We start from the raw sequence: 144,179 nt of genomic DNA, 5'->3' as shown, positions 1-144,179 counted from the left end.
TGTAGGGAGCATAGTGGTCGGTGTACTACGGTTAGCGCTTGGGTAAGTGCTAGGACTGTGTTTGATGGGTTGCCATTTTGGGATGTGTTGGGCACCCAGTGTACGTTGTATGATAGAGCATGTCTTTGCTTTTGCATAGACTCTGGTATGGTACTGCATATGTATATATAGAATGACTTTTTCCGCTACATATATGATTGTGTTTGGATGTGTTTAGGGTAGGCCTGACAAAACAGGCGGGCGGGCCAGGTTTGGGCGGGTCACTAACGGGCCGGGTCATAAACGAGTTGGGTCATAAACGGATCAATGTTAAACGGATCACACACATGCCAACCCTAACCCGCCCATTTAATAAACGGGCGGGTAACGGGTCACCCGTTTAAAAATATATAATTTTTTTATTTTAAAATTTCATATAAAATGACATTTAAAAAAAATTGCATTTTATTTATTAATTTCTAAATAAAAAGAAATGGTGTGTGGAGCTGGGGGGGGTTGACGCGTGTGGAGAAGTGGTCTGTGGAGGTGGAGCTGGCCAGACGAGGAGACTGGAGACTGGAGGCTGGCAATGACATTTTCGTCCAGGACCTTGTCGGAGACGAAGGGTGACGATGGCAACTGTGCTCCGGTGTTGAGATCGTGGGGGTGTGCCGGTTCACAATTGCTGCTCTGGGCATTATGGTATGGGAGGTTCGGCTATGTTGCCGGTGTGGCTGTGAGTGGGGTTGAAGTTGCTGGGGATGGAGAAGATGTCGTGGACGGGAGGTCAGAGAAACGACCTAGGCGCCAGAAGAGGAGACTGGAGAATGGAGACTGAAGTGGAGACTGGAGAGGCGCGGCGCTGGTTAGGGAGTCGGGAAGGGGAACTTTACCTTAGGGTTTATTTTTTTTAAGTGTGTGTGATTGTGAAGTGTGAACCGTGAGGGTGAGGCGTGCGCGTGTGAGAAGCACTGAACTGAAATTAACGGGTCACCCGGCGGGTGACCCGCCCAAACCCACTTAACCCGTTTATAAACGGGTTAATTTGTAACCCGCCTAATTATTAAATGGGTTAACTTTCTTAAACCCGGACCTGTTTTAAACGGACAGGTCCGGGTGACCCGACGGGTTATGACCCGTTTTGCCAGGCCTAGTTTAGGGTGCGTGGAAACCCCACGGGATCGGACCCTCATCCTTTGTACTATATCTGTGGATGATTTGTATGATACAGGGACAGGTTAGGTTACATTTTCACCCCCGGGTCTCATTTTCAAGTTTGGGGTGTGACAATAAGTTTATATGAACATGGCAATTATTGTGCCTAAATGATGATTTAAAGGAAACGTATAAGGAAAAGTGTATATATATATATATAATTAAAAATTATAATTTCAATTTTTAAAGTCAAAAATTTAATTTAACAGTTATAGTATATGATTATAAAATTTTACTGTTATAGTTGATGGCAAAAGTTTTTATGCAGAAATTTTTAAATTTACATTTATTTTAAAAGCATTTTTAAAACTATAGTATTAAATATTATTTACGAAATTAAAATATTTTGAAAACTCATTTTGACCACACACTAATAATAATCTTATTTACTTACTGAGCATCGTCTCACCCCAATCATTATTTTACATTTCAAATCATTTTGAGGAGTGTACCAGAAATCTGACGTAACAAGTGCATGGGCGGGAATAGAAAGAGCAGAGTAGAATAAAAATTTAATATAATATAATTTAGAATATATTTGTGTACTTTAGAATTTTAGAAGTTTGCATTTTAATAGTTGAGACATATATTTTTAATAAAGCTAATTAGTGCTCTGGTAATAAAAATGATTTAGGTTTATTTGCATCCGCTGAAAAATTTATGTGTAGGAACCCATTTGAGTTCGGGTCCTTACACACAGCATGTTAAATTGTCTAGAAAACAGTGTCCTAAAACTGAAAATGAGTTACTATTTATGAATAGAATACCTTATGCTATATGGTTGGTAGTGTAATGTATGCTATGATATGTTATAGACCTGATCTATCTTATGTTGTAAGTCAAGTGCGTAGATTTATAAGCAAACCTGGAAAACCACATTAGCATGCTTTGAAACAAATTTTTCAATATTTGCCTAGAACAAAACAATAAGGATTAATATTTGGAAAATGGGATATGCAATGTGAAATAGGGTTAAAAGGATATATAGATTCTGATTATGTTGGAAATCTAGATACCAGGAAGTTTTTGTCTGGTATGGTCTTTTCTTTTTTAGGTAGTGCTATTAGTTGGAAATCACACATGCAGTCGGTGGTAGCCTTGTCTACCACGGAGGCTAAATATATTGTCATGACTGAAGCCTTTAAGGAGGCTATATGGATAAAAAGACCGTGTCTAGAGTTAAGAATGTATAGTGGAACCGTTATAATTTATTGTAACAATCAAAGCACTATTCATTTGGTTAGGAATCATGTTTATCATGATAGGTCCAAGCATATAGATGTTAGGTTGCATTTTGTGAGGGATATTATTTCTAGTGGTAAAATAGAAGTAAGGAAAATTCCAACGGAGGATAATCCTTCTGATATGATGACTAAAGTAGTACCTAAATCCAAGTTTGAACATTGTTCAAACTTGGTTAACCTTGGAAGTTGCTAGTGTTTGTTTTGCAGGAACCGCCATAGGAGATGCTAAGGAAGTGCAAGAGTTACAAGCTTGCCAAGGTGGAGAATTGTTGGAGTGTCAAGCTTGAAGAAGGAAAGAATCTGGGCCGTCCATTTGAAAAGAGATCCAATGGCTGCTGTTTTTTATCTTTCCTATCTGGTGGGGGCATTGATGTAATTTGCTCCTTTCTTTAGTTGTAAATTGAAAACAGTAGGGGCGGGGGTTTAATTTTCTCTATTTTCAAAACAGATTTCAGTCGTAGCTGAGACTTCTTGCTTGGAGAACCCGAGAGCCTTCAGCAGCCGCGAGAGAGAGGAGCCTTCAGAAGCCGCGAGATAGAGGAGTTTCTTCAGCAGCTGCGAGAGAGAGGGTTTCTTCAACAGGTGGAGTTCCTTGCGGCCAGCGCTGGTTCACGCTTGGGTAAGCTAAAATAGGGAGCATAGATCTAGGTTTTGGGAGGGTTTCTTTCAGGGAAATCAGGGAGGAAGATAAAAAGAAGCCTAGGGTTTTTCGCAGGTGCGAAGAGGGGTTTTCTTGGGTCGTTTCTTGAACTGATTTTCAGAGGAGATCGGTAAGCCAAGAAAGGTAAATCTGTGTACATGTATTTATTTCCACCATCTTTAATAAAGCATCTCCAAAGGTGAGTTCTTGTCGTGGATGCAGGCCAATTTTTGGGCCGAACCACATAAATGCATTCTTGTGGTTTGTGATGTGCATGTTTATGTTTTGCTGAAATTATTGTGGCTTTGCTGAATGTTGTTTGGTGAATAAATATTTTTCTTGATCAGGCTTGGCACACACGCACACATTGAAATAAACAGGTTTCAGTTTATGTGTAGTTGTGATTGGTAGATAGATAAAATCAGATTCTTATTGTGGTTCATTTATAATTGATTAAAATCTATAAATTAAAATAAGCAATCAAGTTATTAACACAACAATATCAAATCACCTAGTCATGCTTATATGTTAAAATTTCAATATATATTGTATTGAAAATTATGCCCTTTTAATCTGTGGAAATGCCTATATGAAAATTTTAGAAAAAAAAAATATTGAATGAATGATCATAAATAACCCTAAATGTAAAAATCATTACTTGTAAAAAGTAAAGAAAGTCTACGACATATCAAACCTTTTAATTTAATAACCCTAAATGTTAAAATCATTACTTGTAAAAAGTAAAGAAAGTCTATCTGTCAGCCTACAATGCGAATAACAAAATTTGCATGTACGACATATCAAACCTTTTAATTTAATTCAAATAAAAAATTAAATGAAGTTCAATAAATATATAGCAATTTTATTTACTCGTGCATAGTTCAATAGCCTATACAATTTTTTTTTCGAAAAAAAAAAATATTTTTTCTTTTCAATCAATTGGGAGGTCCATTGGATGACAAGAAAAAATATATATTTTTTCTTTTCAATCAATTGGGAGGTCCATTGGATGACAAGTATGGAAAGAGTGTATTGTATTCTCAATCTCAATCTTATTTTCTTTTTTTTTTTTCCCAAAATTAAAGACTTGAAACTTTTCATATTAAACTTCCTAAGTTCAATCATTCACATGTTTTTTGGAGCTAAAAATATATATGTATATATAATAAGGGAGAGTTCTAAAAAAATATAGCTAGGAAGGATACGTTTTTATTATTGTTTGCATAAGAATGTGTGGCAGGCAGTGGGAAAATTGGGTAAGAAAATTCAAATGCTCTTACTTATCTTTGTGGCATAACCCTATAATGACGGCACAAGCATTGGGATAATAAATATATATTAAATATTCAACTACTCCATCGTTGTTATTTACTATAAACACTGCTATAAACACAGGATCTTTATATTATCATGAACTTCACATATATGTTATATTTATGCAGAAAGTAAAGAAAATCATAAATTTACATACTAAAATCGTTCATGGTGTATGTTAATCGAGAAAAACACTCATATGAACCGTAGAAATTGTTTCTCTCACTTCATCCCGATCTCTTTTCGTACTTCACCAAATTTATGGAAATATGACTGATGAACAGGGAGTCAAGGCAAAGAGAGGACAATTCCTATATGCCTTACTTTTATTCTATTATCATATAAAATAATATATTCATTCCACTACTCCCATAACAATAGCTATATATATAGATACATAGGAAACTCTTCAACTTCCGGTCATTATAATCTCACACTAATTAAACTAATCCATTTAATTCATTACCTCTATCATAAGTTATTTCATTTCCCTTATCATATGGTACAGTTATCCTTCATGTGGCCCATATGAATGACATTAAGTTGGATTAACAAGATAACCATAATATGCACATAATTATTAGTTTATTCATGCTTTTAGTGAGATTACTATAATATCATAATTAAATAACTCACTAACACGAGTCATGTCGGTAAATATTATTAAAGTGACATCTTTCCTTTCATGTACTACAATATTAGTCAATTACTTAACTACAATCCATAATAGAAAGTAATCATAATGTCCCTGTAATGTCTTTATCATAAATCATTCTTGTTAATAATAATTCATCTTCATAATTACGTAATTACGTAATTGATGGTAAATAGGAAACAATGCTCAAAAACACCAACCCTAATCCCTCCTCTTTCCATCCCCACTCGTCTCTCTTGCAGACCAGCATAGCAGAATGGTCACGCCCACCTGCAACAGTAGCTCCGGCGACCCAGCTCCAGCGTCATTCTCCACGGCAACGCTCTTCACCCATCGCACTATCTCAGTCGCTCACGCACCTCATCGTTTCCATCTCGCCACCGGCAATTCTTCAGCCACTCTCTATCTCGCCTTCCCCAACGCTGGCACCACCATCATCATCTCCAGCAACGAGCCACACTCGGACAGCTCGACGCCCAATAACCATCACGTTGCTCATCTCTGTCGCCACCCCACCATTCGCTGCCATCGTGCCCATCTCTCTCTTCGTCTCTGTCTTCTTCGTCATAGCTCCAGCGACCCAGCTCCGGCAACCTACTTGCTACTTCGCATCTCTCTTGAAAGAACCTAGTCGAAGCCTTCATCATCTCTGCCATAGATGTTGCAGCCTTCATCATCTCTATCGTAGCCATCGCGGTCTCCATCATCTTTGGCGCAGCTCTATAGCCGTTGTCTCTGCCGTAGCCCTGCCCCACCGCCGCATCACATCCTCTCTTCTTTGCAATAGGTTACGATCAGTAGGTTATAAAAAAATGAAGCTCTCCTCCGTCCATCGTTGCTTTTCTTCCCTACGGAGCGAACTCCAAGACTCAAGGATTTTTTCTGGGGAGACGCATGAGGGGTAGCATAGAACAATAATTTGTGACAAAATTGCAAGTCCTCGCAGTTGAGGACAGATCACAGAAACTGCACGCCGTCGCTACTCAGGGAGTTGCCAAACAATACAGGTTAATCTCTTTCTCATCTAGAAAAGTCTAATTCTAATATTCATATATTGCAGTCTAGTGTCATCCCCCCGCCGATGGTCGTCGTATCATACTGTATCATAACTGTATAAACATTATGTTTGTTTATGCCATTTTAAATCATTCTAATGCCACACAATTTTTATCTAATAAGCCATAAATATAATAAACTGTCTCGAAAACATACAAGTTACTGAAAATAAGGGTATGAGCATCTCCAAGGTTTAATTTAACTCAAACTATATATTTTATTGAAAATAGGAGATGTTCAAACCATTCACTTTAGTTTTCCCTAAAAATGTATAAAAGTCAAAACAACCATTTTCCTATGCCTGATTTGTTCAGAAAATCATATATACCGTTTCTGTAAACATATACTGCAATTTAATCGGTTTATATTTTAAAAATAACTGACATAATTTAATCCTCTTACCTGTTCCCGAAAAACTACCTAAAACCTTCGAAATTACGAAACCTAACCTTTCAAATCTGTCGAGGATCAACGACCTACATGTCGGGAGGAGGGAGAGAGGATCGAGGAGCACTCATGAGTGATCCAGGAGGCTTGAGAGAGAGAGAGAGAGAGAGAGAGAGAGAATATGTGAGAGTTATGAAAGAAAATGTATTACTTAGCCCTTAAGTAACTCAACTCGTAGGAAAACCGTCAACGGTTTGGCCACTTATCAAACCTGTTTTGCCCATGTAATGCTCTTAGTTGTTTGCCCTTGCAGGAAAACCGTTGACGGTTTTTTTAAGACTCCATGACACCGTCGACGATTTTTTCTGAGACTCCCTGAAATTGTCGATGGTTTGACACTTAAATTGCTCTCTGTAGTCGTAACCATCGACGGTTTTTCTAAGACTCCCTCAAACCATCGACGGTTTGGTCCTGTGCCAAACCAATTTCCCTATTTTCTTCCCCTTTCCATTTTATTTTATTTATTTCTTTATTTCCGTGATTCAAGTTACTACATAGATTTTTCCCAAAATCTTTTCCAATTCCTTTGCTTTTTGGTATTTTCTAACCTTTCAATGCAAATTTTCCAACCTTATATTCTCTTTCTCTAGCCTTTGCAATTTGAATTTCCCGCCCTCTTCACTATACTGATTTCAGTTTCTCTCCCATTTTTTCAGCCCCCTCTAAGCTTCAATTTTGGTCTCTCTAATTTCTACTTCAATGTAAGAACCCGAACCGTGATATATGGATTAATTATGTAAAAGAAGGGTAAATTGGTCAATTGTGCAGAGTTCGTCGACAAGGCCAGGGTTAGTGGAAGAAATCCCTTCCATTCTCATTGACGAACTTCAATGGCTCGTTAAAAACGAGAAGCCGAGATATTTCGGGAAACCGAGAATCTTAGGCTCGTCGACGAGGTAACCGTCTCGTCGACGAGGGTGCCATTTCATCAACGAGGTGGCCAAGTCAAGGGCTATAAATATCACTTTCCTTTACTTAATAACTAAGTTATCTCAAAAATATCATCTCCATCTCTCTCTAGAACTTGAAGAACTCTCTCTCTCTCTCTAGGTTTCTTCGTCATTCGTCGCCTGATTCGTAAATCCGATGTTACTGTGCAGATCAGGAGAGGATTCTCTACGTTTTTAGCAAATCGGAATCTCGTTTCGAGTAGTTTCAGTTTTCGAGCTAAAATCGAGGTAAGGCTCGATTTGTGCAGAGTTGTAACTAATTACCATACGCTGATATGTAGAGTTAATTGGTAAATTGTGCAGAGTTCGTCAACAAGGTCAAGGTTAGTCAACGAAATCCCTTCTATTTGACTCGTTCTGAGTTATGCTTCCAAGTGCAGAAGTGTCAAGTTGTATCAAGGATGAGTCCAGGATCGTATTCCACAAGGACCACTGAGCATCAAAATATTTGTGAAAGTTTAGTGAAATCCTGTTGCTGTAAAATATGGGTTGAAAATATTTTTGGTCGGGTCTTTTATGCTTTTGAGAAAACAGTAAACAAAGTGGGAGATGCTTGAATAAACTATCAAAATGAGAATGAAATTTTATCAATTTTCCAAAAATGCAAACCTACTAACGCAACCAAAACTAAACAGATTGACTAAAACAATTTTACCAAACACTCGGGTTACGGGTCAATGTCTGCTTGCTTCCACCGTTTACTAATTTCCTAGGCCTTACTCCTCTTCTTGTTAACCCAATCAAGGTATTAATAAGATGAAATTTTCTCACTAAAGATCGAGTAAATTGGCCACATCCAAACGGAAGAAAATAAAAAACTCTTATTACGCATCAACCGAATGTCGTGTAAATTAGTTGATGAAAATCCTAGATTAAATCAAGGTTTTGATGTGCCTAACGTCAACAACAAAACAAGAAGCAAGAGCTAGCAATTTATCAACGATCCCTTCAATTTTCGGTTTTAACTAAATAAAAGTTTAACAATGATATCATAGGATAACTAATAAACCATGAAACGCAAACGACATCAACCCACACCCCGAGTTACCGAACTTAGCTACTCATGCTTGCAATAGAAAAAAATGGAAATCCTACGTCTAATCAAGCAAGTATCAAAACTCACGCTAACTAAAGACAATAACTTTGAACACGAAATTAAAACACGCACCAATAAAAACTCAATCAAACACATACGTAAACAATAAAAATCGAACCTTTAACAAAAAATTACGAATAAAAATAATTAAATTAAAATGAATAAAAATTCACTACTAAAATTACTTGAGAATTCAAATAAATAATTGAAATACAATATCATTCAAGATCAATTTTTTTTTCCAATTAACTTCAATAAATAAAAACATTAATCATAACCAACTTAATAATAAGAGAATAAATAAAAGAAAAGCAAAGGGAGAGAGAGATAGAGAAAACAGAGGATGGGCAGCTGTGTGTTCACAGCTGCTGTGGAAGAACCGTGAGGATCTGCTGGAGAGGGCAGCTGCTGGTCTGCTGAGTTGCTGCTGTCTTCTGCTGAGTTGCTGCTGGCCTCTGCTGTGTTCGTATGAGTTGTGTGCTGTGGTAGTAACAGAGGAGCTGCTGGAGGGGTGAAAATTTGGAGCTGACAGCAGAGGAGCTGCTGCTGTGCGGGCTGTAGCAGGGTGAAGATGGAGGGAGGCTGGCCGTGGCTCTACTGGGTAGGAGTTGCAGCGGGAAGCAGGGGTTGCGGGTAGGAGTTGGTGTAGGGGCTGGTGTGAGGAAGAACAGAGGAGCAGGATAGAGAGGCCAGCGGGAAAGAAAGACAAGAAAAAAAACTAACTAAGAGAAAAAGAAGATGAAGAAGATGAAGAGGAAGAAGAAGAACAGAGGAGCGTGAGAGAGCCCCCACGGGTTGCCTTCCCCAAAAGAAGAAGGAAGAAGAGAAGATTTAAAGGGGATGGGGAAAAGCCCTATGACCCGGATTACCCAACCCGACCCGGCCATGCATGGCCAAGTCACATCAAATACCCATTCATATATATATTTTTTCTCATTTTATTTGTTCTCTGTTCGTCGCAAATTATGCTCTTCTGGAGTCCGTATCTCACAAAACTCAAAACATGAAAGTTGTAGATAATCCTTTCCTCTTTTTCCAAAAATTTGAATCGTCTCGATCGGAGTTCGGACGGAAAAGTTATGCACGAAATACGAACAGGTATCGATTTTGGTTTCCGGGAATTTTCCTGCGACAAAAAATTACCAAAACTTCATAAATAGTGCAATAAAGTGTAAGAATGATGATTTTGGCATTTTATTAAAATATGGGATTTTGGACATTTAATTAAAAATATAAACCGTAAAACCCGGGTTAAAATGCCCAATTACGCAGTTTTGACTCGTAATCACTATTCTCGTTGACGAAATTAAGTGGCTCGTCGATGAGGAGAAGTCGAGAGATTTTGGGAAACTAAGAATCTTAGGCTCATCGATGAGGCATCTTCAGTGGCTCATAGACAAGGGCGCCGTTTCGTCAACGAGGGTGCCATTTCGTCAACGAGGGCGGCCGAGTCAAGGGCTATAAATATCACTTTCCTTTGCTTTATCACTAAGCTATCTAAAAATATCCTCTCCCTCTCTCTCTAGAACTTGAAGAACTCTCTCTCTATCTAGGTTTCTTCTCCATTAGTCACCTAATTTGTAAATCCAACATTACTGCGTAGATCAGGGTAGGATTCTCTACGTTTTTAGCAGATCGGAATCTCATTTTGAGCAATTTCGGGTTTTGGGCTAAAATCGAGGTAAGGCTCGGTTTTCTTTTCTGATTCGAAATATGTGTAGTAGTATGAGTTGTAAGCATGTATTGTACTATGGTTTATAGGTTTTGGAGTCTCGGTTCGTAGTTTTGGGGATTGTAGAGTTCGTAGTTGGATTTCGAATTAAGGTAAGGGGATTTTGTTTATATCAGTTTATTTTCAAAATCGGGATCGGTAAGTTTATAGGCTACGATCATATGCATATTTTGACTGCTTATTTAGAAAAATCTATTGGGTAAAATACGGGATTTTTGGGTTACAGTTTTCAGGAAAATTTGAAGATTTCGGGTATCATCTCTACTTTGTTTGAAAAACTGTTTGTTTTGTTTAAACTATATTATTGAGATGAATGTTATCCATATTTGTATAAAACTATTTGCTTGAAATGGAAAACGATATGATTTGCCGTAAACCAAATAAGTGTGGAATGTATGGTTGTATGTAATTGTTCCAAGTATTTTGTAAAACAGCTAGTGGTGACTAATTACCATACGCTAATATGTATAGGAGTGTGAGCTCTAAAATGATTCCAGGTTTTGTGAAATCAGCTAGTGGCGGCTATATATCGTACGCTAAAACAGTTATGTGGCGGCTAATTACCGTACGCTATGCCATATATCGGTGTCAAAACCGTGGGCGAGAGTGTCCAGTTCTATATCTGAGGGTATGAAATATCGCCTGTGTGTTCCAACTGGTCACCGATGGGTGTGCGCTACACCGTAGTGGCAACGCTATCGCTGTGGGGCTTCGGTTTCCATAAGGTTTTGGGTGCTTGTATTGGCAACATAATTGCTGTGAAGTTTTGGGTTTCATAGAGTAGTTGCATATTAGTGTGATGACACTGACCGTATGTTTGGGTATCGTATGTACTAGAATGGATTTGTGAAAATACTATAACTATATAGAAATGTTTTCGAACTGTATCGTATTGTATGGTGTTATGTTTTACGTAAAATAGCATCGGTATGTCACACACTGATATAACTTGTTTTCTTCCTTACTGAGAGGTATCTCACCCCGAATGTACGTAAAAATGTTTTCAGGTCCTTCAGATAGCCGTAATTAGCATCTTAGCATTTGGAAGCAGGGGTGTCGTTAGCTGCTCTTAGTGCCTGTTTAGGTATGAGTTTTTGTAACTGGGTTGTCATGATGGTTTTTGTAGACACCCAGGGTATGTTTTGTAATTATGGGAATGTATATCCTAGCTTTGTATAGACTCTGGTATGGTATTGTACATGTATAGAAAGACCGTATTCCGATGTGTATTTGATGAGTATGGATGTGTATGTTTATGTTTTAAGGGCATCCGTGCACCCCACGAGGTCGGACCCTCATTTGGTATTTGTATCATGTATGTTTTAATTGATATAGAGACAGGTTAGGTTACTATATTCACACCTAGGATCCATTTTCGGGTTCTGGGCGTGACATTCAATCCCCTCTAAATTTCAAAATCTCCCCCCCCCCCCATATAGAGACAGGTTAGGTTACTATATTCACACCTAGGATCCATTTCCGGGTTCTGGGCGTGACATTCAATCCCCTCTAAATTTCAAAATCTCCCCCCCCCCCCCTCTCCTTCTCTCCTTCTCTCCATTCTCAGTCTCTTGCCCTTTTATAGGCAAGCTGGTATTAAAATCAATTTATGGGGAAAAGAGTGAAGGTGGTTGGCCATGGGAACTAACCACCTTGAAAACCGGTTCGTGGGAAAGGAGAGAAGGCACGCATGCCTTGTCTGTCACGGGAATAGCCGTGTGAGGCTATTGAGGGTGGGCTTTAAATTAGGCTTAATTTAATGTTATTTTCCCCAAAATGGGCTGACCTTCAAAAATTGGGCCTAAAATTAACCTTTTTAAATCTGCTAGAATCAAGCCCCAAGCTTGCCTTTTCAAAAACATGCCAATATGGGCCTATGCTGAATTTTAATTACAAAATTAGCCCAATGGGTCCACTCTGCCTTAATTGTGAACTAACATTGAAAACTCTTTTCTTGCGGCAAGTGATAAAGAAAGCCTCAACAGAGCAGTCCAAGACTTGAAGACCTATTTTATTTTAAGAATAATGTATTTGTATCGCGCATAAGTGAATAACTGTGAATTTTTTTTTTGTACAAAACACTCGATTAATGAAAGCTCAATTTCACTCAGTGATTTTGAGAGAATTAAAGATAAGAGAAACATTAAGTAAAGACCTTAGATGACACCTAAAGAAGAATAAAAATTGAAGGGAAAAACCAATAAATGTGGCTCAAGCTCAATAAATTTTTAATAAAGCAAAAAAAAAAAAGTTTGAATTTTTCAACATATTATCATATTATCTTGGTATAAATTAACAAAATCAATTGTTTCATTTTTATTTTTATGTTATCATGACATAAATTAACAAAATCTATTGTTTCAATTTATTTTGTTGGATGAAATGATAAATTAGTCATTGTACTATGATGAAATGATAATTAGTCATTGTACTATCGCCTACAATTTATTTTAGTTCCTATACTTTCAATTTGAACAACTAAGGACCTGTACTTACTTATTTTATTCAATTAAAGTCGTCATCTAAACTAATCTAATGGAAGGTCCTTCGGCTTTGCATTAGTCGACTTATTTGGGGGCCTAAATATTACTAGTTACGGAAAAAAGAAAAATTATTTTTGAATTACTTTATTCTAATTAAACACTTGAGTCATAATTACTTCATTACAAATAAAAGTTAATGAGATTTCATTTTGTCGCTTACTTTGTGTAAAGTAATAGCGATACAATGTGTAACATGCATCAATTCAACATGTATTTTATATATTTAAGGAAGAATAACTATTATTTTTAAATTTAGTTAGGATGACAAAAATAATTGTATAAAATTAGTAAGTAAAAATCATTAATTATACTAATTAAAAGTATTATAAGGATTAGAATAGATTTTGCTTAATAGTATAGAGGTTAATTTATGATTTCATTCTATTTTTATTTCATGCATCAAATAACAATTTTATCGTTTGGGTTTCCTAATCAAATGGCAAATTAAACATTGTATTTTTTACCTTTTCACTTAGAAAGTAAACAATCAAAATTAACGGTAAAAGTATCATTTAGCCTTTGTTTGGAATTTTAAAAATATTTAGAAAAGGAAAGGGAAATATTAAACATTTCACATTTTTATGTTTATAAAAATAAAAACAATTTATAGACAAAAATTTGATTTTACGCAGCATTAATATTTAGTTTTTCTTAATTTTCAATCATATTAAAATAAAATTTTATTTTGGATAGTATTTAATAGAGAAGAAAAATATAAAAAAAAATGAGTTTCTACCTTATTTTTTCTTTCCTTTCCTAAAGTAAATTTCTTGATCCAAACGGACCCTTATAAAATATTTATAAAATGTTTTAAAAAAACTTTAATATATGTTGGGGGTGTGTAATGTGTACTATAGACTCACGAAACTTCAATACAAGATTTTAGCTTTTAATTTAAAATGCGGAGCACGTGATTCTACCTAAAATTTGGTACGGATTGTGTATGCACCTAACGTTAGCAAAAGAAATTTAAAATGGTGTGCTACAGTTGAAATTAATTATTAGGATCATATAATAGAACCTTATCTTAAAATATGGGCTGCATTATTATTGCTATGCTGGGAATTGAATATGGGCGAGGGAGACACTCCCTGGTGTTCCTCACGTGAACCTCAGGTTTGTGCACTCACAAATAGGGTGTTATGAGTTTTAAAATTTTATAAATTTTGTTTCAATCCTTTTAATTTATTTAAAAAAATAATTTTTTGAGTCATTCAATATTATTGTATACTCATAAATCTAGTTTTATGAATTGATGAATCTGAAATAATGCAGAATGATATGATGATCTGAGTATTTGGTATGATGGAATGAAATAAAAGTTTAGATAGTGAATATGTCAAATTAAAAAGGTTATTTTCATTTCATTTTTATGTACAAACAAATCATGATAGTTGATGTTGGGTGTTGTGTCTGGGCTAGTGATTAATAGAAGTCTATGTGGTCAAATGAGAAAAGTAAATTATCTTTCACATAATTTGAACATGTGAGATGCCAAGATCTCAATTATAAGATTGAGAACACGTAAGATATAGTTTTTTTTAAGAGGGGTTTCACATTACATTCATAGGTATACCAACAGAAATGGACTATTAAGCACATGTATGTTTACTTGCATACATAATAGCAAGTTAATGAGGAGACCATTGATGCTCTATAAATGGCAATAAAGGTAAGGCATTAAAGGATCTTTCAAGGTCTGGCATTTAACAACCCTTTTTGCTATGTTTTATAGATACTAGTTCTAAATTGGCTTAGCCTCACTGCCTAAATCAGAATCCACATTAACAAATTCACATTGTTTAAGAAAAGGGTTGATGAAAAGTCATCACTTGCTCCCGTTTGCACTATAAAACTCGCACCAAACTAGCTCTTTAAACTACAGAAGACAGATGTCGCTTGGTCTTCTTTCGCTTAAAAGAGCCCCCCAACCCTCTACTAAATAGTCTAAATCCAATCCCAACCCAAGTCCTTCCTATTGTTGAGTAGTTATTCGCATTGCAAGAGTAGATGAAAGTCTTGTTCCAAAATGCATATGCTCTTATTTTTTAAGAAAAATAGTTCGTACATGTATATAGATCGTAGTGATACTTAACCTCATTCTTGAGCTCCCCCACAGTTTAACCTCCTCCCAAGAACATTTGCCCAAGTACAAGCTTAGAAAAACGTCTATAGTTGATACGGAATGCATTAGCTCAATGGATAACTCTAACCAGCTTCACAGTGAACCATCATTTATTAGAATGCATTAGCTCAATGGATAACTCTAACCAGCTTCATAATGAACCATCATTTATTAGAAGTACCTTATAAATTTATTGTTGCCTGACTTCAAGTATATCTACAAAGTCTAATTGGAAACAATTTCTTATCATTATAAGTTTCTACTTGGATAACCTAAATCTTGGATCATATTAGGATCAATAGTTCGAAGAGTGATGATTTTTTCTATCACATTTCTACTTATCGTTTTTGTCCGTCTCATCATGTGTAAAGTAGTACAACAATTTAAAAAAAGAAAAAGAAATGAAAAAGTGGTATATGTCATGCATACATGAAATTTAATAATTTAAAATTCTTTCTTAATATTTCAATTGCATTTTGAGCTCATTTTCCTTGTAGAAAATTTCAGAGTACATCCTCCACCTCACCACAAAAAGTGTCCTCGAGCCTAGCCTCCAACTTGACGAAGTGATTATGAGAAGTTTATGCTAATTCTAAGTGACAACCGGTCTAAAATTTTATGATACCAAAAATGCTTCAACCACTCAAACTAAAGCCCTTTAACATTATATCTTCCATGTATTTGACCTCTGGACTAAGTGAATAGGCAGCAACTGATGTAGGTATCTTGATCAGCCACTAAAATTGGAGATCCGCATGAAACAAAGATGGAAGTGATCCATCCCCCTCGTGATTCAAATATAAGTCTTCTTAACTGAAATGACTCACTCCAAAGGGCTCACTAATTACCAATCATAAAATACTATATTAATATACCTTCAAAATCAATAATATGCTAAAACAAAAAAATGCTACCCATTGCTTGATGTAATATATATTCTTGCCCAATCCTTATGACTTGAAGCATTTGACATTGCTTTCAAAAAACAAAATACACTATAAAAAGTAGCATTGAAAATTCAAAAGCATTTGACATTTCCACCTCATATTATGTTTTAAGTAAATAAGCATGGAAATGACGTATAAAACAAGTAATTGTCTAATCATATTTCCTCCAAAAACAGTTTTTTTTTTTTTTCTTTTCTTTTTTGGCCCAATTCTTAAAACTCCAAATTAATTAAAACCAAAAGAATTGGAGGATGATTTAAATAAAAGTGACGAAGAGAAATATATTTTAAGTGGGTAAAAGAATAAGAGTACCCCCAAATGACCCATAAGAGAAGGAAAGTCACCAAATACAAAACTACAAAGTACAAAGTTTCCCCACCTCAGACTCCCCCAAAAGAATACAAAGCCAATCCGATAAATAGTTCAATAAACAATGATAAGATTAACCTCCCCCAAACAAGCACCGACAGCTGTGCTTCACCAGACAGCATGGGGAATAGTTAAAAAACAAAAGATTAAACAAATGGGTGGCAGCCACCTCACTGCAAAAGCAATCCCGCCGCCGCCCATCCCAATACGAAGCTTCCGACCACCTTCTTCAGCCCCATCACGCTTTCTGCTCCGCTCTGCATTTATTTTTTTCACACCAAACGTTATTTATATTCGACCAAATGTTTCCAAACATAGTAATTTAAAAAAGACAAACACTGAATGCAATACTCTTCTCTTAATCCTAATCTACTAAAATGCTCTTACTTCCATCTCAAATCTTTTGCTAAACCAATCTAAGACATTTTGACGATACAGCCTTTAATTTCTTTTCAATGTTTCACAAAAATAATAATAACCAATCTTCAGAGAGAAAAATTAAAAGGCCTCATTCAATAGGCAATACTGGCAGTTGAAAAAATTAAATAGGAATAATGATTCATCGATGCGGTGCACTGTGCACACTGCATAGCCTTCTTGACAAAGTGATACCCCTACGGCGCTTCCGCCGGCCTAGGGTTTTCTACAGTGCAGGTTTCTCTCCAATGCACTTCTGTGGTGTCCCAATGTGGTCCCACTCTTCGCTCAGCGCGTGGGGAAAAACACCGACACTTGTGGTGGCGCGTGTATCACACCACCCGAAAAGGCGACTGACAAAGCAGTAACTCCTGCACACGCTGCTGCTTACTAGTAATGGTGAAGCAGAAGACCAGAAGGTCGTCTTCACAGAATCACAGTGCCCATTAACAGTACTGTTGTTCTATGTTGAGTTCACTGTTCACTACCATACGCAGTAGGCAGGCGTAATGTGTCTAAAATTAAACTGAAATGCAGTACGAGGTGTCTTTAGGCATGGATCTATCATCTATTTACCAAGAGAAATGCTAGAGTTTGATCAGATCTGGACGAAAAAGAATCAAGCAAACGTACCTGATCTGCAGCTTCCGAAGGACCAGGCGAGGACGCATCCAGACTCGGTCCAGGCGCTTCTGACGGCGGTGCGGGCGGACCCAGGAGCTTGTTCGACGGTGCCGGTGCAGGCGCATGACTCTTCTTACCCTTCTTCTTCTTCTTCGCGGGAGCCGGCGCCGGAACATCAGCAGGCGGTGCAGGCACAGGTGCCGGCGGAGAAGCGGCTGGAGGAGTCACAGGCTCCGGAGCGGGAGGAGACTTCTTAGGGGCAGGAGACTTCTTAGGTGGAGTCGACGGAGGGGGGCTGACGGGAACCGGAGCAGGCGGTGAGCTCGCCGGAGTCTCAGCAGGGGGAGAGCTGGCCGGGGTCGAGGCAGGTGGCGAGTTCGCCGGAGTCGAGGCAGGTGGCGAGTTCGCCGGAGTCGCGGCGGGCGGCGGAGAAGATTTAGGCGACGCTGCTTTTGGCGATGCCGCCGGAGCTTTGGCAGGTGGCGATGAAGCCTCGGGCGGGGGTGAAGCGGGAGCATTGGCTGGAGCTGGCGATTTAGGCGTCGAAGGTGCGGTGGCGCCAGTAGGAGGCGACGAAGCGGGCGTGCCAGCAGCGGGAGCCGCCGCAGTCGGCGGAGTATTAGAAGGGGCGGCGGCCGGAGACTGACCTCCGACACCGGCCACGATGATGCAGATGAATGCAACGGCGAAGGCACTCGTGCGATCCATCTCTTCACGACAGAAGCAAGAGCGTCTAAGGTAGCGCAGATCCGTAGCAGCAGAACCTATAAATAAGAAATATAAATGGAAGTTTTTTAAAATTAATATATATATATATATATATATATATATATATGCCGATTTATAAAAAGGGAATGGTTCATAAGCTAGGGTTCTCGTGGCATCTGAGCCGTTCGTAGGGATGGGCCAATCACTGACGTGGCAGAACAAGGCGTCAGATCGGCGCGCAGTGTTCGAAAAGATTGCAAAAAATTGGACATCTGTTCGGGGCCCACCTCACCAGCAAGACACAGAAGTGTGGCGCTTGAAAACAGTCTGTAGTGGGGCCCACGGGTGCATGTGAAAGAAAAGCCTAGAATTGCCACGTCACTAAAAATGCTGTAAATATAGCATTAATGCAATTTTACGCGTCGCATTATTCTCTACACGCTGGCTCTTAGTTTGGTGGTTTGGTCTTATTCACAGGGCCGATGTGCTCCCAGCTGGCATTTGGAGGTGGACCCTTTTGTGGAATTCACCAATGAAGGCCTCCCCCGTGGAGGCAGCACAGCGATGATCAAGGCCGCGCTTGGCTGGATTTCAGCGCACCTCCATGCGTGGGACCCACACAACACTAGCAAAAGTGTAGCTTGCCTTGTAAAAACACCAATGAATTTTCCAGCCGCGTGAGCAAAATTTTCTGCTGCTCAATCGGTGCATTCTCCACTTTTTCTTTTTAACTTGTAAGCCTCTTCAAGAGGAATTTTTCCCTTTCTTTTCTTTTCTTTTCTGTGTTGGAAAATCCTTTTATGATTGCAGAATAATTGCATCCCCTTTTATCATTATTAATTCTTCCTAAAGTGGGTTAACGTGTTTGTGTTGATTAGGGCACAATTACAGGCAATATCTCTTTCATCTTAATTAAAAATTAAATATTTTCATATTTTATTTGTAAACCTTTTTATCTCTCCTATTTTTACTTGTAGACATGTGATTATTTATTATTATTATTATTAAATTAGGCAAATTAATTTGAATACATCTAAACATTTAATTAATGATATTAAATGAACACAAAAAGTATTCAATTAAAAATCATTTTTAAAAATAATATACGAGATATGGTCTTTAAAGAATAATTAAAAACTCAATCTAAATTTATTCCTTCAAGAATTAAATTTTTATATAAACAGTTAAATACTTATCTTTTTACTTTTATCAATTTTTATAGTTTAAGTAGATTCTATTTATTATTGTAAGTTGTTGGAATAATAATAAAGTATTGCACTACACCCACTCTCCTCCATCCCCCACCAAAAAAATAAAAAAGTCAAAAAAGAATTATATATGGTGATCTTCTAGCAGATCCGTATATATTTGAGCGAGGAAGGGTGTTTCACTGAAATTTTAAAAAATAAAAAGAAATTTTAGCAAATTTAGGATTGTCTCCGTTAAAAAAATAATTTTTTACCTTATTTTTAAAGACAATAAATATGAAAGACTCCTAATTTTTAATTAAAACAAATAAAATAAGGGCAAATTAAATGTAATGACGTGTTAGGAAGTTTTTTTTTTAGGTATATGAATGCTATTCAAATAATTGTTAAAATTGATAAATATGAATGTATGTGCATTTTAATTACTTGCTTTAGAAAAATAATTAGAAAGTAAGAAAGAAAACAAAAAATATATCAAATTAGTCAAAAAAAAATATTATTTTACACATTATTTACTTTTGATTTTTCCTAAATTCTAACCAAATTAAAGTATTTTTTTTTTTTTTTACTAGTATTTGGTATTATAGAAGATGTAGAACATTAGAACACTTTCATTGATGTGAAAATGTCCTATATATAGGACTTGTACAAAGTATAGTTGTTACAAATTCAAAAATATTTAAATACCAAATCAAAAGATCCTAAACTACAAGATACAAATAAATATTCATGTAATACAATTGAAGAATCTCAGGTCATCACGAACTATCGAATATCAAACAAATAATCTTCAGCTGCACTGGTTATCGGCAATTCAGCAAATGACAGAACCGTCAACGGTTTGGTGAAACTGTTGACGGTTTTCTCCTAGAAAACTTTCTACCTAAAACCATCGAAGTAATCGTCGAAGGGTATATAGAAATCGTTGACAGTTAGCTGAAAACTACACAATTTCCTTTATGTGCCTCCTCAAGATATGCGTGACATCAGTTAAGCCGATCTTTGAGCATAGAGAGTGAAATTTCTAACGTGATAGAGCCTTAGTCAAGAGGTCTGCAAGCTGATCGTGGATGCTAACATGAGATGCTTGCAGCATACCTTTGGTGACCAAATCACAAACAAAATGAAAATCAAAAGTGATATACTTCATCTGTGAATGCATAACAGGATTAAGATTCAACTAAGTAGCACCAATATTATCACAAAATAAATGCGGGAGCTTAGTAATCGGAATACCGAATTCATGAAACAATTAGCGAATCCAAACAAGCTCAGAGGTGGCTAAAGCAAAAACTCGATATTCCGTCTCAGTGGAGGAACGAGCCATAGCACGCTACTTGTGCGTGCTCTAGGAAAGGGGACAATAACCTAGAAAAATAAGATAAATAAAGGTGGAGGATCTGGTATCCCTATCACCAGCCCAATATGCATCAGAGAACCCTTGAAGATTGAGGTTCCCAATGCGCTTAAGGAGGATGTCAAGATAAAGAGTGCCCTTCAAGTATCGCAGAACGCATTTGGTAGCAGTCCAATGAAGCTGAGATGGTTTATGCATGGACTGAGCCAACTTATTGATCGGGAAGGCAATATCGGGCCGAGTAAAAGAGAGATATTGGAGAGCTCCTATAACTTGGCGGTACTCAGTCGGATCAGTAGGAGAATAGCCATATTGAAGTTGAAGAAGATCCTTTGTGGCAAGTGGAGTCATCACTACCTTAGCATCGTCTGTCTTGGTGTGAGAAAGAAGATCACGAACATACTTTTTTTGGGAGAGGAATAGCACACAGGTACTTGAAATCACCTCGACACCAAGAAAATAATGTAAAGGACCAAGATCCTTGGTGTATGATGGGTATGGATGGCCTAGTCCTACTAATAACCCTCAAGTAAGCACATACTTTAAATTAAGAATGTAATCAACCAAATGTAAACATTATGAACTAAGCTATGATTCACATGTTTCAAGGATTTTGAAAAAGTGTATGACTTGTCCAAAAATTAAATCCCAATTGTTTCTTCACAAAGGAATCAAGTTATATGTGGAAAATATGCTATTTCAAAATTTTAAGAATGTAAATTCTATGCTAGCACAACAATATTCCCACAATAGATATGAGCAAGTGATATTAATATTGAAAGCTTAAATGTTTAGGGTGACTTTAGTCTCCTGAACTTCAGGGTTCAGTCATCTAAAGAATTTAGAAGTAGAATTGCTGACTAGCAGTAGTAGTTCAGTCGACTGAGCCAACGACTTCAGTCATCTGAGCGCCTATAGGTTTTTAATAAAATGCATGGATTCAAAGGTCGTTTAAACAAAGATTGCTAGGCTTCAAGCAAGAGTTCACAACCACATAAGGGCATACGAAAATAACAATCTTACCAAAGGAAATTGTTAGATGACTTGATATTATCTACCATAGATCATGCCAAAAAATCCTTAGAACAAGCTTTGATTATAATGATAGTGTTAGGGATTTATACTGAAAGACATGCTTTTGTAATCGGTTTTAGTATTTCTTAATAACTTCAATTATTCCATTTTAATGAGAATCTTTGTGAACAATTGTAACATCCCAGAAAATGATAGGCTTGGGAATGAAAATAATAATAATAATAATAATAATAATAATACTAATAATAATAATAATAAAATAAATAATAAAATAAAAATAAAAAATTAATTAATTAATTAAATAATTATTATCATTAATTAAATAATAATACTATAATATACAATAGATATATATGTGTGTGTGTGTGTGTATATATATATATATATATATGTAAAAGTTATAATAATATATATATGTATATAAAAGAAAAAAAAACAAAATAATCAAAGCTTCCTGAAGCTTAGCATCTCAATATCCAGAGACGCCCCCCCCCCCCTTTTTTTTTTTCCTTCTTCTTTTTTTCTTTTTCTTTACTGCTTTACGCACAGTCACTCTCTCTCCTCATTCTCTCTCTCTCTCTCTCTCTATCCTCAGTTTCGTGACGGATTCTCGCCCAATCAGAAATCGGAAGATACCGCTGGACTCCATTTCCCGCTGCCGTCATTTTTACCAGAGCGGATTGGTGGTAGGAGCGGCGTAGACATATCTCTTGGGGTAAGCCAAATTCTATTTTTTTCTCAATTTCTTGTAAATTATAAACCCGATTGACGATCGGACACCACCACGAGAATCTATTGATGATTCTCTACAAGTCTAGTGATGGATTTCTCATGGGGTCATCGTGGGCAAAACCCCAAATTTGGGATATGGGGGTTATTAAGGGGCTTATTTTTAATTAATTAGTATTAATTTAGAAATGCTAAAATATTGAGCATCTGGAGTTGAAGTAAGATTTTTGAAATTTAGGGTCCGGGTGAGCGCCGCGGGTGTAATTTTGGGTCCAGCGGACATAATTCAGGAAATTAAGTGGGGGTTTTAAATGTTAGTTTAAATGTTAATTTGGGGTATATGGATCCAAGGAAAGGTTAGATGGGTATTATTTTAGGAAAATAAGTTAATTAATATGGGGAAAATGTAAATTACAGGAGTTGAGTTTCGAGTGCCAAGGGCGTAGGATCTGGGTGTTAACGAGACTCTTAGTAAGTCAGGTAAGGGGAATAAATTATAACAATATTTTTAGAATTACTGTGTGAATGAATATGTGAAAATGAACATATCGTATTTTTCCTGAAAGTTATTATGATATAAATATTAGATAAATTGTGTGGCATTTGAGTAATATTAAATTTGCAATGTGAAATATAACGATGTGTATTTTCTGAGAAAATATTGAAACAAGAATGATTGATGTGGTTAGTGAAAAATAATTAAATATGATATTTATACGTGAGTAGAAATTATTTGCATGAAAAATGAGATTATACAAATTACTGATATGAGTATTTTGGGAAATGTAGGAATACGTGAAATATGATATGTACTATTATAAGATGATGGAAAGTGCACAGAAAATGATGAGAATATTTATATTGAACTGAATTGAGATATACTGAAATATGATTGATGATATGTCAATACCGTCATAATTGCTGGTGGGTGGTATTCCTTTCCTACTGATGCCGTTGGGGAGGTAAGCTCAGTATGGAGATTGTGTGTATGAAGTTCCTACTGATGTCATTGGGAGGTATGCTCAGTATGGAAATTATGTGTATAAAGTTCCTACTGATGTCGTTGGGGAGGTATGCTCAGTATGAAAATTGTGTTGTAAGGTTTCTACTGATGCTATTGGGGAGGTATGCTCAGTATGGAAATTGTGTTGTGAGGTTCCTACTGATGTCGTTGGAGAGGTATGCTCAGTATGGAAATTGTGTTGTGAGGTTCCTACTGATGCCGTTGGGGAGGTATGCTCAATATGGAAATCGTGAATGTGTTGAGAATTGGAATTATGTGATCTATTGTATTATGTAAAGTACATAAATGTGAATGAATTTATGTATACATAGATGTGTAATTAGTTAGAATGGGAAATGATTATGAGAAATGAAAGAGTGTGTGTTATAAATAAATAATTGAGGCGAAGTGAAACTCTCCGCCTGAGGGCTTACTGAGTAAAGTGAGTGCCCTGATAAGTATCAGATGTGGTCATATCTGACTACATAACGTGTTAGGGCAGAGGAAAGATACCTGTATAGGCAGGTAATCTTCCCTATTCTCAGGAACTTCGCAGGTAAAAATGTGTTGGAATGATTGATTTTTAGAAATGATTTTAAAGCTTATAAAAGCTTGTGTTGTATATCTATATGATTTTGAGAATATATTTATCAGTGTTTTTTCTCAGATGAAATGTTGTTTTGAAAAGTAAAGCATGTTATAACTGAACTCATATGGCCACACACTGTAAATAATTTATTCCTTTTTACTGAGATGTGTCTCACCCAATTATCTAAATTTTTCAGGGAATAGGGATAGGCCAGGTGATAGAACTCCAGGACCATAGGGAGCTGGGACGCTGACACACAGGGTGAGTTTTTAGACTAGGGGAGGTGTAATTCCCCTAGAGTTGAGTTGTTTTTTAGCCTGTTATGGTGATGTATATAGATGTATATTGATACTCTAGGTATTATATTCTGACTGATATGTATATATTGTCTTCCGTTGTTAGGTTTTACAATGAAATAATTTTTAACTCGGTACCCAATGCGGGTCGGGTCATATGAATGGTAATATGGTGGTTGATGTGGCCGATTTATGAATGTTATTGAGGACGAGTGAGTATTTATTTATTATTATTTAAAAAAAATTTACAAAAATCGGGGCGTCACAATTTAGTATCAAAGCCTAGGTTACTAGGTTCTATAGACTTTAGTGGACAGCGGAATACAATGCTAGAGTATAGGAGTGGATTTTGAGGAAAATAGGAGATGGGTAAATTGAAATGTGAGTTAGTGGTTTTTTGAGGATGAGGTGAGAATTTAGGATTCTATCTTGTGGCCTAGAGGGAGGAGTACCGGGGTTGTTTTTGTGTTTTTCCTTAGGTGATGATTTCAGGAAAACCATGGATACTATCGTTGGGTCTTGTTTCTGAGTGGTAGGATTGAATCTTAAATTGGGATTGAGAGTGAAGAGATGAATGATTATAGAAGGGTATTTTATAAATTCTGTTGTTGAATGTATTGATGGTGTTATGGTAATAGAGTCTTAAGACTGTCTTGTATTATTTTCAGGATGGAGCCTGGTAGTAGCAACACAAATGCGGAAGGTGATGGAGTAGGGCCTTCTAGTATGGGTGGTGCAGATCCTGATGCCGTATTGCGTAGCGTGACTCAGTAGGTGATGGCTGAGATGGCTAGAAGCTCGGGGGAGCAGAGCTGCACGATTGAGCAGTTCATGCATATGCGACCCCCGTCTTTTGCTGGAGGAGCGGACCCACTCGTAGCTGAGAACTAGGTTCAGGACATAGAGGACATACTGGCAATCCTCTCATGTACAGACGAGCAGAAGGTGTTATTTGCCACATTTAAATTGGTCGGGGAAGCAAAGCGTTGGTGGAGGTCAGTGAGGCTACTTGAGAAGTAGAGGCCTGACCTTGTAGTGATGACATGGAGTTGCTTCAGGGAGATTTTCTTCGAGTGGTACTTTACCGCTACGGTCAGCAGTGCAAAGGCATTAGAGTTTTTGTATCTGACACAGGGGTTTATGATGGTGCAGTAGTATACAGCGAGATTCGTTGAGTTGTCCCAATTCGCCCCATATATGGTGCCAGATGAGGAGAGGAATGCGAGAAAGTTTGAGGAGGGCCTAAGATAGAGCTTGTATAAGCAGGTGGTAGGCTTCCGAGTTCAGACCTTCTCAGAGATAGTCGATAGGGCTGCGGTGATTGAGAGCAGCATACAGAGAGACACAGCGGCACAGAGTTAGAGGAAAAGGCCAGCACCTCCAGATTTTCAGGTAGCGTCTAGCCTGGGACCTTGGAGGAGGTATGGTAACATTAGGGGTTAGGTACAAGAAATGAAAAATTGGACATTTCGGGGTAATCCATCATACCCTATCTGTCCTACATGTAACAAGAGACATGAGGGAGAATGTCGGAGAGGAACGAAGACTTGTTATCAATGCGGTAGATCTGGCCACTTCGCACGAGAATGTCGGAGGCCGTCGAGCAATGCACCCCCATTAAATCAATACCGAGGAAATACTGCCAGGTATGTGTTTATTCCAGTACTCCGGGAGAGACAGGGAATGTTGGAGATAGGTAACATTTTATATTTTTGAAGTAAGCAGTAAACTTGTTTAATTATGGAACAATTCATGCATTCATATTTCTGAAGCATATTTAAATATGTGAGATAATAACTTAATTAAAGAATGTTGTTTATTTATGGTTGCACCGATGGGAACTGTAGTGATATGTAGAAAAGTACTTAGTGATTGTCCAATGGATGTTTAGGGAAGAACACTACCCTCCATTTTGATGATGTCTAGGATGTATGGATTTGAGGTAATTCTGAGGATGGACTGGTTAGCTTCTAATTATGCTAGTATTGACTATTATAAGAAGGAAGTAAAGTTTAAACTACCTGGGGAGTAGAAATACAGATATATTGGGTTGTGTGTGTGCACCTCGCCACAAATACTGTTGGCTAGACGGGCAAAAGACTATGCCTGAAGAGTTGTCAGGGATACCTAGCTTGTTAAAAAAAAAAAACACTAGAGGGAGAAGTAAAGCTCGGGGATATCCAATTAATAAGGGATTTCCCTAATGTATTTTCCGAAGTACTTAGTTGGGTTATCTCCCGACCATGAAGTTAAATTTGATATTGATCTATTTATATGGATGGCATGTAGAGACCCAAACCCATATAAGTTGGGTTCGTCGACGAAGTCCTTCAGATCCTCGTCGATGAAATTCAGAGCCTCGTCGACGAGGAAATACCGAGCGGGTCAGTAAAAATATCCGGACTGGGCTCGGTGACGAAGGTATGACCTCGTCGACGAGCTGTGTGGTGGATTCGTCGACAAAGACGCCGCCTCGTCGACGAGTTGGACTTGGTCAAAGGCCCTATAAATATCCATTTTGAGTTGCTTAAGGGCTAAATTTCTTTTAAAAGCTCTCTCTCTCTCTCTCTCTCTCTCTCTCTCTCTCTCTCTCTCTCTCTCTAAGATTCGTCACCGTTCATCGTCTGTTTCTAAAAATGGAGGGTACTGCGTGGATCAGAAGGGGAAACTCTACAATTTTAGCCAATTGGATCGTCGTTTCGAAGATTTTTGGGTTTTCCCAAAAATCGAGGTAGGGATCTGATCTCAATTGTGATTGGATATTTGGATAGTAGTCAAAATTATAATAAGGTTATATTCTATGGTTTTAGGTTTCCAGGATCCCGGGTAGTCAATTTGGATCAGTTTTGTACGTGATTTCGTTTCAAGTTTAAGGTAAGGGAAAATTGATTACAACAGCATTTTTTGGAAAACTAAACTACTAAAAAGTTAGTTTATGTTATTATGTATGATTTAACTGCTTATTTGCTAAATTCTACCAAGTAGAAATGTCGTTTTTACGATTTTTTGATTTTTGGTAAAAATGAGGATTTCGGCGTATGATCTCCAAATCTTACAAAAATCACTTATATGCATTTATATTGTAATAGGAGATGCTTGAATCCTTTACTTTTCCTTCTAAATGATGTTTACTGGATTTATATCATTTAGCGGATTTTTGGTCTAAACTCGTGTGATATATGTTGAAATGGAGATGTATGATGTTCTATACTATTGATATAGATTATGGGAACGAAGTTCCAATTTGTTATACTGAAAATGTGGAAAAATAGAGGCCGGTTATACACTGAGCTTTATTAGTGAAACAAAAGGGGTAAAACCGAGTGGATAGGCGCCGGTTAAACCCGATGTGATTATTTGAATTTGTGAGAATACTGGAATTGCACAGGTTACTATATTTTTGCTATAAATTGTATATATGATAAATGAAACCACAGCTCGCTACTAAAGGAGTTGAAAGATACTCCAGTAATAGGATTTGAAAGATACTCCAATGTAAGAAGTTGAAAAAGTTTCATTAATGGAGTTGAAAGATACTCCCAATGGCAGGGAATTCCTCAGCTGGAAGGGTACAGTGCAACCACACATGTTTAAAATCAGTGTGGGTACATAGATAGTCGGCTAGCAGGAGTAATGAAATAGCTGGTGAAATATTAAATCAGATGGGGGCAGTCGGACTATATATAGATACTTGACATATGCTTGCATGAATAGGGCATTGTTGGAGATATCGATGCATAACCTATGCCACGGGGTAAATAGGCAAAATATGTTATGACGATCTGGTCGTTGTTCTAATATTCATATACATGATTTAAATACTTGCTGTGCAAATAAATGTTATATGTTACAGTATTATAAACAAATGTTTCAAACGTATGAGTTTCTATGAAAATGTGCATATATGCAGTTATACACTGTTGCAACACTTTCTCCCTTACAGAGAGGTGTCTTACCCTATTATACGACCTTTGTTTTCAGGTCCATCATTACGTCGGTCCTAATAGCTAAAGGGGACTGAGGAGATTGTATTTTGGTGTAGCTTACGTAAGCATTTGAATCCTGTATTAAACTTAGATGAAGTTCTTTTTTCTTGGAGGGTTGTAATAACAAGATTGATTATATGTCTGGATTTATATAAGTGGATGTATTAGTAAGCTCTGGTATAAGACTAATAGAAATCTCAATGGATGTTTATGTTTTTTCGCGACATTTACATCGAAACTATGTATAATTTATACCCTTATGTCCCTGGTTAGGGTGGGTTGTTTATGTATCATGAACGGGTACATGTGTTTTGTATGAGTGAGTGACACCTGGGTCCGTATAAAGGGTCAGGTCGTTACATGGCACTAGTCTCTAAGGCTTCACACGGAATGACTCAAAGGAGTTGAGAGAGTTGGAAGAGTGGATGTAGAAATTATCGAACAAGGGATTCATAAGATTTAGCACGTCACCTTAAGGAGCACTAGTGCTTTTCGTGAAAAAGGAAGATGAGTCGATGAGAATGTGCACGAGATTAGGAGTTTCTTGGGATTGGCTGGGTACTACCGCAGGTTTGTTGAGGGCTTCTCTAGACTGTCAGACCCACTTACCAAATTGACCAGGAAGGGAGTGAAATTTGAGTAGTCTGATGAATGTGAATAGAGCTTCCAAGAATTAAAACTGCGACTCATCACTACACCTGTGTTGACGATTCCTTCAAAAGAAGAGGGGTTCGTAATTTACAGTGATGTGTCCCATAAAGGGCTCAGGTGTGTGTTGATGCAGCGAGGGAGGTGATAGCCTATGCCTTACGACAGTTGCAAGAATATAAGAAGAACTACCCTACCCATGATCTAGAATTAGCGGTGGTTGTTTTCGCGCTAAAAATTTGAAGGCATTATCTATATGGGGGTAGGTGTGAGATATTTATTGACCATAAAAGCGTGAAATATTTTTTCACGCAGAAGGAATTAAATATGAGGCAGAGGAGATGACTGGAGCTAATAAAGGATTATGACTGCACTATCAGCTACCACCTAGGAAAGGCTAATGTGGTTGCTGATACCTTGAGCTGAAAATCAGTGGATTCATCTATTTCTGCAATGGAGATTCGGCATCCGATCCAGATGGATCTAGAGAAGCTTTGTGTGGAGCTGGTAGAGGATGATCACCAGGCGTTTATTACTGACTTGGTTTTGCAGCCGACTTTATAGGAGAGGATTAAAGCAACCCAGAGAAATGATGCAAAACTAGTAGAGCTTATGGGGAAGGTACAGGATGGTCAGGAAATAGAGTTCAATATCTCAGATGATGGAGCCTTAAGGATCCTTACTAGGTTATGCGTTCCTACCAACCCTGATATCAAGAAGGTTACTCTGGAGGAAGTGCATCAATCTCTATATACTATACATCCAGGTAGCACTAAAATGTACAGGGATCTTCGAGAGTCCTTCTGGTGGAGCAACATGAAGAGGGAGATAGCCCAGTATGTGGATCAGTGCTTGACATGCCAGCAAGTGAAGGCCGAGCATTAGAGACCGACGAGATCATTGCAGCCACTCCAGATTCCTGAGTGGAAGTGGGAGAATATATCGACGGATTTCGTAACGGGATTGCCGCCGACATTGCATGGACATGATGCTATCTGGGTAGTGGTGGATCGACTGATGAAGACTACCCACTTTTTGCCAATCAGAATTAGCTACTCCATAAACAGATTGGCTAAGTTATATATCCAGGAGATAGTTAGGCTCCATGGCGTCCTAGTGTCCATAGTTTCAGATAGAGACCCATGGTTCACATCTCGTTTTTGGAAGAGTCTGCAAGGGGCCATGGGTTCTCAATTGTCGTTTAGCACAACTTTCCATCCTTAGACAAATGGGCAGACAGAGAGGACAATACAAATTCTGGAGGATATGCTGCGAGCATGTGTGCTGGACTTTGGAGGTCGTTGGATGCAGTATTTACCACTGGTCAAGTTTGTGTATAACAACAGCTACCAAGCCAACATTGGGATGGCATCGTATGAGGCGCTATATGGTAGGAGGTGCCGATCCCCGTTGTATAGGGATGAGATTGGGGAGAGATAGATATTAAGGCTAGAGCTGATACAGCAGACATAGGATAAAGTCAGACTCATGAGGGACAGGATCAAAACAGCGTAGACCTAGCAGAAGAGTTATGCAGATACTCGCCGGTGAGAATTGGAGTCTGACACAGGAGATCACGTGTTCTTGAAGGTGGCACTGACAAAGGTGTTATGAGGTTTGGGAGGAAGGGTTAGTTGAGCCCTAGGTATATTGGACCATTTGAGATTTTTGAAAGAGTGGGTCCAATTGCCTATCGTTTGGCGTTACCACCGGTCCTGTCTAGGATCCATGATGTATTCCACATTTCTATGCTGAAGAAATACGTCCCAGACCCCTCCCATGTGATTAGCTATGAAGCACTGGAGTTGGGAGACACTTTAGCTTATGAGGAAGTGCCAGTGCGGATCCTTGACTAGAAGGAACAAGAGCCACGCACGAAGAAGATTCCATTGGTAAAAGTTTTGTGACGCAATCATGCCATTGAGGAGGCTTCCTGGGAACTCAAGGATCAGATGCGCCAGGGATATCCACACTTATTCAGTGAAATTTAGAGTTGAGCCCGTCAGAGTAAAGGGAGTAAGACTGTGTATTTTTATTTGTATAGTGTAACGTAGGATAGATAGAATTTCTAGTTTTGGAGCGTGAATGGTTTTGGGAGAATTTTAAATAGTTGTAATCTCCTGAAACCCTCTTTGTAACCATGGTATTCTTCCGCTATAAGTGAGAGTAATTAATAAAATTGAAAGTGTTTTCTTTAAGGATGAGAAGCAAACAAATAGTAAATTTTGAGGACGAAATTTTTATAAGGAGGGAAGAATGTAACACCCCAGAAAACGATATGCTTGGGAATGAAAATAATAATAATAATAATAATATTAATAATAATAATAATTATTATTATTATAATAATAATAAGATAATAAAAAAATTGATTAATTAATTAATTATTAATTAAATTATTATTATCATTAATTAAATAATAATACTATAATATACATTAGATATATGTATATATACATATATCTAATGTATATTATAGTATATATATGTATGTATATATATATAAAAAAAAAACAATCAAAGCTTCAGGCCTGAAGCTTAACCTTCAGTAAGCTTCAGGAAGCATCTCAATATTCAGAGACGCCTTAAGCTTCAGGAAGCATCTCAATATCCAGAGACACCCCCCCCCCCTTTTTTCTTTCTTCTTCTTCTTATCTTCATCTTATCTTCTTCTTTGCTACTCTACGCACAGTCACTCTCTCTGCTCGTTCTCTCTACCTCTCTCCTCAGTTCCGTGATTGATTCTCGCCAGATCGAAAATTGAAAGATACCGTTGGACTCCATTCTCCGCTGCCGTCATTTTTACCGGAGCGGCGTAGGCTTATCTCCTGGGGTAAGCCAAATTCTATTTTTTTTCTCAATTTCTTGCAAATTATAAGCATGATTGACGATCAGACACCACCACGAGAATCTAAGGATGATTTTCTACAAGTCTAGCGGGACGGATTTCTCGTGGGGTCGTCGTGGGCAAAACCCCAAATTTGGGATATAGGGGTTATTAAAAGGCCTTCTTTTAATTAATTAGTATTAATTTAAAAATACTAAAATATTGAGCATCTGAGGTTGAAGTAGGATTTCTGAAATTTAGGGTCCGGGTGAGCACCGCGGGTGTAATTTTGGGCCCCGCAGGCATAATTCAGGAAATTAAGTGGGGGTGTTAAATGTTAGTTTAAATGTTAATTTGGGGTATATGGAGCTTAGGAAAGGTTAGATGAGTATTATTTTAGGAAAATAAGTTAATTAATATGGGGAAAATGTAAATTACAAAAGTTGAATTTCGAGCGCCAAGGGCGTAGGATCTAGATGTTAACAAGACTTTCAGTAAGTCAAGTAAGGGGAATAAATTATAACAGTATTTTTAGAATTACTGTGTGAATAAATATGTGAAAATGAGCATATGATATTTTGTCTAAAAGTTATTATGATATAAATATTAGATAAATTGTGTGGCATTTGAGTAATATTAAATTGTGATGTTTTGCAATGTGAAATATAACGATGTGTATTTTCTGAAAAAATATTGAAACGAGAATAATTGATGTGACTAGTGGAAAATAATGAAATGTTATATTTATACGTGAGTAGAAATTATTTGCATGAAAAATGAGATTGTACAAATTATTGACATGAGTATTTTGGGAAATGTGAGAATACATGAAATATGATATGTACTTTTATGAGATGATGGAAAGTGCACAGAAAATGATGAGAATATTTATATTGAACTAAATTGAGATATACTGAAATATGATTGATGATATGCCAATATCGCACAATAATTGCAGGTGGGAGGTATTCCTTTCCTACTGATGTCGTTGGGTAGGTTTGCTCAGTATGGAGATTGTGTGTATGAAGTTCCTACTAATGCCATTGGGGAGGTATGCTCAGTATGGAAATTGTGTGTATGAAGTTCCTACTGATGCCATTGGGGAGGTATGTTTAGTATGGAAATTATGTTGTAAAGTTCCTACTGATGCCGTTGGGGAGGTATGCTCAGTATGAAAATCGTGAATGTGTTGAGAATTGGAATTATGTGATCTATTATATTATGTAAAGTACATAAATGTGAATTTATGTATACATAGATATTTAATGAATTAGAATGAGAAATGATTATGAGAAATGAAAGAGTGTGTGTTATAAAATAAATAATTGAGGCAAAGTGAAACTCTCCGCATAAGGGCTTACTGAGTAAGGTGAGTGCCCTGATAAGTATCAGATGTGCCCATACCTGGCTACATAACGTGTTAGGGTAGAGGGAAGATACCTATATGGGTGGGTAATCTTTCATATTTTCAGGAACTTCGCAAGTAAAACTGTATTGGAATGATTGATTTTTAGAAATGATTTAAAAGCTTATAAAAGCTTGTGTTGTATATCTATATGATTATGAGAATATATTTATCAGTGTATTTTCTCAGGTGAAATGTTGTTTTAAAAAGTAAAGCATGTTATAACTGAACTTATATGACCACACATTGTAAATAGTTTATTCCTTTTTAGTGAGATGTGTCTCACCTAATTATCTAAATTTTTGAGGGAATAGGGATAGGCCAGGTGATAGAGCTCCGGGACCATGGGGAGCTGGGACCCTAACACACAGGGTGAGTTTCTGGACTAGGGGAGGTGTAATTCCCCTAGAGTTGAGTTGTTTTTGAGTCTGTTATGGTGATGCATATAGATGTATATTGATACTCTGGGTATTGTATTTTGACTAATATGTATATACTGTCTTCCGCTGTTAGGTTGTATAATGAAATAATTTTTAACCTAGTACCCAATGAGTGTCAGGTCATATGAATGGTAATATGGTGGTTGACGTGGCCAATTTATGAATGTTATTGAGAGTGAGTGAGTATTTATTTATTATTGTTTAAAAAAAATTTGTACAAAAATCGAGGCGTCACAGTAATATTTGCCTGACATTATTTATTAATTATGCATGTGTGTCTTTTATTCTATATAGTAGATAATCTAATGTATAGAGTACGACTTATACACAAAAGATTAGATCATCAGTTCTTATAGAATATAAGTTTATTGTTCACAGTATTAAATGAAATTGGACACACCATTGGTAGGACTGTAGCGCAAGGTTTTAATAGGTCTGTTTTGACTATTGGGAATGGTACTGTTTCAACTCCTTGTGCTAGTACACTTTGTGTGTATTAAACAAGACCGTCTTGGGGTAATTTTTTTTGTACTGGCTATATAAAACAATTAATACCTCATGGTTATTATGAGTGCTTATGCTCTTAATCCTGATATGATTATTAGACACATGCATACAGTGTTTATTACTTTGATTCATAGAAGAGTGAGATTCTTTATGGGTCAAAATACTCAGTGAGTTGGGTGATGACATTATGTGTGTGATGAACATTAATTATTAATGGAATCCACGTCCCAGTATCGGGATTGATGATACCCCCTTGAGGAAGCTTCTAAGTTTTGATTGTGTCTCTGCAGGTGGATTTTGAATCCGGCACATCAAATAAGTTAAGTGGAAGGTCTTAGGGAATTAATATGTCAATTAATTAAATTATCAGTAATTTAATTTAATAGATGGGTATCTGTAATTTTTACATGGGAAGATAAATAAGCATTTAATAATAGGAGCTCGAAATTTAATTTTGAATATGACAAGGAGTGCAATTATAATTATTTAGTGGTATGAATTATAATTAACGTAATTAAGGATAAATTCGGGTCGCATTAGGAATTCTTAATTACGTGGGAAGCCCTAGTCATATTTACCCAAAGGTCCCTACTGTAGCCTATATACATGTGTTCCATTCTACAGCTAGGAGAGACGAAAAATTTCTCACAGAAGCAGACGTTTTCTTGAGAGAAGAAAACCCTAGTAGCCGCTTAGGAGCCCACTTTCTCAGGAGCAAGGCGTGTTCAAGGAATACAGTAGAAGATTCCTAGTCGTCTTCAAGAGCTCGTTTTCGTACTTGCAGATTTGGGATCAAACTAGACAGATCTCGCAGGTATAATCCTAATCACGTAATTAGGGATTGCATGATCTGATTTTTTTTTTTTTTTATTCGTATGCACTACAATCAAATCTTAGGACTATTCCGCAAGTCCCTTAAGATAAAAGTGGAACTATTGTGTGTATATAGATGGTCGTGTGGGGTGTATTTGAGGGATAGATGGGAATGGTGTTAGCGCTGAATAGGGTGGTCTCTCATCACTTGATCTCCGGAGATAACGATTGTAGTCTCACACTACCCAATCAAAATGATTGGACAAAACTTCAAGCTTTAGCAAAGAAATTCTTCTCAATATTCAATATCAACTCTCACAGGCATGGAGAACAAAGCATGGGAAACACATATGGGGAAACAAAATATTAAACACTACACTTAATTCTAACACTACAACTTACTAAGCACACACATGCACGCTTAGTTGTCTTGCACTTTTACAACTTATATATGAGACTTCGGCATTTGCCAAAAGGGAAGCTCAAAACAGTGTGGAGCTCACATGGATCTTGGACTCGAACTTGCTTCAATATATTGACTGGGGTCTTCACGCATCGATAGTCTTCAAGTAGTCATCAAATAACTCTATGCGTACCTAAAAAATAATTTGTATGATTGTGGACATCCGTAGGTTGTTCACGTGTCACCAAATCAACGAATGAAACAATCAAGGCATGTTGATCTCCATCAATCCTTCAAAGAAAACTGATGACCAAGCTGCTAAACAAACTTAAAGATAACAGCTTAATTACTTCCAATGAGTAAGAGATCATCCACATATACCAGAAAATAGAGAGTAACACCATCACAATTGTAGACAAACAAAGAAGAATCAAATTTAGACTTTTGAAAACCTAGTTGAAGAAGACAAGCACCCAGCTCTTGATACCAAGCACGAGGTGCTTGTTTTAAGCCATACAAAGACCTCTTTAACCTGCAAACATGAGAATGCAGATTAGGATCAACAAAACCCAAAGGTTGAACCATGAATACGTCCTCCCAAAGTTGGCCAAGCAAAAAATGCATTGTTAACATCCAGCGGGCGAAGTGGCTAGTTTTTCTGACAGCAATGGAGAGGACACTCGAATGGTCACCAGCTTCACAACAGTATTAAACGTCTCATTGTAATAAAAACTAGGTCATTGATGAAAATCTTTGGCCACCAATCGTGCTTTTTAGTGAGAAATACTACCATCAGGATTTTGTTTGATACGTAAAACCCATTTGCAGCCAACGAGTTTGATGATGGAGTGCAGCGAAACAAGCTCTCATGTGCCATGTTTAACCAAAGTAGTGAACTCTTCGAACATAGCATGCCGCCACTTGGGATCCTTCAAGGCCTGAGACACACATGTGGGCTTTACAGGTTGAGGAAAAGGGTGTTTCGATGCAAGGTAAAGATGTTTGGATCTAAAAATATTATTCATAGACCGGGTAGTCATAGCATGAGTACGGGTGGACCTGGCCAAAGAGGCAAGTGTTGTGGGTGAAGGGATTACCGCTGGCTAATAGTGTGTAAGGGAGGATGATGAGGATCAGGAAGGTGAAGTAGGAGCTGCAAGAGTGCTTTCCATCACAATGGTAGGAGAAGAGGGTATCCGTCAATGGAAGGCACCAATAGTATGGCAAGATCCTGTGTGTTAGCACCCGAGACTGATAGAGAAGGCACAGTGACATGGGTAGAGGAAGAAAAGGGAAAAACACACTCATCAAAGACCACGTGCTTAGACACGTAGATGAGAGATGTAATAAGGTCCATACACTTATAGGCACTCTGGGAGCTCGAGTAACCGAGAAAGAGACAATGCTTGGATTTTGGTTGAAGTTTACCTGTGGTGTAAGGTTTGAGCCATGGGTAACATTGACAAACCAAAAATGTGCAACTTCTTGTAATCAAGGAGATGGCCAAATAAACCTTCGAATAGGCTTTTATTTTTAAAAATAGGAGCGGCCATGTGATTTATCAAATAAATCGCTACCTGAAATGCATAGACTAGTACGATGGAGGAAGACTTTCTTGAATCAATAGAGTGAGGTCAGTTTTGACAATGTGCTGATGCCGATGTTCACTTATACCATTTTGCTGAGGTGTATGAGGAGCGGTGGTCAGCCAACTATTGGAATTAGAGGAGAGAAAGTGACGAAGAGCATGATATTCGCCGCCATTATCGAAGTACAAGTGTTTGATTTGAAAACCAAATTATTTTTAAAGTATGCCTTTTAATTGACAAAAAATGGAGCAAACATCACTTTTTCAACCAATAGGAAACAACTAACAATACTTGGTAAATTGATCAACAAACAAGACATAAAACCGAAACCCATTAAGTGAAGTGGAAGTCGTAGACCCCCAAGCATCAGTATAAATATATTCAAAAGGATGAGTGCTAACAAGAAAAGTGGGGAAAAAAAGAAGGTAATTAATGAATTTTATTGCATTGACAAGCATTACAAATAGATGATGAAGAGACGAGAGAACCTGCAACTGGAAGGGAAAATGTATGAATAAAAAAATCAACAATTTTATTTAACGGATGCCTAAGTTGTCTATGCCAAGTGTCAAATGTTGTTCATTCACTAACAAGTGCTAAAATAGAAGATTTGGTAGCGGAAGAAGCCATCGACATTGGATAGACACCATCCTGACATTTACCGTGAAGAAGAGTCGCCCTCATGCTCTGATCCTTTACAAGAAAATAAAATGGGTGAAACTCAAGATAGACATTATTGGAACGAGTGAAATTATGAATGGAGATTAAGTTCTTGTGAATATTAGGAACACAGAGAGTATTATTTAATGTAAAAGGCTTCGAGGAAGAAGGAAGAGTCATAGAGTCAACATGTGTGACTCGTGTACCTGAGTCATCACCAATGACGACCTCATCCGTGCCATCATACTCTAAGTGAACAGAGAGATTGGCAAGATCAAAGGTGATATTGTGAGAAGCAGTAGAATCCACAAGTCATTTTTTGTCGGTGGACTCGTTGGTAGCGGCACAATTTATAGACTTCACTCTTGAAGCCGAGCGACAAGACTTGGCTGAGTGTCCCACTTTGTCACATAGCTAACAACTAATCTGGGGCTTATCAGACTGCTCTCTGCAATTATAGTGACCAGAGTTGGGGCGATGCGGACCATAGGAACTAGTGCTGGAACTTTGGTTGTGGTTGAATGTGGAATTGGTAGTGTGGCACTGAGTGGTGTTTGCAGTGACAACCAGGGCGGAATTGGAATTGTCAACACGTCTCAAGTAGCTTTTGTGGCCAACTAGCATGTCATAAAGCTCCTTAAACGTAAGAGAAGTCTCACGTGCCCGAATAAGCACTGCAATCTCATGGAATTTAGGACCAAGATCGTTGAGGACATACAGAGTAATATCATTCACTGAGACTAAAGAGTCAGTCACAGAAAGTTTATCAACTAAAACCTTGATGGCATATAGATACTCTGAAACCGAGTGGGACTCTTGTTGAATGTGATTCAACTCTTCTTTAAGTTGCATAACACGAGTACGTGAAAGATTGGTATATAATCGTTGCAACTTGGACCAAAGATCATGAGGAGTGGTTGAAGTAGAAATGAGTGACATTATCAGTTTAGATAGAATGAAGGATGGCATGAAGGATCAACTTATCTTGCTTAAGCCAACACCAAAAAATTGGATTGAAGACACCTGTATAAGATGAACCGACAGAGGAGGTGCTGGTAGAAAGGGTTGGTGACGGACATACAGTGATGTCGTCAAGATAGCCTTGGAGGTCATAGCCAATGAGCAATGATGTTAGTTAGGCGCGTCAAGAAGGGAAGTTGGAAGGAGTTAGCTTCAGCGGAAGTTGGAAGCCAACATTGATGGCAACAAGAGGAGTGTTGCCACTGCCAGGAAGCTCGAAAGTATTGACAATAACAGACTTAGAAGAAACGACCATGAGGGAAAAAAAAAAAAGCCCGTTAGAGAAGGAGCTCTGATACCATATAGAAGATGCAGAACACTGTAACACTTTCATTGATGTGAAGATGTCCTATATGTAGAAATTGCACAAAGTATAGTTGTTACAAATTCAAAAGTATTTAAATACCAAATCAAAATATCCTAGACTATCATATAGAAACAAATATTTAAGTAATACAACTTAAGAATCCCAAGTCATTGCGAACTATTGGATATAAAAAAAATCTTTAGTTGCACAGGTTCTCGACAATTCAACAATTGACAGAAGCATCGGCAGTTTGCTAAAATTGTCGACGGTTTGTAGTAATCCGTTAATAGTTTGGTGAAACCGTTGACGGTAAAACAACACAATTTCCTTTATAGGTATTAAGGGAAAATATAATGAAAGTTGAATTTCCTTCTTATTTTCCTTTCCTTTCAATTTCCCAACTAAAATTCTTGATCCAAATAGACCCTAAATATTTTTGCAAAAAGAAAAAAGATCACTAAAATATACGATTGGATCTGTATCTCCCTATTGAATAATATTAACCTTGTATTGAACGATATCTCCCTAGTGATCTGTATCTCACTAAAATAGATACCATGTCATTCAACCTATCCTTGTAGCTACTTACATTGCTGCGTGAATATTACGTCAAGAGTTTTAAGCAATTGAACAAAGCGAATTTTGATAAATTAGTTTTTAGTAGGATCAACACGAAGAAGGTGTCGCTGGGATTTGATGACCCAATCCATTACAACTTAGAACATCATCATGTGGAAATCAGGCTTGGACTTGAGCATGTGGAGAGAGTGACTCAAAAAGTGTTTGCAAGGTTGGTGGCAAGGATGGTGTTGCATTATGAATTTATGTAACAAATGAGTGTTGTAGTGGTGGAAAGGAAAGGGAGAGACATGAAAAATAACATGAACAAAGTAATTTTATGACAATTATTAACAAATAAAGGAAGTTTCAATGTTTTAAGAAATCCTATTTGAGGGATAGTGTCTTATTTAGAAGTTTATGTATGTTTTGATTAATTATACTTTTGATTGTTTAAAGCATGAAGATTACTAATAAGTTGAAGGTGAAGAAACTTAAATGTAAGGGTATTTAAAAAAAATTTATATCTACTCTCATTTCTTAACTTAGTTATCTTTATACTCTATTATTATTTGTTGCGCAAATAGTTCACTTGAAGAGTATTTTGGGCAATTGACTAAATTAATTAGAAGATGACACTTTTTTTAGTTAATTTTTTTATGAAAAATAATTTATTTCTTTAATGATTAAGATTATGTATAATTTTTTAGATCACATAATTGGTTTTCGTGTGATTATTAAAATTGATACTTGTTATAAAAATTCGTTATCGAGAATATGAGTGATTGTGTATCATGTATTTAAACAAGTGGACATAAAAATTTAATCAAACTCATAAAATTTGTACCCCAATCATGATCAACTCAACCAAACCCAAGTTGTTTAGTTGATTCGAAGGACCATTTGAATATTTGTGTTTATGAAAATTCACTTTTATCTATAAAAAATAATAAAAAAATAAAATTGGTTTTCATAAAAAAAAAATATATATATTGGTAGTATTGAATTGATTCCTTTTATAATAACTTTGAATATGGAAATCAAAGGATCAATCACATCGCATCGTATCTATAATGGGTAAATATCTCTTTTTTTTTTCTTCTTAAGTTGTGAAAATTATTCATAATAATAAATTAGTTACAATTAAAAGGGTCTTATGAATAATTTTTTTTTTATTAATTTATGAGATAAGGTGGATAGGTATATGAAATGAAAGATGAATTATTTCCAAGAGTGACCAAGCTCAAATTATTGTCAATGACCATAAAACTATATATAGTTTGTGCCAACCAAATTATATATGTGTTCATACTAAAAATTTGAAAAAAAAAAAATATTAAGTTAAAAATATTCCTTTCATTATTCTTCATTTATTTTTGCTTCATCTTTTAGTCTTTCTTTTCAACTTTACACTTTAAATTTAATCATTAAGGTGAAAATTATATATACATAAGTATATGTGTAATACAATTAAAAATATTATTATGTTGAACTGAAAAAATATTATTTTAATTTAATTGAAACTTCTCAAATTTATTCAATTAGATCATCTACATTACTGTACATTTAATATTTGTTTGATGTATTAAAATAACAATAGTAAATCTCAATAATAATTAGAAATTACTGAAAAATGCAACAATAATTCTAATTATTAATTTTTTTTACCCTAATAAAATATTACGTGATCCTTTTTTTTTTATATCTTTGTAGACACACACGCACACAATCCAATTATGTAAGAAAAATATTTCTTAGATGATTGAGATTATATGAAAAAGTTTAAATCTTATAATTGATTTTTTTTGTATAATAAAAATTTATATATTCAATAAAGAGTCTATTATCTGAAGTATAAATAATTGTACGAATATAATGTAGTTATACAAATAGACATATAAACTTTTTTTTTTATTACATAGGAACTCCAGTCACCAACGAGCCCTTCGGACCCCCTGGGTGCAGCACCAAACCTATGAATCAACATCCTCTACCCCTAGGTCTCGCTGATCAGGCCAAAGTCCGGAATGTGGACACGACTTCTGTACATCAGTTGGACGTTCGGCCAACCTGACCCTCGGGACACATTTCCATTATCATCCACGGTCCCTGCTAGCTCACAGAGAACTCTCACCATCCACGGTCCCCGTTGGCTCATAGAGTGAACTTCACCATCCACGGTCTCCGTTGGTTCACAGAGTGAACTTCACCATTCACGGTCTCTGTTGGCTCACAGAGTAAACTCTCACCATCCACAGGTACCGCTGGTTCCGTGAGTATATTGACCTGAAATTGAACCTCCGATATTCCTTCATACTTGCTGATGTCTTTCCACCACGCCATGCCCATGGGGGCGACATATAAACTTTTGAACTATTAAAAGAAAATATAAAATTCATTGGAAAGGTGTTGTTATATATTTAAGGTCCTTTGCATATGTTCAATCTTGTGAAAAAGAAAATCTTAAATTTAATTTACAATTTTTATTTAGAAACATTAATTGAATTGGCTTTAAATGAGAGAATTAATAAAGATTCAATAAAAAAATAACTAAATAAATATACTTTATTTTCCCTACCATTGATTATATATAATTTGGTGTTCTTTAAACTATTTTATAAAGTAATTAATTTATAATTTATAGTAGCTTGAATGTTTCAATTGGAAAATCATGACAAGTTGAAATTTTCAAATCAATTATAAAAACAAATCGAACAAAATTTTCACATCATCTTATATGTATGAATACCCATGATCTAAAATACAATCTAATATTAATTAAAAATTTATCTAAATAAATAATATTAACTTTCAATGAGATTTATATTTAAATCTCGCCATGATTTTCTATTGAGCAAAGAACATAATATTATGTACGAGTTATATATATGATAGAACTCAATATTATACAAAAATATTATTTATACAAATTATTATTTTATTGTAATTTTCATTTAAATTAAGTTAGGCACTTGCATAGCACGCGCTCTTCTCATTAGTCAATAATTATAAGGGAGTTGAGGTAACATTATTTTATTTTATCAGCTCAATAATTTCTACTTATAATTAAGTAAAACGCCGAATGTTACGGGCACATGACGTCATGACCCTATGACATTTAGCATCTTACTCGTAAATTAATATTGCCTTTGTAGAGTTTTAAGAAGCTTCTCTTAGTAGATATTCTAGTGATCAAAGTTTGAGACTTCTTTGTTCAGAATCTTAGGATGAGTGGGAAGCACTATAGCAAGAGAAATGGACTACCTCTCATTGTATAGTTTAAGCCCAATATAGGCTTTTCAATTGATAAAAAAAGAGTTGAAAAGAATCGAAACACCAAGTCACTATAAAAATATGAATACAAACGACAAGTGATTGTAAATTGCTTATTGGAGAACAACTTGTCTATATGATTTAAATATATTACTAAAAATAACAATAATTTTTTTTAAAAAAATGGTAGAAATATAAATTGTCATTTAGAAAAAAATGAAAAAAAAAATTGTCATTATTCACTTGTGGAAAAATCATTTCATTTTTTATTTTTAATTTTTAAATAATTTTAAAAATATCACTTCATTTTCTAGTTTCTAAAATTTTTATTGAGCAATTTAGATTAATGTTTAGGGATAGATATTATCTCTCCTTCCCTTTCAAACAAATTAAACGGTCTTGATTGCTGTGGTACCAAAAATACAGGTGAACAAATGGATATGGTAAAGAAGCATCCTTGTCAACTCATGTTATATAGAAAAATTTAAAAATATTTTTTTTATTACTTACTAAATTTTTTTTCTCATATATGTTTTTAGAAATTTTTTAAAAAAGCGTGTTTTGCTATTTTTTTTTAATTATTTAAAAATATAATAATAAAATAAAAAATGATTTCACGACTAAATAGTTTTATTTTTTTTTTAAATTTTTAATAAATTTTTTAAAAAACTGAAAAAATGTTCCGCAATTAATGGGCCATAACTTTACAATATTGGAAACGAGCCATCGGCCATGGGCACCCTCGGCCCAAAACGATTTACATTGGGCCTCAAATATGACCCACTAAAATGTTTCCAGCGGCCAGCGGACAGGAAGGCAAAGTTTTAACAGTGAGAGTGGGACCCGCATTTTGAATCTCGATAACTGCACTAGTATGAAACGTGAGGAAACGCGCGTTTAGATGATATCCAAAACTGGATTTTATCCACAGATGAGATGCCCATGGCCGAGAGTTCATAGTCTCTTCCTCTGCTTCTCCTTTTTCTTCCTCCTCTTGTAGCCCTCTTCTCTCTGGAACCGAAGTGCGTAAAAAATGGCGATGTCATACAGCTGTAGTTGGAACGTTCTGGCGCCGGAGAAGGCGGTGTGGAAGTCTCTGCTATCGCCGAGTCCTCTTACTGTGGGGAATACTCGAGTGCTTCGGGTGGCGACGTTTGCGGTTGAGTCGAAGCGGTCGGCGACGGTTGGAGCTAAGGAGGGACGGGTGAAGGGAATAATGAAGCCCAGGCGCATTTCCCCAGCTTTGCAAGAACTGTGTGGCGTCCCCGAAATCGCTCGCACCCAAGCCCTCAAGCTTATTTGGGCGCACATCAAGGAGCACAATCTCCAGGTTTCTCTCTCTCTCTCTCTCTCTCTCTCTCTCTTTCTCTCTCTCTCTCTCTCTCTCTCTCCTCTGTGCTTGAGAAATATTTCGCCATTTTACTGTTTCTTGTTAATTATTTCAATTTTGTCACATTGCATCCGAATTGGCGAGAAATTGAGTATTTAGCCTGTGGCAGAAGCCGACCATCCGCTCGTTAACCCGGTGTGGGCGAGCGTTTTCCTAAAGACTTAAAAAGAGCAACGGTTCTTTCATGTAGAATTCGTAGCCACTGATTATAGAGGGCCACATTAGTGACTCAGAGTCAGAGATATGCTTTGGCGTGGAGGGGTCGTCCATTACGGCAGTGGGTTTAAATATATATATATATATCAAAACGATGATACCCACTCCACTAATTTACGGAAGCCCACCCCCTCTAGCCTTTTTTACTTAAATACCAAGGTATTATCTCAAGTGGAAAGCCTCGAACCCTGATTATTTAACCAGGAAAGCCTTGAGTTTACCACCTCTGCCATCCTTCCCCGGACCCTGCAGAGGCGGGAGCTTTGTGCACGGGGCTGCCCTTTGCTGTAAAATGAGTGCATATGAGGGTAGGAATGCATTAGGCATTATGGGTTGAAAAAAAAATGTGCTAGGGCTTGCAGTTTAGGCTAGGATTCTACAAAAGTCGGAACAAATTGCTAGAAATTTTCTTTAGTGTAGCCAAATAAATATGTGAATGATAAAATAAAAATATTTAAAAAATATTTTCAAAGTAAGTAATTAAAATGTATACACATTTCACATTTAGTCACATTTAACACTACTAACTATTATTTCAAACAACATTCACTTACAGGGAAAAGAAAGCCAAAAAAAAAAAAAATCACTTCCTATCATGTTACATCAATTTGCTTTGTTTTACAAAAAAATCGTGGGTCTTCCATGTTTGTTGTATTTAAGAGTTGGGGTAAAGTAGTGTTTCAGAAGGAGGAGCCCCTAAGCTTACCAAACACTTATTTTCATTTTTAAAGAGTTGTGGCCCAATTTTGCTCTATGTCGGTGATGTAGGACAAGCAACAAAAAATTCAGAAATAGAGGGAGACTAAGAGAATTATGGGAGAGAATTAGAAGAAGAGAAGAGAAAAAAGGAGAGGAGGAGAATTATAGATGCATAGAGAGATAGAAACAAAAGTAGAATTGTAGAATATAGAATAGAATTCGGAATAGAATTAGATGCCAACTGAGAGAACAGAGAAAGAGGACAAAGTAGAGAAGGGCAAAACAGACTAGAATAGGGATGGAGATGGAAGAAGAAGAAACTAGAGAGAGAGAGGGGGGGGGGGTGGAGAAAGAGAATACAAAATAGAATTCAGAATAGAATTAGAAGCCAACTGAGAGAACAGAGTAGAGAAGGGCAAAATAGAATAGAATAGGAATGGGGGTGGAAGAAGAAGGAACCAAAGAGAGAGCAAAGAGAGAGAGAGAAAGAGAGAGAGAGTTCTTATTCAAAGGATAATTGTACAATAACTTGTGGTCTAGCATTCATACCCACTACTACTACTAACTCATATATACATAAAGCCCCCAACAAAACATGAAATTACACAATACCAAGGAAAGTCAATCAAAAAATACAAAGGAAGGCCTAACACAAGCACAATTTCCTAAACTATGCCTAAAATAGGTGTGATGAATGGGTAGCCTAATATATGTGGGTGGTCCTCCATCATACTCCCTGAGCTGAAAGGAACTCTGCTTCGGAGAGTGTGACTGTATGTATGACTCTCACAACTTAGGAAAGCTCTCACAAACAACATCCTTAGTAAGTCATGTAGCATTTGACTTGGGGCAACCTCTCCATTGAACCAAATATCGATTAACAACCTTGAGGATATCTCATGAACTCAGCATCCGAAATACACTCAATTGTATCTTGTGGCTAAGAAATAGAGGGCACTAGATGGCAAAGCAAAAGGCTCAAATGTGCCTTTGTAAGGTGTCAAATCCTCCACATTAAAAACTAGACTAATGGTCATATGAGTAGGCAAATCAAGTAAAACTATGCATTAGGTCCAAGTTTCTTAAGATGGAAGAAGGGCCAATGGCATGGGCATGGACCTTTATAAATGAATTTCTAGGGTAGCGTTCAGGTCTAATGCGAACCATGGCACTATTGCCTACATTAAAGTTTCTAGCTTTACAATGCACATTTGCAATAAGTTTGTAATCAATATTACTTTTGGCAAGTTATTGCCTAACCTCCAACATGCAACTTGTGAATATGATGAACAAAAAACTCAATAGGCTCTAAAATATGGGCATCTAGTGGCAAAGGAACAAGTTCAATGGGTGCATAGGGTTTGTAATAGAATACACATTCAAAAGGACTCTTAGCTATGGACTTATTCACATAATTATTGTAAGCAAACTCAATGGTAGGTGGCACCAAGTTCTAATTGGCCATGTTTTTTTCCTACAACACACCTAAGTAGGTTACCAAGAATACGTTTCTCAACCTCATTTTGACCATTGGTTTGGGGGTGGCAAGCAGAAGAAAACATCAAGTGAGTTCCACACATTTTCCAAAGTGTCTTCCAAAAGTATCTAGAAAATTTGATATCCATATCTAACACTACAGAAGTTGGCAGCCCATGCTTGACAAAATTTTGAAGACTTCCAACAGTTGAGACCTATCCCAATCTTTACCACATAGCTTCTTTTCTCTGCTTCCATGGCACCTTCTTTGACCTACTAGCTTGTAGACTCATCTTGGCTGTCAAGATAGATCATTTTGCATCTCGCAAGGTTTGGAATTTGTATTTTAATGCTTGACAATTCTCAATTATGTGGCCTGGACATCTTGAACGACATTCACAAGAAACATTGGGGTCATGCTATTTTAAATAAGGCTCGTGAACCTTTGATAGTGGGATGGGCACAACCAGATGATGCTTGAGTAATTGTGGGAGCAAATCTACATATATTATGAATATAGGTTGAATTTGCATCCTTTCGCTCTTGTCATTTTGTTGTTTTTGTTTCAACTTCCTTGCTTGGGTGGTACCATGAGAATGGTTTACCATCACTAGTGGCTGGTAACTAGAGACATTACATACTACTTCTTTTACTTCATACTCTTCTTGGTTCCTATCCTTCTTCTTTTTGATTGGCACCCTCTTTATTTTGATCTCTAGGCCTTCTCATTCCTTCCTCTTGAATCCTTCCAGTTTTTATGCCTGACTCAATTATTTCTTTGATCCTTACCACATTGGCAAAACTTGCAGCAGTGCACCCTAACAAACACATGTAATATATGTCAAAGGGAGTACCAATGGACAATGCTAGGATTTCTCGATCTATATGAGAATGCTTCTGTGGCTCTATCCTAAGGTTGATGACCTAGGGTCTTTTTGTGTTGTTTGACTTTATATCTTCAGGATAAAAGGTCTCTCTATTGTTCCTATTGTTGCCCATAAGTAGGCTACTAGAGTCTCCAACCTTGGAGGTTTGGGAAGGATACAATTTGAGCCGGATGTTTTATGGGCCCATGCAGAGACCATTGTCTCACGAGGGTGAACACGATTCCATCTCTATCTAATACTAAGAGGACGAGCTCGAGTGTAGAGCTTGTGAGTGTGTGCATATCCCATTACCCCATAAACCATAGCATATAACCCTATTTATGAAAAGAAATGAATCAATGAAGACATAGAAGATTCATAAACCATGTTCTATTTGATGTTTGAACAATCTTGAACTTAGCTTTTTGGCTTGACTCTTTAAAGTCCCTAGTAATTTAACGACCTCTTTAGAACAATTTAGCTGCATAAGATGCATTAGAAGTCCTATTACATGGGATAAATGTGTTGGAGAATAGAAGACCCATCCTTTTTGGAGTTAGAAGAGTTGGCAGTGCTCAAGGATTGAGGCTATGGTAACAACCTTGTCAAGGAGTTCTCTTACTTGCCTATTCAATTGAGCACACTCTTTTAAATTCATCCTATAATGTGACAAATTAGGTAATTGTGAATCTAGAATGAGATCTATGGCATGCTGAATGTCTCGCATAGGTGGCAACTCATAGGTAACTCGCTGGGTAGTGGGTACAACATCCGAGAAGTGAGAGAACTCATCTAACAACTTCCTTATCTTGGGTGGATACTCACATGAAAACTCTTGATCCTCAGAAGGAACTTCTCAAGTGTTGATCGCTAAAATACACTTGTTTTCTAAGCTCTCTTTCCCTCTCTCAAAGGCCCTATGATCTCGCAAGTGAATGCTTCTTTGAACTGAGACTTGAAGGGCTATCATGTTTGTTAACTTGGGATCCTTAGGAGTGGGCTTGGTAGGGGTCAAAATGATCTTCTTATCTTTGTGCCTAAAAGCACAAGTTTTTTTCCTACCATGATTGGTTGCATCATGAGCATATAACCCTGGTTACCCCAATAGCATAGACCACATTCATCGGAGTACATCACAATATCCTTATAGTCTCTTGTTTGAAGATACCTCTTGGCAACAAGTAGATAGGTAGATTTGTGTTGTTTATCCAATTCACCTTAAAAGAATGAGGGTGTGGCTCTCCCTTAAGGTTCAATCTTCCTAGAGGAGCTTTGGAGATCTCATTCATGCTACTACCCCCATCATTAACTAACTTACATGTCCTATCTCCATAACGAATGAAAGTGTGGAAAATAGTGGTTCCTTTCCACTTCTCACTAGCCGTGGTAGTGGATAAAACACACCTAACCACTCTAAAATGGTGGTTATCCTCCTCAAAATCATCAACAAACTAACCTTCATCTTCGGAGTACTCAATGACATCTACAACCTGATCTTCACAATCAGGTAGGTCATCAGTTTCACGCTCTAAAGCTAAGGTTGGTGGGGACAATGGGCAGTAATGTGACCTTTAGAGTGGCAACAATGACAATGCATAGATGAGCTGGTACTCTAAGGAATACTAGACCCATAGTTTTAAACCTGGATAGGTGACCAAGCTGGTGAAACCACTTAGTCAGTTCTACGAGTCGGGCCGGTAATATATATGTATATGAATATATGTTTGTATATATGTTTGTAGCTATTTATTACATACAAAAAAAGTTGATGTTGACGTTGATAATTTTTGTTATCTTGAAAGTTAAAAAAATGTTAAATAATAGTGAGAATGGATTAATATTTTGAATTTATTTAAAACAATAAAAAAATTGATTAATTTATAAATATTAAATAATTGTAATATAGAGTTTCATCTGGTTAAAATTTATTTACGTTCCGTTTGGGTCGAGAATTTCTTTTAAAGAAATAAATATAAAAAGAAAATAAGTGAAAAATTCATTTTCTATTATATTTTATTTTTTTTATTAAATACAATTAAAAATAAAAATTTGTTCTGTTATGATTCAAAATTAAGAAAAATTAAATGTCAATTATGTGCAAAATACAAATTTTGTCAATTGATTTTTACATATTTTGTTTCCTTTTTTACTTTCATATTCCTTGATGCTTTTCATTACTTTTCTTAATATTTTCAAGTTTCATATGAGAGTTTAAGGTAAAAGATTTTAAAATTTGATAATTGTATATTTATTATATGTTTGGACACAAGGTTGGCCCTAGATCACCAAAATTCTAGGTTAAGCCCTTTACATGGATTAGTGAGTTTACTGGTTCCTACCCAATGGGGTTGGACCAGCCGGTTTGATCCTGTTTTTAAATCTTCTAGACCTGCTAGAGTGAACAACACGGAGAGACTCTATTTGCTTCACAAAACTCTCTTTAGGGGTAAATTGAGGATGATAGACCTAAATTGACGAAAGGATTTGGAATGACAAGACTCACTCACTTGAGATGAAGAGATCTTGAGGTACTTTCCAATGGCAAGAGCTTTCTGATAAGCTGCCTTTAAAGACTGAAGTGAAAATAATTCATCCTCTCTCCTAATATCTTCTTTAAGACCATTTATGAACCTATGCACAGTGTGATGTGTGATCTCTACAATACCACTCCAAAGCATCAGCTCCTCGAACCGCTCAATATAACTTGCTGCAATATTGGTCCGTTGATGGTCAAAAGGTCACTAAACAACTGGTTCTTATATGAAGGAGGGAGGTACTTCTCTTTCAATTGTTGTCTCATTGCTTCCTATTTGGGCCAAGCTTAAGCCAAGCCCAAACCAAGGTTGAATTTGCTTGTTCAAGCTTCTTTATTATATAAATGAACGAGCTCGCGAGCCCTTATTGTGCCGAATTATGAACAGTTTAACTCTTTGGACCCTCTCACTATCAGAGTATGATGCTCTTTCGAGTTTTGTTTGACAAAGGTGCAAAGGGGCTCTTGCTAGTATTACTTTAGGGTTTCCTTTCCTTCACTAATCTTGTCTATTGGCCTTGTGCACTGGCCCTATCACCAAATTCAAGTTATGAAGTTGGAGCTAAACAAGCCTACGATAAGGCAACTCCTTCCTTTAAGCTCCCTATAGTCTATCGAGCTTAATTCAACCGTATTAAACGAGGCTCTAAACAAGCCTAATGCAAGCCTATGAAATGAGCCCAATTGAGCTACTCATGAGCTAAGCCCATTAATGTTCAAATTCAGCTTGTTTATCTAGCGAGCCCCAAAATTGGGCTTGGGGGAATAGCTCATTTATATAATGAACAAGTTTGAATGAGCTCTTACAAAGCGGAGCTCTGGAGCCACTTGTGAGCGGCTGGGTTCATTTGCAGCCTTAGTGAGAACAAGGAGGTATGGGTATGAAGAAGGATTCAAGAAATGAATGAACTAGAGGAATTCACAAGATAATGGCTGATTTTTTTTTAGGTGGTAAAAAGAAACTTGGAAATCCAAATTACTATTTTTCCTAATCATGCACACATTAGTCAAGACTCAAGACAAATGGGAGAAATTGGTTACCTCACCAAGGATTTTGAACACGAAGTGCAATGGCTGTCATGTTCTCAGCATATTCATGCAATTCCTCAACTCCTAAATCCTATAATCCTTATGAAACAGCAGTAGATAAGTCTAAATCCAATGTTGGCTTCGAGGTTTTCCTCCTAGAGCTCGTTTCATACACTAACACTTGCATTTTATCAATTTTTCTTTGAAAAATCTCAAGAAAAAAAGCCCATTTTATCTCGACTCGGAGCTTTCTCTCACTTCTAGAAGCAGGAGAACACTCTAGAATTTTCTCACTTGTAGGTCACTGTTGTGAAAGTCGAGGTGTGATCCCAAGAGGGGGGGAGGGAGAGTGAATTGGGTATTTAAAATTTTATGCGTGGAAGTTTAATCAATTTTAAGTATTATGATTTTCACAAGTACTTCAACAGTATTACCAGCAATTAAATCTATCAATGTAGATATCTTTAACTATGAAATATTTTATTCACTGATTTCAACACGTGATCAACTACTCAATTTTAACAATATTTACAACAACCCAATATCAATATAAATATTCTTAACTACACAAGAGTTGTTGCTATAAATTCAATATGCTATCAAACAATATTCACATAGAATTATTCCAATATGTGATCAATCAACACAATAATAGTAAAATATTCACAGCAGTCACAGTAGATATATTTCAAAATAAATATGCTTAGAAATATAAAGAGATAAGGGAAAAGAGTGAAACCAGATTTTTTACAAGGTTTGGCGGCGTGCCTATGTCCTTGCCTCAAGCAACTCGTTATGAGGATTTTAGTATCCCTCCTTCAATAGGCGGAGAAGCCTCTCTCTTTTAGTAGGCCGAGATGCCTTTTACAAATCCTCCTTCAATAGGCAGAGTCCCCTCTCTCCTTTACGTAGGTAGAGTTTCCTCTCACCTTTACTTGGGCGGAGTACCCCACTCCTTCACTAGGTAGAGTCGCCTCTCTCCTTTACTTAGGTGGAGTTACCTCTTAAGAAAAAACGCCTTTTCGCTTGTTCAGCGATTCAACACCAGAACCGTCAGTTTACGAGAGTAAGTAACAGCAGAGTTGTACAAGAAAAAGCTCTCTGAATAGAGTAGATTGTACACAGTTAAAAGCTAATGCACTCTCAGAATGATATTGCTATGAAGATCGAAGAGATTAGGCTAGGTTTTATGGTTTTGAAAAGTTATAAACTTGAAGAACAAACTCAGAAAATTATTCAGCAAAAGGAACGGTGCAAATCACACTTGGTATTCAATAATATGTGTACTCTCTTGTCTAAAACACTTTTAGGGTTAGCAATTTATATCATTTTTTGAATTATAGCCGTTGTGTGTGTTTTAATGACTTAATAATTGGAAATCTAAGTGATTTTCTGCCGTTTGCGAAACTTATCGCAGCGCTTCGGTCGATTGAACCATGTGTTTAGTCACCCGAACCAATTAAAGCAGGATTTTCAAATTGGTAGTAGCCATTCGGTTAACTGAACTCTAAGTTCGGTCAACTGAACCCATTCGGTCGACTGAACCTTGAGGTTCGGTCGCCCAAACTGGTGGGAAATTTCAGCCACGATTTTCTTGAATACCCTTCAGTATTTGGAGCATAACTTTTGCTATAGAACTCCAGAAAGGGCGATTTAGGTATCAACATAAAGCTAAGAAAAATTACCACAACTTTCGTGTTGAAAACTTTTGAAGATGATAAGATATAGATAGATAAAATTGCACATCAAGACGGCTGCAGAAAAAAGAAGGGGATTTGGAGAATCTTGTTTTGGGGTTTTTCATTCCAAAAATGATTTTAGCCTTTTGAAATAGCTTTTGACCTTGTAAAAATATTTTCCAAGATATTTAAAAATACCTAAGGTCCAACTAAGTCACCTAAGAGTTTCGTAACAAAAATCAATTGAGATGTACTTACATGAAACCTATTTTACAATACACATGATAAACTATTTATGTCTTCATGTCCTTAAGCTTGGTCTTCATCCAAGCTTTTCTTCAACAACCATATTTCATTTACTCTTCATGGCTTTCCATTATGCATCTTTTATTGTGCTTTTATATAGTAATACCTGTAAATACACTTGATAGCAGAATTAAATGCCTTGGTTTGTCAGTATCAAAACGAGATCAAGCCTTGATAGGCCAATACATTGTGTGTGGGGTGTGCGAAAGAGAGGGAGAGGGAGGGATGGAGGCTTTGATTCAAACGATAACTGTACAATAACTTACAAAATCCCTTGGAAAGCTTATTACAAGTACAATTTCCTAAATCTATGCCTAATATATGTGTGGCGAATGGGTGGCATGAAAGATGGGCGGTCCTCCATCAGGGGTCTGCTGGACACCAAATGAGTGGTTAGTGTTGCATCTTCAATTGAAATGGGTTGGTTTTTCAATGTTCCCTGGAATGTCAAACATTCCACTAAGGGAACAAGATCACGGTACAGCACATGCTCTAAGATGTGGAACATTAGGGGCTACATTTGTAGATATATTGGTGAAAATATGTAATGGCACTTGGTTCTTGGACAGGTCGTTGAGATGTTCTTAAACTAAAAGAGATTTTCTTTGTGAAATAGTTTAATAACGAGTACCGATAAAATTACAATGCAATAATTATTCACTCTATCTACTAAATAAATCTTACGTGAAAAAATATTGAATAAAAACTTTTGATCTAATGATTTAGTGTTTTGACCTGAAAATGTACCATATTTTTGAACATTTTTGTTAATGGTTATTTAGTCATTTAGCATTAATATTTATTGTTAAGAGTTTGGTTTGTAATAAGTGTAAGTTAGTAAGGGTGTTATAATCGTTCCAATTGTACTTGATATATATTATAAATAGAGGGAGAGACCTATCATAGAGTTCAGGTCTTCCATTTTACCCAATTATTCAACATGGTATCAGAGCATAGTTTCGAAACCTAAACCCTAAGTGTTACCACCACCATTAAACCGAAGCCTGAAACCCAAAATCTGCTGCATGTCTATCATCATAGAAGATTTTTCAGTGATACTAGAAAACAGCCAGCAGTGGCAGAAAGTCAGACAAGTCGCTGGAATTTTTTGGGCGACACTGCCAGTTTGAGAACATCAAATCCACTTTAGATTTGTCAAAACCAACACCATAGTCACCCACATACACTGCCGATCTGCCCACCACTGAAATACCACCTCCAGGCAGTGTCCCATGCGCTTTCACATGTCGGACGAAGGCTGCCAGGGCCAACCCCACACGCTAGCGCGTGGAGCTACTTTCAGGCAGGATTTTGACCTGAAATGATCCAGCAGTGACCCAATCTCTCTATTAACATGTTTTTGGAGTTTTTCGTGATGGTTTTTGCCCAAAGATCTCACCTGTTTTAATTGCTCAAGTATGGCACCCAAAGAATGGTTGTTTGATGCTTTGTGAAGCAGTTTATCAAAGGTTATTGAGTTTATTGGGTCTGAAACAGTGGGATTTGCTGTGTTTTTTGATTCAATGATCTAATTCCTTCCATATATGAAAATATCAAGTTGTCGGACATGTGTTTTGCTCAAAGATCCAATCTTTCTTTAACCATGTACTCGTGGTAATTCGTCAGTTGTTGTTTGGTGTTAGTAACATTTATTGGTGAGTTTCTTGGAGCAGTGACAGTGCTCATAAGCTGTTTTTTGTGAGGCTATGGCAGTGTTATATAAGTTAGTTGGTGATTCCCCATGGTAGTTTCAGTGGTTCACTTCTCCATTTGTTTCAGTGCTGTGAGTTGCTTTCTTGTGGCTGTGTTTGAGTTTCTTGGTGCTGTGGCAGTCTTGTACTTATTTATTTGTGACTTGTTCATGGTTGGTTGCCTTGTTCGTGGTTGCTCCTATTGTTCAAACAATTAATCTTATTGTCATTGGTCTGAGTTTGTGAATGTTGGGATGGAGTTTGCAAATCCTAAAAGTATGGCTCCTTCGTTAATCACTTGTTTGAGTAAACCGTGTACTGTGACTATATCAGAGGAGGAATATTCAAGGTTTCTACAGTATTAGTCATCTCAACAAGCATCTTCTCACATTGCGTGTTTTGCCCAAAAAGGTAATCCTATAGTCTGTATGTCATATGGTGTCCTTTCTACTAGTCCTTAGGTTATCGATTTTGCTGCCACTAACCATATAGCAGGTGCAACCAACTTCTTTTCTGATCTCCAATATCCTAAAAATCTACCTCAAGTTACCCTTGCTGATGGGTCCACTATTGCTATTAAGGGGATAGGAACAGTGAATCCTACTCCTTCCATCTCTCTTTCTTATGCTTTATACATTCCTAAATCTCCTTTCAATCTCATGCCTATTAGTAAGCTTACAAAGTCACTAAATTGTTCTGTCACATTCTTTCTTGATTGTGTGGCTATTCAGGATCTGAAGACGAGAAAGACAATTGGCACAGGATGTGAGGCTTATGGACTTTATTGCTTTGAGTCGCCTTGCGACGAGAAGGACTCAAACTAGATGAAGGTGTAGGAGGATTGGGCATAGATACTAGGTTTGGATTTGGAAGGCAAGGCAGAGGAAGAGATCTTTAAGGTCAACAGAACTCAAGGAATTAGGGTAGTATGGTGTAGACTCAAAGAAGGTGACATCAACAGAGACAAAAAATCGATGTAAAGTTGGAGTATAAAATCGATATCCTATTTGAGTATAGGAATAGCCCAAAAAGATACATTTGATATGAGTATCCAACATCCGATCTCTAATTTTGTTTGTTATGATTTCTTCTCACCCTTTTATATTGTTTTGTTAGTACTTTGTTTTCCTTTGCTCTTCCAAAATCTATTTCTGAAATCCTATCCCATTTTGGGTGGAGGACATGGTTGAAGAGATGCGTGCACTATATGATAATGATACTTGGGATTTGGTACCTCTTCCTCCTGATAAGTCTATGTTTGGATGTCGCTGGGTGTACACTGGGAAAGTCAATCTTGATGGTTCTGTGGCTCATTTGAAGGCCCGCCTTGTTGCTAAGGGATATACTTAGGTGTATGGTTTGGATTATTTAGACATTCTCTCTGGTCGCTAAACTTGCCTCAGTATGTTTATTCATTTCTTTAGCCACTAATTGTCATTGGCCTCTACATCAGTTACATGTGAAGAATGCTTTCCTACATGGTGATCGTCATGAGGAGGTATGGAGCAACCACCTGGGTTTGTTGCTTAGGGGGAGTCAGGCATAGTATGTCGACTTAAGAAATCATTTTATGGATTAAAACAATCTCTAAGGGCATGGTTTGGTCGTTTTCGTGTTGTAGTACTTGAGTTTGGCCTTTATGAATGTGCAGTAGATCACTTTGTTTTTCGTCGTCATACACAATAAGCAAAATCATGCGGTAGAAATCTAGCAGGATTTTGCTTATTGTGTATGTGGATGACATTGTGAGCGCTGGTGATGATGATTGAGGCATCCAAGACCTAAAGCTTTTCCTACAGAGTAAGTTTTAGACCAAGGATTTGGGACCATTGAAGTACTTCTTGGGTATAGAAGTATTGATGTCTCATATAGGAACTATATTGTCACAGAGAAAGTATATTCTTGATCTTTTAGGTGAGATGGGGCTATTGGGATCCAAACCTGTTGATACACCCATGGATCGTAATAGTAAGTTAGTTCCAGATATGGGTGATTTGTTGCCTAACCCAGGTCAGTATAGGAGACTTGTTGGAAAGTTGAATTATCTCACAGTCACCTGACTAGATATATCCTTCGCAACAAGTGTTGTAAGTCAGTTTCTCGATTCCTTGAGAACAAGTCACTGGGATGCAGTAATTTGCATTTTGAGGTATCTAAAAGTTGCACTAGGGAGAGGTCTTTTTTATCAAACCTGTTGATACACCCATGGATCGTAATAGTAAGTTAGTTCCAGATATGGGTGATTTGTTGCCTAACCCAGGTCAGTATAGGAGACTTGTTGGAAAGTTGAATTATCTCACAGTCACCTGACTAGATATATCCTTCGCAACAAGTGTTGTAAGTCAGTTTCTCGATTCCATGAGAAGAAGTCACTGGGATGCAGTAATTTGCATTTTGAGGTATCTAAAAGTTGCACCAAGGAGAGGTCTTTTATATCAGGATCGGGATCACACTAATATTCAAGGATATAAAGATGCAGATTGGGCCGAGTCGCCTTTCAACTGAAGATCCACAGCTGGGTATTGTACCTTTGTCCGGTGGTAATTTGTTGTCTTGGAATAGTAAGAAACAAACTGTGGTGGCTAGGTTGAGTGCTGAGTTAGGATACAGGGCTATGACGCATACTACATGTGAACTTGTTTGGCTGAAGAACATGTTGAAAGAATTAGGTTTTCCACATTCTCAACCTATGGAGTTGATGTGTGATAATCGAACTGCTATTCATACTCCAACCCTGTCTTCCATGAGCGGACAAAGCATATTGAAGTTGATTGCCATTTTATTCAAGAGAAACTAGTATGGAAGCTCATTACAACCACTCATGTGAAGTCCGAGTTTTAGCTTGCTGATTTGTTCACTAAAGCCTTGGGGGGTGCTCGTGTAAAATTCATTTATAACAAGCTACGAACATATTGAAAGTCAAGGTGTTATCCCAAGAAGGGGGGGGGGGGGAGGGTGAATTGGGTTTTTATAAAAATTTTTTTAAGTGTTATTACAAATTTTCAGCTTTTTGTATATGTAAGCAAACACACAAGAATTACTTAATTTTTAAATCAACCACAAACCAAACACAAACCAAATACCAAACACAAACCAACCAATAAACAATCAACCAATCATTCAATGCTTAATCAATTTGTGAAAGCTTGCAGCTCTTTCTTATTTCAACTTGTAGCCCTATATGAATGATTTTTTTTTTAAGCGCTTCTTTTAATCAAGATTTCCACAAGCAGTTAATCAACGTACTCCCTTAAAGGTTTCTGCAAAATATTAACCAATGTACTTTCTTAGATTAAAAGGTCTTCTCAATCTCAATTTTCAGAAACCCTGCACATTGAAACACAACTTGTATATATGCTGAAATTTAAATAGAAAAGGGTAGGGAGGGTGAGACCGAGATTTTTTATGAGGTTCGACTTATCCCTAGCCTATGTCCTCGCCTTAGGCAAGACCACCTAAGGATTCCACTAACTTGTTCCTTTCTGGGTGGAACAAACCAATTACAATCCTCCTTTAGGGTAGAGCCCCCTCTCCAAGCAATTCCCCACGCTTGGTTACAATGATCAAATAGCCCTGAACGGTTAAGAAAACAAGAGACAAGAAAGAATTCTTGTGTACAAGAAGCACTCTCAGAAAGAGTATATTAGTATAAGTTTAAGCACAAATTATACTTGAAAGTAAATATCAATATGCAATGAAATTGAAGCTCAAAGTAAACTTATCACCAGTATGATCTTTCTATGATTGAAAGATTTAGAATTTATGCTCAATTTCGGTGTGAGAATTTTAGCAAAAACTCAGTAGAGAATATCAACAAGATGTGAGCAAGATGTGAGCATGATAGCCTTTGAGAATTGAGAGCACTTGAGAGTATTTTATTGCTGAATAATTTCTTGGTGATTTAAAATCTTTGCCTTGGGGGCTATATATAGAGTTTAAAAAGTGTACTCCTTGTTCCCCAAATTTACTTGGAGTGTTTCCCAATTTTGCACGAAGTTTGGAGCCCAAGAAACCAAATTTAGAAATTTACCCACACAACTTCTAAAAAGTTTCGAATGGCAGTCGCTTGTCTTAAAAGGGTCAAGCGCTTGTCTTGTTCAAATCCAATTTTATTTAAAAAGTCAGTGTACAATCTGTCGCCTGGTAAAACAAGGTCAGTCGCCTCAGTTGTCAAGGTTAGGCGCCTGCCAGGTTAAGTTGAGGCACATGGCACCCTTCTGTTTGCCAATCTTAAAAAACACAAAAAGGTCAGTCGCCTATTTGTTTTAGGTCAGGCGCTTGAGCATTTGAAAAACTTGTTTTTTTAAGACTTTTATTTCAAAAACTTTTTTTGCTCTTTGGGCCTTTTAATTTATAACTTTGAAAACATTTTTCAAGGTCTTAAAAATAGGTCTCTAGCTCTTTATTATTTTTAAAGAGCTTCAATGCATTCATATTGAACTTTAAATTGAAGTACTTGCATAAGATTTCCTTAAGACACTAAAACGTTCAATTATTGAAGTCTTCATGTATGTCCTTGCTTGGAGTTCATCTTGTCCTGAGCCTCAACATTCTTTGAGCTTTCATAGTATTTGTCAAACTTTGAGCTTTCATAATATTTGTCAAACTTTGATATGAGTTTTGTCGAACTTTGATCTGAGCTTTCTTTGAATCACTTGTTTGTAGGTGTACAATGTACTCTTGTGATTACTTGATCTTGAACTTTCTAATACTTGATTCTTGAAACATCACCACTTTAAAAACATATTAAATTCCCTTGATTTTTTATCATCAAAATAAGAGTCGTAAGCCTTGTTAGGCCAACAATCTTCCCCTTTTTGATGATGACAAATAAGGAGCAAAAGGGAGTGAACCTTAAAAAAGCCCCCCCTTACAATAAGCACGCATATAACAATAATCATGAAAAGTTTCAGTATTCAAATTCAGATTTTATGTAAGTTCATTTTTCAAGATCCACGTATTAGTAAAAAATGAGTACAAAACTTAAGCTCATGATTTGTTCAAACAATTTAGCTCATTATATATTCAAACATTCAATTGAGTCAAACAATTTTGCATGTTATCTTTTATATCTTTAGTCTTTTATCTTTTATATCGTTTGTCTTCTTTTGGTCACCTTGTTCTCCCCCTTTTGACATCAATCAAAAATCAAAGAAGAAAAAAAAATCAAATGTAGGCACTAAGTAGCACACACAAAAGAAGATCGATATATTCATCCAGATTGATACAAGTGTAAACAAAAGTCTGGAGAAATAAACCAAAATGCAAAAGTAAGAAACTGAACGTCAATACAGAAAGACTTCTAAGATAACAATAACAACTAAGATCAACAACATCAATCAATCATCATTAAGTGGCTGCAGCCATCATCATCTACATCAGCATCATTTGCTTCATCAGATTCTTCAGATTTGTCCTTGGATGCATCATCATTATCTTCAATGTCCTCAGAGTCATCATCAGATGCAGCATCACTAGGAGGTGCAAAGCTGATGTCCATAGGATCTTTGCCTCGTGAGGAACTAGCCAAATGTTGCTCCATACGACCAAGTCGCTGGTTGAGTGAGGAACAATGAGTCTCTACAGCTGTGACCTTCTCCTGAAAAGAAGCAAGACTAGATTGCATTGCTTGACTGAAAATGGTGTAATGATTATACAAAGGGAGGAACCAAGAAGGTGTGTCCTCGTCCTGTGGAGCAAACCGAGGCTCGGAAGGCTAAGCAGGTATAGGATGCTCAGGAGCTTGTTGGGGTTGCCTTCGGCCTCTGTGAAACTACTCTTGAGTGTATTTCTTATATCCCATTAACTTAAGGGTTGTGGCAGAGAATATGTCATAATGAGTCATTTTCACAAAATTGGATGTTGGTGTGATGGCTTGATAATGGGCAAACAATAAAGATAGAATCCCATCGTATGGAAGAACGATACGAGGAGCTTCTTCCTTCATAATCATCCATTTGATAATGAGGCTCGACAAGTCCAACTTCTTCCCTTTGAGAAGGCACCACATGACAAAACAATCGAGGAATGAAACGTGGTCATGTGATCCTGCTCTTGGTAGGATGTTATAGGTAATGAGTTGGTGCAGGATGAGTGCTTGAAGGTTCACTTGCTTGTAGAGTGGGGGATTGCCAAAATAAACGGGATCTTCCTCCATAATCAATGGCAAGAACTCCTGTGGAGTAAAACCTTATTCCATTATCCACTGTTTTTCAATTGGGTTGCATTCAAAATCGCCTTGCTTTATACGAAATAGCTTGCCTAACAATAGTGGAGTGAGGTGGATTGAATGCCCCATGACATTGGTTGAAAAACTCACATCCTTTTTCACCAAATTAGCATAGAAAATTTTGATAAAGTCCAGATAGTATCCAGTGGCTTGATACTGGATGAATTTGTCCCAACCAATATCTTTAACAATGGTAGGATTTCAAGAAAATCAGAGTCGAAAAAGGCTGTGTCAAGAACTTTACCAAAGATCGAATCTGTGGATTGAATGTGAGTTCGATACAATAACTTGGCTTGAGGAGTGGTGAGTCACTTTTCTACTTCATCATTATCAGCATGTCAAGAGGAGGAAGCCTTATTCCCAGTTGTTTTTGTTTGTGGCATGGTGCTGTGATGAAAATCCTAGAATTTTATGAGGAGAGGTTGTTGGAGTAGTGTAAGGGAAGTGAAGATGGATGGGATTTGGGAGGAGAAAGGATGGTAGAAGTTTTGGAGTGAAGATGGAACAAATTCAGGCGGCTGAGTAGATGAAAAATGAAGATCGTTCGTGTTTAAGTAGGTGAACCGCTGCGAGTCAGGCGCCTGGCATTTGAGGAGTCAGGCGCCTGATGACCTTTAATTCATCAGGCAGAAGCTAGTTAGGCGCCTGACCTCCATAAGGTCAGTAGCCTGTCCTTTAGGCTTTTTGTTTTCTTCTTTAAGCTACTTCTCTAGTATGTAGTAATCCTAACTCATGTCTAATAAATATAAACCGATCCTATGAAAGTGGTTTTGTAAAGATGTCCACCAATTGATCATTTGTATTCACAAATTCAATAATTATATCCTCTTTTTGTACGTGATCTCTCAAGAAATGATGTCTAAGATTGATATGCTTTGTTCTTGAATGAGATATTGGATTTTTGGAGATTTATAGCACTGGTGTTATCACACTTAATTGGAATGGTGGAATATTCTAAATTGTAGTCCTTGAATTGTTGTTTCATATACAAGGTTTGTGCACAACAACTCCTAGCTGCTACATTCTCAGTTTCAGCTGTGGATAAGGTTACGGAGTTTTGTTTCTTAGAAAACCAAGACACTAGAGATCGTCCTAGAAAATGACAAGTCCCACTTGTGCTTTTTCTATCTATCTTACATCCTGCATAATCGGCATCCGAATAGCTAATCATTTCGAATCCGGTGTTCTTAGGATACCAAAGTCCTAAATCAATTGTTCCTATCAAGTACCTTAGGATTCTTTTAACGGCTATTTGGTGTGATTCTTTAGGTGCTGATTGGAAACGTGCACACATGCATACACTGAACATTATATCTGGCCTGGTAGCTGTTAAGTATAGCAAGCTTCCAGTCATGCCTCTATAGTATTTCATATCTACCAGTTTCCCTTTTTCATCTTTATCAAGGCTTATTGAAGTACTCATCGAAGTACCTATGAGTTTACTATTTTCCATATCGAATTTCTTAAGCATATCTTTTATGTATTTGGATTAACTTATAAAAGTTTCATTTTTTACCTGTTTGATTTGTAATCCTAGGAAGTAGTTTAACTCTCCCATCATACTCATTTCAAATTCCTCTTGCATACATTTGGTAAATTCTTTACATAGATTATCATTCGTTGCACCAAAAATAATATCATCTACATAGATTTGGATTATGAGCATATCATTTTTCTTAGATTTGATAAACAACGTGCTATCAACCTTAACTCTAGAAAAACCTTTATCCAGTAGGAACCCACTAAATCTTTCATACCAAGCCCTAGGGGCTTGTTTCAAACCATATAGGGCCTTAGTTAGTTTGTACACATATTCAAGTTTTTGTATGTCTTCAAAACCCGGTGGTTGTTCTACATATACTTCTTCATTAATATAACCATTTAAAAATGCTCTCTTTACATCCATTTGATAAATTTAAATTCCTTATGAGATGCATAAGCTAAGAGCATCCTAATTGCTTCCATTCTAGCTACGGGAGCAAATGTTTCATCATAGTCTATTCCTTCTTCTTGGTTATATCCTTTAACTACAAGTCTAGGTTTATTCCTAACTACAATTCCATTTTCATCCTTTTTGTTTCTAAATACCCATTTAGTTCCTATAATTGAATGATTATCCGGTTTGGGAACTAATTTCCATATTTTGCTTCTTTCAAATTGATTTTACTCGTCTTGCATGGCAATTATCCATGAGTCATCACTTAAGGCTTCTTCTACATTCTTTGGTTCATCTTGAGATAAGAAAGCATAGTGATTGCATAAATTTTTCAAAGAGGATCTTGTAGTTATTCCTCTTGATGGTTCTCCTATTATCTGATCTTTTGGATGATTTCTTATATATTTCCATTCTTTTGGTAGTTCATAATTTTCAATAGCATCATTTGGTTTTTCTTCATTTTCTTCTTCTTTTGCTTCTACTAACTCTTCTTGTTTTTGAGTAGCTTGTACTTCTTCAATTTTTATTGGTTTATTGAATGGGCTCTCTTCATCAAAGGTTACTTGAACTGATTCCAAGATTGTAAGAGTTCTTTTATTGTATATTCTATAGGTTTTGCTTTTTAATGAATATCCTAAGAATATCCCTTCATCAGCTTTTGCATCAAATTTGCCTAAGTCATCTTTATCTTTTAATACATAGCATTTACATCCAAAAACATGAAAATAAGAGATATAAGGCTTTCTTCCTTTCCAAAGTTCATAGGGAGTTTTATTCAAATTTGATCTTATAGAAACTCTATTTATTACATAGCATGCAATGTTTACAGCTTCAGTCGAAAAGTATTTTGGTAGATTATGTTCATTCAACATTGTTCTTGCCATTTCTTGAAGTGTTCTATTCTTTCTTTTAACAACTCCATTTCGTTGTGGAGTTCTAGGTGCTGAAAAATTATGATTAATTCCATGTTCATTGCAAAATTTATCATCATCTTTGTTGTTGAATTCTCTACCTTGATCACTTCTTATGTTTGAAACATTATATCCTTTTTCATTTTTGAAGCTTCTTGCATAAATTTATCAACATATTACAAGCTTCATCCTTGGAGGCTAAAAACAATACCCAAGTAAACCTAGAATAGTCATCAACTATAATAAAGACATATTGTTTCCCTCCTATGCTTTGAGTTCTAGTAGGACCAAACAAATCTAAATGAATAAGCTCTAAGGGTCTACTGGTGGATATGTGTTTCTTCTTTTTAAAACTTGTTTTTATTTGTTTTCCAAGTTGGCAAGCATCACAAATTTTATCTTTTATGAACTTTGTATTTGGTAAACCTTTAACTAAGTTCTTTCTAGATAGGTTTGATAATAGGTCCATGCTTGCATGTCCTAACCTTCTATGCCAAAGCCTACTAGTTTCATTTATGGCAGCCAAACATGTTACATCTTGAGAGACTAAGTTTTCAAGGTTTATGTAATATACATTGTTTACTCTATAGGTTGTGAATAGAATTTCATGATTTCTAGGATTTTGATACACTTATCTTGCTTAAAGATTATGTCATGACTTTTGTCACTAAGTTGACTAATGCTTAAGAGATTATGTTTTAATCCATCAACTAGAACTAGTAAAACATCATCAATAGTAAGTGAAGGTTCTTTACCAATTTTACCTATTCTGACGATTTTACCTTTGGCGTTGTCACCAAAGGTCACATAGCCTCCATCTTTTTGAACTAGGGATGTGAACATTGTTCTATCTCCCGTCATATGCCTTGAATACCCGCTGTCTAAGTACCATTTTTCCTTTGATGGAGTAGTCCTAAAGCATACCTATAAGGAAGGATTCATGGTGTTACTTTTGGAACCCAAACCTTCTTAATTCTTTTTAAGTCATTCCTAGTTTTAGTGTTTACTTTCCATTCATTCTTGATTTTGACATATTTCTTTTTAAGTGGACAATTGAATTTTATGTGTTCCTTATTTCTACACAAGTAGTAAGTAGTGTTTTCATGTATATTTGTAGAAGATGTGCTTGCATAGTATTTAGCTTCTTTTACAAAATATCCCATAAATAATTTTTTCTTCTATTTGTTTTCAATTCCATTGTAGCCTATTCCTTCTTTATTACTTATCATCCTTTGTTGACCAACCATCTTTTCACAATTCTTTTTCCCTTTAGTAAAGTTGTAAATGATTTTATATTTATTTTCAATTTTGTTTTTAAGTTAACTTATTTCTTGGTCTTTCTTGCTTTCATCATTTACTTGTAGTTTTACTAACTCTTGAGACATATTGTTAATTTTCTTTATTAGATCATCAATATGAGAATCTTTTTCTTTTTCAGCTGATTTAAAACTTTCAAGTTGATTTTTAAGATTTTCATTTTGTTCTTTTAAGACTATGTTTCTCTTAGATACCTTGATAAACCTATTGTGTAAGTTGAATAGTTTAGCTTGGATTTCTTTGTAAGAAGGCATGCTTTTCACATGAATTATTACTAGATTCTCCGCTAGATTCTTCCGATGAACTATAATAAGAATTTACCTTAGCATTGTGTGCCATAAAGCACATGTTGGCAACTTCTTGTTCACTTGAGTCATCCTCCGATTTGTTTGAGCTTGTGTTGTCCCACGTAGCTTTCATTGCCTTCTTTTTCTTTTTCTTGTCCTTCTTCAGCTGTGGACAATCGGGTTTAATGTGTCCAACCTTCTTACAATTATAACATGTCGGTGGATCGTTCTTAGTTTGCTTTGTGTTTGTTTCTTCTTTGTTAGTTTTAGACCCTTTAAATTTCCTAGGAAATTTTCTATTCTTCTTGAAAAATTTTCCTAGTCTTTTAGTGATAAAGGCTAATTCTTCATCATCTAGTTCATTGTCTTCATCCTCTTCACTAGAACTTTCTTTACTAGCCTTATGATTTCTTGTTTTTACTGTTGTTCTTTGAATTTCTTTCATTCATTGTCATCTCATATGTGAGTAGTGAACCTATTAATTCATCTAGGGAGGTGTTTTTCAGATTTCTTCCTTTCGTAATGGTAGTGGCCTTAGGTTTCCAAATTGGTGGTAGTCCTCTAAGGATTTTTCTAATCATTTCATATGTTGTATAACTTTTCCCCAAGGCATTGAGAGAGTTTATTATGTGAGTGAACCTAGTGTACATACTGGTGATGGTTTCATCCGGGTTCATCTTGAAAGCCTTATACTCGCTTGTGAGCATGTTGATTCTACTATCTCTAACATTTATAGTTCCTTCATAGGTTACTTCTAGCTCGTCCCAATTTCTTTGGTTGACTTACATGCCATGACCCTATTAAATTCATTAACGTCTAAAGCACAATACAGTGCATTCATGGCACTAGAGTTTACTTGCATCATTTTATAATCATTGTCGGTCAAGTCTCTTTCTTCTTTAGGGACTTCTTTACCATCTACGAGTTTAATAGGAATGTAGTTACCATGTGTGACAACCTTCTATGCTTTCCAATCCATGGTTTGAATATATATCCTCATTCTTTGTTTCCAAAATATATAATTTAAATCACAAAAAGATAGGCGGTCTAGGTGATGATTGGCCTTCAGCAAAAGGGGAAACACTTAGGTGTGCCATTTAGACCTTTATATAGCTTCTATTTAGGATTTGCTATAATTAGGCTTTGATACTAATTGAAAATCAATGTGTTATTCCAAGAGGGGGGGTGTGAATTGGGTTTATTAATATTCTTTTAAGTGTTATTACAAATTTTCAGTTTTTTGTATATTTAAGCAAACACACAAGAATTACTTAATTTTTAAATCAACCACAAACCAGACACAAACCAAATACCAAACACAAACCAATCAATAAACAATCAACCAATCATTCAATGCTTAATCAATTTGTGAAAGCTTGCAGCTCTTTCTTATTTCAGCTTGTAACCCTGTATGAATGATATTTTTTTTAAGCGCTTCTTTTAATCAAGATTTCTGCAAGCGGTTAATCAATGTACTCCCTTAAAGGTTTCCGCAAAATATTAACCAACGTACTTTCTTAGATTAAAAGGTCTTCTCAATCTCAATTTTCAGCAACTCTGCACTTTGAAACACAATTTGTATATATGCTGAAATTTAAATAGAAAAGGGTAGGAAGAGTGAGACCGAGATTTTTTACGAGGTTCGGCTTATCCCCAGCTTACGTCCTCGCCTTAGGCAAGACCACCTAAGGATTCCACTAACTCGTTCCTTTCCGGGCGGAACAAACTGATTACAATCCTCCTTTAGGGTAGAGCCCCCTCTCCAAGCAATACCCCATGCTTGGTTACAACGATCCAATAGCCCTGGGCCGTTAAGAAAACAAGAGACAAGAAAGAATTCTTGTGTACAAGAAGCACTCTCAGAAAGAGCAAGTTAGTACAAGTTTAAGCATAGAGTATACTTGAAAGTAAATATCGATATGCAATGAAATTGAAGCTCAAAGTAAACTTATCTCCAGTATGATCTTTCTATGATTGAAAGATTTAGAATTTATGCTCAATTTTGGTGTGAGAATTTTAGCAAAAACTCAGTAGAGAATATCAGCAATATGTGAGCATGATAGCCTTTGAGAATTGAGAGCACTTGAGAGTATTTTATTGCTGAATAATTTCTTGGTGATTTAAAATCTTTGCCTTGGGGGCTATATATAGAGTTTAAAAAGTGTATTCCTTGTTCCCCAAGTTTACTTGGAGTGTTTCCCAATTTTGCACGAAGTTTGGAGCCCAAGAAACCAAATTTAGAAACTTTCCCGCACTGAACTTTTAAAAAAGTTTCGAATGGTAGTCGCCTGTCTCAAAAGGGTCAGGCACCTATCTTGTTCAAATCCAATTTTATCTAAAAAGTCAGTGTACAGCAGTCGCTTGGCAAAACAAGGTCAGCTGCCCCAGTTGTCAAGGTCAGGCGCCCAAGTTAAGTTGAGGCGCATGACACCCTTCTGTTTGCCAATCTTAAAAAACACAAAAAGGTCAGTCACCTATCTCTTTTAGATCAGGCGCCTGAGCATTTGAAAAACTTGTTTTTTTAAGACTTTTATTTTAAAAACTCTTTTTGCTCTTTGGGCCTTTTAATTTATAAGTTTGAAAAACATTTTTCAAGGACTTAAAAATAGGTCTCTAGGTCTTTATAATTCCTAAAGAGCTTCAATGTATTCATTTTGAACTTTAAATTGAAGTACTTACATAAGACTTCCTTAAGATTCTAAAACATTCAATTATTGAAGTCTTCATGTATGTCCTTGCTTGGAGTTCATCATGTCTTGAGCTTCAACATTCTTTGAGCTTTCATAGTATTTGTCAAACTTTGAGCTTTCATAAGATTTGTCAAACTTTGAGCATTCATAATATTTGTCAAACTTTGATCTAAGCTTTGTCGAACTTTGATATGAGCTTTCTTTGAATCACTTGTTTGTAGGTGTACAATGTACTCTTGTGATTATTTGATCTTGAACTTTCTAATACTTGATTCCTGAAACATCCCCACTTTAAAAACATATTAAATTCCCTTAATTTGTTATCATCAAAATAAGAGTCATAAGCCTTGTTAGGCCAACACATATGATATATATGCTCTAGCTTGAGAGGGGGGTGGGAGGGGGTGGTATTAATTGTTTGTGTTTGGTTTGTAATAGTGTAACTTAGTAAGGGTATTATGGTCATTCCAATTGTACTTGATATATATTATTAATAGAGGGAGAGACCTATCATTGAGTTTGGGTCTTCCATTTTACCCAATTATTCAATAATTTGTACCAACTTGTGATTTGCTAGGGTGTTAGCATTTTTTAGGTAAGTATTGATTTACTACCAAATTTCCTTCAATTTCATGGTTTAATTAATCATTGCTTTTCTATTTTAAAAAATCTGATATGCTCATTACCATCCACAACAAGGTGTATGTATTCGGCCACAATGTTTTGCAAGTTTTTACTTTGCTTTTGGGAGCATGTATTTCGAGGCTTAGATTTGGATTTGTGTGGATTTGAATCATAGTATAAACTTGTATTTAGTTTCTTCCAAATCCACACAAATCCAAATCCAAGTCTTGAAATCCATGCTCCCAAACACTACTTCAGGGTTTTTATGATTTTTGTTGCTAGGATCACTTCATATCAGTTCTAGATACAATGTCTTGTTATTTTCAAATGTTTGTGGAGTTTATGCTTTTTTGCTCTTTTTTTTTTTTTTTTGCATATAAAAGTCTACAGTTGTGGCATTATTGGTGGTTATGTTATGAACTAATACTGTTTTGGGCTACTGATTTGTTGTAATGTTGTAATTGCTGTGTGTGTGTGTGTATCCCTTCTGCCTATGAGCTGATTAGGCTTTCACCTTGGCCAAGGTTGCCCAATTTTTTGGATTCATTGGGACTAGATTGAAACAATTATCTTAGTTTGTTACTGATTGTGTGATAAATTGACGTATGAGGACTAAAGTGATATTGACTACATAATTTAGGGACTATTTGTGTAATATTCCCTGTATAATAAAATTGGTCATTTAGCTTCGTCTTGCATGTGTTTGTTTTCTTTTGTTGATATTGCTTTTGAATTCTTGATCTTAGATTCTTAATGCATTGACAATGAATATATGTATGCATGTATATATATGTTGAGATATAAAATTCATTTTTCTTTCCCTTTATATTATTGATTGGTATATAGGCTGTGTTGTCTCATTGCTATGAAAATATAGGTCATTAGTGTTACTGTATCACCATTGTAGTTACTTCTATCTTTGGAGTTTGACTTTAGCATGCTGTAGGATTTACTCTAGAATGGCCTATCTAAAATCAAATGGTTTACTCAACCTTATAGTTGAGTTGGCGATGGATTTCTTAACCTGCTGAGCAAGTGGGCTGAATCCAAGTTCGATTTTTAGTGGCACGATTTGGGCTTACATAAATGGCACCGAGCAAAGAAAAGTAATGTCTCTTAATTCACAAATGCTGCACTTATATGCGATTTTGTGATTAATTCGGGTTGTTTTACCTGAATGCCCCATGAAAGATTTGGGTCTATTTGTTGAAGCTGAGCCCATGTCTGTAACTTGGATCCTTTACAAGTTTGTCTTTTCCTTAATGCTCATGGGAGCTAGAATAGCAGAGATGCTGAAAAAAAAAAAAGGGAAGATCCCTATATTCTATAGGATACTCAACCACAAGGTTGTTAACTATGCCATTGTGTTCTTCTTCAACATTATAGCCCTACATTCCGAGGCTCTTTTTTCGGCAAGCGTATTCATAGGATTAAGGCATTTAGCCATGTGTAGTTTGCTCTACTATGTTGGAACCTAAATTTAGGTCCAAAATTGTGTACTTTGAATTCTTGCATGAGATTGGTACTTCATTTAATGCTGGTGACTAGAATGCATATGCTGTGTCTCTATCTTATCTCCCCTCTTGAAGTTCTCTCTTCCACCTCGATATTGCTTGTCAAGGCTATCAATTGCATTTGATAAGGATGCCTCTGGTGAATTGTCCAAATCAAAGGGACATATTTCTATTTATGATTGGAGGAAGTGGGGAAGAGCAGTTTTGCATTTTTGCTCTAGTAAAGGTATGCAATCACTGAATTAGAGTTACTACGGGACAACGAAATGGTTCTCAGTTTGACTGGTTGGGTAAGTCTTTCACAAAATAAGATCTCGGAGGGTCGATTATTGGCTTGTGATTAGGTTGGTCGAGAAAGTTAAATTTTTGGAATTAGGGTTGGCTTGGGTTGGAATCAAAAAAGTTTTTTTTATATTTTATTCTAGGAGGTTCCTGTGGTGATGGATAGAGATTGATGGTGGAAGTTAAGAGGCAGGGCAGCTTCTCATAAGGTGAATGGCAATGGTTCTATACCACCGCGAGGATATCAATTGTGGAAGGAAGTTGTAAGGAAAGATAGCAGGCATCTTTGTGCAAAGTGCTGAAGTGTACAGCAACAGAAGGTAAGAAACAAAGAGAAATTGCTAGGGAAAACTATCAGCAGAGGGTAAAGGTGGTTCTCGGAAGAGGTAAGCTAGGATTTGTCACTATTGTGCTGGATTTGTGCCACTTATTGAGTAAATTCACTAATCTGAGTTCAAGCTTGCCCTTTGATTCTGAGTGAACTCGAGTGCCACGGGTTGAACACTTTCACAATTCACATCTTGTGAAGAACTGTGCGGCACAAGTTGTAGTGCACTAGCTTACAACCAGGAATTCACCACAAGAAAAATTTACAACCATTGAATACAAAGTAAGTGGAAGCAATGAGCACATGTAAATGTAAACATGAGTCGAGCAGTAAACTTTTAAAGCAATGCATTTCATTACTCAGACCTTCATGGGTAATGTGTGCTTAACAAGGAAGCAAGTAGGCTTAACATGTTTACAGTAGCTAGTGAGTTTTAAAATAATTGATGAACACTCACCCTCTCGTAAAGAGCTTTGTACACTATTGTAGTTGTGGCACAAGTAAATATCAATATGATCAGGGAATGATACTCCCTGTTTTCACTAAAGCATTATCCAACTCAAAGAACAAAATCTACATTAGTATTTAATTGATAATTACTCATCCCATGTGCACAACACAGGCGGTCACAGGCAAGCATCATACCCTGTATAAGCTTGGCTTGTGACATGCTCCCCTATTTATGCAGTCAGGATCTTCATAGACTTTGATGCTAACATGAGAGTTACTCATCCCATGTGCACAATGCAAATGGTCACAGGCAAGCATCATACCATAAATAAGCTTGCTTGTGACATTCTTCCCTACTTATGCAGTCAACATCTTTAAAGACTTTAATGCCAAGTACCCTTCAGCTTTGTTCACAAAACAGTTCCATATCTTTCGCTGTCATTCAATTTCCTCATCTCCAAGGCCTTTCTACTTCACTAAGCACTTGTATTGTTTTCTCCTTGATGATGTAAACTCTTTGTTTGCAAGGATCTCTTTGTCTACAAGCACCAAGTCACCCACATTGAAGTGCAACAATCGTCGCCCTTGATTTGCCTACTTCATCCGTGAAGAATTCTGCACATAAGTTTGGGCAATCTCCACGTTTGTCTTAATTCTTTATTGAAGAAGTATGCAGCTTGTCCATTGTGTGATGTAACAGCATTTGCTGGCTTGTAACAAGCTCAAAAAGACTTGTTAGTTGTTGGCCTCTTTAGGGCATTGAAACAAAATCGAGCCACGTCGAGTAGCTGCACTTCTTCTTATTGGCAGTGATGAAATGACACAAGTACTCCTCTAATAATTTATTGAGTCTCTCCATTTGTCCATCGCAACTGGTAGGTCAAAGAGATTTCAAGATGTAAACCGAGGATTTTGTTCAGAATTTTCCTGTGAATATTTTGTCTTGGTCATTAATGATGTCTTAGGGAACAATCTAATACTTAATAATATGTTTGAAAAACAATTGTGCTGTCTCTTATGTACTCTGGCGTTAGTATATTCAAAAACATTTGTACAATCATGTCCTTGACGCTGGGCAGGTTGGTAAGAAGTACTCTCCTGCAGTCATGGTTATCAATATCCCGATCAGGATTGTGCGATCCTACAAATACTACGATCAAGACTTGTGCGATCTGGCAGCTGAGCATCTTTTGAAAGCTCTCTTCTTTCAAAATCTGAAGCTCATTGAGAGCTTAGAGTTCTTGATAGGCAGATCTCAAGTTGTCTTCCAGCAACTGAGAAGTTTACATCAATTCATTGAATTAAGATTAGCAATTTGTTCTTCTTTTTTCTCTTTATTCTTTATTCTTTTCTGTTTAATCACAATTATTGAATAAACAAGCTATCAATAGTCTGCCGTTTGAAGAGCACCTTGCAGTTCAAACCATCTAGATTTTTTTAGGGTCAAAATTGTTGAAGGAAAAATCTATTAGGTAGCTAGCAAGCTGGCTACAGTCCTGAAGTTTACTTTAATTTCTTAAACTTACTACCAAGTTTTTAGGATTATTTTATTGATAATTTATTAATTTTCATAAAATGCCAGATACATAGATTTTAATTTATTTTGCATTGTAGGTAGAATCTTACGATCCACGATTTGATTTCCCCCCCCCCCCCCCCCCCCCCCCCCCCCCCCCCAAAAAAAAAAAAAAATGAACTTGATCCTTACAACCTTACCCACAGTCTTGTTGGTACTTGAGGATGCTCCAATAGCCTTGTCGTCTTTTTTCACTTGACTTTGTCTTCTTGGTAAGTGAAACAGGTTCGGGTATACTCAAGCACCTTATCTCACATTTGTGGCCAATAGTACCTCTACTTCAACAAAACCAAAGTCTAGTGCCATTTACTTACATGGTGTTATGACACTTCTACTACAGTGTCTTCCTTAGATAACCAACTTAGAGCACAAAAAGTTGGCCAATAGTAAACCATCTTTTGACAAGAACTCGTGCATTTTGCCCCTCCACCAACTTTATGAGGTTTTAGGTAACTAAATCCTTGACAAGGTTCTCCTTACTGTGCTCTCGCTCTTCCATGGTAATCTTACTTACCATCAAGTGTATTATTGTTGTAAGGCTATAAACTTGCTGGTGCGTTGCATCCAACTTGTGCTCAAAGGAGAAATCAAACTCTAGTAGAATTCTTGCCAAAAGGTCTTGCTTGGGAATAACTTAAGCTATGTAAAGAAATGGTCGATAGTTATTTGTCCTCTCCATGAACTTAAACCCAAGCAAGTAATGACGTCACTTGTAGGCAATGGATCACTGCTAACATGATTCCGCTTAGCTTGACTAGGTTTACTCTCTCATATTCAATAGGATGCCTATCCTGTAACAAGACCTCCCCAAGGGCATAGTTTGCTGCTTCAATCTCCACCAAGGACTTGGCTATTCATATCTTGCGTCAAGTTGTCAAAGGTTCCTTAGTTCCACCCGTGATCTTTTTCCAGCAAATCTTTTAAGGGCAGTCCTCTTTGAGTACCCTAAACGAACTCGTGATAATAGCAATTTTTTTTTTCATCGTAATAGAAGAAGGCTTCATTAAAGTAGCAAGAATGTACAAAAAGGAGAATAAAACATTCTCTAATCAAAATAGGAAAAAAAAAGTAGAGAAGAAAAAGGAAAAAGCACCAATCAAACCAACAAAGAAATCCAATCTTGAAGCTCACCCAAAACAAACGCATCGTAACAAAGCTAATTAATGAATTTTTTTCCCATAACGACAAGATATTTAGATTCCCCTCACAAAAAATATGTTTTTTATATTCCAACTATAGGCCCCACAACACTGCTAAAGAAGTGCATCTCCATGATGCTACAAAATCTTTTTTCCTAACAAAACCAAAAAATGAACATGCCAATAAGTTCTCCATGGTATTTGGACATATCCAACTTTCTCCAAAAAAAGCAAAAAACTTATTACATACTTCCCAAGAAAAATCATTGCAAGAACAAATGAGAAGCTACTTTTGAACTATTAAAGCAAAAAATGCATATATTTGGAGAAAGTGCCTTTAGAGGTTTCCTACAAGTTATTAGTGTTGACTCTATTAAGCATAACCAACCCACTAAAAGCCTAAATTTTGGGGAACTTTGGCTCTCTAGTTTTTTTGTTTTTGTTTTTTTTTTGTTTTTCTTTTTGTTTGTTTGTTTTTTTTTTTTTTATTTGTTCTTATTATTATTATTATTTTTAAAAGGAGTATGAAAAGAAAATTAGAACAAGTAAAAAATTTGCAAAAATTTGCTAGAATAAACCCTCGAAGAATCCAAGGACAAAAAATGACTATCCTTTCCAAAGGAAAGAACAAATATTGAACATCAGCAATAAATAAGAAAGCTCTTTGTCTCCCTATCATTAAGAGATATGCGAAAGTGAAAATCCCAGGAAGGCACAAGACCATCTAAAACAACAACAACAAAAACAAAGAAGTAATAGCACCATTACGCATTGAAGTCAAGAGATAAAGATGAGGAAAAGAAGTGGACAAAGCAACACTTACTAAATAGATGCCTTCCCGAAAATGAATGCGAAAACCTTCACCTAGATCAAACTTAGTAGGGGGAATGAAGGGGGGATAAATATGAGAGATAGATCTCCATGAACTTTTTGAAGAACATCTAGATCTCAAGTTAATTCTTCTTTGGTGACTAGTGAGTCTAGGAAAGGAACACACTCTTTGCCTGTTGTTGGAATCCTCCAATCTTGAATAATTCTCACCTTCTACATATCCATTCGGATATGACATTGTTCAGCCACATGACTAAAGAAATTTAATCCTAATGAAAAAAAACTTATCTTTCTTCATATATTTAGCCTATTGAACCCCTTCCGTAGATGCCCATGTTACTCTAAAGTGAAACTATAGACAACAATGTCATTAAGGTATACGAGGGCAAACTTGGTGGGGTAATTAAGAAACACTTGATTCATTAGCTTGTAGAAATTTGTTGCATCAACTGAAGGGCATCATAAAGAATTCATAAGTCTAGTGCTACGTCATGTGAGTAGTCTTTAGCTCATCACCTTCTGTTATAGTGATCTGATAAAATCCCTTGTCATGCCCCGAACCCGCCAAGTGGGGCTCAGAGTGTGATGTGTTCCAATCATCTGTGTTTGATACCATAACCTCAATCACACAGCGGAAAAATAAATAAACATCCTCAATAATATACCAGAGTTCTATATAAACATCCCAAAAATTTCCCAACATCCAGTATTCATATATACATTTCAGAAAACTAAAAACATAAACCCAAAAATACATCCAAGATCTATACCCTCTCACAAAAAATGCTATGCCCACAAACCCAGTCCTGAGCTCTCTAAGCTCGATCACGCGGAGGTCCTAAAAAAGATGAAATGTATAACGGGTGAGACACATCTCAGTAAGACGGAATAGATTAATGCCAGTGTGTGGCTATCATGAGTTTAGTGTATACAAAATATCATCAGTTATTAATTAACCGCAGTTATAAAAACCATTCTTTGACCATACCCACTCACACAAACAATTATTTATAAGCCAAAGTTCCTGAGGATAGGGGAGGTTATATTCCCATACATGTAGCTCCCCTTTGCTTTAATACGTTATGAAACCTGGTATGGCTACAACTGATACCTATCAGGGCACTCGCCTTTCTCAGCAAGCCCTCGGGTGGAGAGTTTACTTTACCCTAAATACATATAATACTACTATATTTAATACATTTAATACTTTGTTAGTTTACCTTGTACGCTGTTTTCTCTGTGAAACCCAACTCTTCATAATCTCTGTTTTCACATGCTTTGTTCCCCTATAACATACTCTGTTATCACATTTCACATCTTCTGTCTTTATATATTTTGTATTCACATACATTTTTCTATTATACCTTGATTAAATCTACAAATATGAATTTAGAACTCACTCTCAGATGGATAAAAACCGACATGCTTCCCCCCATGATGGGTTGTGCGGCCCGTAGGCTGGACTTAACCCTGGTTGGCCCACCAGAGTTAAATCGATTCCCAACTCTTCAGTCTGCTGGTCCAATTGGCTTTCCTATGCTAGTCTAAATTCCAAGGGGAACTCTACCCTTCATAGCTCAATTGACTTTTCAATACCAACACTCTCTCTAAGACGTGTGGTTGCACTAAGCTCTCCATAACTCTCGCAATAGTACCATACGTACTATGGTCCACCGGAGTTCTCAAACCATACATTGCAATTTAACATTAATACTTTGCTCTGATTAAACAATTCTAAATACAATATAATCCCAACGCATTTCAGTATTTCAACATATTATACATCTTTCATAACTTAACATAGTATTTTCATTTTTCCTCGTGCCACACAATTTGAATAATACACATATTTATATAACTATTGAAATAATAAGTCAATCCATGTTCATTATTTGCTTTACTGAAAATATAGGTTAAATTGTCTCCACAATTTATCTAATATTCAAAATAAGCGTTAATAAGAAAAACGGAGATAATTAACCCTACTCACCTTGACCAATTTTTAGAAAATGTAAAACAATTCAAACCAATCATTTCAATCAGTCAAATTATCTGGAGAATCCATTACTTAAATCCTGTAGCATTTTTCTTAACTTCAATTGGTTCATTTTCGAAAATAATAGCTATTAACACAACCCTAGGTTCAAAACCCTCAGTTTAAACGATTGACTTTCAAAACTTGCATGATAATCATATACATACACATAATTTTCATTTTAATCGGTAGAATTTACAAAACAACTGACTTAATCTATTCCCCTTACATGGTTTCCTGAAGCTACGCTTGCAGGGTTCTCAAAACTATGCCTGTGGTGCTCACACGAATTCTGAATTCATAAATTATAGTTTAATCAACTCAATCTCAAGTAAAATACTATTTTAACATTTCCTAGACCCACAAACTCCAAATAAATGATTAAACTCTCAAAAACATCAAATTTGCTTAATTCTCTAAATCTTATCCTAGCCTTGGAGTGGTGCTTGGAAAGTCCAGCTCAAAAATTTACTCCGCTAGATTTGTAGAGAAACGCTCCTTGATCATCGTGGTGGTTTCTGATCGTCAGTTTGGCTAAAGATTGGGGAGAAATTGAAGAGAGAGAGAGAGAGAGAGTGAGTTTACCTTATCCCAAGAGTGGTGCCTACGACATTCTTACGACAAATCCACTCCGGTTAAAATGTCGGTGGCGGAGAATGGAATCCAGGGGTATTTTCTATTATCCAATCGGTCGAGAATTCGCCGAGAAAATGAGAGAGAGGGAAGGCGTGGAAAGAGTGAGAAATCCATATGGCCAGGGAGATTTCAATCTCCTTCAAATTTCAATTAGGAAGCTCCTGATGTTAAACTATTATATATATTAATATTATATATATATATATATATATATATATATAAAATCATATACACCACTTAACCTTATATATATTTATGCATATATATAACCATCATATTACTTAATTTAATTAATTCAATTTAATAATGTTTAATTAATTAATTATTATTTTTTTTTTCCGGGTTACTACATAACTGCTAGTCAAGTTTGGTGAAGTACTTGACATGACTTAGTTGATAAAAAAAATCGGCAATAATAGACAGAGTCACTTTGTTGAGTGTGTAGTAGTGCGCACACATCCGCATGCTCCCATCATGTTTCGAACAATGCTTTGAAAGGATGTTTATAACTTGCTTCCAATAAATCATCAAGTGCTTGTCTAATAACTTTGAAGGATGTCCCTTTAGTTGGAGGCTTCACCTTTGGTAACAACTTGGTCACATGCTCCACACTTCATTGTAGATACAAGTTATGCGGTTGCTTATTCGACATCACGACTTTGTTCTGCCACACATTTTGGATGGCAATAGACATCAACTCTTGTCCTATGATGCAAGATAAGTTGGTTTTGCTCTTCTCAATCCCTTTTTGGGTTGCATGGCAAATAGGAACTTCTTATTGTCTCCTTTTTTTTACAACATGCACAATGCAAGGGTGATTAGGCAAAGGGAACCAGTGAATGGCATTGGGACTGCAGGTCATTGTAAGAATTCCATTCCAAGTATCACTTGGAAATCATCCATCAGAATAACTGTGAAATTCACATGTCCTGCCTACTGGCCAAGATTTAGTCACTTGCTTGGCTACTCTCTATGTATGTTAGTCTACTAAGTTAATCGCTTTCAAGCGTCCCGAGTCTTTGTCCAACTTCAAGTTGAGTCTCTATGCTTCACCCAAGACAAACTTATTAGCTCAATATCCACTATAGCACAAGTGATGTTCCCATTCACAAGCGTTAACCCTTTAGCTTAGGCAACTTTGGGTTTTTTTGTTTGTCTCTCCAATGCATTGGGTAATCACATTGCACCCATCCTCGGGGATCCTTATCTTGTCCTTGTGACCTCTCTGTAGTAGAAGCTTGTAGGTTTCTAACCCTTACCATCAGTGTGTTGAAAGCCCAAGATGAAGAAGCTTTTTGAAGTTGATGCTTGGGAGTTGGCTTCCCCACTTTTTGGCTTGCCCTTCTTGAAAGATTGCTACTTTCACCCACGATCATGTCTCCGTGGGTGTGGGGTACCTTTTTCCAGAGTAGCCAGTCAAGCATCTGCGTTTTGTAATAGCATGTGTAAGCAAGTCTTGAATTCTTTGTCAATGAAGATTAGCTCTTGCCTATGGTTTCAAACCTTAAGAAAGGATTGGACCTTGAGCTCTTTCTTCAAGTTTTCCCAAGTATGAATTACGTACTTTTGAATAACATAGTACATGGTACATCACCATAGCTTAACTCCCCACTCTAGTACATTGTTGTCATGCATACTTTTGCTTCCTCCAAGTTGGTTCTAACTGCATGAAAGTATTGCTTCATGTAAAATAAGAAGTTATCCGACTCCATAGCATCTCAAGCACCACTGTATGCTCTAGGTTTTTGCACCCATTTTTTCCCATATTCTACCCTTGTTGAATTGGAGTTCCGAAGAGCTTGAACCATTAGGTTCGTCTTGGCAGTTATCTCATCCAGTTGGTGTTGTAGCGCTTCTATTGTACTGCGAAAGTCTCTTGATATTTCCTCAATAGAACCTTGCTGCTGTCTTTGGGATCCAATAAATCAACATGTCTTGTAAGTTGGGCTGTCTCTAAGACCACATAGTAAGTAGTCTCAGCCTATCCCTCTAGCACATCAATTCTCTCGGTGTTAGAGTGGCTTGATTCTCCCACTAATGCTTCACACAATTCGACAATGAAATCACAAAGCAATTAACCAAGCTCTGATATGAGCTGTTGCTGAATGCTTTATGCCTTGTAATGGGAGTGTGGCTAGTTGTAGCACACTAGTTTAACTAGTCAACTGAAAGTAAACTGCGAGCCCACCATAACAACAAATTCACAACCATTGAATACAAAGTAAGTGGAAGCAATAAGCAAATGCAAATATAAACATGAGTCAAGGGGAACTTATAAAGCTACCAATTCATTAATCACACCACTCCTAAGAATGTGTATTTAGTGACGGATAGGCAAGTAGGCTAAGAATATTTGTAATAGTCAGCGAGTTTTACAATGTTTAATGAACACTCATTCTCTCCAAAAGAGTTTTCTATGCTATTCTAAGTCAAACACGAGGAAACATCAATATGATTGAGGGGTTATACTCCCCGTTTTCACCAAGATGATCACTGCCCATTCTATGTGCACAGGACAAACAAACAGTCAAAGGCAGGTATAATGCCTTGAATAAGCTTGACTTGTGACATCAAGATTTTTCCTGATTGAGAGTTCATGAGGTCCTACTTTAGGACTAAAGAAAAAGTCACTTTCAACCTAAAAGTATTGAGGTCTATTGTGGTGGCTTAGTACCTGATTCCAAACTAGTTTAGAATCAAATGGTAAAGCCCAGCTTGCATTAATAGTTATAGATGGTTATCATTCCTTCTTTTTTTACATGGCAGTTGCATGAGTTTTACATCAGGTGAGTGAAGTGTGGGGCAAGGATCACACCAGATTTGTCCAAAAGGTTTGAATGTTGGGGATTAAGTTCATACTGGAGAAGGGAATAGGTTGCAAATAGCAGTTTTAATTCAACTTGATGGAGCTCTATATAACAAGAAAGGTAATTCAATTGGGGTGAAGCCTAATCAGATCCTGAGGAAAAATGGTGAAGATCATGTTCATGCCGCAATGAAATTGCAGAGGCTATTTGTGGTTGAAAAGGATATAGAATTCAGATGTGGAGATTGGGGGATCAATTAGTTCTCATTAAGGCACACTGAATTCAGCCCTTTGTCTCCAATTTCTTTTGGTTATATTGATGGCCGTGATGCTTATGGGCCAAAAATCCAAACTTTTGACTAGTAGTGTTTGGAGGTTGGCTGTTATTGCGGCCATTTTTCTTTTTATATTTTGCTTGGTTTTGTTGTTGTTGTGTTTTATTTATTTATTTTTGTATCCACAAAATTTGTTGATCCTGCTTTTTTCCACTCTTAGGACTTCCTAATGAGTTTTTTTAAATCAGAGTTTAGCTATGGTACTGTGGTGCACATTTATTACGTTTTGGTACTAACAGGGATTTCATTCTCAATTTCAATTGTTAGGATCCTGAAAACAAAAAGATTATAGTCTGTGATGAGAAGTTGAAGAAAATATTTGGAGGAAGAGATCGTGTTGGATTTCTTGAGATTGCTGGATTAATCACTCCGCATTTTCTCCAGTAGGCCAGCTCAAGCAAAATGGTTTCTATGAGAGTATTCTCTGTACATGGTTCTGACACTAGGAAAAGTACTAGTTGATACTCCGCCTTTGAAATGTTCCAAATGAATCTTGCTCTTTGCTTTTTGAACTGTGTTAGAAGAGCAGGTGAAGAAATTCTGGTATGATAAGAACTAGGTTCTTTGCTTAATGATGTTTGTGGTTACTTGGTATCTTCTGCTAAAGACCAAATGAGATGATCATTGAAATGAGAGTCCACATTGAGGAATATTGGGAGCTTATATTTCAGGCATTGGATTTAAATTTATCTGGATTTAGACAAAATGCAGTACAAAATTGTAGGGAGTTTTATTCAAATTCACACCATTCCAAATTCAAGATTCGAAATTCATTTTTTCAAATACCACTTAAGGATCTGTGGATTAAAGATTTTGTTTAAAAAACGAAAAGGAAATAAGAAGGAAATTTATTTTTTATTATTTTTTTGAATTATTTTGTATCAAATATTATTAAAAAAATATAATTTTTGATATAACTAAAAATTAAATGTTAACGAAGTGAGATATCAAATTTTTGTTCACTAATTTGTATATATTTTGAAGAAGAATCTGTGCAATGGTAAAGTTGTCGCCGTGACTTGAAAGTCACAGATTTGAGCTGTGGTAACAGTTTTTTGCAAAATGTGTCATGGATCTATAGCAGTGCTTCATTAGCATTGATGTAAGTTTGCATCCTCTTCCACATTTTATTTTTTTGGGTAGGCTTAACCCTTTTGGTGGAGTAAAATGCTTCATTGACGGAAAGAATCCCCCAGCTCCCGGCATAGCTACCTGCAGAAGTGCTGCAACCTGCCAGTATGGCATATGTTCTTTCAAAGCTATGTTCATATTCAATATGCACCAGCCTTTCCCTCAGTCTAAAGCTTCTTAATGCGCATAAAAAATGGTTGTGATCCAGAAATGAACTAACATTGTGTTAGGAAAAACATGAATTTCGGATCTTAGATTTTGAGAAATTTTAATACAATTTTATATTATATTTTATATCCAATTTCAATATAAATTCAAATTCTCGCCTCACCAAACATGCATTTAGATAGTTGCAATAAATTATGAGAAGATATGGCGATTAGTATTAGTGGGTTTTCTTTTTTAATTATCTAGCTTTGTCTTTCTGTTGTGGCATCAATCAATGTCCCGTGCACTCTCTAGATTTGCCCAGTGTATCAACCAAGATCATGTGCATGCCTAGAAACCAATGTCATGAGTTCACGCCCAAGCCACAACTTATAAAACTAATCCAACACATTCATTTCCAGTCTCGCCTTGGACAGGTGTCTAAATTAGAACTGAACATCCATAGATACTGATCATAATCATTCTATTCAAAAGAACTCACATTGGCTTTAATACTCAGAACAAGTAAAATATATACAGATATGATGGTTACATGCTTTTCAGTTTTCATGAAGTTATTTGTTTACTCCATCAGGGTAGCCGCATTTTCTCGAGACCAACCCATTTGTACTTCCTTCTGTGTTCGGGGACTTCTTTAATTTCCCAATATATCTTTTTTAGCTTCTTTGCAGTTGAGAACTGGATTGCGTTCAACTGGTGAGGGCGAGGGGACCTCTGAATTTCTGATGACCATTTTTATATAGTGAGCAAAGAGCATGGCAGGAGATTTGTTCTGCATGGGAGGCCATTGATTGGCTTGTAGGCTGGGGACCAAAGCTAGCTTCCTACCTGCCTAGCTAGTCGTAATGTGTGGAGCTGAACTGAAGGGAACCCAGATGGGAAGCATCATGACTGGGCTCATGCATATTCCTCTCTGCATGCAATTCTCCTTTCTTACAGATATTATTATTTTGAAGTTTTTCTTTTTTGGTTTCTGGGGTTGTACTTTGACTGTTTCATCTTCGTTAATTTAATGGGTTAATTATGTGTGGCTGGAGGAGTGAGTGAGGTTTGTGGTCCATTGAACTTTTATTTAGACCAAGGGTTGGCCCCCACGTGACCAATTAAGCATGCCATGTGGTGTTAAGGAGTACTGTGTCCTGGTCAGCAGAGCTGAGGGAGTATTAATATTGCAGACTCTTCTATAATGTCATGCGCCCGACTCCAGCTCTATATATATGATTTTTGGAGATACGATAGTTAACTTTATAGAAACTCTACCTTACGATGTATCGTGTATGGAAACACAATTTGAAACCTCTTATGGCTCGAGTATGGAGAAAACTTCGGATTTGTATATAAACACTATGTCAACAGAAAAATGGCGAGCCTCATAAAACAAAAGTACTTCGTGTCGGAAGGGTTTATCCTCTTTTCATTTTGGGTTATTCATCTTTCAAAAGTTATTGGTGTCTCATGTTGTCTCTACTGATTAAAGATTGAGATTTTCATTTTGAATATTGAAAAGGATGAATCGAGTTATGGGATGAGATGAATTGAATTATCTCTCTCACTATGTAAACTAAAGAAAATCTCTTAAAGGCTATTGTAATATTAAATTATGCTTAACATATGCTCTAACTGAATTATGATTAAATGTCGCTATTCATTTCACGGCCCATGCATATGACAAGCTAGAGCTTCTAATGAGAAATGTAATAACACTTCCTCCTTATAGTATTTGGATTCCACCACTTATTAAAATATTATATTAATCTTTGGACCCACTAGAATTATGTGGGACTCATATCATTAAGACTCACATGAAACCATAGATCTCATTTGTGCGGATTTACGACATCTTGCAATTGGTGAATATTTAAATCTTACGTGGAGAGACTTTCCTTTATGAGTCTTTTCTCTTTTGTAATAATGCTTTAAATACTAAAATTCTCATCTAGGTAATTTTGGGAGGGTGCGCCCATAGTTTTGAATTGAATCCATTTGCAAATGCAATGGATTTAAGTAGAGTAAAAAGGGTTTAGGTTTCGGTAAAGTTTTTTGGGTTATTTCCTATCATGTGGAGGAAAGCCCAAGGGCCTTTATTAAAAACCCAAAACCCAACCCTTTTAGTGTGAAAACCTAAAGGAAGTTATAAATAGAGAGGGGAGAAGGGAGGAGCCGTCACTTCTCAAAAGAAAGAGAGAAAAACGTGATTTTTCTCATGCTGTTCAGATTTCATCAAGACTTCGATCCTGCTTCGTCTGTGGTTCGATCCAACTGATATTTGGAGGAGAGGTTCACGACTCAAGGAACTAAATTCTGAACGGTGGAGATTGGATTTGGAATTCAGGAGTTGGGATTTTTGCCCGTGAACAGTAACCGCAAATTTGGTATATTCTCTGCAATTCTCTTTGTATTTGCCAAGATTGTTGATATCTTGATAAGATATATTTGTAACCTCTAATTGAGATTAGAGAAGACTTGGTGTACCCATTATTTGATTGATAGTGGAGGTTTCAACTGGACTAGGTCCCGTGATTTTTCTTCCTCACACTGGGGAAGTTTTTCACGTAAAAATTGCTTGTATTCTTGTGGCTTGGTGTGATTGATTATTTTTCTTATTATTTTCAGCACATATAAAAGTAGAGATACACTATATTTTCTTGCATATAAGGAGAATAATTATTCCGTTGTAGTTGTTTGTTGATATCTCTCCCAACAAAGTGGTATTAGAGCCTGGTTGGCAGATAGTCAGGTTGACAGTTTGAATTATGGAAGCAAATACTAGTAGAATGATTAATCTCAATGGTTCAAATTAACACATATGGAAAGGAAAAATGGAGGATCTTCTTTATGTGTAAGATTATTACCTGCCGGTGTTTAGTGCTGAAAAACAAAAAAAAAAGTCTAATGTGGAATGAACTTTGTTACATTGACAGGTGTGTGGGTATATCAGGCAATGGGTAGATGATAATGTTTTGAACCATATTAGTAGACAGACAAATGCACGTTCTCTATGGAGTAAGCTTGAAGAGTTACATGCTAAAAAGATTGGAAATAATAAGTTGTTTTTGATTAAACAAATGATGACTTTGAGGTACTAGGACGAGACTCCTTTATCTGATCACCTGAATACATTCTAAGGAATCATTAATCAGTTGGGTGGAATGGGTATTAAGTTTGATGATGAGATACAAGGGTTATGGTTGCTTGGTTCATTACTGGACTCGTGGGAGACACTCAAAACTTCATTGTCTAACTCCGCTCCAAAATGTATAATCATAATGGATATGGCCAAGAGCTGTTTGCTAAATGAAGAGATGAGAAGAAAAACACAGGGATCCTCTTCACAGTCAGAGATCTTGATTACAGAAAAGAGGGGGAGAAGTAAGAGCAGAGGTCCAAAGAATAGAGATAACAGCAGAAGCAAGTCCAACAAATTTGCAAATGTTGAGTGTCATCATTGTGGGAAAAAGGGACACGACAAGATATATTGCAGGCAATTGAAGAAAGAAAACAAGAATGAGAAAGGGAAGGGAACAAAGAATGGAGATGACAAAGATGGTGATGATAGAGTTGCCACCACCACTCCTGTAGAATTCCTCATTGTTTATAATGATGAGATGATAAACGTTGCATATCATGAGACTAGCTGGGTGATTGACAGTGGTGCCTCCATTTATGCTACATCTCGGAAGGATCTCTTTACGGGGGCACCAGCTTTTGCTGAAGGATGTGAAATATCACTAGATTGCCGGTGTTTTTCGATGGGTGTGAGATATCATCAGATTGCCTATTTTTACTGAAGGGTGTGAGATACACCAGATAGTCCAGCTTCGAGCCGAAGGGTGTGACGACACCAGATTGTATTTTTTGTTTTGTGAAAAATACTGGAACTGGTTTTAACTGTTTAACTATGCATGTTAGTATGTCATGATAACACTTATATGCCACACATCGATATAACCTGATTCTTCCTTATTGAGAGGTGTCTCACCCCTGCTGTACGTACATATTTTACAGGTCCTTCCAGTAATCGGAACTAGCATCCTGGTGTTGGGAGCGTAGTGGTCGATGTACTGCGAGAGGTACTTGGGTAAGTACTAGGATTGGATTGGGTTGTTTTTTGTGGTTTTGGCGAACACCCAGGTTTGTATTGTATTATGGATCCTACTTCTTTCATATAGACTCTGGTATGGTACAGAATATGTATAGAAAGACTTTTCTTCTGCTGTGTATCTGTTGTGAATGTGAATGTGTATAGGGTGCCTGGGAACCCCACGGGGTTGTACCCTCATTCATTGTGATGTATCGTTGATTTTGTATGATATAAGGACAAGTTAGGTTACTATTTCACCTTTGGGTCCCATTATCGGGTTCAGGGCGTAACAACTTGGTATTAGAGCTAACCAGGTTGTTAGGTCTTGTGGACTTTGTTAGGCATAACTATGTGTACATACCAAAGTATAGGATGTTGGAAATGGATAGAGTAGGTCGGGGGTTGTTTTATTGCTAAACCGGGACTCGTCGGCAGTGTTTTGTGTTTTTCTTAGAATGACGATTTCAGTAAAATCACGGTAAACCATTGATGATTTTTATGTTGGGTGTGATAGGACAAACCTAGACCTATCAGGTGGTAGTTAACGTGATTAGTGATAGATAATTATGTTAACTGTATGTGTTGTAGGAGTATTAATAGATTCCTATTGAGTTTTCAAAATGGAACCCAAGGATAATAACCTAGGGAGTGGCTCCGAGGAGATAGCGAGTGATGAGTCTCCTTCTGTGCCTCGAGGATTGACGAAGTTGGTCCTGTAGGAGATCGTGCGGAGTGTCAGGAGACGCGAACGCTCTCCTATGTCTGCGGGGTGCACCATTGAGAGGTTCACATGTATGCATCCTCCGACGTTCTCAAAAGGACATGATCCGATAATAGTAAAGGACTGGGTGGAGAAGACTGAGAGGATCTTAGAGGTCCTACACTGCACAGATAGGTAGAGAGTCCTTTATGCTACTTTCCAGCTGTCTGGGGAGGTAGGGCGATGGTGGACTGCAGTGAATCTACTAGAGAAGCAGAGGGCTGGTTCTGCGGAGATGATGTAGAACCGTTTCAAGGAGGTGTTCTTTGACAGATACTTCTTGGCTTCCACACGTGACACTAATGCGGATGAGTTTTCTACTTTGACTCAGGGAAGTATGACGGTGCAAGGGTATGCTGCTCAGTATATAGAGCTATCTCGTTTTGTGCCGTGCTTAATCTTGAACGAGTATGAGAAGACTCGGAGGTTCGAGAAGGGTTTGAGGAAAGACATCGCAGATTAGTGGGTATGCTTCAGATCCGTGAATTTTTGGTTTTGGTGGATAAGGCCACTGTGATCGAAATCGGTATTCGAGAGGATGAGGTGGATCAGGAGCCGAAGAAGAGGCTAGTACCTTTTGGTTCTCAATTTGGATCTTGTCAGGGATCATGGAAGAAGGGGAACCGGGGCTTGGGTTATTGCCAGAATACCGAGTGTCAGGGTTCTCAAGTGGATCAGTTGCGTGATTGTTGTGTTAGATGCAAAAAATGGCATAATAGTGCATGCTAACCGTTTGGGGGCAACTGCTACAATTGTAGCCAGTTAGGTCACATGGCTCAGAATTGTGACGCGCCAAAGAGGGGTACGCCTTCTTCGAGTCAGAATCAGGGAAGTAATCAAGTATCCCGGGGGATATATCAGGTGAACACAGCTCCAGCAAGGGTGTACTTGCTTACTCCAGCGAACGCTGAGCAGACGGGGAATGTGGTGATAGGTACTATGTTGTTGTTTTTAAATAGAGCTGTGGTTTTATTTGATTCAAGTGCGACCCACTCCTTCATATCTATTAATTTTGTGAAACTGTGTCGGGTGGAGACCCAAGTCATGAGTGAAGAGTTGTCTGTAGCGACGCCATCTAGGAGTGTATCATTCTGTAGGAAGATGTTAGAAGACTGCACAGTATAATTCAGAGGAAGTTGCTACTGGCGAATCTGGTGGTCTATTATATGTCGGGGTTTGATGTCATATTGGGGATGGATTGGCTATTTTTAAGCTATGCTGTGATCGACTGTCGTAGGAAGGTGGTAGTGTTCAGACCTCCTGGGGAGCAGGAGTACGAGTTTGTAGGATCGTGTGTGCGTTCAACGCCATCGGTTCTATCGGAACTACAGGTGAGGAGGTTACTCTTAGATGGATGTCAGGGGTTCCTAGCTTGTGTGAGGGAACCATCGCGGGATGAGTTGAGACTTAAGGATATTCGGGTAGTCAGCGAGTTTCCAGATGTGTTTCCAGAAGATTTACCCAGTTTACCTCTGGATCCTGAGGTGGAGTTCGTGATAGAGTTGCTGCTTGGCAAGACATTGATCTCTAAAACTCCGTACCAGATGGCTCCAGAAAAACTTTAGGAGTTGAAGGAGCAGTTGCAGGAATTACTGGATAGGGGCTTCATTCGACCTAGTGTTTCTCCTTGGGGAGTTCCAGTTTTGTTTGTGAAGAAGAAGGATGGGTCGATGTGTATGTGCGTTGATTACCGTGAGATTAACAAGGTGACTATGAAGAATTGCTACCCGTTGCCTCGTATTGATGACCTTTTTGACCAGTTACAGGGGACGTAGGTCTTTTCAAAGATTGATCTACGATCAGGGTATCATCAGGTGAGGGTTAGATCTGAGGATGTGGCGAAGGCTGCTTTCCAAACCAGATATGGCCACTAGGAGTTCTTAGTCATGCCTTTTGGTTTGACGAATGCTCCGGCAGTGTTCATGGATCTTATGAACAGGGTTTTCCATGAGTATTTGGACCAGTTTGTAGTGGTGTTTATTGATGATATTATGGTATACTCGAGGAGTTGGGAAGAGCACAAAAACCATCTGAGGTTAGTATTACAGATTCTGCGAGAGAAGAAGCTGTATGCTAAACTGAAGAAGTGTGAATTCTAGTTGAATCAGGTTGCATTCTTAGGCCATGTGGTGTCTAGGGATGGTATCTCAGTTGATCCTAGTAAGATCGAAGCTATGGTCAACTGAGTGAGGCCGAAGAGTGTACAGGAGGTTCAGAGTTTTCTAAGACTGGCGGGTTATTATCGTCAGTTCGTGGAGGGATTCTCTAAGTTATCTGGGCCTTTGACTCGATTAACCAGGAGGGGGGTGAAGTTTGAGTGGACTAGTGATTGCGAGCAATGCTTTCAGAAGTTGAAACACCGGCTGGTTACTGCTTCAGTGTTGACCATTCCTTGTGGGGATGACAGTTTTGTGATTTATAGCGATGTGTATTTGAAAAGTTTGGGGTGTGTGTTTATGCAGTAGGGTAAGGTAATAGAGTATGCTTCTCAGAAACTCAAGGAATATGAGAGGAATTACCCTATGCATGATCTAGAGTTAGCTGCTATTGTATATGCATCGAATATTTGGCGACACTACTTGTATGGTGTGCAATGCGAGATTTTCACTGATCACAAAAGCCTTAGGTACTTTTTCACGTAGAAGGAGTTGAACATGAGGTAGAAATAGTGGCTTGAGTTGATCAAACACTAAGATTGCACCATCAGTTATCACCCAGGAAAAGCTAATGTGGTAGCCGATGCGTTGAGTTGGAAGTTGGAACATGCGGCTGTATCTGCAGTTGTAGCTCAACATCACATCAGACAAGATCTGGAGAGCTTGGGTATAGAGTTAGTGCTTGGTGATCATCCGGCCTTCCTTGCTAGTTTGGTGATCCAGCCGACTTTTTTTTAGCGTATTAAAGTCGTGCAGGCTAGTGTTGCGAAGTTGGTAGAGGTTGTGGGGAAGGTACATTAGGGGTTGGCTACGGAATTCAACATCTCTAAGGGAGGCATGTTGAGGTTTGGAACTAGGTTGTGTGTTCTGAACGATGATGAGATTAGAAGGAATATTCTAGAGAAAGTGCATCTTCCTTTGTATACGATACATCGGGGTAGTACGAAGATGTATTGGGATTTGCGCGAGACCTTCTGGTGGAGTGGTATGAAAAGGTAGATTGCTCAGTTTGTGGAGCAGTGTATGACGTATTAGCAGATGAAAGCTGAACATTAGAGGCCGGCAAGACCGTTACAACCCTTAGCTATTCCGGAGTGGAAATGGGAGCATATTTCCATAGATTTTGTGACCGGATTGCCGCTAGCACTTCACGGGCAGAATGCTATCTGGGTGATCGTCGACAGGTTGACAAAATCTGCTCACTTTTTGCCAATGAAGGTTAGCTATCCTTTGACTAGGCTAGTAGAATTATACGTGCATGAGATTGTTAGAATGCACGGGGTACCCGTGTCCATTATGTCAGATCGAGACCCGAGGTTTACTTCTTGATTCTGTACGAGCTTGCAGGAAGTACTGGGGACGAAGCTTACCTTCAATACAGTGTTCCACCCCTAGACGGATGGACAGTCGGAGAGAACAATACAGATCTTGGAGGATATATTGCGGGCTTGTGTGTTAGACTTCGGTGGTAGCTAGATATAGTTTATGCCACTGATAGAGTTTGCCTATAATAACAGCTTCCATGCTAGTATCGAGATGGCACCGTTCGAGACTCTATATGGTTGGAGGTGTCGATCTCCTCTGTATTGGGATGAGGTTGGTGAACGTCGGGTGTTAGGACCTGAATTTGTGCAGCAGTCATCTGAGAAGGTGGGTTTGATCCAGGATAGGATTAAATAGGTTCAGAGTCTGCAGAAGAGTTATACAGATGTTCGCCGCCGTGAGTTAGAGTTCGAAGTGGGGGGTAAGGTATTTCTGAGGATTGCTCCGATGAAAAGGGTGATGAGATTCAGTAAGAAGGGCAAGCTGAGCTCGAGGTTTATCAGACCATTCGAGATTCTTAAGCGAGTGGGTCTGGTAGCCTACAGGATTACACTACCGCCAACACTCTCGAGGATCCATGATGTGTTTCACGTATCCATGTTGAGGAGGTACGTGTTGGATCCATCGCATGTTATTAGTTACGAGGATTTGGAGATTGGAGATACTCTAGCATACGAGGAGGTACTTGTTCAGATTCTGGATCGTAAAGTTCAGAAGCTACGTACCACGGACATACCGTTAGTGAAGGTATTGTGGCGGAATCATGAGGTTGAGGAAGCTTCTTGGGAATTGGAAGCGGAGATATGCCGAAAGTATCCACTGTTGTTCTGTGTATGTGTGCAATACCCTGGTTGTATTGGAATAAGTGGTTGGTCGTTGGGAGTGTTAGTTATTGTGAACTCCTGAGATGGTTTATGTATGTAACCTCGGTATCCTCTGCCATAAGTGAGGGTATGTATATGTTGTGACGGGGCTGCGTTATAGTGGTTGCTGGTTTTCTTTCTAGAGTCGAGTCTGTGTTTGATTGTATGAATGAGTTCGTAAATGAGAGATTGCAAATTTCGAGGGCAAAATTTTTGTAAGGGGGTAGGTTGTAAGAACTCGAACCGTGATATATGGAATAATTTAATAAAGAGAAAGGTAAAATGGTAATTGAGCAGGCTTCGTCGACGAACCCAGAGTTCGTCGACGAAGGCCTCAGGTTGCTCGGTGATGAAATACAAGAGCTTATGGATGAGGAGAAGCCGAGAGGTTTCAGGAATCTGGAAATCTCAGGCTCGTCGACGAGCTCACCCTCTCGTCGAAAAATTATCTTCAGTGTCTTGTCGACGAAGATGCCATCTCGTGGACGAGAGCGGCCGAATCAAAGGGCTATAAATATCCATTTTCATTACTTCTCAGTTAAGAAATCTCAAATTCTCTCTCTATCTCTCTAGGAACTCAAAACACTCTTTCTCTACAAGATTTATCCGTTTCCAACATTACCACGAGGATCAGGAAAGGATTCTCTACAAGATTTATGGATTGGATTTTCATTTCGGACGTTTTCAGGTTTTGGTTCAAAATCGGGGTAAGGCTCAATTTTTAATTCTGTCTCGGTAATTGTGTAGAGAATAGAATTGTGAGTATGTTCTGTACTATGGTTTGTAAGTTTTGGAAACTTGGTTCGTTGTTTAGGGACTGTAGAGTTTAGGATTTTTCATTTGGGAAAAAGTAAAGGGATTCTATTTATGTCGGTTAGTTTTGAAATCAGACTTGGTAGAACTGTGGTTCACGGTCTTTTGTGCGTTTTGGTTACTCATTTGGGGGAAATCTAATGGGTAAAATTATGAGTTTTTCATGTTACAGTTTTGGGAAAAAGGGGGTATTGGGTTGCATCCTTGGTTTTGTTGGAAAGTCGTAAATATATTGTCATATATATTGTGTTATAGGGATGGTCGTGCCTTGAATTATTTAAAATGTATATGATTGGAAAATCATGATTTTAGATTAACAAATGGGCGTCGAATTGTTTGGTTATATAAGCATGCATGAGTTGTGTTTTGGTGAAGTAGGAACGGGGTTCCGAATTGTTCTAGGTTTTGAAATTCGGTTTTTTTTGAAAAGTGCGCAATACCACTAGATCGGCCGATTTTTGCTGAAGGGTGTACGAACACCAGATTTGCACTGGTTCAACACTGTGGGCTGATGCTATGTCAGGTTATCGGGGGCACCGACGTTTGCCGAAGGGTGTGAAATATCACTAGACTGTCGGCGTTTGCCAAAGGGTGTTAGATATCACGAGATTGTCGGGTTTTACCAAAGGGTGTGAGATACCACCAGACAGTTCAACTTCGAGCCGAAGGGTGTGACGACACCAGATTGTATTGCTTGTTTTGTGAAAATACTCTAACTAATTTTAACTGTTTTGATTGTTTAATTATGCATGTTAGTATGTCATGATAACACTCATATGCCACACATCGATATAACCTGATTCTTCCTTACTGAGAGGTGTCTCACCCCTGCTGTACGTACATATTTTATAGGTCGTTCGAGTAACCGGAATTAGTGTCTTGGTGTTGGAGCATAGAGATCGGTGTACTGCGAAAGGTACTTGGGTAAGTACTAGGATTAGACTAGGTTGTCTTTTGTGGTTTTGGCGGAAACACGAGTTTGTATTGTATTATAGATCCTAGTTCTTTCGTATAGACTCTGGTATGATACAGAATATGTATAGAAAGACTTTTCTTCCGCTGCGTATCTGTTGTGTATGTGAATGTGTATAGGGTGCCTGGGAACCCCACGGGGTCGGACCCTCATTCATTATGATGTATCATTGATTTTCTATGATACAGGGACAAGTTAAGTTACTATTTCACCCCTGGATCCCATTACTGGGTTCAGGGCATGACAATATAAATAAACTTGGTAGTATATTTTATGAAGATATATAACATAGCATATATTTATACAGAATTCATGATATGACAGATTTATACGGTTTCATGATATGATAGATTTATACAAATCATGATACGACATATTTATACATATCATGATATGACCGATTTGTATCATGATATGATAGATTTATACAGAATCATGATATGATAGATATATATAGATCATGATACGATAGTATTATTCATAATTATGAATATGACAGGTTTTGTATGGATTATGAATATGACTGGATCAATATAAAAATGTGAAAATGAAAACATGTTATTGTTTATGTTCTAAATAGTACCATATGGTATAAGAACCCTGATGGACCAATTATGTACAGAGCACGGTACCGTAGCTATTATGTTATATTTGTGCAACCACACTATAGCAAGAGTGTTGGTCAATGGAAAGTTGATTGAGCTCAGAGGAGTGTAAAGTACCCCCCTGGCAGTCCGGACTAGGCTGGGTAGGCCAATCGTACTTACAGAGGCGTATAGTTTGACCTAACTTGGTAGGCCAGCCAATGCTAAGTCCTGCCTTCGGGCCACACGACTCGATCATGTGGGGTTATTACATGATGTTATATGGTTATCCATTCAGGGAAATTCTCTTACCTATATATTTATATGATAATTTATGTACACAGAGAAATTTATTACGATAGAGCATGGTTTGAGAAAAGTATGTATTTTATAAATATATTGGTGTGAGTATAAATTTACATGATTTCTCAGTTAAAGTTGATAAATTGATAGATATGTGTACTACACTAAAACTCATGTTGCCACATACTAATAATAATTTATTCCATCTTACTGAGAAGTGTCTCACTCCAATAACTTTAATATTTTAGGAAATCCAGGAAGCCGAGCTTAGTCAGCTTCAAGAGAGAGGAGGTATAGATACTGTAGTTCAGGGTAAGTATTTGTGAGACAAGGTTATGCTTTGTGTATCTTGGGATATATTATGGATCTTTGGGAGAATATGTATGTATTTATGGTGATATTAGAACTCTGGTATTGTATCTAGGGATTATGTATATTATACTTCAGCAGTTTGGTTTATAGTCTAGTTTTTGTTATGGTATCAGAGTATATTTATGTAGTGAAAAATTTACGGGTCGTTACAATTGTTATGAATTAGTTATGATTAAGTTAAAAAATAATTTATATATTTGTTATAGGAATTACAAATTAGTTTTGTCATTACCCAATGTTTTTTGTGTCAAAATTGAAAAATCTTCTTCCTATATTTAAGTAGATTATGAAGATAGAACAACTTGAATGAACTTTGTAGTAAGTTTTTGGGTAAAAGATATTGACTTCTCTTATGGTTTGACAACACCACAAGGATTTATTTTGAGGTTCTAAAAATCTCACAGACGTTCCCTGATATTTTAAAAATTTTACAAGTCTCCCTTCACGTTTGATTTTTGAGACACTTATAACCCTAAAAAAAAAATTATCTTTTTCCAAATATAAGAGGAGATTTGTTTATTTTTTTAACAAATTTCAAGGAAGGCTTGTGAACATTTTGAAATTTTAGTGAGGTTTGTGAAAATTTTAATATTTTAGGGGAGATTCTTATATTTTTACAAATCTCAAGAGAATTAAGTGTCTTTTATTGTAATTTTTTATATCTTATTTCATAACAAAATTTCACATAGCATATGTTACAGTAGTAAGGTTTAGTGAAAAAAAAAATATTTTGAAAAAAAAATTATGCATTGTTTTTATTGATTAAGAGAATTAAGAAAATTTATCTAACTTTATCGCTTTTTTCCTTATAACATTTTAGGAGCTCTCTTTCCTCTTTTTATCCTATTTAGTTTAATTTTAATTTTTTTTATTTTCTTGATCCTCCATTCTAGGGGGGGGGGGGGGGAAGTAATAAAAGAGTGCAAAAGATTATTAAGGGTTTATTTGAATCAAGGATTTTACTTGAGAAAAGAAAAGGAAAGGAAAATTATTAACGCCAAGTTCCATTTGGGATGGCGATGAAATGGGAAGAATGGTCCTCAAATGAAAGGAGCTTTGTAAAAAGGACAAAATAGTGAATCACATGACACACAGTTGCCACCTTATTTTTTTTAAAAAAAATACATAAAAAAATTTAAAAACCCTAAAATGTTTTTTTCTAAAAATAGATTTTGAGTTCCAAATTACATTTGTGCATAGTAAATGTGATTAGTAAATCATCTCAGTGATGATCAGCCTTTTAGAACCCTTATAGGTGCCAATTCAAGGAATGGTTACGCACTTGTGTGTATGTGTTTCCCCAAAAAAAAAAACGACATTTTGTGAGACCTATATGGGGCACTAAATCCCATGGAGGCTTTACTACTCATCCTTTTTGAAAACTAGTTGAAAATTTGTTTAGGAAAAATAAGAAGAAGAAAAAAAAAATGTTTTGGCGGCTGGACCTACCACTTTCGGAGTAAGTTGTTTGCATACCTGAGACCTTGGGATCAAGTCGACATAGTTCAAAAAAAAAAAAGGGTTTGGGGGTTTTTTTTTTTTTGAAAAATAAGGAAAATTCAAGTTTTTTGAGTCGGGGTGGCCAACCTTAAAAATAACTCTTCGAAAATCGAGAAATAGTGCCTAATTTAAAAAGAAAGATAGCCTCATTTTGAGAAATAATTCGAAAAAACTCAATTTGGGAGAATCCAAAAGACTTTCAAGGTTAAAAAAACATTTTGGGATGAAATCCAATCTTGGGAAATAAGAATCGGGTTTTATTTTCATGAATGAGACAAAATCGGCAATGATTTTTTGAAAAAGGATTTCGTGGGGGTCCATGCGAGGAAATTAATCCCACGGGATCCCATTACTTTCTTAGGATAATTTTTTTTTTTAAATGGTACCAATTTTTTTAATTTCGAAACTAGGAGAACGAGTTCAACCCCTCCTTTAAAGGAAGGCTTTCATGGGGCCCATGCAAGAAAATTAATCCCCCAAGGGTCTTATTACTTTATCAAGGATTTTTTTTTTTTAAAAACGACACCATTTTTAATTTCAAAACCGGGGGAACGAGTTCAACTCCTTTTTTTTAAGGAGGCTTTCGTGGGGCCTATGCAAAGAAATTAATCCCACAAAGTCCCATTACTTCCTCAAAGACAAATTTTTTTTTTTTTTAAAAAGGTACCCATTTTGAATTTCAAAACTAGGGGAACATTTGAATATCTTTCTAAGTATTTTCGGATGTTCTTCATGTTGGACTTTGTAGTCATATCATTCACATATAACTTTACCTTTTGTGCATCATGCCATGGAAAAGGGTCATCATAGCCCTTTGATAAGTGGCACCAACATTCTTCAACCCAAAACGAATGACCTTATAACAAAAAGGGCCTATTGAGTTATGAAGGTGGTTTCTGCCTTATCTTATTATGTGTCTTAATTTGATTATACCCTGAAAACCCATCCATAAACGAAAACATCTTATGTTTTGTTGTATTGTTCACAAGCATATCGATATGAGGTAATGAAAAGTCATCTTTAGGATTTGCCCTATTCAAATCTCTATAGTCCGCACACATTCTAACTCTACCATCCTTTTTGGGGATTAGGACAATGTTTGCCACCCACTCCAGATAATGTGACATCTCTAGGAAACCTGCATAAAACTAGCTTACCCCTAAGCCACACCAGGATTTGATGGACAACCATATTGGTATCTAAGGTTGACATGTCATGATATGACCACGAAAATACATCTCTGAATTCATGCAAAAAGCTTATTATTTCGCTCCTTATTTGAGGGTCTATCAATATCCCAATCTTAACTTCCGTGGGGGATTCTTCCATAACCAAATTCATAGTCTCTGCTGCTTTTGCATACGACTTAATTCCTTTGCTATCTTGATTTAACAACCTTAAGATTTCCCCTAACATCTATGATTCTTTGATTCCCTCTTAGAGGTTGTGCGAGACACACTCATTACAATCAATATCATTCAAAAGGCCCTCTAGGTATGATTTAATTTTTTTTTTTTAATTTTTTGCAGAAAAATGGCAATGGGTACAAATAAAAGGAGTGATTTTATCATGAATTAAAAGACAAAGATGGAGTAAGAAACACACATACATTGAAAATAAAAAAGGATACACTTGTTTAAACTAAAAAAGAATAAAAGAAATAAAGAAAGAAAAAAGAGGGGGGGGGGGGGAGGGGCTCCCTTTGACCACAGGTCAAACCATCAGGAGAATAAGCATTTGGAAAATCATGTATACATTGGAAGAATAGTGACGGTCCAATTATCTAGAGGACAAAACAAAAATTTAGCAGCACTTGGATTGTTCAGCTCTTGTGTGATCACGTTGACTGATAATTGGCTCTCTAATAGGTTTGGGAGTCCCTCAAGCTTAGCATCTCCTTTTGGAATGACTTTTAATCTGGGACAAACAATACAAAAAGTCCTTGAAAAAGTGTAGCGAATATGCAGAAACACTAGACCAGGCTTATATGGAAATCTTCCCTCAAGATTCACTAGCCTCTTTTCTTTTTGCAAGGCTATAACATCGGCCCTATCCTTTTTTGTTGGGTGGAATCCCAAATCAAAAGTATCTTTATGGTTCTTCAATGTCACTGGCTTAGTTATCCCTTGTAGATGTTTTCCAAGTCCTTTGCCCACCTCTTAGTTTTGTTTCAGAATATTCACCGATGTAGGTGGGGAACACCATCTCAAAAGCGTTAAAAGAACCCTTGATTCTCTAATCATCGGTCCCGATGTGAGGCACTATTTCTAAATTGTATACCCCATGACTCTCTTCTTCTTTCACTATTATCAAATGATTCCCTTATATAAATTTCAACTTTTGATGCAAGGAGGATGGTACAACCCTTATTTTGTGGATCCATGGACACCCCAGTAGTATGTTGAATGAAGACATAATATCTAGGACTTGAAACATGATAGAAAAGGTACATGGCCCAATTTTAATATCTTGATCAATCTCTCCAGTGATTTCTCTAGTTGTTCCATTAAAGGCCTTGACCATGAGACTAATTTTTCTCATCAATGACTTGTTTACACTCTATCTCATTAGTGTGGTGTAAGGGCACACATTAAGGGCAAACCCATTATCCAACAGGATTCAAGATACAAGCACCTTTCTATGCTTGACTAAGATTTGCAGCGGACTTATATGGCCTCGCCCTTGCAGTCAGATCTCGTCATCTATATATGCTTTTTTGTTGACAACCTCTATTGAATTGACGAGATCAAATTGTTCCAATGGCACATATTGGGGCACATGGGCCTCGTTTAGTACCCTTATCATAGTGTTTCGATGGCCTTAAAAGGCCATGAGTAGTCTAAGCATAAAGATGTAGGCTAAGGTATTACTAAATTGATCCACAATGTCGCTGGTCTTTGGCTACTGAATAAACTTGGTGATCTCCTAATCATTAACTTTTCTCTTCTTATTTTCATCATCTTCCTTTCCTTCTTCTCCTTCCTTCTCTTTTTCTTTCTTCCTCTTCTCCAAATCTTCCAGAGTGTAACATCTTCCACTCTGAGTCATTCCCTTAACTTCGGCATTCCCAAACACATTAGGATCAATGACCTATACTTCATAATTTTAAGGCACGACTTGATCGGTTGAATAAGGGAAAGGTACAGGGAGTTGGAGGATCAATGACTTGTTCTTTAAAGAGGTAATGAGATGGACTGTTGGTGGGGCTATAGGTGATAATGACTGGTGGTGGAGATGGGCTGATGACATTCATATTCATGAGTTTAAACAACTCGTTGGGTTTGGTTGATGGATTCATGGATGAAGGAAGCTAATTGGTGGATGGTTCTAATAATGGAAGGGCATTGATGGACAATCATATTCACATGTGGGGTTCCATAATCTAGTACCGGGTTAGTTTTGATATTAGGGTGGGGCACTTCTTAGAACTTTAAAATGTCAACATCAATCAAGTTTTAGACCCGATGCTTCAAGGTCAGGAAATATTTTGTGGTATGTCTAAAAGAATCATATAGAATTTATATGTCACATTTAGGTTATGGCGCCTCATCTGTTGGCTTGACCTTATTGGGATAAGTACTATATTACTTTGAGCGTAGAGATGCTTAAATTGCTTAGTCAAAACAATTGGTAAAGTATCTCTTTGGGATTTGGAATTTGGATTGACTTGGTTGGAATTTAAAGCAGTTGAGGGGGTGGCATTTGCTTAGGGATTGGTTACAGGGGCAAGTGGGGTGGTGTAGGTATAAATGATTTGGGTTGAGGTTGGTTTATTTTGGGCTTTACCTTGGGCCACCATACCAATGTCTCCTTCCTTTTTCTCCTTTTTGACAAACGATGTCTTCTTCCCTATGCTCTATTCAATAGGTCAGGCGTAGTCCACCATCTTTCCTGTCTTCAATCCATTTTCGATTTTCTCCCTGATAGCCACAATAGTTGCAAAGCTAAACAGACTATGGGGGATCAAACTATCAAAGTATATCCCCTTTAAAGTCTAAAAAAATGTGGATACAAATTCTATGCTTATCAAAGGTGGGTCTACTTGTGCAACTGTTTCCCTCTACCTTTTTGTGTATTCCTTGAAGGTCTCTAAATCCTTATTTTCCTTGTTTTGCAAAATTGTGTGGTTAAGCGCCACATCTGCATTGAACTGGTATTACTTCAGAAATAAATTGGTAAGGTCTCTTCATTTCTAGACTTGGCTTTTGTCTAAGGATACATACCCTTTCAATGATGGACCTATGAGATTCTTATGGAACATATGCATTAGAAGCTTATGGTTTTTAGCATAAGGTGCCATCTTCCTAGCATACATATGGAGATGGATCTTTAGGCACCTCATTCCATTGTATTTGTCAAAATCAGTTACTTTGAATTTTTCGAGTAACAACACACAGATCATTAAAGTCTCTTACCCCTATATCTTGTAAACCTTGGATCGAACTCAATTGTTCCTTTATATAGGCCATCCTATCCTTGTTATTGGTAGAATGCTCTTCTTCTTCTTGTGGCTTTGATTGCTCTATAGATAGGGTTTGTCCAGTGCTATTTATAAAGGTTGGCTTTGAAGGGATTGGTGCAACCTGAGGGGGTTAAGCCTTGCCAATTATTGGTGTTTCCCTTTCATTAATTTTACGAACTCAACTGCAACCTTTTCTAAGGACTCTATCCTTTTGTCTATTAGCGTATTCTCGCTCTGACTTAACTTTAGTTGATCAATCTATGCTTCTAGATCTTGCTCGAGTGATAATGGGGTCTTGAGCAACATGATGGTGCCTCTTTTAGGGTGAAATTTTGAAAGTTTTATTTCTAGTGTACACAGAGTTAGAAAAATAATTAACAAAAAAAATACTAAAATAATAAAATGAACAAAAAGAGTTTGTTGCATCATGAACACGACATGCTATGGGACATTTGATTTTGTAACCCATACGGGCATTATCCGTACCACAAAAACGTACAAATCTAGTTTTCATACGTTCATCCTTAGAATTATACTACCCAAAGAAGGCAAACAAGAGAACTTTTATTCATAATTTTAGAAAAAAAATCATTACAATCAATACTGGGAAGAGTATAGAGAAGGCTCAAGTTGACTTGGTCGCCACTATCTGGGTTAGGGTCTCCTTGATCCTTGGGATGGTGGCTTGCTTTGGCCTACTGAAGAAGGGGATTCAAGGCCATCAACCTATCCCACATAACATAATATACACCAGTGATGATGCAAAGTTTTTCTTTAGTCTACCTCTTAGTAGCTTTGAGGATTGCGCACTATTCCTCCCTTTTCTTAATGACCTCCTCTAGCTGATTTGCATAATCTTTCTAGGCCTTAAGGTCTGGTAATTGATTTAGATTTTTTAGTTGAACCTCTCTGAGCCTTGCTCCTAGCTCTTGGTTCATTGCCATCAACCAGTCAATTTTCTCTTTTACCTGTAATGCTCTCTTAGCCCACTGAATCCTATCGCTATCTAGCTCTATCCTTTGCCTTTTTAGTGCTTGATTTTATATAGTCACTTGATCGGCCTCTGACTGCAACCTTTTCTTTGGTTGAATTTTTCTCCCTCGATATCTGCCATAAATTATGGTTTACCCAAGTCAACTTGTCAATCCTAAGTCTTAGCTTTTCTTCTTCATGAAAATTTCTGTACAATTCTTCATCGAGTCTCTTCTTCTGCCCTTTTAGCTTCTAGACCTTCTTTTGCCATTCTTAATAGTAAATGTGTTGTGTTGGCCTAACATGGCTTTCGAATCTTTTGTGATAACAAATAAAGGATAATTTAACAAGTTATGGCTTAAGTGATGATATTTCAGGAAACCTAGTATGTCAAGTTCAAAAGGTGCAAGAATTGAAAGTCCAAAGATCAAAAGTACCATAAAGTTATACTTCATTCACAAGGTGGGTGATCAAATGAAAGCTCAAATAGGTCCAAGATGGTCAAAACGTATGAAGCTTAAAGAATACACAAGCTCAAGAAAAAGATGATTCAAAGCAATGATATACATGAAGACTTCAAAGTTTAGAGAGTTTTGAATGTCTTTAGGAAGTCTTATGTAAGTACTTCACTTTAAATAACATTTGGAATGCTTGAAGCTCATTAGGGGTTAATATGGACTTAGAGACCTTACTTTGAAAACCCCAGAAAATACTCTTTAAAAGTATCATAGCAAGATGGCTAAGGATTTTGAAAACAAATATGAAAAACAATATGTTTATCTTTTCAGGCGATTGACCCTCGTAAACGGTTAGTTTTTTAAATGACTTTTAAATTTCAAATTTGAGTTGCTTGTGCCCCAAACTTTATAAAAACTTGGGCAATACTCCAAGTTTTTTGGGCAACATGAATTTATCACTTGTTTAGTCTATAAATGCATGGTTTCTCAAATCAAATCACACACCAAGAATTGAAAATCAGTTTTTAAGCTATATTGCTCACTCTCTCTCAAAGCTCTCTTGCACATATATTCTTGTTGAGAATTTTCAAATATATACTGAGTCTTTGATCACTGATCTAAGAGCAAAAACTTCTAAGTTTGATTCAAATCAAAGCAAGAAACCCGATGACATTCTTGAGCTTCAAATTCATTCTTATTTGATATTTACTTTGAAGTATTAGTTGTGCTTAATCTTGTACTAACCAGCTCTATCTAATAGCACTTCTTGTACACAAGAATTTTTTCTTGTGTCTTTGTTTTCTTGACGATTCAGGGTTATTGGATCGTTGTACCAAGTGTGGGATTTCGCTTGGAGAGGGGGCTCCACCTTAATTGAAGGAGGGATTGTAACAGTTTGCTTCGCCCGTAAAGAAGCATTATAGTGGAATTCTTAGGTGGTGTTGCCTAAGGCGAGGATGTAGGCTAGTATAATCCGAACCTTGTCAAAGCTCGGTCTCACTCTCTACCCTTACTCTTTAATTTTTTTGCATATATAAATTGTGTGGTTGTGTATCTAAGTGCAGGAAGTTGAAGGTTTAGATTGAGAAACTTTTTATTTAAGGAAGTACATTGATTAATTGTTTGCGAAAACCTTGGTTAAAAGGAAGTGCATAAAGTTCATAAATACAGAGCTTTTATCAAACTCTACCTTGAGTTATTCATATGCTGAATCGTTGAAAGTGTTGTTGCAAAAATATTGGTTAAGTAACTTGTGATTGGTAAATTGGTTGGTTGATTGGGTATTGTTTGACATTTTTGAAAGTATCACACTAAGAATCATTGGTTTGTATTTGATCAATTCATTGATTGAGTGTGGATTGTGATTGGCTTAATTAATACTTGAAAATCAAATAATTCTTGTTTGATTAAGAAACTTACAAAAGGTTGTGAATTTAGAAAAAGATTTAAAAGAAATTCATAAACCCAATTCACCCCCCCTCTTGGGACTACACCTTAGTTTTCAATTGGTATCAGAGCAAGATTATATCAAATCTATATAAAGATCTAAATGGCACACATAGGCGTAGCTCCCTCTGGAGAGGTTATTACTCGCTTAAACTGCGTAATTAGGTGCTTTAATTCATGCATTGAGGCTTATATTTTTAATTAAACCCCTAATTACTCTCAATATTTTAGCATGGTGTCATATTTATAATTTTTAGATTTCATTGAGTAATTTATGATTTTTTGGTATTTTTTATCGCAGGGTGATTATTGGAAGCCAAAACCGATGCTACTTTGTAATCTATTCGTAATTTTCTTGTTCGAGCTCTGATTGAGACGATTTGAAATCCTAGAGAAAGAAGAGAAGATTATTTATAACTTCCATGTTTTGAGTTTTAAGAGAAATAGGCTCTAAGATGACAAAAATTATCCTCGTTCATTAAGGATAAAATGAAAAGGAAATAAGAAAGGGAAGCAAAAAGAAGAAAAAAAAATCTGATGTGACCCGGCTATGCCGCCGAGTTTGGATCCTCCATGCATGCGTAAGGCTTCCTCCCCCTTCTCCTTCTTCCCAAGGCTTCCCCTCTCAGTTCCCTTGCTGCCAGCTACTGCTACTGTGTTGTGAATGCCCAACCGACACCAGGTGTTGCTGCTGCTGCAGCTGGAGAAGATTAGAAGCTCTCCCTGACTTCCTTATTGCTGCTGCTGGTTGCTGTTGCTGTTTGTAGAAGAAGAAGCACCCCGAGCCCTTCTACCTCTTGCTACCTTGCTGCCATAGCTATTGGACCTGAGCCACGGCCAACCGAGTTCCCAGCTCCCCTTTTGTTGTGCCACAGCTGCTGCTCTATTCCAGACCACCACCCTACGACCTTCTCTCTCTCTCTCTCTCTCTCTCTCTCTCTCTCTCTCTCTCTCTCTATTGTTGCTCTTAAATATTTAAATGTTTATTGTTGATTTTCAGTAAATTTTCTATTTAAGTTTTGAACTTTTAATTTTTTGTTGGATTGTTATTGCTAAAGTTTATTTATTTACTTTCTTTTCTTATTTATTGTTAGAAGTTAATTCTTTAGGATTTAATTTTGTTGGGTTCTAATTATTTTAATTTCGATTTAATTAAAGTTTGAGTTTTTATTTTGGTTTTTTTGTTTATTGCTTAAGTTCTTAAGGAGTTAAATTTTTGTTCTTGATAGTGTTAAAGCTTATTTATTTTTGTGTTCGATTGAGTTTTTTTTTTAATTATTGCGTGTTTTAATTTACGTAGGAAAGTTACCGTCTTTAGTTTCTATTCCGACGTTCAAATGCGTGTTTCAATTCTTGTTCGGTAGTTAACATAGGGTTGATAACGTAGGATTTCCATTTCTCGTTATTTAATTAAGTGCGTGTTAGGAATTAGGATTTAAATTGCATGTTTGTTTAATTTATCAAAATAAATCTCAAAAATCTAGAAAACCTGAATCTGAACTGTGTTCAGCGCCTTTTTTGTTTCTTATTTTCTAATTGGAATTACGCAAAATTTGAGATTAAATCGTATTCTCTAAGGAGAAGATCTGACCTTTGGGCTGATATTACAACAGAACTCCTATACTTGGGATAGTTTTCGAGATGCTCTTTTTTTTGAGTGAGTCAAGTTTTTGGCGCTGTTGCCGAGAAATGCCAGTTTTAATTTCAAATTTTGTGTTTTTACAATTATTTTTTATTTTTCATTGAATAAAAAATAAATAAAAATAAAAAAACAAAAAATTGAATTTTTTTTTTTTTTTAAAAAACTTATCTTGCTTCTTTGTTGCTATGTTGGTGAATTTTTGTTGTTTACATTGATGTTTGATGCCTTGGGTCCGAGATAATTCGCATAGACTGTCTAAAATTTCACCTAGTACCAGTAGTGACACATAGAGCACAAAATCTGACTGTTCTTCTATAACTTTTACGAGTGATTGTGAAATTGATTTGAGCAATCTGTTTGACCAATTCTTTGAGGAAGTCATGGTTGCACTTGTACCACGTACACTTCATGTGCTGTTGTTGCTGCTGCTGTTGGAGAAGATCTGAAGCTCTCCCTGACTTCCTCATTGCTGCTGTCAGTTGCTGTTGCTGTCTGCAAAAGAAGAAGCACCCTGAGCCCTCCTGCCTCCTTCTGCCTTGCTGCCACAACTACTAAACCTGAGCCACGGCCAATTGAGTTCCCAGCTCCCCTTCCACTGTGCCGTAACTGCTGCTTTGTTCTTCTCTCTCTCTCTCTCTCTCTCTCTCTCTCTATTGTTGCTCTTAAATATTTAAATGTTTATTGTTGATTTTCAGTAAATTTTCTATTCAATTTTTGAACTTTTAATTTTTTGTTGGATTATTATTGCTAAAGTTTATTTATTTACTTTCTTTTCTTATTTATTGTTAGAAGTTAATTCTTTAGGATTTAATTTTGTTGGGTTCTAATTATTTTAATTTCAATTTAATTAAAGTTTGAGTTTTTATTTTGGTTTTTTTGTTTATTGCTTAAGTTCTTAAGGAGTTAAATTTTCGTTCTTGATAGTGTTAAAGCTTATTTATTTTTGTGTTCGATTGAGTTTTTTTTTTATTATTGCTTGTTTTAATTTACATAGGAAAGTTATCGCCTTTAGTTTCTATTCCGACGTTCAAATGCGTGTTTCAATTCTTGCTCGGTATTTAAAGTAGGGTTAATAACGTAGGATTTCTGTTTCTCGTTATTTAATTCAGTGCATGTTAGGAATTAGGATTTAAATTGCATGTTTGTTTAATTTATCAAAAAAAATCTCAAAAATCCAGAAAACCTGAATCTGAATGTATTCAGTGCCTTTTTGTTTCTTATTTTCAAGTGAATCAAGTTTTTGATGCTGTTGCCGGGGAGAACCAGTTTTAATTTCAAAATTTGTGTTTTTACAATTATTTTTGTTTTTTCATTAAATAAAAAAATGAAAAAAGTAAAAAAATAAAAAATCGAAAAACTTTTTAAAAAAATTGATCATGCTTGTTTGCTGCTATGTTGGTGAATTTTTGTCATTTACATTGATGTTTGATGCCCTAGGTCCGAGATAATTCACATAGACTGTCTAAAATTTCACCCAGTACCAGTAGTGACATAGAACACATAATCTGACTGTTCTTCTGTTACTTTTACGAGTGATTTTGAAATTGATTTGAGCAATCTATTTGACCAATTCTTTGAGGAAGTCATGGTTGCACCTGCACCACGTACACTTCAGGTGCTGCTGCTGTTGCTAGAGAAGACCCGAAGCTCTCCTTGACTTCCTCATTGCTGCTGCTGGTTACTGTTGCTATCTGCAGAAGAAGAAGCACCCTGAGCCCTCCTGCCTCCTTCTGCCTTGCTACCACAGCTACTGAACCTCGAGCCACGGCCAGCCGAGTTCCCAGCTCCCCTTCCGCTGTGCCGCAGCTGCTGCTTTGTTCTTCTCTCTCTCTCTCTCTCTCTCTCTCTCTCTCTCTCTCTCTCTCTCTCTATTGTTGCTCTTAAATATTTAAATGTTTATTGTTGATTTTCAGTAAATTTTCTATTCAAGTTTTTAACTTTTAAGTTCTTGTTGGATTATTATTGCTAAAGTTTATTTATTTACTTTCTTTTCTTATTTATTGTTAGAAGTTAAGTCTTTAGGATTTAATTTTGTTAGGTTCTAATTATTTTAATTTCAATTTAATTGAAGTTTGAGTTTTTATTTTGGTTTTTTTTTGTTTATTGCTTAAGTTCTTAAGGAGTTAAATTTTCGTTCTTGATAGTGTTAAAGCTTATTTATTTTTGTGTTCGATTGAGTTTTTTTTTATTATTGCGTGTTTTAATTTACGTAAGAAAGTTATCGCCTTTAGTTTCTATTCCGACGTTCAAACGTGTGTTTCAATTCTTGCTTGGTAGTTAACGTAGGGTTGATAACGTAGGATTTCCGTTTCTCGTTATTTAATTCAGTGCATGCTAGGAATTAGGATTTAAATTGCATGTTCATTTAATTTATCAAAAGAAATCTCAAAAATCTAGAAAACCCAAATCTAAACTGTGTTGAGTGCCTTTTTGTTTCTCATTTTTTGATTGGAATTGCGCAAAATTTGAGATTAAACCGCATTCCTGGTGACATTCTTGAGCTTCAAATTCATTCTTATTTGATATTTACTTTGAAGTATTAGTTGTGCTTAATCTTGTACTAACCAGCTCTATTTGAAAGCACTTTTTGTACACAAGAATTCTTTATTGTCTCTTTGTTTTCTTGATGGTTCAGTGTTATTGGATCGTTGTACCAAACATGGGGTATCAATTGGAGAGGGGGCTCCACCCTAATTGAAGGATGGATTGTAATAGTTTTGCTTCGCCCGTAAAGAAGCGTTATAGTGGAATCCTTAGGTGGTCTTTCCTAAGGCAAGGACGTAGGCTTGTATAAGCCGAACATTGTAAAAGCTCAATCTCACTCTTTACTTTTAAATTTTTCTGCATACATAAATTGCGTGTGATTACGTGTCAAAGTTACGTAATTAGGTATTTTAATTCATGCATTAAAGATTATAATTTTAATTAAATATCTGATTATGTCCATTATTTTAATCAGTGAGCTCATTTGATAATTTTTAGATAATTATCTTATTTTTGTCAAGAATTTAAAGGCATTTGTGTTTTATTATTGTAGGATAATTTTTGAAAATTAAAACCGAAATTAAAATGTGCGTGGGTCGTGCGTGAGCGAAACCAAGCCATGCATGTGTGAGCTTGAGCCCGTGAAGAGGCCATGCACTTCTCATGGAGCTGATGCAAATTGGAAGCCATGTGTGCTTGTGTGTGAGAAGAATATGTGGGCTTCATGCACATGAATTTGTGTCATGCAATGGAAAGTGGGCCGCAATCCAAGTTCAAAATTTTCTAGGAAATAGCCTGGACGTATTTTGCCTTTTGTTAATCTGGACGTTTACGGGGACAAAATCGAGCTTGAAGTTGCTACACTAGGCCGTGTGTAGTGCTTAAGGAAAAAAAGGAGTCTTGGGCCACAAAAAAATAAGCCCATGCACCTATCTCAAGAGGAGACACGGTTAGGGAAAATATTAGAAGGGGAATAGGGTATTTTATTGAGGAGGAGGGTTTATTGAGGGGGGAAGAGAGCAACGTGGGGTGGAGGTGCGCAGGATAGCAGAGGACTCTCGACCTCTCTCAGATTTTTGGCTATCTTTCTCTCTCTCTCTCTTGTTTTTTTTTTTCTTTACTTTATTGTTCTTTAAATACATTGTTTAAGTTTATTTTTATTCAAGCTTTTGTTCAAGTTTAATTTTTGTTTAATACATCGTTGAAGTTTAAGTTTAATTTATTTTTGTTTGAATCTATTTTCGGATTAAGTACTATTTTTGTTTAAGTTATTGATTGGGTTAAGTTTATTTTTTTGAGTTAATGTTTAATTGAGGATTTTATGGTTGAATGTTTAATTTGAGTAACAAAGTTTTCATCTTTGGTCTTTTGTCCGAAATTTCAAACGTAGGATTTATTTCTTTGTCTGAATGTTTAAACGTAGGATTGTTTTACTCATTTAATTTTGTTATCATTTATTTTATTGTGTGGATGGATCATTGAGTAGAAATATTAGTTGTGTTGATTTTTCCATCATCTATTTACCGTTACTCGTTTCTTGTAATTTATTTTATGCATGTTAGGTTCTTAGTTTATGTTATGCGGTATTTTAATTTAGTCATAAATTTATGTTATGCTGTATTTTAATTTAGTCACAAACTCTCAAAAATCCAGAATTACGAATCAGAACTATGTTTAGTAAAATCTTCTTTTTCTTATTTTCTTTAGGATTTATACGAAGTTTGGAATTAAAATGCATTCCCTGAGGAGACGATCTGGCCCTTGGGCTAATTATTATACGACTGAACTCCTATACTTGGGATAGCTTTTGAGCTACTTATTTTTTGAGTGAGTCAAGTTTTTGACGCCGTTGTTGGGGAATGTCAGTTTTAGTTTCAAACTAGTGTTTTTCCCATTATTTTAATTCATCTTATGAAAAAAAAGGAAAAAAAATTGAGTATTGAAGAAAATATGGCTGCACCTGCACCACACAATCTCATGGATTTTTTATAGCCTACATGCACCATTGCACCGTCTTACACTGTTTTACCTAATGACGCACTTAATTTCATGAATTAGCATGGGAGGACGTCATTGATACCTCAGTTCTATGGGACAGAATCCGAGTGTCCTTATCAGCATTTGATTGAGTTTGAGTTAACTTGCAATACTTTTATTTTTCTAGAGTTAGAACTGATGAATTTACTATACTTCGTTTATTTACTTCCTCTTTGAAGGATAAAGAAAAGATGTGGTTTAATTCTTTAAGATCTCACTCTATCTCTAATTCGGTTGATATGGAATGTGAATTTCTGCATAAGTTTTGTCCCTCACAGAGAATTCAACTTTTGCGAGAACAGATCATTCAGTTTATGCAAAAAGGTGACGAGACTTTTCAAGCTTGCTAGGAAAGGTTCAAGGATATGATAAATATTTGTTTACATCACGGGTTTGAATCATGGAGGTTAGTCAATTATTTCTATACAACTTTTACTCCTGATTGCTAACAATTTGTCTAGGCTATGTGCAATGAAAAACTCTTCAGTAAGGAACCGGATCAGGCACTATCATTCTTTGATTACTTAGCTGAAAGTGTCCAACAATGGAATACATTATATGATCAAGCACCAATGGCAGTACAACCTCTCAGTACAATCAGTAATGGAGGTAAATATGATGTCAAAGAATAATCTCCAGGCTCTTGTTGTTGCACTGAAAAAGAGGGTGGAAGAATTAGAAAAGGAGAGTAGTTATGATCAAATACAATCAACAAATTGGGTTAACAAAGCTCCAAATCAGCTATTCTCAAACACCTATAATCAGGAATAGAGAAATTACCTGAATTTTTCATGGGAGAATGATCAATTTGGTCCATACTCTTCATAATTTCAATAGCCTCCTCAGTCTTATGCACTACCTTTGCAGCCAATATATTATCCAAATGCTCCTCCACATTAGTATTTGCCACAAAAGATCTATCAGAGCTACGCACTTCTAGGATTTCAATCCAATGAAGCTCTTGTTCCATCGACAATGTCTTTTGAGGATAGCATGGCACAAATGGCTAATACACTTCAGCAATTTATGCAGATTAATGCTCAGACCATGAATGAATTGCCGGACACCATTAATGAGATAGACACGCAGTTGAATATCTTAGAAAAAAGGGAATTTTCGGTAGAACCTCAGCTTAGTCCTCAAGAATACCAGCACCAACAATAAAAAATACATAATGTTTCTTTTGAGACAGTGGAGAGTGTTATTACTTCGAGAAGAGGAAAAGAAGTTTCCTAACCTGAGACACTCATCGACAGACAAACAGTTGTCCCGACACTTGAAGTTACAACCGAAACAGATGAAGTCAAAGAAAAATCATAGGAAGTGAGCCTAGAAGTGAAGAAGACAGTTAATTAGGAGGTCGAGACTAACAAGGAGTACCAACCAGTGGTACCTTATCCTCAGAGATTGGCAACCATGGAACTGTCACTCCCTACTGGAGTAAATGTCAAGGAGTGCAATGCTGAAGCAAATCCCCGTAGTGGTAAGGTGATTGGTACACCCGATAAAGAAGTTGAGTAGAATGGTGAGAGTTTAAATTTCAAGGAACCAGGTAACATTTTTAATGTTGATGCTTTTGAAGAACCAAAGGTAACTGCTCTGATAACTTTACCTCAAAGACCAGTTCTTAAAGAAGTGAATTTCCCGAAAAATATATAGAATAAAGATCCTTTCTTGTTAAAACAAGGAAGGTAGTCTGCACATGTTTTTTTTGGTACCTTAGAACGTATTGATTTATTTGAGGCTAACTTTTGTGCAGGTAACAAGACTAATTCATTGTGGCGACTCAAATTTGGAGACTTACCGGTTTAAATACATAGACTTGCACCCACCAAATGAAATTCCTCCAGAGTCTCTACTAGACAGACTGTGATGTTTTTCTTTCCTTTCTTTTCATTTTTTTTTTTTACCTTATTTTATTTTTAGTTAATTTTCAGGTACATTTTTCCTTAGTTTCTGTTTTTCTTTTCCTTTACACCTCCACCCAAGTACGCTCTACTTCCCTCGTGCACATCTTTTCTATTTCCCCTATGCTTTCACATTGAGGAGAATGTTCCACTTTAGTTTGGGGGGGGGGGGGGCGTGGGGATGAGAAAATACATTGAAAAAAAAATTTGAATATTGATGATTAGGTCATGATTAACACTGACTTATACCCTTTACATACTTACATATAACATAGGAGTTACACACTTAAGCTGTATAGTGGGTTATTTATGTGTAGTTTCTCTTTATATGTCTAATTTAGGAATTGTAATTCTATATAAGTTGACTAGTAGTTCATTCATGTTAATCTGGATATATAAAATCTTGTATTTACATGATATATTATGAGGCTGAAAATACACGTCCACGTGACTTTTAGCACTTAGGGTTCCTTGTGAGCACTGAGAAAGCTCTTGTGGCAACTTTGACACCTTGTGAGGTACTGTTGAGTCATTTATCATTCTTGTGAGTTTTTGACGTCAACTCAGAGTTCATGAAACTCAACTTTTCCTTTTTTTTTTCTTAAATACTCTTTGTACACTAGTCTCAGTTTTGACTTGCTAACCTAGAGGTGACATCTAGTGGGGAGATAGAAACCTAGTTCTTGTAGCCTACTCAAGATGTGGAGGCTGAGCCAACTCTATAAATAGACTTAGTTCATGGACTACTATTCGCGCTTAATTCATATGGGTGGTAGAAAGACAACAAAAGAAGTGTAATGATTTTCTCCATTGACCGTGAAAAAAAAAAAAAGAAATTAAAGAATGAGCAGAAAAAAGAAATAGAAATGCACCAGAATGGGGTGAAAGATTAATACTTGCTCCACACAACTACAATAAAAAGTCAAGGACACGGAACATGTTCTCCACATATGAAGACTCTTCAACCGCTTAATGTCTCTGAAATATTCATGCCTGGTTTTTGAATAAGTTGATCTAGGGTGGTATTGGTTGGATATGGTGAGTAGGTGAGAAGATGTTAGGGTGAAGGACCAGACACCTCACAAATAGGCTAGATCCTTTTTAAACTAGTCCATTCCATACATTTAGCATTTGTTCCTTACAATATGTGGGATGTTTGATCATGACACTCCTTCTCACATATGACCAATGAACTCATCCTTTTGAGTGTTTTTTAGGGTATACCAGTTAGGCTGAGTCAAAACGACCATTCTGTAGGTGTCCATTGGTATCCTAGGTGTAACGAGTCATACACATTACACATGCCTCAAAGTTTTGCCTATTTATACTTGAATTTATACGGTTACATTAACTCTGAATTGTACTGCTCGTTGAATCTATGTGAGTATATTGTTCCTAATGACTATATAATGATGAAACTTGCATGAGTGTCTTGTTTCGGAGTTGCGTGAATTGTGTATGAATGGAGCTTGTGTGTAATCTGGTGATATTCTTGTATGTGAAATGGTATATTTGTGTTGCATGTGCATTCATTTAAAATTAATTAGAATTGGTGTTTGTGGGTGTTGCCCTGGAAACTCTCACGAGACTACAACTCGTCCACTAAGATTGACTTAGTGGTTGAAAGCCTTGTTGCATTTGGTAAATGCAACCGTGTTTCCTGCGAAAGAGGAGGTAGATTTGATTTGGTAGTTTTCTTAGTTTTTGCTTTGCTAGGTACTTGCAAAACGCTAGTTTTGTGTGGGGGGGGGGGTGTGATTACACGTCAAAGTTGCGTAATTAGGTATTTAAATTCATGCATTAAATATTATAATTTTAATTAAATGCCTGATTATGTCCATCATTTTAATCAGTGAGCTTATTTGATAATTTTTAGATAATTATCTTATTTTGGTCGAAAATTTAAGGGCATTTGTGTTTTATTATTACAGTATAATTTTTGGAAATTAAAGCCGAAATTAAAATATGTGTGGGTCATCCGTGAGAGAAGCCGAGCCATGCATGTGTGAACTTGAGCCTGTGAAGAGGTCATGCACTTCACGTGGAGCTGATGCAAATTGGAAGTCGTGTGTGCTTGTGTGTGAGAAGACTATGTGGGCTTCGTGCACATGAATCCATGTCGTGCAATGGAAAGTGGGCTACAATCCAAGTCTGAAATTCACTAGGAGACAACCTAGACATATTTTGCCTTTTCCTAATTCGGACGTTTATGGGGTCAAAATCGGGCCACCAAAAAGTAGGCCTATGCGCCTATCTCAAGAAGAGACATGACTAGGGTAAAATATTAGAGGGGGGATAAGGTATTTTATGGAGGAGGAGGGTTTAATGGGGGGAAGAGAGCAGCGTGAGGCGGTAGTGTGCAAGACAGCAGAGGACTTTCGGCATCACTCAAATTTTTGGCTATCTCTCTCTCCCCCTTGTTTTTTTACTTCATTGTTCTTTAAATACATTGTTTAAGTTTATTTTATTCAAGCTTTTGTTCAAGTTTAATTTTTGTTTAAGCCATCGTTGCAGTTTAAGTTTAATTTATTTTTGTTTGAATCTATTTTCGGATTAAGTACTATTTTTGTTTAAGTTATTGATTTGGTTAAGTTTATTTTTTTGAGTTAATGTTTAATTGAGGATTTTATGGTTGAATGTTTAATTTGAGTAATAAAGTTTTCATCTTTGGTATTTTTTCTGAAATTTCAAACGTTGGATTTATTACTTTGTCTAAATGTTTAGACGTAGGATTGTTTTACTCATTTAATTTTGTTATAGTTTATTTTATTGTGTGGACGGATCATTGAGTAGAACTATTAGTTGTGTTGATTTTTCCATCATCTATTTACCATTACTTGTTTCTTGTCATTTATTTTATGTGTGTTAGGTTCTTAGTTTATGTTATGCGGTATTTTAATTTAGTCACAAACTCTCAAAAATCCAGAATTACGAATCGGAACTATTTTCAGTAAAATCTTCTTTTTCTTATTTTCTTTGGGATTTACATGAAGTTTGGAATTTAAATGCATTCCTCGAGGAGGCGATTTGGCCCTTGGGCTAATTATTACATGATTGAACTCCTATAATTGGGATAGCTTTCAAGTTGCTCATTTTTCGAGTGAGTCAAGTTTTTGGCGCCATTAACGGGGAATGTTAGTTTTAGTTTCAAATTAGTATTTTTCCCATTATTTTAATTCATCTCATAAAAAAAAAAAGAGAGAAAAAAATGACTATTGAAGAAAATATGGCTGCACCTGCACCATACAATCTTATGGATTTTTTACAACCTACGTGCACCACTGCACCATCTTAAACTGTTTTACCTAATAATGCACTTATTTTCATGATTCAGTGTGGAAGGACGTCATTGATACCTCAGTTCTGCGGGACGGAATCCGAGTGTCCTTATCAGCATTTGACTGAGTTTGAGTTGACTTGCAATACTTTTTTTTCTAAAGCTAGAACTGATGAATTTACTAGACTTCGTTTATTTACTTCCTCTTTGAAGGATAAAGCAAAGATGTGGTTTAATTCTTTGAGACCTCACTCTATCTCTAATTGGGGCTGATATGGAATGAGAATTTTTACATAAGTTTTGTCCCTCACAGAGAATTCAATTTTTGTAGGAACAGATCATTCATTTTATGTAGAAGGGTGACGAGACTTTTCTAGCTTCCTGGGAAAGGTTCAAGGATATGATAAATATTTGTCCACATACACTGGAAGTTGAAAGTTGAGATTGAGAAACTTTTAATTTAAGGAAGTACGTTGATGAATCGTTTGCGAAAACCTTGGTTAAAAGGAAGTTCATAAAGTTCATAAATAGAGGGCTTTTATCAAACTCTACCTTGAGTTATTCAAACACTGAATCGTTGAAAGTGTTGTTGCAAAAATATTGGTTAAGTAATTTGTGATATGTAAATTGGTTGGTTAATTGGGTATTGTTTGACATTGTTGAAAGTGTCACATTAAGAATCATTGGTTTGTATTTGATCAATTCATTGATTGAGTGTGGATTGTGATTGGCTTAATTAAGAATTGAAAATCAAATCATTCTTGTGTGATTAAGAAACTTACAAAAGGTTGTGAATTTAAAAAAAAGGTTTTAAAGAAACTTTTATAAACCCAATCCACCCCCGCCCTCTTGGGACTACACCTTAGTTTTCATGTTGGCAGGCTTATAATTCCTTGTAATAATCCTTCAAATTTGTGGGCCGAGGCATGGTCTTATTTCTTTTGAGACCTTATAAGATTTGCCTCGCCTTTCTTGCTAGGTCGGGTAACTAATAGTGACATATGAGGTGTGCTCACCTTTCTCCAAGATCTTAGGGTTCCACTAGGCTGCCTTCATCTCCTTGATCTTCTCTTTTGCTAACACTTCCTCATATTTGAATTGGAACTCGTCCAAGTGGGTTATCTGAGAGATGAACTGGGGGTGTCCTATCTGTTGGAGTGTGAGAGCTAGTGCATAGCTGATGTAGCTTTGGGCACCAAAAAGTGGGACCCAAGAGAATGTCCTACATCAGTAACATTGGGCGAGAAGAGCCATCCACTTGGCTACCCATTCCACATTTGGTTGTTTCATACTATTGATGGCTTCTATCACATTCACTTGATGATAGTTCTGAGCACACTCCATCATCTGGTTCCTCTCCCCTATGAAGGCACTTTTGGAAAAAGGTTCAGAGCAATGTAGCCAATGAGCCACATACATAGTAACTATATGCAACATAAGATAGATCCTTTCCCCTTATCTTGATAAAAATTGAGAAAGAGGAATCTTTCAACGAGGATAACTAGTACGAGTGCCTCTCCCATATGCTCCATTTTTCATAAAAATACAGCTGCGGTGCTAAGGGCAGGAGGATCAGGCTGTAAATGGTGAGAGCTAATAGTTGAAAATGAAAATGAGAGTTAGCATTAGCGATGATTCTTGAATATTTTCTCTAAATTGATCCAATGTCATCCTTTTGTCTCTCTTTTCTCGTGGGTCTTGTCAATTATCTCCTTAGTTTGGCCTCTTATGACCCAAATTAGTGCTTGGCTTGGGTTCTCTTTTGGATCATAGCTATACACTCAATCCTGCACTAGTTTTGGAACCTATAGCAACTCTTCATATTCCTCTACTAATAGTAAGAAGCCTAGGGCTCAAAGGTAAAGCACTAGTATGACAGGTCCTAGTGTTGTACCAAGGTGTCAAGAGCCCTCTAGTCGACGTCCACCTTCAAAACATCGATGGTACATTTGTACTTGGTCCAAAAGTCTCGCTGATCCCATTTTGAAAGCCAATTCCAATAACTGAAGATCCCATTGGCGTCTTGTTTCTTCTGTCACAACTTCATTTTTTTGGTAGTGAGCTATGATAGCCCATTGACAATGCATCCAAATTGACGACCTGCGCCTCTTGGATTTTGGTGGCTTCTTATATATCTTAAGGTTTTCCTTAGGCATGTTGTGTCCAAATTTAATGGACTTTGTAAAAAAAAGACATACGGTGACAAACTAATAACACAATTTAACCTACCACATTGCTCCTAGTGTCCTAATGCTATGTGCAGTTCAAAGGCATGGGCGAGGGACTCGTGGTTTGCTAGTGCATGGTTTAGGCCTTTGCTCATGGTTTGAAAGGTCCCCAAGGTGTATTCAAAGAAAATATCTCAAGTGAGGGGATTTTTATGAGACCTATACATAGGAATAAGCCCCACAAAGGCCCCACTACTTCTTTCCTCTCCTAATTCCTAAATAGGTGGGAGTTCGGGTATAAGACTCGTGCACTTTACCTATGCATGACATCAAAAAATGGGTATTGAAAAGTAAACAACACATGTAATAACATCCCTACACACACAAATTAAAAAGAGATAAGAACATAAATAATATGAACAGAACAAGGGAAACACACCTAAGAACATATGCGGCTCGACTCTCAAAAGTTTCCAATGGAGTCGCCAAAGCTGTCGACACCAGATTCCGTCTGGGATGTCGACAAAAAGGAAAGAGTAGTCCTTAAAAGAGAGGATTTTTTGAAAAAGTGCAAAACAGTGCATCACATGACATGAAGTTATCACCTTATTTTTTAAAAAAAAAAACAAACTTAGGAAAAATAAATAAAAACCCTAAAAAAGGTATGCCAAAATCAAAATTTGAGTTTAGGAGTACATTTATGCATAGGGAAGGTGATTGACCAACCATCTTACTAATGATCAGTCTTTCAGCACTCCTATCGGCACCCATTCAAGAATGGTTATCACACTTATGTGTGTGTGTGTGTGTCTAAAAGGAATAACATTTCATGAAGTCTATAAGGGGGATTGAACCCTATGGAGGCTCCATTACTTGTCCTTTTTGAAAACTGGTTGAAAATTCATTTAGATACAACTAGAAGAAAAAAAAAATTTGTTTTGGGCTAGATCTACCTCTTTCAGGGTAAGCTACCTACATAAATGAGACCCAGGATCAAGTCAATGTAGTTTAGAAAAAAAATTTGGGTTTGAGTATTTTTTAAATGAATTCCCCCTAGAAGGTTTACTACCTTAAAAAATAAAACAAGAGATTCAACTTTTTTTTTTTTTTTTGAAAAATGAAGGGAATTTAGGATTTTTGAGTCGAGGTGACCAACCTAGAAAAGAGTTTTTGGAAATCGGGAAATAGTGCTTAATTTAAAGAGAGATAACCCTATTTTGAAAATTTTTTTAGGAAAACTCAATTTTGGAGAATCCGAAAGACTTCCAAGGTTAAAAAAGAATTATGATACAAAATCCAAGTGTGGGAAATAAGAATCGGGTTTTATTTTCACAAATGAGGCAAAATCGGTAATGATTTTTTGAAAAAGGATTTTGTGGGGCTCATATAGGGAAACTAGTCCCAGGTGGGTCCTATTACTTCCTCAACGAATTAAAAAAAAAAAAATTGTACCCATTTTTTTTTAGTTTCAAAATTAAGAAAACGAGTTTAGCCCCTTTTTTCTTTAGGGAGGCTTTCGTGGGGCCTATGTGGGGAAATTAATGCCACGGGGGTCCATTACTTCCTCAAAGACAGTTTTTTAAAGAAAAATGACACCATTTTTAATCCCACGAGTTCGGCCTTTTTTTAGGGAAGCTTTTGTGCTGCCCATGTGTGGAAATTAATCCCACGAGGGTCTCATTACTTCCTCAAAACAAACTTTTTGAATCCAATCATCTCGATTTTGAAATACACAAACTAGTTAGCCAAAATATATTGTGTTTTTATCACAAGAGCATATTCATAGCAGTTGAAAACAAAATAAGCAAAAATAGTAACCAATTCATGTAAGCAAATAACAATAACACGGTAAATATTAAAGTAACGTAATTCATTAATAATACCTTTGTAGGTAACATGTGTTTAGTGCGGGAAGCAGGTAGGCTAAATATGTTTACAAATGTTAGTAAGTTTTACAATGATTGATGAATATTCACCCTCTCCTTAAGAGTTTTATATGCTATTTTAGCTTTGACACAAGGAAATATCAAACTGATCGAGGAATCATAATCTCTTTTCACACTAAGACATAAACAAACTTCAATAAATAAAACCTTTACTAATATTTACATGATTATAGCTCATTCCACACATACAAGGCAAACGGTTACAGACAACCATAATACTTTGAACAAGTTTGACTCATGACACTAGGACATGATTATTAACTCATCTTCTCACATACTTATGAATTTGTATGGTAATTTGATTATGAGCTTATAATGCATAAAAAGCATTAAGGATACATGAAATGAGATAAACTTTTAGTCATCTTTTCTCTAAGTTTCATTTTCTTTTCTTTAACTACTAGATTATATTGATTTGCATTGTAAATGTAAATCCGAATTGTTGGGAAATTATCCACAAGCAACAATTGCACAAGTAAAAATTACGCAACACAAAATACGACACCAGATTTACGTGGTTTGGTCCACTGTGACCTATGTCCACGGGAGAGTACAAAATCTACTATAACTACCGAGAGAATTATACAAGCAGAAGGAGGAGGCTATTGCCCTCAACTCCTCTCTCACTCTCTCAACAAGGATTCACTCTGCCTTACACACAACACACCACACCTCTATGCAATCTCACAATACAGCTCTCAGCTCTCTCACAATGCAACTCTCTGCATGCACACACACACACACAGCTCTCTACTGCACACAATATAGCACAACTAAACTGCTGCAACTCACCACATATATATATACACACATATGGGAGGGGGAGGAAGTCAAACAAGGCAGCTACATTTCAACATGGTAGGTAGATTGTTGGTGGCTGTCCATCTCCAGCTTCAAAAATTTCGGCTGGGTGGTGCGGCTGCTGACACCCATTCGAGCCACATCTCCTAACAATCTCCACCTTGGCGAGTATCAACTCCCAAGCCCACAGCTCCACCTTGATACAAACTCGATCAAGGCAAATCTTCATAACTTGGTTCAAACGTTTGAACCATGCAAAGAGTACCGCCTTCTTCATCAGCAAACCGAACTATTTGTTTCTGATGATGTACCGCTATCATCATTTAAGGTCAAACCACCAACCACTGTGGTTCCCATCAACTGATACAGTCCACAAGACTCCTTCCCAGTAAATATTATTGAGTCACGGCGGGTCACCTCCATAGCTCCACCTACGATAGAGATTTGGCAACCCTTAGAATCCAATCGACTAAGGGAGATCAAATTTCTTCGCATCCTTGGAACAAAGTTAACGTCATCCAAAATGCATACCGCTCCAACAGGCATCTTCAGCTTCACAGATCCAATCCCTCTGACATCGCATGAAGACTCATTACTGAGTGATATCGTACCGCAAACTTTTTTGAAAGAATGAAAAAATTCTTTCTTAAAGCAGACATGAATTGAACTCCTAGAGTCCAAAACCCATCCATTATCGTTTGGACTGCCATGAGCATTCATGTTCTTTCTCATCAATTTTCGGCACTCTCTCTTCATATGGCTGTGCTTCTTGCAGTATTGACACTGCACATTTCTTCGACTAATTTGTCGATGTGAGCTACTCACCGTTACAAGGACCTTGTCATTACCATGCCATATGGCATGCTCCGATACATCGACACCATTTCGTGTCTTCTTTTATTCTTCGTATCTTTTTCGATCTTCACAGTCCCTCTTGAAGTGCCCCTTTTTATCACACCAGTAACATACGACCTGGCTCGTATCTTGTCCTTTTGATTTTGAACGCCATTGTTTACCTCTGAGCTTTCGATCTTTACTTCTTCCTTGTCTCTCACTGCTAGCTACCAAAGCTTGCTCATGAGACATCACAATCGGCTTTCTTAACATCTTAGAATCTTGAAGTAATGCCATCACATCATCCAACTTCAAGGTATCCTTCCCTATGAGCAATGCAGTTACCAGACCATCAAATGAAGTTGGTAGAGACGACAATAGTAGAACGCCTTATCTTCTTCATCAATCTTTACGCCGAGGCTCAACAACTGGGTCAAAATCTTGTTGTAATCATTTTGTGATCAAAAAGACTGCTTTCCTCGTTCATTCGAAGTTGATAAAGTTTCTTCTTCAGAAATAATTTATTGGTAAGGGGCTTCGACATATACGTTTGCTCCAGTTTCTTCTAAAGCTCCATCGGTGAGATTTCGTCTAACACCGAATATTTAACTTCATTTTCCAGACACAATCGAATTGTGCTAACTGTCTTCGTCTCCAATTTGGTCCAATCATCATTTTGAAATCATCTGGCTTCTTCCTGATCAATGGCTTGATCAAGCCTTGATGAACCAAAATATCCTTCACCGTGCTCTGCCATAGACTAAAGTCGTTCCACCCATCAAAATTCTCCACCTCAAAATTTAAAGTGTCAATCCTGGCATTCTGCTCTGAATCTTAATAAATGGACACCGCCAATAGCTCTGGAACGGTCGAAAACCTTAGAAATGGTTCAAGCCGCTCGAAAAACTGACTCGAAATGGCTCCGAAAAGCCTGGTCAAACTTTTGGTCAAATTGGTCAAAAAAGGTAAACTCTTCGTTAACTTTAACATAATATTCCTAATGACATTAATGGCTACTAACGTCGTCTACTGACGTGGCACCGCGATCCCCACCTGCTGACGTGTCTTGGGGGCCCACTTGCTGACGTGGCACCGAGGCCCACCTCCTATGGGCACTTGTTGACATGGCACTGAGCCCATCTACTGGCGTGGCTGTGGGTCCCGGATGCTGACGTGGCACTGTACGGGCTATTGACGTGTCGCTGGTCCCCTGCTGGCTTTGCAGCTGACTCAGAACTAATGTGGCGCGCTGATGTGGCCTGATACTTGTTGACGATGCTGACTCAATGCTTACGTGGCCACTGATGTTAGCGTCTTCAACCTCTGGACGTGCCTCGGACTTTCGCCGGCTTGTGGGCACGCGTGGTTCTCTTTCCCAATCAGTTGCCAGCACGTGAGAGCGCGTCAAGGCGCGTGGCAATGTGGTCTTTTCGTCAGTGGCGCGTGCGACTTCTTCCGAGCTCCGTTCGAGCTTCGGTTACCACTGTTAGCTTCTTCTTGATGAGAGTAATGTTTTGGTGGTCTCAAAACCAAGTTTCAAGCTACTAGGTAGAGGCTCAAACCTGAGAATTTTGCTTCGATCCGACAATTTTGCTCCAACCTTGCTCTAACACCATTTGTTGGGAAATTAACCACGAGCAACAGTCGCACAAGAAAAAATTACGCAACACAAAATACGAGACCAGATTTATGTGGTTCGGTCCATTGTGACCTACGTCCACGGGAGAGCACAAAATCCACTATAATCGTTGGGAGAATTATACAAGGAGAAGGAGGAGGCTACTGCCCTCAATTCCTCTCTCACTCTCTTTACAAGGATTTGCTCTACCTCACACGCAACACACCACACCTCTCTGCAATCTCACAATACAGCTCTCAGCTCTCTCACATTGCAACTCTCTGCATGCACACACACACACAGCTCTCTGCTGCACATAATACAACACAACTAAACTGCTGCAACTTACCACATATATATATACACATATGGGAGGGGGAGGAAGTAAAACAAGGCAACTGCATTTCAACATGGTAGGCAAATTGTTGGCGGCCGTCCATCTCTAGCTTCAACAATTTCGGCTAGGTGGTGCGGTTGCCGACAGTCATACGAGCCACATCTCCTAATACGAATCCCTTTTCTCTCCTTTCCTTTTTTTTTTTGGCTTGGATCGAGAAACAAGAGATGGAATATTAAGCTCCATAGAGTTGTTGTTGTTGGTTTGTTTTTTTTGTTTTGTTTGTTTTTTGTTTTTTTTTCCTTTTCTTTCTATTTCACTAAAGAATTTTAGTTTATTTTTTAGATGAGGAAGTAAAGGACTAAAAATATGAGAACTAGAGAAATTTTCTTGTGATCATAATGGAAGTTTGGGATCCTAGATGACCTAAACTAAACTGATGAGGGCAAACTTGATTCAAAAGAAAACATTTACTTCTCTGATTCACCACAATTTCTAAGTTACCAAATAGAGCATAATGAAAATTAAGACCCCTTGACCCAAACGAAATTAGGAATGAAATCCACTATTTAATCTACGTCCTTTTCTCTCCCTGCCGCGTGACTACACCTAGCTCGCTGCCAATCTTCCTCCCTCCTCCCTCCTCCCTCCTCCCTCTTCCCAGTCACCGTCTCCTCTCTCTCTCTCTCTCTCTCAGCTCAGCCATGGAGTGGCATCACCAACACATTAACTCAGCCAACAACAAGAAGACCTCAAATAATCATAAGAAGAAGATGGCGGCTGCAGGCGCTGCCGACGCAGAGCATAAATTATATTGCTCTAACCCATGCTTCTTCTGCGCCATTAACGAGACCGACTCATTTCTCCGAAGAGCCGCAATCGCCCGTTGCTTCAGAGCGATGCTCTTCACCGACGACCGCCGTTGCCACAACCAAGTCCTCGCCCTCAGCAGCCTTTGGCACCTCGCCGTCTCGCATCCCAATCACCCCGAGTTCCCCTCCCTCGGCGTCTTCCAATGCATGGCCAATCTAATCCGCCGATCCCTCACCGACGCATCCTGGCTCCTCACACACCACAACATCTTCGTCCCTTACCATGCCGCTCACATTATTGGATCCTATTCCATGAACATGCCCCATTTTGCCTACAAAGCTGTCGAATCCGGCGTGATTCCGCCATTAATGGACCTCCTCAGAGGCAAAATCAGTTGGGTCGAGCAGAGAGTGGCCGTTAGAGCCCTCGGCCATTTGGCCAGCCACGAAAGAACGTTTGCAGCCATTTCAGAGCACGAAGAAGAGATTGTGAAGTTAACCATCGAGATAGCTTCCACTTGTCTCAATGTGGTTTATTTTAGCTTCGTTGGGGTGGCGGAAAAGAAGAGATTGAAGTACCATCGCGAGTTGCTTACCAGAGGTGTAGGCGGGTTGGAGATGGAGAATAGAAAAGCAGAGGAATGGGCCAGCCAGCTCCAATGCTGGTCTCTGTTTCTCTTGAACTGCTTTGCGTGCAAACAGAGGTGTCTGAATCTGATGTGCAAGCGAGAATTTTTAAAGGAATTGTGCGGAATGTGGGGTGGGTTAACGAATCGAACTTCCCCCGCTGGAATTGGCCTCATCAGAAGCCTCTGTTTCACAAAATTGGGAAGACAGAGCATAGCAGATTCAGGGGAAGTTGTGCGGAGGCTCGGTAATGTCTCCCGGTCTTCGGATAAATGGCAGCACATGGCCATTGACTCTCTCCTTTTACTTCTCAAAGACCCAGAAACGAGATACAAAGTGTTGGATTTTGCCGTCCTCTATCTCGCTGATTTGGTTGAGCTCAGAAACATTGGCAGGGGAAGAGCGAGAATCAAAGTGGGTGAAGCAATCACACAGACATTGTTATCGGATTACTGCAAAATTAAGTACGGGAACTTGAATTTGAAGAGCAAGAAAGCCGAAAAGACATTGGAGGAGGTGTGGGATTTGAAGGTGGAGAGAAGAAAGAGGGAGAAGATGATGTCTGAGAAAGAAGTAACAGAGAGGAAGAAGATGGCGAGCGTGATGAAAAAGGAAGGGAATGAAATGTTTTGGCGTGGGGATATTAAGGAAGCTGCGATGAAATACTCCAAAGCTTTAAACTTGTGCCCATTGAAGGTGAGGAGAGAGAGAGCAGTTCTCCATAGCAACAGAGCTCAGTGCCATCTGTTGCTCAGAGACCCAGAATCCGCCATTAGCGACGCCACTCGAGCTCTGTGCCTGTCCAATGTGAACTCTCGTGGCAAAAGCCTCTGGCGAAGATCGCAGGCTTACGACATGAAAGGGTTGGCCAAGGAAAGCTTGATGGACTGTTTGATGTTCGTCAATGGCCGCATGAGGGGGCTGGAGCAGACGAGGGGTGTCAGGATCCCCTACTACGCGACGCTCACGATTAACAAACAGATGAACGCCACGTGGATTTTCGCCGCTGCGGAGTCAAAGGCGCGCAACGATCGTGGAGAAATCGGAGATCAATCGGACGGGCGGGACCAATTTAGCGATGTGACAGTGGACAGCAAAAGGGGTTTCCCAGGTAAGGTTCGGAACGTAAACTCGTCGATGTTTATATTTTGAAATTATTCGTGGCGTAAGTCAGCGATTTTACTTCACCATTCGTTTATTATTTATTTTATTTTATTTTATTTTATACAATTTTTTACCATCTATTTTATTTTAAATATTTTAAGGTATTCTCAATTAAAATTTTCTTATCCTATATTTGGAGGAACCTTACATTTAAATTTGCATTAAATTTAAATAAATTATAATATATAATTATATTAAATTCATTTAAATCTACTTAAATCCAAATAACTTATGCTTTCACATATATAATAAATTAAATAAATTATAAAGAAAGTTTTGATACTAAGAAATTTTGATAGTGCGACATTTGCAATTGATAGAATAAAAATATTTATTAATTTATAATATAAAAAAGATAAAAATTAATTATTTAAATATCTAATTCAATTCAGATCAAATAACACAAATTTGTACAAGAAAAATGTTTCTAAATTCTTATATTTATATATATAATTTTTATTACATTGCGAGCTCATTCTATTTTATTTTGAAGAATAAACAATTTCGGTATCAAACCTAACTTGGGTGTGAAGTAACTTTTAAGAATAACTGGATTTAAGAGTTTAAAAATTAATTTTAAAAAATATTTTTATCTTAAAAATTAAATTTCATTCACTCGCTGCTCTTATAAATTATTTCAAAATCTTTTTAGTGCAATGAGAACCTTACCATAAAAACGAAAACGCAGCATAAAATTATTTATTTTGATCTAAAAATTAAAGTACATGAATTCTACTGCCTATTATTTTGTCAGTAAATAATTTTTTCGGGCACCCTTCAAAAAAATTTTCAGGTTTAGCAGCCATAGCAGAAGAGCCCCTGACCTTCATCAAACTCAGACGGGGACGGAGGAGAGGATGAGGTGTTGTGCCGATAGGAATTCGAGAGATTTTGGGCATCCATTTGAATATAGATCTTAATTTGATGGTCTGTTGCCCATTAACGTGGCTATTTTATGAGTTTCTCTGATTTATTTTAGCTTAATTCAAGGCCTTCCAAGAAGATTTTAAGTGCCCCTACCCTTCAAGTGCTTCTTTAATTATGAAAATTTTATTTTTGTTCTTAAATAATGCGAAAATCTCACCTTTATTTGTTAATTTTATATATATGTATGCATCTTAATTACTTTTCAAGCTTTATATTTTGAAGCAAAGCTATTTAAGGTTTTTATTAGGGATTTTTTCGGCAAAATCAAGATACTTGTCAATTATTTCTTTCTTATTCCTGCTAGATATGTTTCCTTAGTATGCATTAGGATTTCTTTTTTGGGTTTTCTTAGTTTTGATAGAAAGATCATGTTAAAGCTTAGTGTAACGGTAGTTTTGATAAGTTATCATTTGTTTTGACCCATTAGTCTCATAATTTTGTCTTATAAAAATCATCCCACGTAATTGATATGAACCATCATTGTAAACTCCTAATCTCTATAGTTCACATTTAAATTGTGATTGCTCTCCCATCTAATCTACGACGTCCTTGTCATAATGACTTACATGTCTGTGTAGGTTCCACCCACATAACAATATCTTTAGGTGACTATGTCAAATATAATAACTTCAATCTAATCTAGTGAGATATTATCCGTTTTGGCCTACAATTATTATTTTTCTATAAAAAACTCTTCACATTGTTGGAGCTCATACGTTCCTTATAAGTATAAGATCTTCCTAGTACAAATTTAATGTCAGATGATCATACTTAGTGTAACGATTCGGAAAATTTTAATTATTTAAAATAATAAGGAAGATAGTAAAAGGAAAAAGGGGAAATAGAATAAAGAGAAAGTAAATTTAAAAAGGATAACAAGCAGGCGCTCGTCGACGAACTTGTTTTTCTCGTCGACGAGCAATTTTCTGAGCCTTGTCGTAGAGTATGCATGTCTCGTCGACAAGGATTAACTGAGAGGGTTTGAGATATTCTAAAACTCATTGATGTGTTCATGGCCTTGTCGATGAGTGTTCTTCATGGGATCATCGACGAGTCAACGCGTCTCGTCGACGAGGTCCTGCTTATAAATAGAGTTGTTTTCATTTTTCAGCGAGAAAATTTTCGGATTCTCTCTTTCTCTCTCTAGAAAATGGATCCTTAGCCTTCTCTCTTCGATTTTGGGCTGGATTTGACCCGATTTGACGATCCGGACCCACCATGAGGTTTGTAGGATCGTTCTCTACAAAGCTGCGGGAGCTGATCGTTGATTTGAGAGGTTTGGGAAACATCCCAAAATCAAGGTAAGTGAATTATTTTGGAGTTTTTTTTAACGAATATTGTTATTTGGAACTTAGGAAGTATCAAATGGATATTTTTCTAAGATTTGAGTAAGTTGAAATTTTTGGAATACAGGGTCTCGTTTTGTTCGGTTTTGAGTAGGAAACCCGTGGAGTAGGTAAGGAAAAATATTTTATAACAGCATTTTTATTAATTTTAAGTCGGCTAATTTTGAGTATAAATTCTACATATTTAGGTATAATTTTTTGAACCTTGCAGGTATTGTACATATTATTTTTAATTATATATTATATTGGGAAAAATCGTGTGGCTTGAAATCATTTTGCTAATTAAATGGTTGTGAGTACTGTGGAATGATGAATCATTATGATTGCGAATATTGTTGGGTTGCGAACTCTGTTTGGTTGAAAATTACTGGATGATTGTGTATACCGTGGTATTTGTGTGGATGTGTTGAGTGATTGGTTTTGCTATTGGTTTGTGTTGTAGTTCATGTAAATTGCAATATAGCGTTGACAGTGGTATGAGGAGGTCGTTATATCGTACCTGATATAACTGTCATATAACGTTGGCAGTGGTATGAGGTGGTCGTTATATGGATGTTTATATTGGGAGGTAAACATTGGCAATGATATTAGGAGTTTGTTTACCTATTTACCATGAACAGGGTGGTTTGTGTTGCATTCTGTGTGGACCAGTCCTGTGTGGACATGTATGTTGTGTGATTGATTAGTCCTGTGTGGACATGTATGTTGTATGGTTGATAGTCCTGTGTGGACAATTACATTTCGTGTTGATATAGACCCTATGTGAGTATGATTGAAGACTATGTGGATGATCCTGTGTGGATTGATTGTGGTATGTGTATATATATATGTGTGTGTGTGTGTGTGTGTGTGTGTGTGTGTGTGTGTGTAACTCTAATTAAGTATTTATGGTAAAGTAGATTACTCCGCACGAGGGCTTGCTGAGGAAGATGAGTACTCTGGTAATTATTTGTGGATACCAAAGTAGAGGGAAGCCACTTGTATGGGCGGGTGACCTTCCCTATTGTCGAAGACTTTACTTGGATACATAACCCGAGGGCTTACTAAGAAAGGTGAGTGCCTCGGTGTTAGCACTAGAGCAGAGAGAATCTACTTGTATGGGCGAGTAGACTTCCCTATTCTCGGGAATTATCAGTTAAAATAATCATATATGTGGGCATGTGATTAGGTGACAGAAAAGTTGACCATGGTGTGATTATGAATGCGTTATCTTGGTTGCTATTGGATTATGAATGTGTTTGTATGTATATTTTTAATTATATATTAAACATTTCAGCCACACACTGCTGTAAATTATTTCTTCTTTACTGAGAGGTGTCTCACCCCGTCGAATTATCAATCTTTTCAGGTTTTCCAGGTGATCGAGCTTAGAAAGCTCTAGGGTGGGGTAGTTTTGTGAGTGGATATCAAAATGGTTATGTATTTAGTTTTATGTTTAATATATTTTCATACTGATATTGTAATATGAAAAATGGGATTGAATTTTATGGTTTGCTTATGTAATTATAGAACTCTGGTATATTATATTTGAGGTTATTTAATTATTTTCACTGCGTGAATGGTATCAGAGACGCGTGTTTGGCCTCTTAACACTTTGGACCCCACGTGGCGGGTCCGGGGCGTTACACTTTGCTTCACATAGTTGAATGAAGGCAAACCTCGGTAATCTCGTTGATTTTGTTTAGGATTTTTTCTTTTGGTGGTTAGGAGTGCTTTACTTTTTTGCCCTTTTTTATTTAGTATCTGTCACTCCTCTTCAAGAATGTTGTGTGTTGACTCTACGAGTCCAATCCTGTTTTGATAATGACAAATTACTTGGTATTTGATCTGTGCATTGAGTTCGTGAACAGGAACCATATTAAACATGCACGGAAAGATAACGAGTCATGGAAGTTACAAAGTAAAGCTAACAAATCTTGGCAAGATCCATGGAACTCAAAGAGTATGAGAATCAAGATGCAAGCGGCAAAGTTCAAGAATATCTTGGGAATGGGTATTTAGAACTCATGTACTTATATTTTCGTATGATTTAATTTGAGGTTCAACATAACTCGGAATGATTTTAGGATTCATGCATTTCATGTACATCATTAGGGAACTTACATGGGTTTAGAAAGGTTTTTTAAAATCATGGAAAACTTGTTTTATAAAAGACCCAAGCAAAGAAGCAAAGCAGAATTTTAAACTCGAAATGAATAAGTGAGAAAAAGGGGACTTCGGTAGCCTGAACTCAACCTCAGTCGCCTGAAGAATTTCTTCGGTTGCTTGAAGATTAAGTTCGGTAGCCTGAAGAATTAAATGGGAAAATAGAACCTGGTAGAGGTACTTCGGTTGCCTGACCCTGGAACCTCAGGCGCCTGAAGTTGCCACTTCAGGAGCCTGAACCCCACTTCGGTTGCCTGAAGTCGCGGGAAAGTCTAAATATCATATTTTTATTAAAAGGACTCGCGAGCTATTTTATTGATCCAACGGCTGAGATCAATCCTAAGGGTAATATACTATATATTCTGAATATCTAAACCCTAGAACACATGTTAGACACACAAGAAAGAGAAGAACACACATTGTTGAAAGAGCGTTGAAAATCTGCTCCTAGTGCTATACGATTGCCTACACTTCAATCTCGAATCTTCAAGCTTGGGCAAATCAACTCAGATTCTCAAAGGGAACTTGTTTACTCAACTGTACTTCAATCTATTATTAAGGTTTGATCTTTCAAGTTATTATTATTAAGAACATCTCATCTCAACTTATTACGTGCTCTTGACTATCATTAGAAAAGTTCTGATCTTGAGTGTGCATATTCGTATAAAAATTGAGTTTTGAAAAGATCATTACTTGAGAAAACTTATTTAACTTGGTTGATTGATTTTTTGATTCAAGTGGGTGTTGTCTAAAGGATTTATATTTTAGATATATTAAAGCTTGATTAAATATCCTTGGTACTTATAACTATACATTTAATTGAGGGATATTTTCTAAAAAATAATATACTCAGTTTGTGATTGAATACTTGAAATAAAACTTGGTGATTTTGATTGATTTAATATTCAAGACAAAGTTTTTGTTAACAAGTTCACTTCAAATATATTTGTACATTTTTGCAAAGTGAATCAAGAACCCCAGTTTACTCCAAAACATTTTAAATATACCTTTACTTGGGAGTTTTGGTTAAATAGGGGTTAAATAGGAATTTGTGTATTGAAGCATATCATACATTAAAACGATTGTATCATTTTCATATATTCATGAGCATCAAGCTATATCATATGTTAATATATTAGGATTTTGAATTATACTCACCAGCTTTTGTTAGAAGCATTGTTTTGAGTGTTAATTTTCAGATTCTATTGTATACACGGTTCGGTGTGTGAACCGATGTGTGAGGAGAGAGTTGTATCTCTTGTAAGCAGCGGAGTAGGAGGAAGCTGTGCCTCTTGTAAGCAGTGGATTGTAAGGGAAGCTCCGTCCCACTTTAAGGAGCAGGGTTTTAGTAAATCCTTGAGTGGTTGCTCAAGGCGAGGACATAGGCCAAGTCGGCTGAACCTCATAAAACTGTGTTTGTCTTCTCTATTCCCTTTACTATTTATTTTCAGCATTGCATTTAAATTGTGTATATTGCATGCGTAGGTTGGATAATCTTGCACAAAAGTAATTGAGTAATAAGAATTTATTGGTAAATATATAAGAAGGGTTTAAGCGGTAAATTAGTGCCAAAGAATTTATAAATACCCAATTTACCCCCCTCTTGGGATTACACCTGATTCAACATTTGGTATCAGAGTAGGTTTACTTAGACTTGATAGTTAATTTGTAAAACGATCACATGACACACATTTGTGTAACTCCATTCAGTGAGGGACACTCATCCACTAGACCACCCATTTTCTATGGTGTAAATTACACCTATTGGAAATGTAGGATGAGCATATATGTACTGAACGTAGATTGGAAGGTATGAAAAATAGTGACTAAGGGAAATCACATTACCATGAAAGTAATTGATAAGATTAATGTACCTAAAACTGAAGATGAATATACTGAAGAGGATTGGAGGTCAGTTCAAATCAATGCCACTACCATGAACTTACTTTTCTAGTGCATTAGATGTCAATGAATTTAATAGGGTAATGACATGTAACTCAGCTAAAGAAATTTGGGAAAAATTAGAAGTTATATATGAAGGCACTAAGGAAGTCAAAGATAGTAGGATAGACATGTTCACTAGTGAATATGAAGTATTTAAAATGATGGTTGATGAATCCATACAATTCATGTACACTAGATTCACACACATCATTAACTCTTTAAATGCTTTTGGAAAAACTTACCCTACTTATGAGTTGATCAGGAAAATACTCAAGGATTACCTCTAGCGTGGGAAGCGAAAGCTATGGCAATAGCAGAAGGGAGAAATCTCAAGGAGATGTCGGTGGACGAACTCATTGGATCACTCATCACCTATGAGCTGGCAATAAACGAGAGGAAAAATGAGCAGAGTAAAGCTAAGAAGGTCACTACACTTAAGGCATCATCAAGCTATTCAAGTGAAGGAAGCGACTTTGAAACGGATGATGACATGGCCTTGCTAGCAAAGAAGTTTGGGAAGTTCTTGAAGAAGAACAAAAAGTTCAACAAAAAATTCCGGAACTCAAAATCAAAAAGAGGAGAGCAAAGCATGAAGAAAAAGAAGGAGGATCCACCAACATGCTACAACTGCCAAGAAGTTAGACACATCAAGCCCGAGTGCCCCAAGCTCGTAAAATCTTCAAAGAAAAAGAAGAAGTCGTTGAAAGTCGGCTGGGATACACACAACACTAGCAATTCAGAATCTGAATCCAGTGACGACGAGGTTCTAATCTATGTCTAATGGCACATGATGACCTTGAGGTACAATCATCTTTTTCATCATCTTCATACTATTCTAGTGAATCTGAAAATGAAAATTATATGATGTCATATGATGAACTGAAACAAGAATACCTATACACTATTAAAATGCTTGAGAAGAAAATAAAGAAAATTTCTGAGTTGAGAAGCAAAGTCAAAGAACTTTCAAATCTAGTTGAACACGAAAATGAATCCCATGCATCTTTCAAAAAAGATAAAGATTTGAAAATTGAGGAGTTAGAAAAGGATTTGAAAGACAAATCTGAAATTATTTGTAAATTTATTGAAGGGCAAAACAATTTTGAAAAGCTCCTAGGATCTCAAAGAAATTCCCTAGAAAAGGAAGGGCTCGATTTTAATGGTAAGGAAAATATAAAGAAAAGACATCTTTACATGAGGTATTTTACAAAAGAATCAAAATCATATGTTCCAACTAAGAATCATTATAGATATACTATTTGGTTTAAATACTATTTGGGTTACATACTGTAGACACCCTATTTTTGCCCTAGCCAAACAGAACAAGGGGTCTCTTATTATTATTATTATTTTATTAATATTATTTTCCTATATTATTAGTGCTTTACTTATATTTTTATTATCATTATTATTATTATTTTTCATTTTTTATTACTAGTACTTTTATTATCTTTATTTTATTTTTACTTTACTATACTTATTTTTATTTTTCATTTATTTTGTTGTTTTTGATATATCATTATTATTATTACTTTTTGTATTATTACTCTATTTTTATTAATTTACTGATAATACTTTATTTTTATTTTTACCATAATTATTTATTATTATTTAATATTAATATAGTAGTATTATTATTATTATTATCTTATCGATACTTATATTATTATGATACTTATTATTAATATTATTTCCTTTTTCATTATTACCATAAGAGTAAAAGCATAAAAAAATAAAAAAGAAGAGAAATTCAAAAAAGGAAAGTTTCTTAGGTTTTCAAAATTTTTTTTTTTATATATATAACAGAGGGCGCTGCACAAAGGAAACGGAGCCGGGGAGAGGGAGCGCACACACCGGCAGCGCAGACAGACGGCCAAAAAAAAAAAAGAAAAAAAAAAACCTAACTCTCATCTTCATCTCTCCCTCACGTATCTCACTTGCTGCAACAGCAGCGGCCTCACACACAGAGGGCGGCTGCACAGCCTCTCATCCAATCTCACAACCATAGCCTCCATCCATCCCAGCCTCCAGCAACAGTCCCTTGCCCCTCTCGGCCTCCTCCACACCAGCAGGTCACAGCCAGCCACCCTCCAGTCTACACCTGCAGCAGCCCCACAGCCGTGCATAGCAGCTATCCGAGCAGCAACAATAGACGACCACGACCACCAAGTATATTAGAACCCCCCACCGCCGCTGGTTCACTCCCCGTTCACCATTCACCGGTGAGTCTCCCCTCACAGCCGCAAAGAACCTCCATTCCCACGGACACAACAGCAACGCCGGAGAAATTCCATTCACCATCACTGTCACTATCAACCATCGCCACCATCGCCCCTTGTATTTCATTGTCACAGCGCCAGCGACACTAGCCCCGGTCTCTCAGTCCCCAGCAGCTCTCCGAGCCCAATCTCCGTCCCTCACCTCTGCGGTACGCCCACGGCAGCCTCCTGTAGGTAAACACACGCACACACAGTAGAACGCACACGCATGTGCACCTCTATTTTTAATTTGTTTATCCTATTTTATTCTTTTTTTTTTTCTCTTTCTTTTTCTTTCATGTTTGGTTTATTTTTCTGTTTTGATTTATTCTGATGTCTGGATTCTCATTGTACATGCAGGAAGTGTGATTAGGTTTTGTTATATATATAACATGATTACCATTCATTCTACAGGATTTTTATATTTATTTTAATATTTAATATTCATGGGTAAATTTTTTTTTTAGGGTTAATTGTTTTATTATTATTGTGGTAAATATTTTATTGTAGGAATTTGTTTTAATATTGGAAGTTTAAATTTTGATTGTATTTGTTATGTATAATAATTAATATTATTATTGTAGGATTTTAATGTTGTAATATTAGTATTTAATATCCATGTTTAGGTTTTTGTCATATTTATTATAAATACTAATTGATTTATTTTGTTTTTGTAGGGTTCCTTTTTGTTTGATCGGGTCTCAAGTGTCAATATTGGAATTTTCTTGTCATCTTTTTTTTTGAATATGTAGTATTATGGTTTACTATCTAATATTGTATTATCAGCATGTATATATTTTTCTTATGATATGCTTTTATTATTACATTTGTTTTGTATTATCATGTAATATTAAGGCTCATTGTTTCATATTGTTTTATTATCATATATACATATTCATATCTATTATGGTTTGTCATTGTACATATTTATGTAATATTATGATTTATTATTTTGTGTTGTATATACTATGGCTCATTATCATGTAGTAGTATCGTTAGGGTTTTGATTATTCAACGTTTATATTTAATAGGATTTTAAGTATTTCACATTATCACGGTTTAGGTATTTTTTTTAGAGTTTGGATTATGTCATGTTCATATTTATTAGGGTTTTAATCACTTCTTAGTATCTTTGTGTACTTTTAGGGTTGAAATTGGTTCCATATAAATTATGTACTTAGGGTTTTTGGTCATTATTGTACTCACTTTATATTTAATATTTGTATAATTAAGGTTGTGTATTAATTTTGGCAACCATATTGTATTGGTATATATTATTTTCAGCAATGCCTTGTTTCCATAATTTCATTATTTCTTTACTTTTGCATTGGTTTCCATGTTTTAATTTGAAATTTGGTTTATTTCTTTTGTTAATTATTTCCATATGGGTGTAAAGATATTTATAGGATATTAGGGGTGTGTACCATTAGGAAGGTTATTATTATTACCTTTTATTTATAGTGTATTATTATTATTATTATTATTATTATCATGTGTGAAATTATTACGAATATGTATTTATTGTTAATATGTACGTATTGTTACTATTAATATTATTTATTATTGCCATTATGGGATTACTACTATTATTATTATTATTATTATTATTATTATTATTATTATTATTATTATTATTATCAGTACCCTTATTATTATTTTTACTATTGTTATTTATTATTATTATTATTGTTATTATTATGTTCATTATGATAATGATTATTATTATTTTATTTTATTATATTTTCGTTATTAAATATTTTTGAATTTTTTTTATCCCTATGATTTTATTGCGGGGGTATGAGCCTTCGGGCATCACGTACCCTAAGCTCTGAGGGAATATATATGTATATATTATCTTCATTTATTTATTATTTTATTTATTTATTTATTTTTCACATGTATTTATAAATTCATAAAAAGGAGTAATTTAAAGACTTATTAGGTTAACTTAGGGATAATTTTAAATTAATTAGGTACCGTTCGTAAGAACGGGCGCGTAAGGGGTGCTCGTACCTTCCCCTCGCGTAACCGAACTCCCGACCCCAACTCTGGTAATGTAGACCGATTCTACCCCTAACGGGGTAGTAATCATGTGTTCTAACCGCACTAAAGGTTAGTGGCGACTCCGACATTTTCCATGATTTTTCCATGAAAATATTAAAATTGATTTTTAATTTCGCCACCCGGGGCACACGCGCTCCCAGGACGCCGCAACACATACAATTCGACTGTCCTTTCAAAAATAAAGATGTAAAAATAAAGAAAGTATGGAAGGTCAGAGGTCAATCCAGCCCTAACCCTGTTGGAGCCAAGACAATCTGGGTACCAAAGCTAGTTGTTTATTCGTGTGTTGCATATTTGCTTAAGATCAACATCCTCAAAAGACAAATGGTATATGGATAGCAGATGCTCACGCCACATGACCCGGGATAAAGCAAAATTCATATCTATCATACTAAAAGATGAAGGGTTAGTTACTTTTGGAAATAATGCTCAGGGAAGGATCATAGGTGTCGGTAAATTCGATAATGATTCCTCATTCATTATTGATGATGTTTTATTAGTTGAAGGTCTAAAGCACAATTTATTGAGCATAAGTCAACATGACAAGTGCATAGTTGAACACAAAACTGATAATAAGACACTGTTCATTACTAAGTGTCATGAAAATGTATATACCACAAGATTTGATAACTTAACTTCACAGAGTGTGACATGCTTATCTGCAATGAATGAAATAAGTTGGATTTGGCATAGGAGACTAAGACACGCAAACATGGATTTAATCTCAAAACTAGTTAAGAAAGAATTAGTTAAGGGACTGCCTAAGACTAAATTTGTGAAAGATAAAATATGTGATGCATGCCAACTAGGAAAACAAGCAAGAACAAGATTTAAGAAGAATAAAGAGATCTCCACTACTAGGCCACTCCAAATGCTACACTTAGACTCATTTGGACTAAACCCAATTCAGAGTTTTGGAGGAAAATCATACGCTTTGTCATAGTTGATGACTTTTCAAGATACACATGGGTACTATTCTTAGGTCACAAAGATGAAGCATGTGAAAAGTTTATAAACCTATGCAAGAAAGTCCAAAATGAAAAGGGATACACAATTACTAAAATTCGAAGTGATAGGGGTAGAGAATTTAAAAATCAAGGCATGGAAGACTATTGTAATTCATTAAGAATTGTCCATAATTTCTTAGCTCCTAGAACACCATAATAGAATGGTGTAGTTGAAAGGAAGAATAGGTCTATACAAGAAATGGCCAGAACTATACTTAACGAATATAAATTACCTAAATATTTCTGGGCCGAGGCAGTGAATACCGCCTGCTATGTGCTAAATAGAGTTCTGATTAGACCATCAATAAGACTCCTTACGAATTATGGAATGGCCATAGACCAAACATATCATATTTTCATGTCTTTGGCTATAAGTGTTTTGTGCTTAGAGACAATGAGCATCTAGGAAAGTTTGATGTGCAATCAGATGAAGGTATCTTCCTAAGGTATGCTTTAGATAGTAAAGCTTATAGAGTGTATAACAAATGAACATTGACGGTCATAGAATCTATTCATGTAGTGTTCGATGAGTCAAATCCCTTCTCCAAAAGAACTGATGAAGATGAAATTGAATTAAACAAGGAACTAGAAGAACTATCGATTGAGAATGATTAAAAAAAGAAAAATGAACTTAAAGAACCATCCACCATCCATTGAAATTGATCAAACTTCAAATGAGGTTAAGGAATCACCTAGAGAATGGAAATACATAAAGAATCATCCCATATATCAAATAATAGGTGAACCATTACGTGGAGTAGCCACTCGCTCCTCTCTTAGGAACATGGTTAGTCATTTTGCATTTTTATCTCAAGAAGAACCTAAGAATGTGAGTGAAGCTATAGAAGATGAATCTTGGGTGTTGTCCATGCAAGAAAAATTAAATGAATTTGAAAGAAATAAAGTATGGACTTTAGTTCCCAGACCAGAGGATAAGTCAATCATAGGGACCAAATGGATATATAAGAATAAGAAAGATGAACATGGTGTAGTTGTGAGAAATAAGGCTAGATTAGTAGCTCAGGGATATAATTAAGAAGAAGGTATAGATTTTGAATAAACATTTGCCCCTGTAGCTAGGATGGAAGCCATACGAATGCTTTTAGCATATGCAGTTTTTAAGGATTTCAAGCTATATCAAATGGATGTGAAAAACACATTTTTAAATGGCTATATAAATGAAGAAGTGTATGTAGAACAACCCCCAGGTTTTGAAAATCATAAGAATCCAGATCACGTGTATAGACTGACAAAAGCCTTGTACGATTTAAAACAAGCTCCTAGAGTTTGGTATGAAATGCTAAGCGGTTTTCTATTAGAAAATGGATTTATAAGAGGAAAGATAGATACAACCCTGTTCATAAAGTCTAAGAAAGATGATATTCTCCTAGTGCAAGTATATGTAGATGACATCATATTTGGCGCTACAGATAAAGAATTGTGTAATGAATTTGCCAATACCATGCAAAATGAATTTGAGATGAGCATGATGAGTGAACTAAACTTCTTCCTAGGACTTCAGATCAAACAAGAAAATCATGGAATATTCATAAATCAATCAAAGTATATTAGAGACTTACTCAAAAAGTTCAATATGGAAGACGAAAAAAATACTAGGCACACCTATGAGTGCTTCATTGAAATTAGACAAAGATGAAGAAGGTATACCAGTAGACGTCAAGCTATATCGTGGAATGATAGGTAGCTTGTTATACCTGACTGCTAGTAGACCAGATATAATGTTTAGCGTATGTTTGTGCGCAAGATTTCAATCTGTTCCAAAAGAGTCTCATTTGCTAGCTATTAAATGGATACTTAGATATTTGATAGGAACCGTAGACATTGGGTTATGGTATCCTAAGTACACATCCTTTGAGATTCTTAGTTATTCAGATGCTGATTTTGCGGGTAGCAAAGTGGATAGGAAGAGCACTAGTGGTACTTGTCATTTCTTAGGACACTCCTTGGTCTCTTGGTTTTCCAAGAAACAAAATTCAGTTGCTCTTTCCACAGCTAAGGCTGAATACATAGCGGCAGGTAGTTGTTGTGCTCAATCCCTTTACGTGAAGCAACAACTGAAGGATTTTGGATTAAGTTATGAAACAATCCCTATAAGATGCGATAATACGAGTGCAATAAATATCTCAAAGAATCCCATATTACATTCACGAACTAAGTACATAGAAATACGACATCACTTTCTTCATGACCATGTACAAAAAGGGGATGTAACACTAGAATTTGTATGCACGGAAGAACAATGGGCAGATATATTCACGAAAGCACTTGCGAAGGATAGTTTTATCCAAATTAGGCATGAATTAGGTCTTATGCATAGTCGAGAGGTTGCTTAGAATCATGTTAGATGATATAATTCAAGGGAAGCAACATCATTTACGATATAATCACTTGGTATTGCATTAATCAACAATTGGACACATCTAAAACCTTAAGATATCTAAGGGGAGAAGAACATAAGGGTACATTTACTCATGATTTATTTGTTTACACCTTTTTGTTGATGTCGAAAGGGGGAGAAAAATCGGGAGCAAAAATTTTGATTGAAGTTATGCAAAGGGTGAGATATACAAAGGGGGAGAAATCATTGTTAATGAGAAATCGTTGTTAGTGTCATGGTTGAAACATCATGAACATATTTATTATGAGCATAGCATATTCATCATGAGCATATTTCATATTTCATTTGGTTTCGGGCTAAACACTTTGTATATGAACATGAGCATATTGTCACTCATTGAATATTTGATGCATTAATTGAGGGGGAGCCTTGTTAGGCGTAACCCATTATATATTTTTGCTTGTGCATTTGTCATCATCAAAAAGGGTGAGATTGTTGACTCTACGAGTCCAATCCTGTTTTGATAATGACAAATCACTTGGTATTTGATCTGTGCATTGAGTTTGTGAACAGGAACCATATTAAGCTTGCACTGAAAGATAGCGAGTCATGAAAGTCACAAAGTAAAGTTAACAAATCTTGGCAAGATCCATGGAACTCAAAGAGTACGAGAATCAAGATGCAAGCGGCAAAGTTCAAGAATATCTTGGGAATGGGTATTTAGAATTCATGTACTTACATTTTTGTATGATTTAATTTGAGGCTCAACATAACTTAGAATGATTTTAGGATTCATGCATTTCATGTACATCATTAGGGAACTTACATGGGCTTAGAAAGGTCTTTAAAATCATGGAAAACTTGTTTTATAAAAGACCCAAGCAAAGAAGCAAAGTAGAATTTTAAACTGGAAATGAATAAGTGAGAAAAAGGGGACTTCGGTAGCCTGAACTCAACCTCAGTCGCCTGAAGATTTTCTTCGGTTGCCTGAAGATTAAGTTCGGTAGCCTGAAGAATTAAATGGGAAAACAGAACCTGGCAGAGGTACTTCGGTTGCCTGACCCTGGAACCTCAGGCGCCTGAAGTTGCCACTTCAGGAGCCTGAACCCCACTTTGGTTGCCTGAAGTCGCGGGAAAGTCTAAAAATCAGATTTTTATTAAAAGAACTCGCGAGCTATTTTATTGATCCAACGGCTGAGATCAATCCTAAGGGTAATATACTATATATTCTAAATATCTAAACCCTAGAACAGAGGTTAGACATACAAGAAAGAGAAGAACACACATTGTTGAAAGAACGTTGAAAATTTGCTTCTAGTGCTATACGATTGCCTACACTTCAATCTCTAATCTTCAAGCTTGGGCAAATCAACTCAAATTCTCAAAGGGAACTTGTTTACTCAACTGTACTTCAATCTAGTATTGAGGTTTGATCTTTCAAGTTATTATTCTTAAGAACATCTCATCTCATCTTATTACGTGCTTTTGACTATCATTAGAAAAGTTCTGATCTTGAGTGTGCATATTTGTATAAAAATTGAGTTTTGAAAAGATCATTACTTGAGAAAACTTATTTAACTTGGTTGATTGATTTTTTGATTCAAGTGGGTGTTGTCTAAAGGATTTATATTTTAGATATATTAAAGCTTGATTAAATATCCTTGGTACTTATAACTATACATTTAATTGAGGGATATTTTCTAAAAAATAATATACTCAGTTTGTGATTGAATACTTGAAATATAACTTTGTGATTTTGATTGATTTAATATTCAAGACAAAGTTTTTGTTAACAAGTTCACTTCAAATATATTTGTACATTTTTGCAAAGTGAATCAAGAATCCTAGTTTACTCCAAAACATTTTAAATATACCTTTACTTGGGAGTTTTGGTTAAATAGGGGTTAAATAGGAATTTGTGTATTGAAGCATATCATACATTAAAATGATTGTATCGTTTTCATACATTCATAAGCTTCAAGTTATATCATATGTTAATGTATTAGGATTTTGAATTGTACTCACCAGCTTTTGTTAGAAGCATTGTTTTGAGTGTTAATTTTCAGATTCTATTGTATACACGGTTCGGTGTATGAACCGGTGTGTGAGGAGAGAGTTGTATCTCTTGTAAGCAGAGGAGTAGGAGAAAGTTGTTCCTCTTGTAAGCAGTGGATTGTAAGAGAAGCTCCATCCGACTTTAAGGAGCAGGGTTTTAGTGAATCCTTGAGTGGATGCTCAAGGCGAGAACGTAAGCCAAGTTGGCTGAACCTCGTAAAACTGTGTTTTTCTTCTCTCTTCCCTTTACTATTTATTTTCAACATTACATTTGAATTGTGTATATTGCATGCATAGGTTGGAGAGTCTTGCACAAAAGTAATTGAGTAACAATAATTTATTGGTAAATATATAAAAAGGGTTTAAGCGGTAAATTAGTGTCAAAGAATTTGTAAATACCCAATTCACCCTCCTCTTGGGATTAGACCTGATTCAACATTGTGTTCTTCCAATTGTTCATCATATCATCTAAATTTTTATATTTTTGTATTTGAGTCCTTAATTCTCCTATATTTAGTGTAATTGATCCAACTTTCGTTAGTTATTATCCACTTTGACCACTAACCTCACAATTTTATATTGTAAAAAGCGTCCCACATATTTTGACTTTAAACTATCCTTATAAGTCCAAGACCTCTCTAGTATATGTCCAATGTTGGATTATGACAAACTCTCCCATCTTATCTCTTACACCCTTGTTAGAGTGGCTCACATCTCTGTCTAAGGTCCACTCACATACTAGTAACTCTAAGGTGGCTCTAATACCAAATATAATAGTCTTGACTAAACTCCAGTGAAATATTATATACTTTGGCCCACTAGGCTCACATTTTTGTTTTATAATAAGCATCACAAATAGTTGAAGCTTAAACCATTATAAGCCAAAGATGACATTTAATTTCAAGTATGTCGTGCTCCTCCAACTTTTCAACACATAGTCTATATTTGTATATTTTTGTGTGTAAGTCCTTTGTTAGCCTTAGAGGCTACATGATCTTTATTATCATGTTTTGATGATAACAACTCATTAGTGGCTCTAGGTAAACTAATCTTTGCATAATTAGCTATGGTAAGTATAAACTCAAATGCAAAGATTAAGTAAAATAGTAATAGGTTAGACATCATCAAAAAGGGGGAGATTGTTAGCCTTGGGGGCTACATAATCATGTCTAATATGTTTTGATGATATTAACTTATTTGTTGTTCTTAGTGCATTCCATCTTTGTAGATCATGTTTAGTACAAGTTTGAAGGACGAATACATGAAGTATTGGTCAAAAGGCAAAGATCAGACTAAGTAGTCGTCAAGTAGGAAAGATCAGATGGACACTCACTCGGAAAGGACTTAAGCACCCAAGGAAGCTTAATGTTTTATTATATGTAATGGGGTGTGTGTTTGAGGTAGTACTTTTTGTAACTCTTGCAAGTTTGTTTCTAGCATGATTTCTGAGCAAGAATTGAGCAAATGCACATACATATTAGGACACATAAGTTTATAGGATTTTACCTAAGTCAAAAACTAAACATTCATAGTTTTCAAAGTTAAATTTAAGAGTTTGAAAAATGAATCCTAAACTCAAATATGTTTTCGAAAAGGATAAGTTTTCAACATCTTGGTTTTATAAACATTTTCATACTTAGTCCAGATTGTGTCAAAACGAGCTTTATGTCCTAAAGCCTCAAAGAAAGTTAAGTATATTTTTATAAAAGGACATATAGCATATAAGATATCAAATGAGCTTTCAAATGTGATTTCATAAACAAGATATCTTATATTCAAAGGGAAACTCACTTGGACAAGTTTTGAACTTCATTAGACTTAATGTCTTTATTATACTTTTGTCCAAGAATGTGTTACGTAATTAAAAGGCCTTTTCGTTAAGAAAAATAGAGCCCTTGTCAACTGGTGCTATGCACTCGTCGACTAGAGTTTCTAGTAGCCAACATGAGTTTTCTGCCCAAGTGACTCGTCGACTAGAGGGTACATCTCATCGACTAATGCAGGGAATTGTCGACAAGTGGGGTATACTCGTTGACTAGTGGTCTCGAGCCCAGTGCATTAACGGCCAGTGCATTAACGGCTAGAAAAAGGCTAGTTTCTTTTAGGAATTGCTCCCAACGGTCCAATAATGGCTAGCTGGGGTTTTTGGCTATAAATACAAGTCAATAGACTTGGTTAGAATGATTTTTTGATCAGTCTTAGTGAAAAGCATCTTTGATTACAAAATCTAAGCACTTTGCATTTACTTGTTCATTCACAAGTGCTCAATCTCTTTTGCTCACTTATCTTGTTTGAATCATTCCTTGAGAGAGTTGTGTGAGAATTGTTTTGTAATTGATATTTGCTCAAGTTAAAGGAGCATATCTTTGTATTCAATCATCATCTTGTAAGGGTTCTTTGTGAACCAAGTTGTAAGGTTCTTGGTGAACCATTTGGTGAAGGCTCTAGGTGAGCCCAGTAGAGATTTGTTCCCGAGTGTAGGGTTTGGTACCCGAGTTGTAAGGCTTACTCTGCCGGTGAAGGAGTATTTTAGTGGATTGTGGAATCTTTGGCTTGGTGCTAAGGCGTGGACGTAGGCTTGGTGTCGAACCACGTTAAATCCCGATGTTAAGCTTTTCTCTCCTTACTCTTTATTATTTGTCTTATGTATCAATTATATTTTGTATATTGTGATTTAATAGTTTGAATCTTGCCAAGAGTTTTTATTTTGTAGAGAAAATTAAAATACACGAAAAAAGTCCATTCACCCCCCTCTGACTTTATATATTCCAGAGTGGGACGCTTCTTAACAAGTGGTATTAGAGCGAGGCGTTTGCATTTTTTAAAGTAAAATGCAGAGCGTAAAAGATAAAATGGACTATTTGGTGAGCACCTCTTCCCAAGGACAATCCATATATCAACCATCGATGTTCAACAGTTCCAACTACTCGACATGGAAAAATCATATGGTCATATTTATTCAAGCGTGCAATTTGAATATGCGGCTGGTCGTTTCAAAGGGAGACTACATCTTCAAAAATGAAGAAGGGGAACCAAAAGAAATAGAAAATTTGTCATGCACGGAAAAGAGGTTAGTTGAATTAAATTTTAAAGCAAAGCATTTCAGCTTCTGTGCTTTAAATGATATTGAATATAGTTGTGTTTGTGAATGTGAAACCGCAAAAGAAATGTGGGATATGCTTCAAAGCACCCATGAAGAGCTTAGGAAAGAAATAGACTTCACCTTAGATTCTAGTGCTACTCAACATGACACACTAGGAGAAGCACATTGCTTCGTAGCGAATGAACAAGGGAAAATTAGTTCGGATGATGATAATGAATATATTCCTTCATATGATGAAGTAGTAAATAATTGTGCTAAATTGTATGATGAATTAGTTTTAGTAAAATGAAGGAACAAAAATTTTAAGAAAGAGTTTGTTATGTTTAAACAAAGAGAATCTTCATTGAAAGAAGAAAATAATTCTTTTAAAAAGAAGAATGAGGAGCTTGTTTTAAATTCTCAAAAAGAGCAAGTAAAAATAGAAAAC

General features: G+C 36.6%; 5 protein-coding genes across 7 annotated transcripts; 2 read left to right on the top strand and 3 right to left on the bottom strand.

Annotated features, from left to right (window-relative positions):
• Positions 1 to 16,198: 16,198 nt before the first annotated feature.
• Positions 16,199 to 18,201, bottom strand: LOC131155320 (lysine-rich arabinogalactan protein 18). The gene is made up of 2 exons (XM_058108366.1): positions 17,363 to 18,201; positions 16,199 to 16,569 (listed from the first exon to the last, which is right to left on the bottom strand). The coding sequence occupies exons 1-2, from the start codon at positions 18,059 to 18,061 to the stop codon at positions 16,483 to 16,485; spliced, it is 786 nt and encodes a 261-aa protein (XP_057964349.1). The 5' UTR covers positions 18,062 to 18,201; the 3' UTR covers positions 16,199 to 16,482.
• A 19,769-nt stretch (positions 18,202 to 37,970) lies between these two features.
• LOC131149674 (uncharacterized) lies at positions 37,971 to 38,495 on the bottom strand. Its single transcript, XM_058100365.1, has one exon. It carries the CDS (start codon positions 38,493 to 38,495, stop codon positions 37,971 to 37,973), a length of 525 nt encoding a protein of 174 aa, XP_057956348.1.
• A 4,953-nt stretch (positions 38,496 to 43,448) lies between these two features.
• On the top strand, positions 43,449 to 94,268 carry LOC131155300 (uncharacterized). 3 transcript variants are annotated; one of them, XM_058108339.1, is made up of 2 exons: positions 43,449 to 44,044; positions 80,793 to 81,175. In XM_058108339.1, the coding sequence occupies exons 1-2, from the start codon at positions 43,748 to 43,750 to the stop codon at positions 80,910 to 80,912; spliced, it is 417 nt and encodes a 138-aa protein (XP_057964322.1). In that variant the 5' UTR covers positions 43,449 to 43,747; the 3' UTR covers positions 80,913 to 81,175. The 3 variants fall into 3 exon arrangements, with proteins under 3 accessions (XP_057964322.1, XP_057964329.1, XP_057964337.1); XM_058108346.1 differs by lacking the exon at positions 80,793 to 81,175 and adding an exon at positions 93,929 to 94,268 and having other exon boundaries at positions 43,611 to 44,044; XM_058108354.1 differs by lacking the exon at positions 80,793 to 81,175 and adding an exon at positions 93,938 to 94,243 and having other exon boundaries at positions 43,611 to 44,044.
• Positions 94,269 to 119,201: 24,933 nt separating this feature from the next.
• LOC131149605 (uncharacterized) lies at positions 119,202 to 119,872 on the bottom strand. Its single transcript, XM_058100245.1, has 2 exons — positions 119,438 to 119,872; positions 119,202 to 119,348 (listed from the first exon to the last, which is right to left on the bottom strand). Exons 1-2 carry the CDS (start codon positions 119,870 to 119,872, stop codon positions 119,202 to 119,204), a joined length of 582 nt encoding a protein of 193 aa, XP_057956228.1.
• A 2,773-nt stretch (positions 119,873 to 122,645) lies between these two features.
• Positions 122,646 to 124,532, top strand: LOC131149543 (uncharacterized). The gene has a single exon (XM_058100122.1). It carries the CDS (start codon positions 122,646 to 122,648, stop codon positions 124,530 to 124,532), a length of 1,887 nt encoding a protein of 628 aa, XP_057956105.1.
• Positions 124,533 to 144,179: the final 19,647 nt, after the last annotated feature.

This window comes from Malania oleifera, chromosome 1 (genome assembly GCF_029873635.1).
Source record: "Malania oleifera isolate guangnan ecotype guangnan chromosome 1, ASM2987363v1, whole genome shotgun sequence".
NCBI classification, from domain to species: Eukaryota; Viridiplantae; Streptophyta; class Magnoliopsida; order Santalales; family Ximeniaceae; genus Malania; species Malania oleifera.
The sequence above is the reverse complement of the archived record's forward strand: the minus strand, read 5'-3'. Positions and strand labels throughout refer to the sequence as shown.

What these genes read in the sequence shown, in the direction of transcription:
- LOC131155320 (XM_058108366.1), bottom strand. Translation starts at nt 18,061, where the DNA reads ATGGATCGCACGAGTGCCTTCGCCGTTGCATTCATCTGCATCATCGTG. An exon ending in CTTCGGAAGCTGCAGATCAG is followed by an intron (nt 16,570 to 17,362) that starts GTACGTTTGCTT and finishes AAATAAATGCAG; the next exon opens with AGCGGAGCAGAAAGCGTGAT.
- LOC131149674 (XM_058100365.1), bottom strand. Translation starts at nt 38,495, where the DNA reads ATGTCACTCATTTCTACTTCAACCACTCCTCATGATCTTTGGTCCAAG.
- LOC131155300 (XM_058108339.1), top strand. Translation starts at nt 43,748, where the DNA reads ATGGCGATGTCATACAGCTGTAGTTGGAACGTTCTGGCGCCGGAGAAG. An exon ending in TCAAGGAGCACAATCTCCAG is followed by an intron (nt 44,045 to 80,792) that starts GTTTCTCTCTCT and finishes TTCAATTGTTAG; the next exon opens with GATCCTGAAAACAAAAAGAT.
- LOC131149605 (XM_058100245.1), bottom strand. Translation starts at nt 119,872, where the DNA reads ATGAATGCTCATGGCAGTCCAAACGATAATGGATGGGTTTTGGACTCT. An exon ending in CATCAGAAACAAATAGTTCG is followed by an intron (nt 119,349 to 119,437) that starts GTTTGCTGATGA and finishes GTTTGTATCAAG; the next exon opens with GTGGAGCTGTGGGCTTGGGA.
- LOC131149543 (XM_058100122.1), top strand. Translation starts at nt 122,646, where the DNA reads ATGGAGTGGCATCACCAACACATTAACTCAGCCAACAACAAGAAGACC.